The 124,196-nt window shown below is 49.2% G+C and overlaps 3 protein-coding genes across 3 annotated transcripts; all 3 read left to right on the forward strand.

The window, feature by feature from the left end:
- The first annotated feature begins 1,947 nt into the window (after positions 1 to 1,947).
- LOC119956142 (pyroglutamylated RF-amide peptide receptor-like) lies at positions 1,948 to 41,176 on the forward strand. The gene is made up of 6 exons (XM_038783050.1): positions 1,948 to 2,296; positions 31,145 to 31,297; positions 33,468 to 33,529; positions 34,442 to 34,677; positions 37,545 to 37,642; positions 40,425 to 41,176. The coding sequence occupies exons 1-6, from the start codon at positions 1,948 to 1,950 to the stop codon at positions 40,823 to 40,825; spliced, it is 1,299 nt and encodes a 432-aa protein (XP_038638978.1). The 3' UTR covers positions 40,826 to 41,176.
- A 10,196-nt stretch (positions 41,177 to 51,372) lies between these two features.
- Positions 51,373 to 68,566, forward strand: LOC119956165 (protransforming growth factor alpha-like). The gene is made up of 5 exons (XM_038783089.1): positions 51,373 to 51,796; positions 56,389 to 56,497; positions 58,979 to 59,128; positions 66,405 to 66,522; positions 67,867 to 68,566. Exons 1-4 carry the CDS (start codon positions 51,736 to 51,738, stop codon positions 66,466 to 66,468), a joined length of 384 nt encoding a protein of 127 aa, XP_038639017.1. The 5' UTR covers positions 51,373 to 51,735; the 3' UTR covers positions 66,469 to 66,522; positions 67,867 to 68,566.
- Positions 68,567 to 76,625: 8,059 nt separating this feature from the next.
- On the forward strand, positions 76,626 to 110,174 carry LOC119956213 (protein TBATA-like). Its single transcript, XM_038783220.1, has 11 exons — positions 76,626 to 76,745; positions 76,851 to 76,985; positions 83,681 to 83,737; positions 86,821 to 87,074; positions 92,331 to 92,510; positions 92,641 to 92,732; positions 98,112 to 98,270; positions 100,596 to 100,677; positions 103,101 to 103,260; positions 106,075 to 106,121; positions 109,085 to 110,174. Exons 3-11 carry the CDS (start codon positions 83,691 to 83,693, stop codon positions 109,195 to 109,197), a joined length of 1,134 nt encoding a protein of 377 aa, XP_038639148.1. The 5' UTR covers positions 76,626 to 76,745; positions 76,851 to 76,985; positions 83,681 to 83,690; the 3' UTR covers positions 109,198 to 110,174.
- Positions 110,175 to 124,196: the final 14,022 nt, after the last annotated feature.

Consider the following 124,196-nt stretch of genomic DNA (forward strand, 5'->3'; position numbering starts at 1 on the left):
CCCAGATGCTGGAGAAACTGTTCGAGGGGGAGAACCTCTCCAAACCCCGAGAGGTGGGCAGAGCACACAGGCCACTCCGGCTGAGGCCCAAAACGGGAGAGCCACAGGCCATCAACCGATAAAGTGGGGGAGGGCGGAACGCACAGAGCGAGTCACAGAACAGGAAAGAGAAAGAAAGTGGGGAGGGCATGGGGGGTGAGCAACAAATGCATCCAAGAGAAACACGGGATACAGGCAGAGGGAGGGGACAATAAGAGACCAGTTTGCTGGCAAATTAACGCCTGATCCATGATGTACATAAACCACTGTAAATACATGTTTTGGCGGAGTCTGAAATGTAAAATATGAAAGATGAATATTTTTGTTAAGGGGGGCTATTGTTATAGTTGCCTGTTGGAACCTCTTCTTTTGTTGATCTATGTGGGCCGGGATTCTGCGAGCCTCCACGTAGAAATCGTGCTCAGCGCGGGGACGGTGAATGGGGTCTCAGACCCGCTGCGCCAGGACGTGATTCTCTGTGGACCGGAGAATCGGCGCCAGCCGCTTGCGCGCGGTCGATGCGCCGCCGGTCGGGGCCGTCAAAAGAGGCCCCCGCGGTGATTCTCCGCGATCGACCGGCCGAGTTGCCGCCGAGCTCCGCCGGCGTGGTTCCAACCTGGTTCCACCCGGCGGGTGCTCGGACTTGCGGCCGCGCGGCTGCGCGATCGGGGGCTACCGATCTGCGGGCGTGCGCGATACGGGGGTCCTATCTTCTTCCGCGCAGGCCCGCTGTGCGGCTCTGCCATGATGCGCGGGGGCCGGCGCAAAAATGGCTGCCGCGCGCAATGAGCGGACACATGGCCAGCCAGTGCGTGTATACGCGGACCCTCGACCGGAAATGCAGGGCCTCGTAGCGGCAGGAGCTGCGTGCCGCACGCCAGGGCCCTGATATCCCTCTTAAAACCGAAAAATCACTCCGGACTTTTGAAAAACGTCTGGTGTGATTTGCGCCCGTTTTCTGGCGGGCGTGGGGCCATAATCCCATTTTGGGAGAATCCCGGCCGTGAATTTGTGATATGAAATGTTAAAAGCTCCATAAAAACATTTTTTAAAAAATGAACTCTCTCCACCAGCGATGCACAGCGGCATCTCTGTGATGCACGGCAGGAACTCACCAAGGCTCGTTTGACAACACCTTCCATACCTGCAACCACTTACCCCCGAGAACGACGAGGGAAGCACTTCGATGGGGAACGCCACCACCTGACGGTTGCCCTCCAAGCCGCCCTTGGAAAGTCCCCCATCCCGACTTGGAAATATATCCCCCACTGTCGCCGGGTCAAAAAACAGGAACCCTAACAGCACGGTAGGTGTACCTACAGCACAGGGGCGGGGTCAAGAGGGCGGCTCACCCACCACCTTCTCAAGGGGCAATGAGGGATGGGCTAAAGCCTCGCCAGTCATGGACGAACAGAAAACAAATTCAGAAGGGATGACTCAATGCTCATCCCAGTGGAAACCACCAGGATTAAAGTTGTGTTTTGCTGGTATTTTGGACTAAAGTTCTACTCCAGGCAACCTGTCCTCTCATCAATGTCTGTCTGACTCAGAACAGAATCACCTGGGATTACTGGAGCTAACTCTGCAGATCCTACTGCTCGTTGGAGGGCAATGTGTTAACCTCAAGCCAGTCACTCATTGTGCCTGAAATCTATCCTCCTCTCCTTAGGTTCCTGGACAGCCTTTTTGGGCTGTTCATACATTGTGTAGGTTTTATTATCAATAAGCCCCCCCCTTTTAATGAACATTCGTATTGAAGTCTACCTTTGAGAGTGGCTGAAATTGAAGAAGTGGTTGCAGGCGACTGCTGTGTTTCAGTTCTGAGATTAAAAGGAGTTTGCAAAATTGCACAGTTTTTCCCTCCCCTAAAACGGATTGCAAACCATCCGCTCGGAAATCGGCTGCAGGATGCAAGCCACGGATTCCTTTAACGTCACCCCCGAGATGCTGGACCAGTTGCTGGATTTCTATAACCTCTCCAGGCGGCAGTTCATCCAGATATACAAGCTGCAGCCCCTCGTCTACATCCCCGAGTTGCCCCTGGCGGCCAAGGCAACTTTCGCGGCGGTTTACTGTGCCATCTTCCTGCTCGCCTTCTTCGGCAACATGCTGGTGCTGTGTGTGCTCAGGCGGGGGAAGCGGTCTCGAACCGTCACCAGCGTCTTCGTCGGCTCGCTGGCGATCAGCGACCTCCTCATCACCTTCCTGTGCATCCCATTCACCCTGCTCCAGAACATCTCCTCGCAATGGATTGGGGGTGAGTCCAGCTCACAACACACACACACACACACGATTTGACTGCAGGTCATGTGCTGAAACTAACAAGGAAATCTGTTACACTCAAGGATCTGGATCCAGAACCATGGGTTTTTAATATTTATCTATTCAGAGATATTACATTCTTCCAATCACTCTTCAACATTTCCTGCAATGCACCTTAATTGCAAATTTCATTTATTGAGCTCCTTAATGTCCCAAGCATCCCCAAAGACTAAATTTACAAAGTTCCAGAATGGAATTTTATCCTGCTGGAGATCTGGAATGAAAAACATCTTTCCTTCATTCATTTACCAGATGTCGCCGGAGAGGCTGAGCCTTTATTGCCCCTCCCTAATTGTCCTTGAGAAGATGGCGCCCAGCCACCTCCTCGAACCGCTGCAGTCCCTGAGCCGTAGGTACACCCACCGTGCTCTTAGGGAGGGAGTTCCAGAATATTTCGACCCAGCGACAGCGAAGGAACGGCCGATATATTTCCAAGTCAGGGTGGTGGGGTTCCCAGGTATCTGCTACCACTGTCCTTACAGCTGGTAGATGTTGTGGGTTTGGAAGGTGCTGTCTTAAGGGGCCTTGGTGAGTTCCTGCTGTGCATCTTGTAGATGCACACGGCTGCCACTGTGCGTCAGTGGTGGAGGGTTTAAACGTTTGTGTATGGGGTACCAGTCAAGTTCTGCTTTGTTCTGGATGGCGCCGCTTTCATTAGTGTTGTTGGAGCTGCACTCGTCCAGGCAAGTGGAGAGAGAAACTGAGTTAACACTTCGAGTCCAATACAGACGCATAATCTGCATCTTGTTCTCATGTTTAGGGCGGCACGGTAGCACAGTGAGTAGCAGTGTTGCTTCACAGCACCAGGGTCTCGGGTACGATTCCCAACTTGGGTCACTGTCTGTGCGGAGTCTGCACGTTCTCCCCGTGTCTGCGTGGGTTTCCTCCGGGTGCTCCGGTTTCCTCCCACAAGTTCCGAAAGATGTGCTGTTAGGTGAATTGGACATTCTGAATTCTCCCTCTGTGTACCCAAACAGGCGCCGGAGTGTGGCAACTAGGGGATTAATTTTAAAAAAAATTAGAGTACCCAATTCATGTTTTCAAATTAAGGGGCAATTTAGCGTGGTCAATCCACCTACTCTGCACATTGGGTTGCGGGGGCGAAACCCACACAAACACAGGGAGAATGTGCAAACTCCACACGGACATTGACCCAGAGCCGGGATCGAATGCGGGACCTCTGCGCCGTGAGGCAGCAGTGCTAACCACTGCGCCACCGTGCCGCCCTGACGAGGGGATTTTAACAGCACCTTCATTGCAGTGTTAATGTAAGCATACTTGTGACAATACTACAGATTAAGCTCTGTACAACTAGAAACAGAATGGGTGGAAGTTTACGCCGGTTTGATGTTCCACTACCGCCGAAGCCAATGGACATTTGAACGGCTCACCGCATTTTCCAGCCCCGCCCCCTCCGTGACACGCCATAACATTCAGCCCAAAATGTTGGTTCACTTCAATTACTGTTTTTTTTTAAATAATTTTTATTGAAAGAATTTTTTACATGAAGATATTTACCCCAACTAACTATAAAATATTACAAAATATTCCCTCTTAACAAATATCCCCCCCCGCCCGAACTCGCGCGCGTTGTCCCTCCCCCCCTCCCCCCTCCCCCAAAAACAAACAAAGCAACAATCAACATCAAACATGAACTGCGAGCAAATTTGCCCGCATTTCAACCGTAAATAACCCACCACAACCGTTGTTGCCACCCCCCTCCCCCCCCCCCTCCCCTCCCCCCCGGGTTGCTGCTGCTGCGACCTCTGTACCCTATCTCTGAGCCAAAAAGTCGAGGAAAGGCTGCCACCGCCTGAAGAACCCTTGTACCGACCCTCTCAGGGCGAATTTGACCCTTTCCAACTGAATAAAGCTTGCCATGTCATTAATCCAAGTTTCCACGCTTGGAGGCCTCGCGTCCTTCCACTGTATTAGTATCCTTCTTCGAGCAACTAGGGACGCAAAGGCCAGTACTCCGGCCTCTCTCGCCTCCTGTACCCCCGGCTCCACCCCAACCCCAAAGATCGCAAGTCCCCATCCTGGTTTGACCCTGGATCCCACCACCCTCGACACCGTCCTTGCCACCCCCTTCCAGAACTCCTCCAGTGCCGGACATGCCCAAAACATATGGACATGGTTCGCTGGACTTCCCGAACACCTGACACATCTGTCCTCACCCCCAAAGAACCGACTCATCCTTGTCCCCGTCATATGGGCTCTATGTAGCACCTTAAATTGAATGAGGCTAAGCCTTGCACACGAGGAGGAAGAATTAACCCTCTCCAGGGCATCAGCCCATGTCCCATCCTCTATCTGTTCTCCCAGCTCCCCCTCCCACTTGGCTTTCAGCTCCTCTACTGATGCCTCCTCCGCCTCCTGCATTACTTTGTAGATGTCCGATATCCTCCCCCCTCCGACCCAGACCCCCGAGAGCACCCTATCACTCGCCCCCCTACTGGGGAGCAAGGGAAACCCTTCCACCTGGCGTCTAGCAAATGTCTTCACCTGCAAATGTCTTTGTTTCCCGGGGGGAGCCCGAATTTCTCCTCCAGCTCTCTCAGGCTCGCAAACCTCCCATCTACAAACAGATCCTTCAGCTGCCTGATGCCCACCCTGTGCCAGCTCTGAAATCCCCCGTCCATGTTCCCCGGGATGAATCTATGGTTCCCTCTTAACGGTGCCTCCATCAGACCTCCCACTTCCCCCCTGTATCGCCTCCACTGCCCCCAGATCTTGAGGGTGGCCGCCACCACCGGGCTCGTGGTGTACCTTGTGGGAGGGAGCGGCCATGGCGCCGTTACTAGGGCCCCCAGGCTTATGTTGCCACAGGACGCCCTCTCCATTCGTTTCCAAGCTGCCCCCTCCCCTTCCATCATCCACTTGCGCACCATCGATACATTTGCCGCCCAGTAATACCCCGAAAGATTGGGTAATGCCAGCCCTCCACTATCCCTACTCCGCTCCAAGAAGACCCTCCTCACCCTTGGGGTGCCGTGCGTCCACACGTAGCTCATGATGCTACTCGTCACCTTTTTGAAGAAGGCCCTAGGGAGGAAGATGGGCAAGCACTGAAATAAAAACAAAAACCTCGGGAGGACCGTCATTTTAACGGACTGCACTCTGCCCGCCAGCGACAGCGGCACCATGTCCCACCTTTTAAATTCCTCCTCCATCTGTTCCACCAGCCTGGAGAAGTTCAGCTTGTGGAGAGTCCCCCAGTTCCTTGCCACCTGCACCCCTAAATATCTAAAACTCTTTCCTGCTCTCTTAAACGGGAGTCTCCCGATTCCCTCTTCCTGGTCCCCTGGGTGTATCACAAATACCTCACTCTTGCCCAAGTTTAGCTTGTACCCCGAAAAGTCCCCAAATTCTGCTAGCAGTTCCATCACCTCCGGCATTCCCCCTTCTGGGTCTGCCACGTATAGCAGCAGGTCGTCCGCGTATAGCGATACCCGGTGCTCCTCCCCGCCCCTTGTCAGCCCTCTCCACCCCCCTGAGCCCCTCAGTGCCATCGCCAACGGTTCAATTGCCAGTGCGAAGAGCAGGGGGACTAGGGACAAGGCACCCCTGTCTGGTCCCCCGGTGGAGCCCAAAATACTCCGATCTCCTACCATTCGTCACTACACTTGCCGTCGGGGCCGAATAGAGCAGCTTCACCCATTTAATAAATCCCTCCCCAAATCCAAACCGTTCCAGCGTCTCCCACAGGTACTTCCACTCCACCCTATCAAATGCTTTCTCCGCGTCCAATGCCACCACTATCTCCGCCTCACCCTCCACTGCCGGCATCATGATGACGTTTAGCAGTCTCCGCACGTTCGTATTAAGCTGCCGCCCTTTCACAAAACCCGTCTGGTCCTCGTGTATCACCCCTGGCACACAATCCTCTATCCTGGTAGCCAGGATCTTTGCCAGCAACTTGGCGTCCACATTCAGGAGCGAGATAGGCCTATATGACCTACACTGCACGGGGTCCTTGTCCTGCTTCAAGATCAGAGAGATCAGTGCCTGCGACATTGTTGGGGGCAGAGCCCCCCCCTCCCATGCCTCGTTGAAGGCTCGTACCAGCACAGGGCCCACCAAATCCGCATATTTTTTGTAAAATTCCACCGGGAACCCATCTGGCCCCGGCGCCTTCTCCGTCTGCATATGCCCAATCCCCTTGACTAGCTCCTCTAACCCTATCGGCGCCCCCAGCCCCTCTACCAGCTCCTCTTGGGCCTTGGGGAACCTCAGTTTGTTCAAGAAGCCCTCCATCCCCCCTCCCCTCGTCGGCGGCTCTGACCGATACAACTCCTTATAGAAGTCCCTGAAGACCCCATTTACTTCTGGCCCCTTCTGCACTACGTTCCCACCCCTCTCCCTCACTCCCCCAATTTCTCTAGCCGCATCCCGCTTGCAGAGCTGATGCGCCAACATCCTACTCGCCTTCTCCCCATATTCATAAATCGCGCCCTGCGCCCTTCTCCACTGTGTCTCTGCCTTTCTGGTGGTCAACAGGTCGAACTTAGCCTGCAAACTGCGCCGTTCCCCCAACAGCCCCTCCTCTGGTGCCTCCGCATATCTCCTATCCATGTCCAAAAGCTCCCCCACCAGCCTCTCCCTCTCCTGTCTCTCCCTCCTTTCCCTATGTGCCCGTATGGAGATCAGCTCCCCCCGGATCACCGCCTTCAGGGCCTCCCAGACCATCCCCACCTGCACCTCCCCCGTGTCATTAGTGTCCAGATATCTTTCAATGCTCTTCCGGACCCTCTTACACACCTCCTCATCCGCCAGCAACCCCACATCCAGGCGCCACAGCGGACGCTGGTCTCGCGCCTCCCCCATTTCCAAATCTACCCAGTGTGGCGCATGGTCTGAGACCGCTATGGCCGAGTACTCCACTTCCCGTACTTTCGGGATCAGTCCCCTGCTCAATACAAAAAAGTCAATTCTAGAATAGACTCTGTGGACATGGGAGAAAAAGGAATACTCCCTCGCCCTCGGCCTCCCAAACCTCCAGGGATCTACCCCTCCCATCTGCTCCATAAACCCCTTTAACACTTCTGCCGCTGCCGGCCTCCTACTCGTCCTTGAACTCGATCTGTCCAGCACGGGGTCCAGCGCTGTGTTGAAGTCCCCCCCCATGATCAGGCCCCCTGCCTCCAGGTCCAGAATGAGGCCCAGTAGGCGCCTCATGAAGCCAGCGTCGTCCCAATTTGGGGCATACACATTAACCATCACCACTTTCTCCCCCTGTAGCCTACCCTTCACCATGACATATCTACCCTCTTTATCCGCCACCACCTCCGCCGCCACGAACGACACCCTCTTCCCTACCAGGATCGCCACCCCCCGGTTCTTTGCGTCCAGTCCTGAGTGGAACACCTGTCCCACCCACCCCCTTCTCAGGCGGACCTGGTCCGCCACCTTCAAATGGGTCTCTTGTAGCATTGCTACATCCGCCTTCAGTCCCTTCAAATGCGAGATTACTCTCGTTCTCTTGACCGGCCCATTCAGCCCCCTCACATTCCAAGTGATCAGCCGGGTCGAAGGGCAACCCGCCCCTCTCCCCTGCCAACTAGCCATATCCTGTCACCTGCTCGCCCCGAGTCAGCCCTCCCCTTCTGACCCGCTCCCCATGGCGATGGCGCCCTCCCCCCACCCCTCCGGTCCTCAACTTCTCCTCCCTGGCCTTTTCAGCAGCAACCCGGTAGCCCCCCTTCCCCCCTCCCCCTCCCCCCCCCCCCCCCCCCCCCCTCCCCCCCCAGGCTAGGACCCTTCCTAGCCGCGATGCACCCTCCATAGTACTTCCGTAAGTCAGCTGGTTTACGCTGACCCGGCTGCCCCTGCCACAATCCGACTCCTCCCGGCATGGGGGACATCCCGCCCCTTACCACCCCTCCTTGACCCCGCTCCAGCGCGGGAAAGGGAGCCATTGCTGACCACGCCCCTTACTCCCACCCCCCTCCCTCCTCTGCCCCGCGCGCGGGAAACCAGAGGAAAGCCCGCGCTTTCGCCCTGCCACTCCCCACCCCTCCATCTTCAGTTCCACCCCCGTCCCCGATCCCACACCGATAAAAAAAACCCCACAAGAAACACATACCCCCGGCACTCCCCCCCCCCCCCCCACCCCGCCCCCCCAACATAACATTATAAATAACAGAAAAAAGAAAAAAACTGGTAGAGAGAAAAAAAGGGTCCAAAAATACAGCCAAGTGAAAATCCAACCAAAAGAAAGCCACGTGTCCAGCTTAAAGTACCAGAGCGGCAACGACCGCCAAGTATCCCCTGGTTCTAGTTCGAGTCCAGCTTTTCTTCCTGGACAAAGGCCCACGCCTCCTCCGGGGACTCGAAATAGTGGTGCTGGTCCTTATAGGTCACCCACAAGCGCGCTGGCTGCAGCATCCCGAATCTGATTCTCTTGGCATGCAGCACCGCCTTCGTCCGGTTGAACCGGGCCCGCCGCTTTGCCACCTCCGCACTCCAGTCCTGGTAGATCCTCACCGTCGAGTTCTCCCATTTGCTGCTCCTCTCTCTCTTGGCCCACCTCAGCACCCTCTCCCGGTCACTGAGTCGCTGGAACCGAACCAGCACCGCCCTCGGGGGTTCGTTTGCTCTTGGCTTCCTGGCCATTACTCTGTAGGCCTCCTCCAGTTCCAGGGGCGAAGGGACGGCCCCTGCCCCCATCAGTGAGCCCAGCATTTCTGCCACATACCTCGGGAGGTCCGACCCCTCCAGCCCTTCTGCCAGGCCCAGGATCCTCAGGTTTTTCCGCCTCATGCGGGTATCCATCTCCTCCAGTCGGTTTTGCCATTTCAGGTGGAGTGCCTCGTGCACCTCCACCTTTCCCGTGGCCTCCTCCTCCCTCACAGCCATCTCCTGCTGCAGCTCCCGAATTGACGCCTCTTGGGTCGCCTGGGCTCCCATCAGCCTGGTGGTCGTCGCGTTCATCGACTCCAGCAGCTCCACTTTCAGCTCCGTGAAGAAGCGCAGGAGAACGGCCTGCTGCTCCTCCGCCCATTTCCTCCAGTCCTCGGGTGCGCCGCCGGCCGCCATTTTGGGTTTCTTCCCCCGCTTTTTTCGGGGAGCTGCTGCCGCTTTTTTTTCTGCCCCACTTCGGGTGACGACCATAAGTTTTGCAGGGTTCTCCTCTGGGAACCTTCCCCCACCGGGAATCGTCGTTCCAGCGCCGTTAGGGGCCCTCCAATCGGCCCGAAAACACCTTCCTCGCAGGAGCAGCCAAACGTGCGACTTAGCTGGTCATAGCCGCAACCGGAAGTCCACTTCAATTACTGTTGACAACATTTCAATGTAGAACAGTCGAAGCAAACCCCTCTGTTCGAGAGCTTACTGTGTGTGCATTTTAATAAGTAGTTACGAAGATCACTTCACCAAGCCAGTTCACAACCCAAAGACTTGAATCCAACTTTCTTCCCTTTTTTAAGTATGCACAGTGAAGTGGTTCAAGACGATACACTGGAGACTCCCATTAACAGCAAAAGGGCTTTATTAACTATAAGTAAAGGTAACTATGTGCAGGCAAAGAGCAACGATGACTGGGTCGTAACTCTCTGGCTCTGCATTCCACACTGCTCCCAGAGCCCTGCACTTTCTCGCCATTGGTCAGGGTTTGCGTGCTCCTCCGTGATTAGCGGGTCCGCAAGGGCTCACCCTTAAAGGGGCCACGCTACACATAAAGCACGGGTCCTCAGACCCTCTTCACTTGAATGCACCCCATCTCATGCTTCAAGTCCACCCATTGCGGCTGAACAGAGTAAAGACCTCACAGCCAGACCATGTCGAGCTGTTACTCTATTATTGCTCACCTAATCACTGTCTGATGTAAAGCATATTTTGATACGTGCGTTCCTGTTAACCTTCTGTTGTGAGAAAAGCCGATATTTCTAAAATGTTCATGACCAGCAGCATCTGATTGCCGCACAGGGAACAATTGCAACATTTGCAGACAGCACAACACTTGGAAGCATTGTAAACTGTGAAAAAGACAGTAGAGAACTCCGGAGGGATGTAGACGAGTTGATGAAATGCAGCAGACAAAGGCATCTTGACAAACATATAGATAGGATGAGTATAGAGGGATAGGGGACATGGAAGTGCTGAGGGTTTTGGCAAAGGTTAGTATCATGAGTGGTACAGGTTTGGAGGGCCGAAGGGCCTGTTCCTGTGCTGTATTGTTCTTTAGCAGATGCATTAACGGCATTCAAAGTTCAATGCAGAAAAATTAGGTGATTCATTTTGGTAAGAAGAAAAGAGAGAGTCACTATAAAACAAAGGGGGTACAGAATCAGTGGGATCTGGGTGTGTGGTGATGTGCATCACTGTAAATACACAAGGGGTTAATGTAAATACATGTAGACTAGCTAGACACTAGAGGGAGCACCAGAGACATGACACACAGACACTCATCCAATAGAACAGTTAGATAGGACACGACCAATGGGCGTTCACAATATACACAGAGGTGACACGACCACAGGAGGGCATTACACCAACCCATATATAAAGGACACAACACACATGATCTGCCTCTTTTAGAACAGTACAGCACAGAACAGGCCCTTCGGCCCTCGATGTTGTGCCGAGCAATGATCACCCCACTTAAACCCACATACCCGTAACCCAACAATCCCCCCATTAACCTTACACTACGGGCAATTTAGCATGGCCAATCCACCTAACCAGCACATCTTTGGACTGTGGGAGGAAACCAGAGCACCCGGAGGAAACCCACGCACACACGGGGAGGACGTGCAGACTCCACACAGACAGTGACCCAGCCGGGAATCGAACCTGGGACCCTGGAGCTGTGAAGCATTGATGCTAACCACCATGCTACCGTGAGGCCCCTTTCCAGTGGAGACACTCAGTGAGTACAGACACAGGGTTGATTCAATATCACTCCCACCACGTGGATTGTAGCAGGCTGGTTAGTCAGTCTGGGTAGCTATAGTAGGATTAGCAGTAGTATCGAAGCCAAGTAATAGAAGTGTATATAGTTTAATAAACGTGTTGAAGTTATCTCCATGTCTGAACCTTCCTTTGTCAAGTGCACCACAAAGAAGCCGCTTAAGCCACACTTAGAGCATACCAAGACAGGGTGTAGATGGGCAGAAGTCATTGAAAGTGGCAGGACAGATGGAGAGAGGGATTAATAAAGTATACGCTTTCCTAAGCTGTATTAGTAGAGGCAGAGACTGCAAGAGGAAGGAGGTAATATTGAATTTGTGTAAGAGACTAGTTCAGTCTCGGCTCCAGTCCTGTGTACAGTTTGGGTGGTGCATTTTAGGAAGGATGGGAACATATTAGAGAGAGCGCAGAAGAGATTTCTGAGAATGGTTGCAGGGATGAGAAACCTCAGTTCTGATTTAGTATTGGAGAAGTTGCGAATGGTATCTTTGCAGAAAAGAAGGCTGAGGTGGGATTTGATGGAAGTGTTTGAAATCATAAAGGGAAACATCCTCTCAGCATTTGCCCTGTCAAGCCCCTTAAGAATATGTTTCAAGAGGGCAGCACGGTGGCGTAGTGGTTAGCGCTCTGCCTCACGGCGCCGAGGTCCCAGGTTCGATCCCGGCTCTGGGTCACTGTCCGTGTGGAGTTTGCACATGAAATGAAAATGAAAATCGCTTATTGTCACGAGTGGGCTTCAATGAAGTTACTGTGAAAAGCCCCTAGTCGCCACATTCCAGCGCCTGTCCGGGGAGGCTGGTACGGGAAGGCGCCGGATTGTGGCGACTAGGGGCTTTTCACAGTAACTTCATTGAAGCCTACTCGTGACAATAAGCGATTTTCATTTTCCCCGTGTTTGCAAAAGTGCCAAATTCAAACTTCCAGGAGAGAAAGTGGGTACTCTAAAATTTATTTTAAAAAAAGAAAGAATCAAGAACTAGAGGAATAGATTTTTTTTTAAAATTTAGATTACCCAATTATTTTTTCCAATTAAGGGGCAATTTAGCATGGCCAATACACCGACTCTGCACATTTTTGGGTTGTGGGGGCGAAACCCACGCAGACACGGGGAGAATGTGCAAACTCCACACGGCCAGTGACCCAGGGCCGGGATTCGAACCTGGGACCTCAGCGCCATGAGGCAGCTGTGCTAACCACTAGGCCACCGTGCTGCCTTGAGGACACAGATTTAAAGTACTTTAGCAAAAGATACAAAATCAATGTGAGAAAAATCTTTTACATGCAGCGAGTGATTTGGGCATGAAGTGTACTGCCTGAGAGTGTGGTGGAGAGTGTGGTGGAGACAGATTCGTTTGAGGCATTCAAGGGGGAATGAAATGATTATTTGAAAAGATCAATCAGCGAGGTGACAGGGAGGAGGTGGGTGTGATGGCGCGAGGCGAATTGCTCCTTCAGAGATGCGGTGCCGACAGAATGGGCGAATGGCCTCCTTCTGTACTGTCACAATTCTGTGAAGAAGGGGTTTTAAGAATATCACAAGGAAAGGATAGGCTTGTTCAAGAACTTGGTGGATCAAATCCTTTACCTATTAGAGTTTTGCATTTTTGTTTAGAAATAAAACCAATGTTAAAACATCCCAATCGAAGCAGCATCAACTCATAAAACCCTGCACAGGATCAACGCCAAACAAGATTTGTCACAAAACGAGAGGTGGTCTGATCCATAGTGAAAGACCTTCTTTTTAATGAGGGTTTCAAAGTTGGACAGGCAGTGAGGTCTCGAGAAGGAACCCCAACATGGCTGAAGGTAAACCACAACACTATGAATTACAATTATGGTGAATTGGTCCTCCTGCTTCATTGCCTGGCGTCTATTTATTATCTGATGATGTCATTGTGCCGTGGACTCATGACTAAGTGCTCATGATTGCCTTTTGTGTTTGACTTGTCAAGGACAGAGTGGACAATCAGAGAGAGTCTTAGAGATTTACAGCACAGAAAACGGCCCTTCAGCCCATCGTGTCTGCGTCGGCCATCAAGCACCTATCCCATTCTAAACTCATTTTTCAGTCCTTGGTCCGTAGCCTGGTACGCCATGGTGTTTCAAATGTTCATATAAATGCTTCTTAAATGCTGTGAGGGTTCCCGCCTCCATCACCCTTTTAGGCAGTGAGTCCCAGATTCCCAGCACCTCTGGGTGAAAATGTGTTTCCTCAAATTCCCTCGAAGTCCGCTGCCTTAAAGCTACGTCACCTGGTTATTGACCCCTCCGCTAAAGGGAGCAATAAGCAGAATTGTAACATCACTCGACCTTCGTGTCGGTGGACAGCTGTTGCCCGGGAACAAACTGATTTAACGTGTGAAGTATCAACAGGCTTACATGAAAATGCCAATGTCTTATTTCACTTCAATGTCTTACTTCACTTCAATTTAATACTTTGACAACAAGGCAAAGTTCAGCCAGTCAATAGTGGTCTATCCCAGAGCGACCCTGTCAAATCTCCTTCTTGTCACCTGCCTCCATTCCTGATTTTGTTAACTGGGATTTGACATACAATAGCCCTTCTGGTGTTGAAAGACGATAAGATATCTCCTTGGAAATTGGGGTGAGAATTGGGGATTCACTTATTAGTGTTTCCTGATAGCTGGAGAGCCACATTGAATGAAACAATTCAACGGAACAGATGTAGTGGGAACTGAATGCCTTTCCTTCCTGTCGCTCTGGGGATTTGAGTGTCACTGGCCAGACCAGCATAATACATGAGCCCATCCCTAATGGTCCTTCAGAGGGTGGTGGTGAACTGCCTTCTCCAACAATGCACCCACCACCACCCTGCTTGGGGAGTTTGATACTACTGGGTGACTTGCTGGGGCCAATTCAGAGGGGTGGCTGAGAGTCAACGTCGTTGCTTGTTACACGTTAAGCTGCTATTGTATACAAAGTCAAAGGTTCTGCTCCTTTTCCACAAACACCTTTAATTTACTTCAACAGACTCTGCACAAACGTCTAACATCACATCACCTTGTCACAAAGGCCACCTGAAGCCCCTTTACATATCAGTGTCAATTATTGGATACTTAACATAAATGAGACAACTAATTGGAATGTCTCTTAACCCATTACTTAACAGTCTCCCCTTCCTTGGAGAAAAAAATAATTTGGTGAAAACAAAATGACAAGAAACTGAAGAACACACACGCAATTTGCCCCCTTCTTTTTTTTTCATTTTTTGAAGAAAAAGAAAGTCAGAGAAACATCATTAACATCATTAAACTTCATTAACAATATCCAAACGTTTCTGTGAGCTAACCCCTCTTTTTGTAAAACAGTCTGACAATTTTCTTTTTTTATTTTTTTTATTTTTTAAAAGTTTTTTATTTAACACAAATTTGTAACAGTTACAGCGAGAAACATGGCCCTGTGCAAAGAGCCTTAACATAGTGAAAACGAACATTGGGAAAGAATAAACATGTTAATAAGTGTTGAAGCCAAAGATCCTTCCATAAGGCACTTTCCCTGCCAGCTCTGTTTGCCCATGCCACCCGTATTCAACTAAACTAACTAACGTGGCCCTAACCCTCTTCCCCCTCCCCACCCCCCTCTGCCTGGTCTCCCCTACTCCCCAAAGCCTGACCTGCCAGGTCAGCCCTGCGCTTGGCCCTAGCCTGCCCCGCCCCCCCCCCTCCGATCTCCCTGGTGCCCCCTGACCTACGCTAGCCACACTGACCCCTGCCCTTGGCGCCTACCTGTCTCCCGTCCTAGCGCTCAGGCCCTCCCCCCACCCGCCAGGGAAAACAGTCTGACAATTGATAGCCACTGTCGACCCATTTAATTTTTGCTATCTCCCCTCTGTCCAACATCTGCTTCAAACTTGCGATGTCTATCTTTCACCTTCTTTCATTGACACTTTTTTGTAGAGTGCACATTTTCCCACAGGGATTTATTGTCAATGTGACATTCAATAGGTATATTACCCAAATCTCCTAATCCCAAAATTTCTGTCAATATCTGAGATATATAAAAGGCCATATCTACCGCCTCTACAAGGCGTAACATCTCAGCAGCCAAAGTGCTTTTGCCTACTCTCCTTATTTTCTTTGTTTCCCACATAAGAGGGCAACATTTACCTTTGTTCCCTAAAAGGAAAATTATAAAACCTCCTGCGCTTGAAACCGCATCACATAAATTTGCATAGAACGCATCACTATAAACTATGAGTTTCAAATGCCTCTGGTCACCTAAAACCGGGAACTTTAAAACACACTCCTGCATTTTTAGTTTGACCAATGCTTTATTTGCTTTTATTATGTCTTCCACTTTGGGATCATTCATTTTTGTACCCAACTCAAAGACATCAAAACTCACATCCGGTCTAGTCTGTCTACCCAACCAATTCAGTCGCCCAATTAAACTTCGCAGTTGCTCTTTTTCCATCTTTAAAACCATTGCCTCTTTTTGTGAAACCCAGCCACGGCTGATCGTTTTTGGGTTAATGCTTTCCAAATAAGATTGCTGACGTAAAGTTGCTCTTTCTGGGGAAGGTGGGACCTCTATAGACAGGATGGTCTACATCTGAACCTGAGGGGCACCAATATCCTGGGGGGGAGATTTGTTAGTGCTCTTTGGAGGGGGTTTAAACTAATTCAGCATGGGAACCTGGATTGTAGTTTTGGGGTACGGGAGATTGAGAGTATAGAGGTCAGGAGCACAGATTTGACTTCGCAGGAGGGTGCCAGTGTTCAGGTAGGTGGTTTGAAGTGTGTCTACTTCAATGCCAGGAGTATACGAAATAAGGTAGGGGAACTGGCAGCATGGGTTGGTACCTGGGATTTCGACGTTGTGGCCATTTCAGAGACATGGATAGAGCAGGGACAGGAATGGTTGTTGCAGGTTCCGGGGTTTAGGTGTTTTAGTAAGCTCAGAGAAGGGGGCAAAAGAGGGGGAGGTGTGGCGCTGCTAGTCAAGGACAGTATTACGGTGGCGGAAAGGATGCTAGATGGGGACTCTTCTTCTGAGGTAGTATGGGCTGAGGTTAGAAACAGGAAAGGAGAGGTCACCCTGTTGGGAGTTTTCTATAGGCCACCTAATAGTTCTAGGGATGTAGAGGAAAGGATGGCGAAAATGATTCTGGAAAAGAGCGAAAGTAACAGGGCAGTTGTTATGGGAGACTTTAACTTTCCAAATATTGACTGGAAAAGATATAGTTCGAGTACATTAGATGGGTCGTTCTTTGTACAATGTGTGCAGGAGGGTTTCCTGACACAATATGTTGACAGGCCAACAAGAGGCGAGGCCACATTGGATTTGGTTTTGGGTAATGAACCAGGCCAGGTGTTAGATCTGGAGGTAGGTGAGCACTTTGGAAACAGTGACCACAATTCGGTGACCTTTACGTTAGTGATGGAAAGGGATAAGTATACCCCGCAGGGCAAGAGTTATAGCTGGGGGAAGGGTAATTATGATGCCATTAGACATGACTTAGGATGTGTTGGTTGGAGAAGTAGGCTGCAAGAGTTGGGCACACTGGATATGTGGAGCTTGTCCAAGGAACAGCTATTGCATGTTCTTGATAAGTACGTACCAGTCAGGCAGGGAGGAAGGGGTCGAGCGAGGGAACCGTGGTTTACCAAAGAAGTGGAATCTCTTGTTAAGAGGAAAAAGGAGGCCTATGTGAAGATGAGGCATGAAGTTTCAGTTGGGGCGCTTGATAGTTACAAGGAAGCGAGGAAGGATCTAAAGAGAGAGCTGAGACGAGCAAGGAGGGGACATGAGAAGTCTTTGGCAGGTAGGATCAAGGAAAACCCAAAAGCTTTCTATAGGTATGTCAGGAATAAAAGAATGACTAGGGTAAGAGTAGGGCCAGTCAAGGACAGTGGTGGGAAGTTGTGTGTGGAGGCTGAGGAGATAAGCGAGATACTAAATGAATACTTTTCGTCAGTATTCACTCAAGAAAAAGATAATATTGTGGAGGAGAATGCTGAGACCCAGGCTATTAGAATAGATGGCATTGAGGTGCGTAGGGAAGAAGTGTTGGCAATTCTGGACAAGGTGAAAATAGATAAGTCCCCGGGGCCGGATGGGATTTATCCTAGGATTCTCTGGGAAGCCAGGGAAGAGATTGCTGAGCCTTTGGCTTTGATTTTTAGGTCATCATTGGCTACATGAATAGTGCCAGAGGACTGGAGGATAGCAAATGTGGTCCCTTTGTTCAAGAAGGGGAGTAGAGATAACCCCGGTAACTATAGGCCGGTGAGCCTAACGTCTGTGGTGGGTAAGGTCTTGGAGAGGATTATAAAAGATACGATTTATAATCATCTAGATAGGAATAATATGATTAGGGATAGTCAGCATGGTTTTGTGAAGGGTAGGTCATGCCTCACAAACCTTATCGAGTTCTTTGAGAAGGTGACTGAACAGGTAGACGAGGGTAGAGCAGTTGATGTGGTGTATATGGATTTCAGTAAAGTGTTTGATAAGGTTCCCCACAGTCGGCTATTGCAGAAAATACGGAGGCTGGGGATTGAGGGTGATTTAGAGATGTGGATCAGAAATTGGCTAGTTGAAAGAAGACAGAGAGTGGTAGTTGATGGCAAATGTTCAGAATGGAGTTCAGTTATGAGTGGCGTACCACAAGGATCTGTTCTGGGGCCGTTGCTGTTTGTCATTTTTATAAATGACCTAGAGGAGGGCGCAGAAGGATGGGTGCGTAAATTTGCAGACGACACTAAAGTCGGTGGAGTTGTAGACAGTGCGGAAGGATGTTGCAGGTTACAGAGGGACATAGATAAGCTGCAGAGCTGGGCTGAGAGGTGGCAAATGGAGTTTAATGTGGAGAAGTATGAGGTGATTCACTTTGGAAAGAATAACAGGAATGCGGAATATTTGGCTAATGGTAAAATTCTTGGTAGTGTGGATGAGCAGAGGGATCTCGGTGTCCATGTACATAGATCCCTGAAAGTTGCCACCCAGGTTGATAGGGTTGTGAAGAAGGCCTATGGTGTGTTGGCCTTTATTGGTAGAGGGATTGAGTTCCGGAGCCATGAGGTCATGTTGCAGTTGTACAAAACTCTAGTACGGCCGCATTTGGAGTATTGCGTACAGTTCTGGTCGCCTCATTATAGGAAGGACGTGGAAGCTTTGGAACGGGTGCAGAGGAGATTTACCAGGATGTTGCCTGGTATGGAGGGAAAATCTTATGAGGAAAGGCTGATGGACTTGAGGTTGTTTTGGTTAGAGAGATGAAGGTTAAGAGGTGACTTAATAGAGGCATACAAAATGATCAGAGGGTTAGATAGGGTGGACAGCGAGAGCCTTCTCCTGCGGATGGAGGTGGCTAGCACGAGGGGACATAGCCTTAAATTGAGGGGTAATAGATATAGGACAGAGGTCAGAGGTGGGTTTTTTACGCAAAGAGTGGTGAGGCCGTGGAATGCCCTACCTGCAACAGTAGTGAACTCGCCAACATTGAGGGCATTTAAAAATTTATTGGATAAGCATATGGATGATAAGGGCATAGTGTAGGTTAGATGGCCTTTAGTTTTTTTTCCATGTCGGTGCAACATCGAGGGCCGAAGGGCCTGTACTGCGCTGTATCGTTCTATGTTCTATGTAACTTAGTCTGTGCGATTTCCAGTCCAATATATTTAAATGCACTGGAAGCCTGACTTCCAACCCTGAATTCTTTCCTCAAAGCAGAGGTTACAATAGCTTCAAAATCACTAGTCCCACCCCACTAAAAATCATTGACATGCATCTTAAAGATGCCAGAAATATTTCCTTTATAGTGCCAGTTAAAACATTGCTGGATCTGCATTCAATTGGCAACAGCCTAACTTTAACAAAACCGACCTTACCGAAAAGTAGCAGACTCTAGACGCATCATTCAATCCATATACACATTTGTTCAAATTCCAGAGTAACCCTTCTGTGTTAGCTGTATCTCTGAAGCATTAGTCCGGGTCTTTGGAATACTAACACAGTGTCAATATCAGTTTCAACAAAGAGAAAAGAGCAATATAGCACAGGAACTGGCCCTTCAGCCCTCCAAGCCTGCACTGATCACGTGTCCTATCTAGACCAATCGATTGTATCCTTCTATATCCCATCTGTTCATGTGCCTATCCAGATAAGTCTTAAAGGTCGCTAACGTATCTGCCTCAACCACCTCACTTGGCAGTGCATTCCAGGCCACCACTACACTCTGTGTAAAAAAACTTCAACCGCACATCTCCACTGAACCTTCCCCCCCCCCTCACCCTGAACTTGTACCCCTTTGTAATTTTCAATTCCACCCTTGGGAAAAAGCCTCCAACTGTTCACCTTATCTATACCCCTAATGATTTTATAAACTTCGATCAGATTTGCTGACGTCCCTAATCATGCAGTGGGGCGAAATTGACAATGGTGCAACTAACTAAAGAAAACCTGGGAGTGGAATTTCCTATGGGGGCGTCAGTGCAAAAGTTGCATCTGAAATTATTTCCATTCATGCGCCAATTCTGCAAATATTTGCTCACTCCCAATTTTCCGGCTGAGCTCACTGGCGTACGTCGGGACGTTAACAATTCACATATGAAAGGGAAAGATTCAAAACCATCCAAGTCTTACTCATGCATTATTCCTGGGGAGGAGGGTGGACGCCCTTGCCTTTGCCTCCCTGATCGCCCGCCGTAGAATCCTGTTTGGCTGGCGGTCAGCAGCACCGCCCAGAGCTGCAGACTGGCTGTCCGACCTCTCGGAATCTCTCCAAATGGAGAAAATAAAATTCGCCATCCGAGGGTCGGACGACGGCTTCCACAGAACGTGGGAGCCATTCATGCAATTGTTCCGGGACCTGGGAAGGTAGCCGGCGGGGGGGGGGGGGGGGGGGGGGGGGGCTACGGGCTCGTTACGGGGGTTTGATGGCTAGCTAAGGCCCAAAACCAAACTAAATAAATGCCAATAAACATGTTGGGGAATGTAAAATATGTATGCCGGCAAAGAGGGGGAGGCCACAGTTATTACTACGAAGATGCTCACCTGTAAATATATATGTTAATTTTTGCGTGTTCTTTTTTTTTCTCTCTCTCTAACAATTTGTAATTTGTTCAATATAAAACATGAAAACTGAATAAAAAACATTTATAAAAAAAAGTCTTACTCATGCATATACGACTGCAGAGGCTGCAGGTGCGAGCACTATGGAACTCAGATATGTTTAGGTGGACTACTTCTGCCCAATTCTGTTACAGTCGTACGTCCAGGGGGCTCGTAGAGGCGTGCCATGAATTCCACAGATTCACTACCCTCCGGGAGAAGAAATTTCTCCTTGCTGAGAGGTTGAGGGGATTTTGAAGCCTTCTGCTTGTCGTGCTAGCCCCTTGTGGGCTGGGGTAGACCAGGGAGCTGGGGGCCGGCGGTAGAGAGACGGAAGCTGTCTGCAAAGTGAGGAGGAAGAAGAAGGAGATAAAGTGAAGGAGGAAGAGAGGAGGAGGAGGGTGGGCTGTTAGTGGCTAATCGGTCTCTGGTTCCCCCGAAAATATCCCACAAAACCGCTGCACCTTATTTCTCCACCTTCTACCCTTCCGGCCACTGACCGCCACAGCCGGAAAAGTGGAGTTGAGGATTATCACATCGGATCGGTCATGATCTCATCGAATGGTGGAGCAGACACAATGGGCCGAATGGCCTCCTTCTGCTCCTGCATCTCAGGGACTTATAACCTTAATGGCCAATAGCCTCACAGTTCCGGGCCTTGCGGGCCTGGCTTTAGACCCACCTCGCTTTGGGCAGCAACACTTTCAGGATCAGAGCAATCGAACTGTCACCGCTGCCAATCTGACGTGCCCTTGCAGAGGCAACGGCAAGGGCACCGTCAGATTGGCAGCGGTGACAGTTCGATTGCTCTGACCCTGAGAGTGGGCAGCTGGTTTGCATTCCACAGAGGCCGGGGGGGTGAGGGAAGAGGGGGAGGGTTGGGAAAGGAAGAGGCCATGTGGTCAAATCCAATCCAGAGCTGGTTATCTGTGCCGTTTGGCAGGACGAAGGGGATTTGGGATTTGAGAAGGTTCACGAAGCAAGAGCGTACCGTCACTTCGGGCATTCTGAATAGCCTCGAAAGGACTCAGGTGATTGTTCACTGCCAGCTGTCTGCCACTCCCTGAGGCTATGGCCAGCTTGACTTGCAAGAGGGTTGGGGCGAATGTCAGAGAGCGCTTTGCAAAGTGTTTGGATAATGTGTGTACTCCAACTGAATTGCTGGAGACATGGGGATGTTGCAAGATGTGAGCGTGAAGATGGTAAGTGAGGACGGCACGGTGGCGCAGTGGTTAGCGCTGCTGTCTCATGCCGTCAAGGACCCGGGTTCGATCCCGGGCCCTGGGTCACTGTCCATGTGGAGTTTACACATTCTCCCAGTGTCTGGGTGGGTCTCACCCCCACAACCCAAAAACATGCAGGTAGGTGGATTGGCCAACCTAGGTTGCCCCTGAATTGGAATTTCTTTCTTAAACAAAGTATTGGTAAGTGGATGTTAAGCATGTGCGGGGCAGCACGGTAGCATGGTGGTTAGCATAAATGCTTCACAGCTCCAGGGTCCCAGGTTCGATTCCCGGCTGGGTCACTGCCTGTGCGGAGTCTGCACGTCCTCCCCGTGTGTGCGTGGGTTTCTTCCGGGTGCTCCGGTTTCCTCCCACAGTCCAAAGATGTGCGGGTTAGGTGGATTGGCCGTGATAAATTGCCCGTAGTGTCCTAAAAAGTAAGGTTAAGGGGGGGGGTTACGGGTATAGGGTGGATACGTGGGTTTGAGTAGGGTGATCATTGCTCGGCACAACATTGAGGGCCGAAGGGCCTGTTCTGTGCTGTACTGTTCTATGTTCTATGTGTCCTGATTACTGGTGAGTGAGGAATGGGAATGGGAATGTGGTGCATTGAACAGCGTGAGAATTTGGTGCTGAAGTGGGCAGGAGATGTCACTTGAAGATGCCTTTGCTGAACTTGATCACTCATGTGAGATCATTGACCTTTTTCTGACACTGTGGCTCTGATGTCTGGGTGCTCCGGTTTCCTCCCACAGTCCAAAGATATGCAGGTGAGGTGGGGTTACCGGGATAGGGTGGGGGAGTGGGCCGAGGTAGGGAGCCTCTTTCGGAGGGTCGGTGACGACTCGATGGGTCGAATGGCCACCTTCCGCAAGCTAGGGTTTCTATTTTTCAGAAGCTGCTGCAGCATGAGTGTGCCTCCCTTTTAAGAGGAAGAGGCTGCCTTTAAGAAGTTAAGGCTCACTGTAGAACTTGAGAATCGGAGCTCGGGGACTCCTGCTGAACACACACCAGATTTAACCACAGGTAGCATACATCAATCATCTTGATGAGCAAGAAATAGGTCTCCTTAGCTTGAGCTAAACTAACTGTAATTATGGACATTTTTCAGCGATTAATGTTACATATACTGAAGCTTTTAAAATATACTCAAAGTAGGCCACACGTGAGGTTAAAGAAAGAAAATGGCTCAAACATTTCACAACAAAACACGAGAAGTGATTCTTTTTCCTACTGCTTCTAAAATTCTGGGCTTAATTACATCCAATTTGAGCCAGTTAATTAAAGGAATTTCATATATAAAGCCACAATTGTAAGTTTCTCTGAGGGTAAATGCGAAGGAAGTTGGAATGAAATGAAAAGTAAAGTCTGTGAGAGAACTCATTAGTTCTACCCTAAACTAAAAAAACAGGGGTGGGATTCTCTAGTGCCGTGATTCTCCGTTTCGCCGGTGTCCAGGGGTTTTCCGACGCCGTGGGGCTGCCCCACAATTGGAAACCCCATTGACCGGCCGGCGTAACAGAGATTCCCGCCGGCGGGTCGGGGCTGAAATGTGGCGTGGTGGGGCGGAGAATCCAACCCAGGTTTCCCCAAAATAGCAACATGTCCTGCATGGTAATTATTTGCTGGATTTGGCTCAAAATGTAAAAACCAATAGGGTGTTGTTTTGGGTAGGGTGTATTCTTGGAAGTTAGGAAAGTAAATAGATTTAGATTGGAAGGTATTTTAACTTTATCGTCTGGGTAGCCATTATTGTAGTGAATTGTGAATGGTGTTCTTTACTATTTATTTTCTTGTGCATTGTAAAGTTTAATAAACGCTTTGCTATTTGAATAATTTGCAACAAGACTCTCCCCTTTCCCCACCGGGTTTCATCTCTATTCTCATATTTTTCCCAAATTTCAAAAATAAATAGGCATTCCAAGTTTCCCTTCGGGGATTTGCGATGCCCTTGCACTGAACATCAGCGGGGGTTCACAAGAAAATGCCCAGGAATCTTTGAACGTGTTATATATTTCCGATGACGTGGACAATCAAATAGATTTTCCTGCAGCTTTTTTCACCTTTTGAGAAGAGGCCGCAGGTACAATGGTCTGCGTTAAGTAGAATGAATAAATGATTAAACATCGGAGGTTTAAAATTACTGCCTGGGGTTGCATTAATGCTCGTAACATTTGTGCGTTTGCGTTGAGTAAGGCCATGAGCATTTAAACAGTATGAATTAGGGCAGCACGGTGGCGCAGTGGTAGCACTGCAGTCTCACGGCGCCGAGGTCCCAGGTTCGATCCCGGCCTGGGACACTGTCCGTGTGGAGTTTGCACATTCTCCCCGGGTTTCCCCCCCACAACCCAAACGATGTGCAGGATAGGTGGATTGAACACGCTAAATTGCCCCTTAATTGGAACAAATGAATTGGGTACTCTAAATTTATGAAAGCAAAACAGTATGAAGTTTATTGATTTCTATCACACACTGCAATGTTATTTCTATCCAGTGGCTGGCTATCTTTGCTACATTCAATTGTTCTGCAGGAGCATAGTTGATCGATTAAGCCAATGTTTTTGTTTCCTATGCACAAAGCGACGACTGATTTCTTTTTGAAATAAATTTAGAGTACCCGATTCCTTTTTTCCAATTAAGGGGCAACTTAGCGTGGCCAATCCACCTACTCTGCACATCTTTGGGCTGTGGGGCGAGACCCACGCAAACACGGGGAGAATGTGCAAACTCCACACGGACAGTGACCCAGAGCCGGGATCGAACCTGGGATCTTCGGCGCCGCGAGGCAGCAGTGCTAACCACTGCGCCACCGTGCTGCCCTTCGACGACCGATTTCTAACTGAAGTTGCAGCAATGTGGCTCCGGTTGCTGGTTTATCGCTGATGCTATAAGGGAGGAATTGCACTGGCGCTGTTGAGGACTGTAGCAATTGGATATAATGTGCCATAAAGGGCAGCACGGTAGCATGGTGGTTAGCACAAATGCTTCACAGCTCCAGGGTCCCAGGTTCGATTCCGGCTTGGGTCACTGTCTGTGCGGAGTCTGCACATCCTCGCCGTGTGTGCGTGGGTTTCCTCCGGGTGCTCCGGTTTCCTCCCACAGTCCAAAGATGTGCAGGTTAGGTGGATTGGTCATGCTAAATTGCCCTTAGTGTCCAAAATTGCCCTTCGTGTTGGGTGGGGTTACTGGGTTGTGGGGATAGGGTGGAGGTGTTGACCTTGGGTAGGGCGCTCTTTCCAAGAGCCGGTGCAGACTCGATGGGCCGAATGGCCTCCTTCTGCACTGTAAATTCTATTCTATCTGCAGTGTGCTGGGAAGGATGGTGAAGGCGGGCAGAAGGCAACATATGAGAACCAGGTCATGGCTTCAGCACAGGAAGAAGGCCATTCAGCCCCATTGAGTCTTATCTGGCTCTGCAAGAGCAAATCATCGAGTACCGTTCCGCAACCATGTATCTCTGCACATTTCCTCGTCCCTTCAGACACCCTATCCAATTCCCTTTTGGAAGCCAAGTTCGCCTCCGTCACTCTCTCAAACATTCCAGATTGTGAAAACTCGATGCCTAAGCGGACTTCTCCCTCATGTTTTGTTTGGTTTCGTTCTTTAGCCAATCACTTAAAATTTGTGTCCTGCTGTTCTCAACCCTTCTGCCGAGGGGAACAAATTCTTTCCATCTCGTCCTCCTCTACCTCTAAATTGTCCGACTGTTTATCCCACAACCAGTACAGGATGAAGAGAAATATCCAGCATTCGGATATTAGAAACAAACGTAGAAATATAAGGGGAATAAAAGGACGAGGGGATCTGACCAAAATGATTTGCCTATCCGTACAACGCTATAGACTTGTGCATGTTCCCAAATACTGTTCATGCAAGCTGATCCAATGCACTGAGTTCCTTAAGGACACAGGAAGGAATTGCAGAGAGCCAACTGCATCGTTGTCCCAGTCTTGACGATCACAAACTTTGGGCGGGGTTCTCTGTTTCTGAGACTTGTTGACACTGGCGCAGAATTCGTGGACTTTTCACAACAGCAAGATTAGCCCCGAACCTGGATCGATTCAGCGACTGTGGAGGGGCTAGATCCGTTGCCACGTGGAACTCAATCGATTCTAATGAAAAACGGTGTCTGGTCCGTGATTGACACTTGGGAGGCTGACAGGCTGCAGCAGCACACTTCACTCCCCACACACACCATCCCAGCCAACAAAATGGCGCTGGTTGTGCTGGAGCGCGCGCCTATACATCTGATGGGTCGACTGGGGCCAGAGGGCACTGAGGGGGTGGCCAGGGCGGACGCCCACATGGCCCATGGCCCAAGGTTCACAGCGGGCTGTCAGTGGCGTGCACCGCTGCACGGCTGCCTTGCCGGCTGCAGCAATGGTGTTTCATTCCCGCCCACCCCCACCCCACAGCCCACCTCCTGGCCCCTCCCCGCCCCTCCGCCTGGCCCTGGCAGAAGCCCCCTGGCCAGCCGCACAACTGTCAACAAACTACGGCAATGTTGGACTCTTTCCGCACCCCTCTCTCTCCCTCAGCAGCCACGATGCCGGTTCACGAATTTTAGAAGCACAAGTGAACCTCACCGTCGGGAACCCGGCCCATGGGAGAATTGCGGAGACCCTGGAGAGAAAGTCAAGCCCACTAACGATATGCAAACGGTGTCTACTGTACGTGCGTTCCGGATCGCATTGATGCCGCTGTCGAGGTCACGGGGGATTGCGATTTGCCATCAAATCGCGCTCGCCGCAATTTTGGCATCGGAACCTATTCTCCGCCCAATCGCGTTTCGCGATTTCGGCATCAGCCAACAGAGATTCCCGCCTTTTAGACCATCGAGGATTCCCGGCGACCCCCATCTCGCCGACGGGTTCAGCTCCCCACTGCTGAAAACATTCCTAAATGTGGGGGAGAGAAGAGGGTAACTCCCCAAGGCCTCCAAAAAAAAGATGGCGCGATTGAACGGGCAAGCTGCACCCAAAAAGAAGCGTGCCGTGGTGCAGCCAATAGAAGCCGAAAGGACCCCGCTTCTGGGATCTAATCATCTCGCAATGCCTCGTACGATCTCGCGAGACGCCAGAACGTAAATCCCTATTTGGAAAATCTGCATATTATAGCGAGACAGTTAATATGCAGTTGCCCGAGGCGTTGAGATTTATCCCCTTCAACGCAGAGACCTCGGGTGAGTGCCATTCAGTGTTGGTCTACACAAACGGGGAGCAGACAGAACGGCACTTGTGGGGGGAGGGGGGGGGGTCTCCCAGGCGATCGGCAGCCACCAAGTGCATGCCGTTTGGTCAGGGTGGTACCCTGGCACTGCTGTTGGCATCCTGGCAGTGCCACCCTGGCACCCTGACAGCGCCACCTGGGTGTCAATCTGGCACGGCCAGCTGGCAGAGTCACTGCCCGGTTACCGGATTCGCACTGCCAAGGTGCCAAGCTAGCAATTTGCATGTGGCGTCGATCAGGCTGGGAGTACCCTACACGGTGTTTGGGTGGGGGTTGATTGTGTACGGGGACCCCAGACCCCGCATAGTGAGTTGGGGCTTGGGGGGGGGGGAGGGGGGTTGGGGGAACAGAGGTCTCAAAAGATCTCTCGCGGCAGTGAGTTCTGGCGAGACGAGCTCCTCAGTTCAGCAAACGGGGCTCTGTGCGGCCTTGGCCGTTGTTTCCCTACTGAGGACCCCTCTCTAACCCGGGTGACGTTTAATAGCGTTGTGTTTTTAGGTGCTACGAGCGCCGAGAAACACGCAACTAAACATGTTCGCTGTGGGTTTTGTTCCCATTCAGTTAAATCGCGCCCGAAGTGTGAGTGAATCCAGGTCTGGATCTCACCCAAAAGGCCAAACTTAGTTAAAAGGGTAAAGAAAGGTCACAGTCTAAATTTTGTGACAACAACTTTGAGTTCAACAACTTGAGACTGTGTTTAGACTTTCCCATCATTTCAATTGAGCAAAATTGCTCAATTCAAATAGCCTACCATGGTAGGCTACTGCAGAAAATACAGAGGCATGGGATTCAGGGTGATTTAGCAGTTCGGATCAGAAATTGGCTAGTTGATAGAGAGTGGTGGTTGATGGGAAATGTTCAGCCTGGAGTTCAGTTACTAGTGGTGTGCCACAAGGATCTGTTTTGGGGCCGTTGCTGTTTGTCATTTTTATAAATGACCTGGAGGAGGGCATAGAAGGATGGGTGAATAAATTTGCAGATGACACTAAATTCGGTGGAGTTGTGGACAGTGCAGAAGGATGTTACAAGTTACAGAGGGACATAGATAAGCTGCAGAGCTGGGCTGACAGGTGGCAAATGGAGTTTAATGCAGAAAAGTGTGAGGTGATTCATTTTGGAAGGAATAATAGAAAGGCAGAGTACTGGGCTAATGGTAAGATTATTGGTAGTGTGGACGAGCAGAGAGATCTCAGTGTCCATGTCCATAGATCCCTGAAAGTTGCCACCCAGGTTGAGAGGGTTGTTAAGAAGGCATACGGTGTGTTAGCTTTTATTGGTAGAGGAATTGAATTTCGGAGCCATGAGGTCATGTTGCAGTTGTACAAAACTCTGGTGCGGCCGCATTTGCAGTTCTGGTCGCCACATTATAGGAAGGATGTGGAACCATTGGAAAGGATACAGAGGAGATTTACCAGGATGTTGCCTGGTATGGAGGGAAGATCATATGAGGAAAGGCTGAAGGACTTGAGGCTGTTTTCGTTAGAGAGAAGAAGGGTAAGAGGTGACTTAATTGAGGCATACAAGATGATCAGAGGATTAGATAGGGTGGACAGTGAGAGCCTTTTTCCTCGGATGGTGATGTCCAGCACGAGGGGACATAGCTTTAAATTGAGGGGTGGTAGATATAGGACAGATGTCAGAGGTAGGTTCTTTACTCAGAGAGTAGTAAGGGCGTGGAATGCCCTGCCTGCAACAGTAGTGGACTCGCCAACACTAAACGCATTCAAATGGTCATTGGATAGGCATATGGACGATAAGGGAATAGTGTAGAGGGACTTTAGAGGGGTTTCACAGGACGGCGCAACATCGTGGGCCTGTACTGCGCTGTAATGTTCTATGTTCTATGTTCTAAATTTACATACAGGTCAAATGGTACTTATTAATAAAGTTAACACCAGCGGCTTACAGATTTATTCACAACAACCTTGAAGAGAAGCTTTCAGAAGTCAGTCTGAGAAACACAACTGCTTTTCTCAGATCAGGGGCGGGATTCTCCGCACCCCGACGCCGAAATCACGTTCGCCGAGGGGGCGGAGAATCCCGATTCACGCATTAAATCAGGACCGGCGCCAGTTCCGCGATTCTCCACCGCCTGAAAAGCGGCGCACTCGGGGAGTACTCCGCGCCGAGTATCCAGCACCTCAGGCCATTGCCTGAAGCCTGCCCCGCTATTCTCCACCCCGACCGGCCGAATAACCCAACGGCGTGGTTCTAATGTGGTCCTGCCATTCGGGAACGCCGCGTAGCGCCTGCCAACTCAGTCCGGGCCGCCACAGTCGGGGGAGTCCTGATGGGAGGGCGGTGGGGGAGGGAGGGGGGGGTCTCATTCAGGACCGGGGTTTTATTGTGCGGACGGTGCGGGTCGGACGAGCTACCGATTGGGGGCACTATTCCCGTGGTCCAGGTCCGCGGTCTCAGTCCGCCACGGAGCACGGCCTGGCCGCTGGAGGCTGCCGCCATGCGCATGCGTGGCCTCTGGCCCGGACGTGCGGGGGGGGGGGGGCGTATTGGCAGTTAGAGCTGCGAGCTTCACAATGGCTCCCTGCTCGCCCCCTGCAGGGCTGTGAATCTGTGGCCTCTTGACGCCAGTTTTTTGACGGCGTGGGAACATAGTCCCAAATACGGAGAATCCAGCCCCAGATCGCTAAAATTTAACTAAAAGCAGACGAAGAATAGAATAGAACAGTACAGCACAGAACAGGCCCTTCGGCCCTCGATGTTGTGCCGAGCAATGATCACCCCACTCAACCAACGTATCCACCCAATGCTAACCACCATGCTACCGTGCTGCCCACGAAGGGCAGGGCTGAAAACAAAACTAAAAATAGACCCAGCCCATCCCATGAGTGACATCACAGCGTACCTCGCTGTTAACCCCTTCATCGCAACTAGAGCAGACATATATTCTGGGTACCTTAACCTAAGTTATTCTAATAACATTACTGCAACAGACATGCAATACAATATATATAAAGAATTCTCATATTCCAATTAAATACACATCTTGTCATTGATTTGTAAAAGTTTCAGACATTTTTTATTGACATGGTATTTAAGACAATTATTTCCATGTAGTCAAAAGCCTGAACTATTTTGATCCCCGGAGTACGATCTTAGTGTGATGCGAAACACAGGAGCGGGAAATAGGAGCAGGAATAGGCCGTTATGGTGAAGGATCTCCATTGCATCAGCCAGTGTTGAAAATGTAAAAGCCAACAGGAACCTTAAACTATCAGGGGCAATTAAAAACCTTAAAAAGACTTTGACACGGCCGAATAACATAGAGCATAGAGAAATACAGCACAGAACAGGCCCTTCGGCCCACAATGTTGTGCCGAACGTTTGTCCTAGTTTAATCATAGTGTCCAAAATTCTATGATAATCTAAGAGCAATTTATTATGGCCAATCCACCCAACCTGCACATCTTTGGACTGTGGGAGGAAACCGGAGCACCCGGAGTTCCCACACAGACACGGGGAGGATGTGCAGACTTCGCACAGACAGTGACCCAAGCCGGAATCGAACCTGGGACCCTAGAGCTGTGAAGCAATTGTGCTATCCACAATGCTACCATGCTGCCCTTAAGAACAAATTAATCTACACTCCATTATTCTACCATAATCCATGTACCTATCCAATAGCCGCTTGAAGGTCCCTAACGTTTCCGACTCAACTACTTCCACAGGCGGTGCATTCCATGTCCCCACTACTCTCTGGGTAAAGAACCTACCTCTGACATCCCCCCTATATCTTCCACCATTTACCATAAATTTATGTCCCCTTGTAATGGTTTGTTCCACCCGGGGAAAAAGTCTCTGACTGTCTATCTATTCCCCTGATCATCTTATAAACCTTTATCAAGTCACCCCTCATCCTTCTCCGTTCTAATGAGAAATACTGCGGATATTGGAAATCTGAAATGAGGCCAGAAATTGGCACGTCCCACTGGGTCCTTTCCTGAGCTTTTCTGATTTAATTTCTGAGAGGCCTTTCCTTGTAAGAACATGGCCTATGTAATATAGACAGGAACTGTAGCGATTCAAGGATGCCGCTTACCATCATTTCTCAAAGGCATTTAGGGATGGACAATGAATGTTGGCATGGCCAGCAAAGAATGGATTAAAAAATAAATGTTCTGACCGCAGCCAGTTCTAAATTGGATTGCAAATCGCAAGGCCAGCAGCTATTTTACGGCACAATTCATTTTCCAATCACTTTTCAGAGTACCAGACAACAGAGCAGCCATTCAGTTGAATCTTATAGCGTTATATATAAGTCGCTTCACATTGTCAAAGAAACCTCCAGTAGATCATTTTCAACCTTCCATTTGATGTTTAATTTGCAGGGGCGTTTGTCTGCAAAATGATTCCGTTTGTTCAGACAATAGCGGTGGTAAGCGGTGTCCTAACAATGATGTGCATAGCTGTGGAGAGATATGAAGGGATCGTCCACCCACTCAAGATGCACCATCTGAATTCAAGAGCGTATACAATGCTTGGTAGGTTTTCTACAGACCAATTATTCCCTTATTGTAAAACACAGCTCCCTCTATACCTTCTCATAATTGGCCATGTGATGGATTACTGGTAAAGTAACTTTGTGGGACTTGTTGGTTTGCGGCATGAACGTTGATGAAGTGGATCTCGCTGAACAAAGAACAATTCAGCACAGGAACAGGCTCTTCGGCCCCCCAAGCCTGCGCTGACCATGGTACCTGCCTGAACTAAAACCGTCTGCACACACGGAGTCCGTATCCTTCCATTCCCACCCTATTCATATATTTGTCTAGCTGCCCCTTAAATGCCACTGTCGTACCTGCTCCCACCCCCTCCTCAGGCAGAGCGTTCCATATATTTACCAACCTCTGTGTAAAACACTTGCCTCGCACATCTGGTTTAAACAATTCCCCACGCACTTTAAACCTATGCCCCCAAGTACTTGACTCTCCTACCCTAGGAAAGAGCACCTGACTATCCACTCCAAATGAGGCCTAACCAAGGTCCTGTACAGCTGCAACATGACTTGCCAATTTTTATATTTAATGCCCCGACCGATGAAGGCCAGCATGCCGTATGCCTTCTTGACCACCTTATCCACATGCGTTGCCACTTTTAGCGATCGGTAGGCATGCACATCCAGATCTCTCTGCCCGTCAGTACCCGCAAGAGTTCTACCATGTAATTTACTGTGTAATTCCTGCATGCATTGAACCTTCCAAAGTGCATTGCCTCACACTTGTCCGGATTAAACTTCACCTGCCATTTCTCTGCCCAAGACTCCAACCAGTTTATATCCTGCTGTATCCTCTGACAATCCTCTTCACTACCCACAATTCCACCAATTTTTGTGTCATTTGCGAACTTATTAATCAAACCAGCTGTATTTTCTTCCAAATCATTTATACACACTATGAACAACAAAGGTCCCAGAACTGATCCCTGTGGAACGCCGCTAGTTACAGCCTTCCATTCGGAAAAGCATCCTTCTACTGCTACCCTCTGTCTTCTGTGCCCAAAGCCAGTTCTGTATCCAACTTGCCAGCTCTTCTCTGATCCCATGTGACTTCATCTTTTGTGCCAGTCTACCATGAGGTACCCTGTCAAAGGCTTTACTGAAGTCCATGTGCACAACATCTACTGCCTTTCCCTCATCTATCCATCTTTGTCACTTCCTCGAAAAATGCGATCAAATTAGTGAGGCACGACCTCCCCTTCAGAAAACCAAAAGTTGCCTTTCTTTCAGTGGTCTGTGAGATCTTGTGGTCTTGTTGCAGTTCAGGCCATCTATCTCCGCTTTGCTGGAAGAAAAGCCATACCATGGAGTAATAGTTAAAACAATTGCATAAATCTGAAGAGCAGCTAGTTAAGGAAACTAGAGAAATGAAGAGAAGTGCCCAAGAAATCTGGAGTTCAGTGAGCGGTGACCAGGGTATTTTTCAGAAGAATTCAAGGAAGAGTAAATAAAGTGTTCTGAGTTAAAGAGACAATTGTGGTACCAAGATTCAAAGTGAGACAATAACCTTCAAAGGTAAAATAAATGACTGATGCCATTTGATACTGTCTGAGAACGAAGAGTTAAAGCAATTGTGAGCAGAGAACAGATGGCCCAAGTGGGGTGGGGAGAGGGGAACAATGGAGAGGGGAAAAACAGATGGATGGAAGAAATGAAAAAAAATGGATGGAAATTAAAACGGGGTGAAGGTGGAGGAGAGAGCTCACAGACTGAAGTTGTTGAACTCAATGTTAAGTCTGGAAGGCTGTAATGTGCCTAATTGGCGGACAAAGTATAAATCTGACCCTTTTTCCAGGTCTCTCTAGATTTGACAAAGAGTTATCCAGACCCGAATGTTATCTCCCTTCTCTCTCCACAGATGCTGTCAGACATGCTGAGATTGTCCTGTATTTTCAGTTTTTGTTTCAGATTCCAGCATCCGCAGTAATTTGTTTTTACATTCTGCAAGTTCTAGTCCTGATTCTCAGACTGCTTCTGTCTATGGGCATGGTTCTGAGTTCGGACCTTCGAAGTTGCTTGAGGTATAGCTTGAATCCACGCACCACAGTAACAACAACACAGCCAATCTCTCCATCGGTAGCATCGTTCAGTCTGTTGTCCTCTAGTGTGAAACCTTTCTAGTATGAGCAATTCTAATATGTATTATTCATTGCCAGGATTCGTGTGGGCAGTGGCTATAATCGTGGGAGCTCCTATGTTATATGTCCAACAGCTTGAGGCAAGTTCTCCCATTTACTTTATATTAATACATTGCTCAAAATCCAAATGCTCTTGAGTCATTGATTCAATTTACTGTAAACTGTGCAATCCCCATAGAAAACAACAACTTGAAAAAATAATTTTCCAGTGGAAAAGCACTTTGTCCCTCAGCCCCTCCGAAATAAATTGCCCTTTTTCTTTGAGACACTGTCTCAAAGGGGTGAAGACTGTCACCTGATAATTCAGTAGGTTTCTGTTTGTGTTCCCCCCCATGGCAACCGGATCACATGGGCATTTTTTCGAGTTGACCATCTTTTCAGACTGCTCTGTCTCATCTTAAGTTAAAGGGAACATTTTAAAACATAACCATCGCAAACAGTCATTATCCAAAAATTTTCTGAGATAATGGCCCAGATTTTACATTTATATAGCGCCTTTAATCTAGTAAAAACATCCCTAGGTGTTTCAGAGGGGGAGTCAAATACAATCTAGCCACAGAGGCGCAGGAGAGATACCAGGACATGTGAGCAACAGCTTGGCCTAGGAGCTGGGTTTTAAAGAGTGGCTTAAAGGAGGAGAGAGAGGTATCGAGCAAAAGAGGTTTAGTGAGGGAATTCCAGAACTTAGGAAGCAGGCAGCTGAGGGCACGTCAATGGCGGAACAATTAAAACGGGAGATGCACAGGAGGACAGAATTGAGGAAGTGCAGATATTGCAGAGGATTTGAGGGCGAGAGGAGGTTCCCGAGATAGAGAGGGGAGAATTATCTAGAAATCTGAATACGAGGTGAAAAATTTCTTCACTCTTTTGCTCCTTGCCTTATCTGTAGGCACCCCTTCCGTGAATCATCGCGCAACACAACATGTTTGGTAAATCAAGCGGTGTAGTGGCGAAATCCAACACTAAACTTCAGATGGTATTTTCTCCTGCAGGTGAAGTACGATTTTCTCTATGACCGCCATTACGTCTCCTGCCTGGAACACTGGGACTCGCTATCGCTCCGTCAAGCCTACTCCACTTTCATCTTGGTGGCTCTCTTCCTGCTCCCCCTCACGGCAATGCTGCTGCTTTACGCCAGAATTGTTTTTGAACTCTGGGTCAAGAAACGTGTTGGGGATAACTCATTTTTAAATACCCTGAACCAAAGGGAGATGTCCAAGATCACAAGGTGAGCCGTTTCCCGCAAAGGTTACAGAGGGCGGAATTTTCCGCCCCCCCCCCCCCCCCCCCCCCCCCCCCCCCCATCGCAGAGGGGCCGGAAAACATGGCCAGCCGTTCAAAACTGGAAGTTGCTCCCGGGGAGGAGAAAGGCAATAAAACTTTCCCCATAGAACTACATCGCAGAAAGAGGTCCATGTGGGTGCACCACTTTGAAAAAATTATTTCATGGCATTGCCCATCCCTAATTGCCCTTGCACTGAACAGCTTGAGGGGGTATTATTGTGGATCTGGAGTCACAACCAGGTAATGATCCAGATGGGTTTTTAAGGATAATTGTCAATGTTCATTCATGGCCTTCATCAGGCTTTCAATTCCAGTTTTTAAAAGAATGTCGCCATTTGACGTGGTGGGATTTGAACCCAGGATTACTGGTTCTCTAGAACCTTATCTCATACTGTCAACATATCGGCACTGTTGCTTCACAGTGGCAGGGACCCGGGTTTGATTCCCGGCTTGGGTCACTGTCTGAGCGGAGTCTGCACGTTCTCCCAGTGTCTGCGTGGGTTTCCTCCGTGTGCGCCGGTTTCCTCCCACAAGTCCCGAAAGACGTGCTTGTTAGGTGAATTGGACATTCTGAATTCTCCCTCCGTGTACACGAACAGGCGCCGGAATGTGGTGACTAGGGGCTTTTCACAGTAACCTCATTGCAGTGGTAACGTAAGCCTACCTGTGACACTAATAAAGATTATTATTATGCTAGTCGATCAACTGGTCCATGTGGCTTTTCTTTTAACCTTTTCTTCTTCACATCTGCATTCCCAATCCAACTGCCCTACTGGAGCTATCGATTTCCCACTGGGATAGAGCTCCATAGGCACCAGGCGGGCACCAGTACGTCAACAAAATTAACTTCATGGGATATTTGCATTTTGCTTCCGTTTGTTGCCATCCTATCTGACTTTATGGACGATTGGAACATAATCCTGATAAAATTATAGCAATAACCATAAAACATGCTACTAGAAGCGTTTGAGTGAAATGTTTCCTGATGGTTTTTCATGCAAGATAAGACCAATTGAAGAATTCCCGGCCAAATAAAGCTACTTCACTATCTTGACTCCCCGAAAACCATGTTAATTAAACTTCGACCTAATTCACTATAAGTATGTAGAAGTAGAATGATATGAGATCCAGTGATAAGTACTTTTGAGAATCTGGGATTACACCAGGCTGATGGGATCAATCATTCTCTCACTCTAAATAAGTTCAGACAGCTCAATGCAATTGGTGATGGATGTTGCTCCACTCTGTAGCTATGCTGACATAGATTTGACAACAATTGACATTATGGCTTCAAGACATACAACGGTGGCTGCTGAAGAAGATTCACAGAGGAGACACTCTTTGGAGGATAAGGTTAAGCCCTTTAACAGCACAGTTTTAAAACTAGTTGTGGTAGTATGACTAGAGGTAGTACGGTACCTGGGATTGCTGAGCCACCATTGGTGGAGAAGGCTCGCTGCTCATTGGCCCAATGGTTTGTATTTCATTGGTCAGAGTGTAAGGTAGCTCCGCCCAGTGAGGCGGAGTATAAGAGCCCGTGTTTCCCAGCAGCCAGCCTTTTCTGTACTCGAGCTGCTGGGGAAACATCTTGTCGATTAAAGCCTTCAGGGGCTTTAAACAAACAGGGGATGGTTTAGCTCACTCAGCTAAATCGCTGGCTTTTAAAGCAGGCCAGCAGCACGGTTCGATTCCCGTACCAGCCTCCCCGGACAGGCGCCGGAATGTGGCGACTAGGGACTTTTCACAGTAACTTCATTGAAGCCTACTCGTGACAATAAGCGATTTTCATTTTCATTTCAATCCGGACTACATCCTCATTTCAGTAGTTATTGATTGCGCATCACCAGTTTCTTCCTGAATTTTGCTGCACCATGTCCCATGTTGAAATGCTTCCCGAGGTCCCAAATTGAATGGTGTTCTTGTGTTTAACATTAACCCGAACAAACGAATTAGGAGCATGAGTAGGCCACTCGGCCCCTCGAGCCTGCTCTGCCATTCAATAAGATCACGACTAATCTGGTTGTGACTTCAACCCCACATTCCTACTGCCCCCCCCCCCCTCCCCCCCCCCCCCCCCACCCCCCCTCCCCCCCGATAACTTTTCACCCCTTCCTGTTAATCAAGAATTTGGCTCTGCCTTAAAGATATTAAAAGACTTTAACTTCCACCGGCTTTTGAGGAACAAACTTCCGGAGACCCTCTGAGCGAAAAGGACTCTCCTCACCTTTGTCTTAGTCGAGTGACTCTTTATTTTAAAACAGTTGTTTGTTGAAGCTTCTCCAAGCATTAACTAGTCCATATCACAATCCATTTGCTTGTTGGCTACCTTTAATTATTTATCATTCCAGTGAAACATAGGGCGGAACTTTACAACGCCATCACCGCGGCGTCGAGACCGGAAAACGCGGCGAGCTGCTCAAAGGCCCAACCGGCTTCAGCGGGTCGGGAAAATCCCGTTGGCGGGAAGGGCTGGAAAATCCCACTTGGCAGCATGGACGCACAGTGGTTAGCACTGTTGTTCCACAGCGCCAGGGACCTGATTTGGTTCCCAGTTGGGTCACTGTCTGTGCAGAGTCTGTACGTTCCCGAACCAGCCTCTCCGAACAGGCGCCGGAATGTGGCAACTAGGGGCTTTTCACAGTAACTTCATTGCACTGTTAATGTAAACCTACTTGTGACAACAATAAGGATTATTGTAGTATATATAAAATACATAAGGCTAAAGATGTTAAACGATACGTGTACTGGTTTGAAAGGATATTTAATACACTATCTTATCGAGGACTGACACTGATTCACATCGTTTGGCAGGAAGAAGAAACGTGCTGTTGTTATAATGATAACTGTTGTGGTTCTCTTCACCATCTGTTGGGCCCCATTCCATGTGGTGCACATGCTGTTTGAATTCAGTAAGTAAATTCCTTCATCTTTCGTTTACCCGTTTCAATTAATGTGCTTTGCTAATCTCTCAACAACAGCAGCAGCAGCAACAACTGGCAATTAGGCAACCTTCAAATGTAGAGAACGGTCTCGGGGTCTTTTCGTCACGTATTATCGGATAAAATTTGACATTGAGCCATATAGGATGTTAGGGCAGGTGGTAGAAATCCTATTGAATACTTGGACTGGGAGTGGTGCAAGTTATTTGGGGTGGTGTTGGCAGCTAGAGACTGGGGTCTCCGCACTCCTGGATTACCAAAGTAAAAAGGTGTCCTGGGTTAGCAGATGTTGGTTTCCATTCAGTATCTGGTAGCTCAGCATGATGTAACCCGCCAACACAAGATGGCCGTGCAAGATGGCCGCCGATGCCCATCTGCACTTGCACAAATTTGAGAAATGTTTTTTTGTAAATTCAAAGAAATAATTTGTGATGGTTTTTAATGTGAGGTAAGATCAATTCAAAACATCTCAGCTCATAAAGGGTCTTCACTGTCTTGGCCAATTTAAGGCCACGTTAACTAAACTTTGACTTGATTCAATAGAAATAAGTAGAAGTATCCATAGAATCCCGATAACGCAGAAGGAGGCCATTCAGCCCATCGAGTCGGCATCCTCCGACCCTACCTAGGCCCACTCCCCATAACCCCATCTAACCTGCACATCTTTGGACATGAAGGGGGCAATTTAGCATGGTCAATCCACCTAACCTGCACATCTTCGGACTGTGGGAGGAAACCGGAGCACCCAGAGGAAACCTATGCAGAGACAGGGAGGACGTGCAAACACCACACAGTCACCCAAGCCCGGAATTGAACCCGGGTACCTGATGCTGTGAGGCGGTAGTGTTAACCATGCCACCCCTTACTTGTAGATTAAAGAAAATATATCTGTGGGCGTGCTGGCAGGGAAGGCATTTATTCTCCATCCCTAATTGCTCTTGAACTGAGTGGTTGCTAGGTGATTTCAGAGGGCATTTAAGAGTCAACTGCATTGTTGTGGGTTTGGTGTCACATGTAGGCCACACCAGGTAAAAACTGTACTGTATCCAACACCAGCATCCATCAGGCAGGTCCAGGGGTCTGGACCTTGAAGGAAGTTGGATAATGGAGTGGGGGAATTCTCGGGCCTACTCCATTTGGGAGACTGGGAGTAGGGCAGCCATTATAGGTCACTGTGGGGTAGAGAAGTAAAGTCTAGCTTGGCGAATGCACATCAGTTACTGGCCTGAGCCCCTCGCATTTACCCTTTTCCCATTGCAAAGTACTGGAGGAAGCCCCAGCCTCATTTTTCCCAATCCATTGGGTACTGCTATTTGCTTCCCCAGAAGAGAAAGTGGGCAACTGACCTGTGCATATTCTGCTACCTCAACACTGAACAGCACCTTAAACACCTCAAATAAAAATAAAGTGCAGGGAGGTACTTAGTTAACTGATTAATTATTTTCAGGTTGAGGGAGGGATTGGTAAATGTTGGTTAAATACATGATTTACGTATAAGAATTTTTTTAAAAAGCTAATGAAAATATTTATAAAAAAAGATAAAAATAAAGGCCGCGATTCTCCCAAAGGGAGACAAACAGCCGACGCCGGAGTGAAACCCGGAGTGTTTCACGCCGGCGTCGGAGGCCGCTCCTCGTCCCCTATTCTCCCCCCCCCCCGGGGGGGGATAGGAGCGGCAGCGCATGAATCTCGGACACCGGACCTGGTGCACTGGGAATGACGCAGCCAGCAGCGCCTAAGTGACGTCAGCCGCGCATGCGCAGTTTGGCCGGCGCCAACCCGCGCATGCGCGGTTGCCATCTTCCCCTCCGCTGCCCCGCAAGACATGGCAGGCTTGATCTTGCGGGGCGGCGGAGGGAAAAGAGTACGTCTTTTAGAGACGCCGGCCTGACGATCGATGGGCACCGATCGCGGGCCAGACATCTCATGAGCACGCCCGTGGTGCACGATCCTCCCTCCGCCCTCCACAGGCCCCAAACACAGAGGTCGCGCGATGTTCACGCCGGCAGCAACCAGGTGTGGTTGGGGCCGGTGTGAACCGGTCGGGTTTGGCAGGCCATCCGGGCCGGAGAATCGCCGGTTGCCGTGAGAAACGACGAGCGGCAATTCTCAGAGCGGCCTGTCGAAAAACGTGACATGCCATTTGGGGGGGGGGAATCGCGGGGGGTGCCAGGGCGGTGTGTCGTGATTCGCCCGGCCCACCCGCGATTCTCCCCCCCGGCATGGGGTGCGGCGAATCGTGCCCAAAGTATATTGAGGAAAAATTATCCGAGCTCAGATTGGAGACAAGTGAAGTCTGAGTGGATGGGGGGGGGGCGTAGAATGCAAACTCGATTGGAGGAAGCCAGGAGCAATAATGAGAAGCAAAACGTCTTTCGCACAATGGTTGATTAATTTATGGAAAGAAGATTAGGCAGGAGGGATATTGTTATGTGTCTAGAGTCCCATCGCAGGTTGTACATTCTAATTCATAAAATACAGCACACACTGGAAGGTCCATAGAATCGCAATTTCTTTCTTTCTTTCTTTCTTTCTTTTCTTCTTTTCATTCCCTCTTTCTTTTCTTCTTTCTTTCCTCTTTTCTTTTTTTCCTTCCTTCCGTTCCTTCCTTCCATCTTTCCCTCCTTCCATCCTTCTTTCTTTCCTTCCTTCCTTCCTTCCAGGGTATTTAAAAGCAAACCGCACAGGACTGGAGCACCTTCCGCCCGATTGCCTTAATCTCTTTCATGTTGACAGAGTTCTGTTTTCGCAGATGAACTGGAGGACGAATATGACGACGTCACCATCAATATGATCGTCGCCATTGTTCAAGCGGTAGGATTCTTCAACTCCTTCAACAATCCCGTTGTCTACACCTTCATGAATGAAGCCTTCAAGAGTGATTGCTTCTCCTTCCTGTTGTGCCGCGCTCATCGGCCATGTCAACGTGCTGCCGATCGTGCACCCAAGCCGAACATAGCCGCAAGGCAAGTTGCCTGGGCGGCAGACCCTCATCCTAAACAACGAGCAAAGTCCATGAAAAATGACCAGATTGAGCACGTTGAGCTGAACTTGTGTGCGCTTTATAAAAGGGCGACTAAGGAGCCAGAGCAGTTATCCTTCCTTCCATGTCATATGCAGAAGGAAGTACCATGTACTTCAGGTCATGGTTGAATGCTTTTCCATTCTGTTGTGCCTGGTATTGATTTACATGTACCCAGTGATGTTTGCATAGCTACTGTTGTCTGAAGTAATTTAGTTAAGTCCTACTGGGTGCCTGGACCGCATTTTAATCGGATTGTTTCCAAAATACAATAAGGTCCACTTCAGCCAAAAGAGGGGCTTACATTTGTATATTATATTTCATGGTCCAAAGCATTTCACAGCCAACTACAGCTGTGATGACTTTACAATGTCCATGTTATGAGGAACGGCCCTTGGGCCATGGGCAGCACGGTAGCATAGTGGTTAGCACAATTGTTTCACAGCTCCAGGGCCCCAGGTTCGATTCCGGCTTGGGTCACTGTCTGTGCGGAATCTGCACATCCTCCCCGTGTGTGCGTGGGTTTCCTCCAGGGGCTCCGGTTTCCTCCCACAGTCCAAAGATGTGCAGATTAGGTGGATTGGCCATGATAAATTTCCCTTAGTGTCCAAAATTGCCCTCAGTGTTGGGTGGGATTACTGGGTTATGGGGATAGGGTGGAGGTGTTGATCTTGGGTAGGGTGCTCTTTCCAAGAGCCGAGTGCACTGTAAATTCTATGATAAAACATTTGTAAATTGACACCACATTTCGACTTTACAATGGTGGTTTCAATTATACGTCCACATTGATGTCTTGCGTTGTCGACCTGTATCACGACTTTCCATTTTATTCGTTCATGGGAAGAGGGCATCGCTGGCCGGGCCAGCATTTATTGTCCATCCCTAATTGCCCCTCGAGAGGGCAGTTAAGAGTCAGCCGCATTGCTGTGCGTCTGGTAAGGACGGCAGATTTCCTTGACTAAAGGGCAAAGTGAACCAGATGAGTTTTTACGACGATCGCCAATGGCTCCATGGTCATCATTAGACTTTTCATTCCAGATTTGTATTGAATCCAAATTTCACCATCTGCAGTGGCGGGATTTGAACCCGGGTCCCCAGAGCATTACTCTGGGTCTCTGGTTTACCAGTCCAGTGACAATACCGCTATGCTACGCCTCCCCTGACTGAGCAGTTCAAATTACTTTTATTTGGTTGGATTCAGTTAAATCATTTTGCGGTTCAACCGTCGTGATTTTAATGCTTAATGCTGTATTTAATATGTGCTCAGACTCGCAGAGGTTCATGGTTTAGTGGGCAACTGACAATGATTGATGGTTCTTCACATCTTGGGCCTCACGGTAGCATGGTGGTTAGCATCAATGCTTCACAGCTCCAGGGTCCCAGGTTCGATTCCCGGCTGGGTCACTGTCTGTGCGGAGTCTGCACGTCCTCCCCGTGTGTGCGTGGGTTTCCTCCGGGTGCTCCGGTTTCCTCCCACAGTCCAAAGATGTGCGGGTTAGGTGGATTGGCCATGCTAAATTGCCCGTAGTGTAAGGTTAATGGGGGGATTGTTGGGTTACGGGTATACGGGTTACGTGGGTTTAAGTAGGGTGATCATTGCTCGGCACATCGAGGGCCGAAGGGCCTGTTCTGTTCTGTGCTGTACTGTTCTATGTTCTATCCCCCCCCCTGCACTAACCGAGGAACTTGTGCCCAGGCGTGCAGGCATCAACAGTCACCTCAGCGACTTGACAGGGCAAGAGTTGACAGCATATAACACCGCGGGGCACCCCCATGGATGACTCCCAGCCTTTGTTCAGAAACCAATTCTCCGTTTATACCATTGCTCCTGTGGGAATTCCGATTCCGACTTGCGACGTTGCAACTTACAATGCGGGAACCAATTGTGTCATAAGTCTGAGGACTGCCTGGGCACTTGGAAATGTTCTAATGTTCATTTAGCAGCAAGCATTTCCCAGGAGACCAAGGAGACTGCACCTCTTCACAATAGCATCATGGGGCCCTGTCGGTCCATTTGGGAGGCTGGATGGATTGTCCAAAAGATAACGGGTCCGGCAGTCCCGTTCTCCCTCTGGCGGTGCAGCTTTCCCTCAGTACCGCGTCAGGTTGCCAACCTGGATAATGAGTTCAGGCCTCGCGAGTGGCACTTGAATTCACAAACTTCTAACTCAGAAAAGAGAGGGTCACATGGCTGGTGCTGTTACCAATGAGGTTCAATTCGGGGAGACAAACTTTCGACAATCATCTGCAGGGTTCCAGAGTAGATCCGCATGAATAATTAGACCTGTGTAAAGTTGCTGGTTCTGCTTTATTTGTGTCAGGATTAATATACTTGTTCCTCAGTCCATTAAATCACCTCTCTCCCTTGACCTCTTACTGTGTCACAACAGTGTGCAGTTGACCCTTATTATGTTCCTTCCAACATGCTCAGTTTTAGAACATAGAACAGTACAGCACAGTACAGGCCCTTCAGCCCATGATGTTGTGCCGACCATTTATCCGAACCTAAGATCAACTTAACCGACACCCCTTCAATTTACTGTTGTCCATGTGACTGTTTAAGAGTCGCTTAAATGTCCCTATTGACTCTGACTCCACCTCTTCTGGCATTCCACACACCCACCACTCTCTGTGTAACAAATCTACCTCTGACATCTCCCCTATACCTTCCTCCAATCACCTTAGAATTATTTCCCCTCATGACAGCCATTTCCACCCTGGGGAAAAGTCTCTGGCGATCCACTCTATCCATGCCTCTCATCACCCTGTTGATCAATGGAGGGGGAGAATATTTAATCTGCGGGTATCGGTACTTCGTTTCTCAAAATGTCTGGAGGGACAAAACTGACAGCGAACCTCTTGTGTATTGAGCGTGGTTTATAAGCACTGTGGACACTAATAGCCTACCAGTACGTGTCATCAGCGGGGAACACATTACTGACAATGTTTATTTTTATTGCTGTGTTTGACCTTTGTGGACCAGTAGTGGAATCATGATTGTACGATCATTTGGAAACTGGCTTACCAATTCTCCTTCTTCTTAACCTTTTCACTCCTTGATGGAGCATTGGCCAGGGACAAATTCTCTCCATCTAAGGAATGACAGGATGCCACAGCGGTGAGCACTGTTGTTTCAGAGCACCAGGGTCCCGGGACCATGCAGTAAGGTTTTTAAAAATCCTGTTTTAAAAAACAGGCAGACACAATGGCTACAGAAGGGGTAATTAAGGCATCGTAAAAGTAAAAGCATTATTCATTCCAACCATGTACGGTGTTTACCTAAATGGGGCAAATGGAATTTTGTTTCTAGAAAGAACGTTCCCTGTGGTTTAGATAGTTGGGGGGGGGGGGGTGTTGTTAGCCTTAATAAGATGGTCATAACCCAGTTAGTGGGATAGAGACGATGTAATTAATGGGAGGAGCCATGAGCTGAAGCAGTCAGGTGCAGAGTTTCAGTTTAGATTTTGCTGTGCACAGAACAGGGGCTTTTTTGCCAAATGTTGGTAAGTTAAACAGTAGTTTGTCACAGGCAAGAATCTGCAGGTTATTTCCTTAAGGATCTCTCTCTCAAAGCAATTTCTCCAAAACATTTCTATAGAGCAAGTAAAAAGTAAAAGTAAAGTTGCCATAGTCCTCCATAACCTAGGCCACTTTCCCCTGTGAGGGAGATAGCTGACTGGTGGTGATTTACCCTGAGGATCACCGCACCTCAGGTGAGGGGGAAGGATGAGCAGGCAGAGTCTTCATGAATAACCTTGGCTGGTATGGGAATTGAACCTGTGCTGCATCACAAACCAGCCATCCACCCAGCTGAGCTAAACCGGCCCCCAATACAGTAAGCATTCCTGTGTTTGCTAACCGTATTTAAAGGTGGGCTTTGACCTGAGGTGGGTTTTGCTTGATTGGAGATAAAAAAGATAGCAGTTAGGAGATACAGTGTTTCATTTTATTGTTAAGCATTGTTTAACTGGTAATGTAATCTATTTCTTATATGATGTTACTTTAATACTTTATTAGTAATAAAGCTTGTTTTAATATATTAAAGCCGTATTTGTACGTGGAGTCACTCCTGGAGCGATGTAGCCTTTCCTCACAGTTGTACAAATTAAATAAATATTGAGGTTTCTGTCCAGTATCCCAGAAAATGTTGGGCTCTGGTCCGGGATCATGATATGCATCCTGTCTCCATATGTTTCTTGGTCTACCTTGCTTTCTCTTTCCTTACAGGTTCCATATGAGAGTTTGCCGTGCAATATTGCTCTGTGGCTTCCTCAAGTTGTGGCTAATCCAGCTCCACTTTCGCCTTTTGATTGGGAGGACCACTGGGTCTCCTCCTATAGCTTAATGTCATTGATGGTATCTGGTTAGTGTATCCTGAGGATCCTTCTGCGGCATCTGTTGATGAAGGATTGGATTGTCGTCAGCATTGTCTTGGGTGTCCTCAATGTTTCAGAGCCATAAGGGGGAACAGACATTACGTTGGATGTGAAGATCTTTAGCTTTGTGGCCTTGGTGATCTCTCTTGATTGCCAGGTTGAAGTGGGTGATGAATGCTGTTCCATCCTTTCCAATGTTGATCTTTACATCGTTGTCTGTTCTACCGGTAGCACTTACAACACTGCCCTGACGTGTGAGAGTACCCTTACGAAACGGATGATTATCAAATAGCTGTAGTGGATGAACCTTTAAGAAATGGATGTTTATCAAATAGCTGCGGCGATGTCAGTGTGTGGGTGGAGCTGAGCTGTGACTCTGCTTTTACTGTGGCTTTGAGCACAAAGCTGGTGAGTGCGTGTTTTAGTTTCGTTTTCAGAGTGGAGAGCTGCAGTGAAAGTGGGCAGATGCGTATGGATATCTCTACAAGCTAAAGAATGTTCATTTGGGTGATTTCAAAGTAATACCTGTTTCTGCAGAGAATTTAAACCTGCTGTCTTTCTGCAAAAAGGGTCTTTTCGACTTGTGGGTGTTGTTAGGAAAGTTATGAAGGGTTACTTATAGAATATTGTATCTGTGGGATTAATGGTGTTGATAGTTGTTAAGATGTTTACTGGGTGTTTATAAAGTCTGAACTGGATTCAGAAATAAACATGGTTTTGCTTTAAAAGTACTTTTGCATCACATCTGTAAAGTAGGCCCTTGTGCTCCCCATAACCACAATCTATTAAAGGTCGTGGGTCAGGTAAACTCCATGATGCACTTTGGAGTTTTCTAAACCTTGGCCCATAACAAATCGGATAGGTAAAAGACGTTACTTCATCGAACTCAGTATCCCTTATCTTAATGGAGTGTTATTCCTAGTGTTTATTCGCGTCATCTTTATCTTCCCTATGTTGATGCTGGGGGATTCAATCCCGCTCCATTTCCGGCCCTTAGCTTGGAGATTTCATAGAATTTTCATAGAATTTACAGTGCCGAAGGACGCCACTCGGCCCATCGAGTCTGCACCGGCTCTTGGAAAGAGCACCCTACCCAAGCCCACACCACCCTATCCCCCTAACCCAGTAACCCCACTCAACCAACACTAAGGGCAATTTATCATGGTCAATCCACCTAACCTGCACATCGTTGGACTGTGGGAGGGAATCGGAGCACCCGGAGGAAACCCACGCAGACACGGGGAGAACGTGCAGACTCCGCACAGACAGTGACCCAAGCCGGGAATCGAACCTGGGACCCTGGAGCTGTGAAGCAATTGTGCTAACCACCATGCTACCGTGCTGGTTGAAGGTTTTCTTTTGCATCTGGTAAGGTATCACCATCAGGAGGATAGGACAACACTTTCTCAGCATTTCCAGGAAGCTGAATGTGGGTTTCAGGATGACTGAACTGCAGGAACAATGAAGACTTTCCAACAAAAGGATAAACCAAGACTGAAGACTTAAGAGAATCACCTCTTAGACCCTCTGAGACTAGATGAGGAGAACGTGGGCAACAGTTTAATAATCTCTCTCCTAAATTGAAGATAAGGAGAAAGTTTTTACATAGAAAATAGAACATAGAACTGTGGTGGTATGATCTGCATAGCTGTCTGCCATTGGTGCAGAACACTGGCTTACCATTGGCCCTGGTCGGTCATGTGCCTCTCGACCGATTGGTTGAGACCAGTCATGTGACGACTCTCCGATTGGTCGAGAGGCTGAGTTAACCACGCCTCCAGAGCGAGCTATAAATACCCAGAATGCCCGGCGGTCGTCCATTTACTGTAGTCGACCGCAGGGCTAACGTCTAGCTTATTAAAGCCTAACTTTTGTACAGCAACTCGTCTCGCGTTCGATTGATGGTTCATCAAGAACATAGAACAGTACAGCACAGAACAGGCCCTTCGGCCCTCGATGTTGTGCCGAGCAGTGTCCGAAACCAAGATCAAGCTATCCCACTGCCTGTCATTCTGGTGTGCTCCCTGTGCCTATCCAATAACCGCTTGAAAGTTCCTAAAGTGTCCGACTCCACTATCACAGCAGGCAGTCCATTCCACACCCTAACCACTCTCTGAGTAAAGAACCTACCTCGGACATCCCTCCTATATCTCCCACCCTGAATCTTATAGTTATGCTCCCTTGTAACAGCTACATCCACCCGAGGAAATAGTCTCTGAACATCCACTCTATCTACCCCCTCATCATCTTATAGACCTCTATTAAGTCACCTCTCATCCTCCTCCGCTGTCCCAAAGAAATGTTGGTGTGTGGGATAGTGGAGGTTTTGTTCGGCAAGGGAGCCATGGGTTATGGGGGGAGGGAGGAGGGAGGGGGGGCTTTGGAGACCGGAATGTGGAGCTGTGACCACAACCAATCAGCCATAATCTTATTGAACGGCGGAGCAGGCTCGAAGGGCCAAATGGCCTACTCCTGCTCCGATGTTCCTGTGAAGATTCAGTAATGTCTACACACAACAATGTGATGATGTTTGTGGTGTTGGCTGAAATGCCACAGCTCTTCATTGAGTCGGTGTCTCGGGGTCTTGTACAACTACTGGGCTACTTTAATATCTCACATCCGGCAGCACAGCACTGCCTCAGTGCTGGAGTGTCAGCGTAAAGTGTTACGCTCAGGTCCTAGAGCGGGACTCAAACCTACGACCTTCGGACTCAGAGGGAAGAGAAATACCAAGTCAGCCACACCCGACAGGCCATTGAAGAAGGGCAGAATGGTCAGGAAGGGACAGGTCGGCTCAAAAAAGACAGTCCCCCCCACTCGATCCTGTATTACCAGCAGGGAGCAACCCTTAGTGGACTGTGGGATAAAAAGGCTGCAACATTACAATACCTTCTGGGTTAAAACTAATCGTACTTAAAAGGAATAAGCTGGTTTTCTGGGCCAGAGTCAATTTCAGTTCCCCCTGGTGGGAGCTCATCGTTGTCAAGATATAAATTAGATATTCCAGTGGGGTATTGAGGGAGTGCAAAACTGTCAGAAGAAATGTCTTTGTGGGTGAATGTAGGGGGGTGGAGGGGGGAAGGGGGGGGTGGAGGAGGTAAGGGGGGTGGAGGGGAGGGGGGAAGGGGGTGGAGGGGAGGGGGGAAGGGGGTGGAGGGGAGGGGGGAAGGGGGGTGGAGGGGAGGGGGGAAGGGGGGTGGAGGGGAGGGGGGGAAGGGGGGTGGAGGGGAGGGGGGGAAGGGGGGTGGAGGGGAGGGGGGAAGGGGGGGTGGAGGGGAGGGGGGAAGGGGGTGGAGGGGAGGGGGGGAAGGGGGGGGAAGGGGGGGTGGAGGGGGAAGGGGGGTGGAGGGGAGGGGGAAGGGGGTGGAGGGGAGGGGGGAAGGGGGGGTGGAGGGGAGGGGGGAGGGGGGTGGAGGGGAGGGGGGTGGAGGGGAGGGGGGAAGGGGGGTGGAGGGGAGGGGGGAAGGGGGGTGGAGGGGAAGAGGGGAAGGAGGGTGGAGGGGAGGGGAAGGAGGGTGGAGGGGAAGGGGGGAAGGGGGTGGAGGGGGGAAGGGGGGTGGATGGGGAGGGGGAAGGGGGGTGGGGAGGGGGGAAGGGGGGGGGGGGGGGGGGGTGTGGAGGGGAGGGGGGGGTAGTTAATTGTGATTCGGGGGCAGCAGGTGGGCAGAGAATTTTGAAAAAGGCTCAGTCTAGGAGGGAAGGTCTACCCCACTGTTTTTTCCCCCCCCACCATCTCCCTCAACCTTCCCCCCTCCTCCTCCACCCCCCTCCCTCCCCCCTCCACCCTCCACCCCCCTTTCTCCCCCCCCTTCCCCCTCCCACCCCCCTCTCCCCCTCCTCCCCCTCCACCCCCCCTTTTCTCCTCCCTCCCCTACACCCCCCTTCCCCCACCTCCCCCTTCCAACCCCCTCCCCCGCTTCATCCACCCCCCTTCCCCCCTCCCCTCCACCCCCCCTTCCCTCTGCCCCTCCACCCCCTTCCCCCCATCCCCCCTCACCCCACACCCCCCCTTCCACCTCCTACCCCCCCTTCCCCCCCTTCCCCCCCTCCCCCTCACCCCCCCTCCCCCCCCTTCCCCCTCCACCCCCCCTCCCCCCTCCCCCTCCACCCCCCTTCCCCCCTCCCCTCCACCCCCCTTCCCCCCTCCCCTCCACCCTCCTTCCCCTCTTCCCCTCCACCCTCCTTCCCCTCTTCCCCTCCACCCCCTTCCCCTCTTCCCCTCCACCCCCCTTACGCACTCCACCCCCCCCTTCCCCCCTCCACCCCCCTACATTCACCCACAAAGACATTTCTTCTGACAGTTTTGCACTCCCTCAATACCCCACTGGAATATCTAAGTACGATTTTAAGTACGATTAGCCAGTGCCGTTAGCTATGGAGCCGGCGGGCAGCACGGTGGCGCAGTGGGTTAGCACTCCTGCCCCACGGCACCGAGGTCCCAGGTTCTCTGGGTCACTGTCCGTGTGGAGTTTGCACATTTTCCCCTGTGTTTGCGTGGGTTTCGCCCCCACAACCCAAAGATGTGCCGGGTAGATGAATCGGCCACGCTAAATTGCCCCTTAATTGGAAAAAATTAATTGGGTATTCCAAATTTATAAAAAGAATATGGAGCCGGCTAAGGCACCCTCTCCTGTGGGCAACAGGAAATTTCTAGTTGGCACTCCTATAAGACGTAGGTGAGAAGTAGGCCATTCAGCCCATCCAGTCTGCTCAAGAAAATCGTGACTGATCTGATACAATCCCCTGCTCCACTTTCCCGCCTTATCCACATAACGATTTTAGTTTAGACGGGCAGCATGGAGGGCTGAAGGGCCTGTTCCCATGCTGTACTTTTCTTTGGTCTTTGTTCTTTAACCTCGATTCCCTCACTGATAAAAATCTATCTCACCCTCAAACATACTTGACGACCCAGCCTCTAAAGCTCTCTGCGGTAAAGAATTCCACAGATTCACTCCCCTCTGAGAGAAGAAATTCCTCCTCATCTCTGTCTGAAATGGGCGACTCCCTTACTCTGAGTTTTCATAGAATTTGCAGGGCAGAAGGAGGCCATTCGGCCCATCGAGTCTGTACTGGCTCTTGGAAAGAGCAGCCTACCCAAGCCCATACCTCCACCCTATCCCCATAACCCAGTAACCCCACCCAACACTAAGGGTCAATTTGGACCCTGAGGGCAATTTAGCCTGGCCAATTCACCTAACTTGCACATCTTTGGACTGTGGGAGGAAACCGGAGCACCCGGAGGAAACCCACGCACACACGGGGAGAACGTGCAGACTCCACACAGACAGTGACCCAAGCCGGGATTCGAACCTGGGACCCTGGATCTGTGAAGCATTTGTGCTAACCACCATGCTACCGTGCTGCTCTCCGGTCCTAGACTCTCCTACAAGGGGAAACAACCTCTCAGCATTGACCCTGTCAATCTTTATTTGCCTTCATTTTGAAATTTCCTCGGTATTACCATGAAGTTCCTCAGATAGCTCTTCACATTCCGCCTTGAGCACAGTTTAAAAATCAGTGGTCTCCCACTTAAGATGGAGATGTGGGTCAGTTTCTTCTTTGGAATTCTCTTCCTCTGAGAGTAGTGGAGGCTGGGTCGTCAAATATATTCAAGGACGGTTTAGACAGATTTTTGGCCAACTAGGGAATGAAGATGGCGACACAAAGGAAATCGGAGTTGAGTCCACCAGGTCAGCTTAGATCTTAGTGAATGGCAACACATGTTCAAGGGGCCAAATGGCCTTCTCGTTATGGCCTTATGATTATCTTGATCTTTCCTCCAATCTGCTGCCCCTGTCTTCTAAGTTCCAATCTTCTTCAGTTGTACTAACTTTGTGTTGGAATAATTTGAATCTGAATCTGGTGTTGAATTAACCAGCCTGTTACAAAGTATTATAGCCAGGATAATATAATCTTAACCAAACTTTGACTCATAGTTAAAATAAATAATGACAAGGACAACATATGGGGGGGGGGATATGGGGGGGGGGATATAGGGGGGGGTATATATATATGGGGGGGTATATATATATGGGGGGGTATATATATGGGGGGGTATATATGGGGGGGTATATATGGGGGGGTATATATGGGGGGGGTATATATGGGGGGGGGTATATATGGGGGGGGTATATATGGGGGGGGTTTGGGGGGGCACTAAACTCCAAATTATATATAGGAAAAATTATTAGTCACATGGAATAATTTCTCCAAGAATGTTGGATAAGAAACATGTGTCACCAATCAGAAATCCAGCAAACAAAATGGCCCCCTTGTTGAACACAACATTGGTTGCTATTATTTCCAATCTTCTCCCATGAACACCCTAAACGAGCTATAGGTGGGCACTAATGAACAATGTGAGGTCTGACAATCAGAGTGACATGTGCTTTCGAGTGGTGGGGAGTGGCAGTAGAGAAAGGAATTAATTAATTGACTGTGGAGAATTTTCAAGGCCTTCATTCTTTTCCACGTGTGGGGAGCTTCTGCTCTGTGGATGGTAATGTTTCCTCCTGTCATTTGCAGATCCTTTCCCTGCAAGAGATAGAAAGTTTTGAGGAAAATTAGCGTCCTCCAATATTTTGTCCTCCAGTCCTGCCTGCTGAGAAATTGCCCCCCCCCACTGGTTCAGGATTGGCCCTGTGTAGTTCCACTTCAAGCTAGAAATGACTCGTGATTCAACCTGTGGAGTAAACATCTTGTTTGGACTCTTACTGCTTTTGGCAGGTAAAGTGACCTTTTTTTTCCCCTTTCCTGTACCCTGTCAGAGCCCACTCTTTAAGCCAAACCAATTATGCATTCATAAAATCTTGCTGATACAAAACTATCCTCACTATTCTGCACAAATTAGAAGTGAAATGACTCCATGGTGTCTGACCTAATTGCACCTTTTTTTTTCTCTGAAGCCTGACTAAGGCTGGTTCTTGACTTCTATTCTGGGTGTCACCTTGTCATCCAGCTTTTAAAGGATTTTTTATTTCAAAATTGGGGAGTTATGGAGAGGTTCCTGATATTACTGAACCCGTCTGCTGGACCTGTTAATTCTCTTTTTTTTTTAAACTATTCTAAACAATTGACACTTGGTGCAATAGTTGCACATGGGGCCCCATCAGAAATTGAGGAAGTTGCTGTGTTAATACAATAGAATCCTGTTTAATTCCAGATCAGTGTTTGCATATTCCCCTATAATGCCACTACTTGACTGTGAATTGAAACATTCTTTGCCTGATGTCCGCTAAACACTTTAGTGCTTTGCCACACGCTGTTTATAATCCAAACCTGAATTCGTACAGGAGCTTGTTAATTACACAGCCCCTTTTCTGATTGAAGGAATCTTTGAAGGTCAGATTTTCAAAATCCAGCTGAGTTTTTCTGTATATTAATCTCGCTGTGCCTGACCAACAATCTTCTATGAATTTTAAAGAGGAGGTATCAGATTGGCACTTTTGAATCCACTTTTTCAAATGGATACCACCATCTGCTGCTTTTCCCTTTATTTGCCATGGTTGTAGACCATTGCACAGATCACGTGTGGAGTACGGTGTCCAGTTTTGCTGCTCTCCTTTACTTGAGGAAAGATGTGGTGGCATTGGAGGCAGTTCAGAGGAGGTTCACCAGATTGATTCTGGGGATGAAAGGATTGACATACGAGGAGAGGTTAAACAGTTTGGGTTTATACTTGCTGGAGTTCAGAAGGATGAGAGGGGACCTGATTGAGGTATAGAAAATACTAAGAGGGATTGATAAAGTAAACGTAGACCAAATGTTCCCCCTTGTAATGCAATCTAGTATGAGAGGTCACGGATATAGATTGAGATTTGGTAGATTTAGAACTGAGATGAGGAGGAAATACTTTATATAAAAAAAAAAATCTTTATTGTCACAAGTCGGCTTTCACTGCAATTAAGTTACTATGAAAAGCCCCTAGTCACCACATTCCGGCGCCTGTTTGGGTACACTGAGGGAGAATTCAGAATGTCCAAATTACTGAACAGCACATCTTTTGGAACTTGTGGGAGGAAACCTGTGCAGACTCCACACAGACAGTGATCCAAGCCGGGAATCGAACCTGGGACCCTGGAGCTGTGAAGCAACAGTGCTACCGTGCTGCCCTCACAGAAGGTGGTGAATTTGTGGAACTTGCTGCCCCATAGTGAGGTGGAATCAGAGTCATTAAATGGTTTCAAGAAGGAGATAGATATATTTCTGATTTATAAACAAAAATGGGATATAGTGATCGGGTAGGGAGGTGGATTTGAGACCAGGAAGAGATCAGCCATGATCTGATTGGATGGCAGAGCAGGCTCAAGGGGCTAAATTGCCGACCTCCTAATTCCTATGGTCCTGTATTGTCCTTCAGTGGTACTTGGCAAGAATGGAAGAGATTTTAATTGTAGTGGTGCTGCAGCGAATTCATTGATTTGTTCTCCGGAGGGTAAGAACAGTGTTCTGTTTGTTTTTTTCTGAATTTTTTGTCTTGGGTGATAAAACCAAATAATTTGCATCAATTAGAATTGCATCACAATGTTAATAGAAGTGGGATTAACTTGTTTAAAAAATATAAAAATAAAAAATTGAGCTTCCCTGCAAATTCCATGTTCACTCCCCCATCCACCCTGCCCTATCCCCGTAACCCCATTGTAATATGTATTGTAGGGAATACAAGGTAATAATACTTCTCACCACCAGGTGGAGATGAGGAGCAGTGATATAAATATCATGTGACTTCAGGGATTCTGGGAGAAGGTTGTAAGGCATCAGAGAGATCGGGGCTGGATTCTTCGGTCGGCGATACCGAAGTCGCGTTCGGCGACGGGTTGGAGAATCCAAATTCCCGACAGAATCGGGGCGGCCACCCTTCCGCGATGTTCCACCACCTCCAAAGCGGCGCACTCACCACGTACCCACGGCCTGAGACCCGTCCCCGATGCTCCGCCCCCGACCGGCCGCGTTCCCGACAGCATGGGACACGTGTGGTCTCATTCCTCAGGAACTCAGGCCGTATCCGCAAGTAGAACCGAGTGCTCTACGCTGCCTTCCTGCTAGCCCCCAGCAAAACGGGGAATCGGTGGCTGTTTTGCACCAGTTTTCCTGGCCGTTCCTATGCCGGTGTTGGGGCATATTCTCCAAATCGGAGAACCCAGCCCCTGGTGTATAACATAAAGAGTTGAGTTCTGTCGTAAGAAATATTGGATTGTTTTATTTATTAACTTATTCCTTGTTGACTGGTCAGCATCTTTAATTTAGTAGTGTAAAATAAATCCGCTGTGTTCAATAACTCAGCTTGATGTTCTTTGTTAATGCTACATTCTCTGAACATCCTGATAGACCCAACAGAGGACATGACAACTATAACCCAGCCTGTGAGTCTGCACTAACCCTTCAAATGAGCACTGTTCCCCTGTATACCCTGCCCTATTCCCCCATAGCTTAACGTTCACATCTTTGGACACTTGAGGGGCAAATTAGCGTGGCCAATCTGCCTAACCTGCACACCTTTGGACTGTGGGAGGAAACCCACGCAGACACGGGGAGGATGTGCAAACTCCACACAAGCAGTGACCCATAGGTGGCATTGAACCCGAGGCCCTGGTACAATGAGGCAATAGTGCTAACCACTGTGCCACCATGCCGCCTCTCTCTGCCATTGTAATGAACGTTTTATCATTCATGTTGTGATGTATCCATTAAAGCTATTAATTATGAATTGGTACCTCCGTGGGGGAGGGGTGGGTGTGACTATATCTCGCTGAAGCTCATTTGCGAGAACAAAAAGCAATCTATTTATTTTATTTAGCTCCGTATCCAGCTTCTACACGTCAATTTTAAAAGATTTGCGTCACATCCCGGTTTTGATACAGATGTTCCAGAGTGATGATGCTCACAATTGGACACCTTGCGGGAGCTTATTGGAGCTCTGAGCTGTTCGTTCTACCACTTTTTTGCAGTTGGGGTGACCCAGATCTAGTAATGCACATTGAGGGGCTGGTTTAGCTCAAGTGGGCTGGACAGCTGGTTTGTGCTGCAGAACAAGGCCAGCAGCGTGGGTTCAATTCCCGTACCAGCTGAGAATTCTGAATTCTCCCTCTGTGTACCCGAACAGGTGCCAGAATGTGGCGACTAGGGGATTTTCACAGTAACTTCATTACAGTAAGCCTACTTGTGACGAGGGTTATTTATTTACATTTAGCAATGTGTGTTTTGTCCCATGGTGACTAACTGCAAATCCAGATGAAGCACATTGATCAAAAAATCTATTCAGAATCACTGGTTACTTTAATACACTCGTGTAGGAGTCACAGCCTGATCTCCCTGACAGTTCAAACTTCAGTAGATTGCTTTCTTTTCAAGTTATAGAATCCCAATTGTCCTGATATGCAACCAATGAACACTCGGAATAGGACACAACCAATGGGCAGTCAGGACACTCCGAGGTGGCATCACCACAAGGGGGCATGACACGAACACTATAAAAGGGATGAGGCACTCACACCCTGCCTCTTTCCACAGACAGATATCTAGAGGGTTAGACAGGGTTGATCAGCAGCATCGCACCCCAGCACCTGGCTTAGAGCAAGCTGGTACAGTTGGACTGAGTTACTACAGTTAGATTAGCAGAGAGTCCAACTCATTTGAGAACTGTGTTCTCACGTTGAACTCCCTTCAGAGTCTGGAGCATCCTTTTAGTTAAGACTGCATCAAGTAGCAGCCCGTGTTATCTGAAGCAGCATAACACACCAATCACAAACGTTGGGCTGGAGAGATGAGCTCTCCCAAAAGTGTACTCACCAGGAAAATGAGTAACTTGCAAGACTCGCTGAGAGAGGACTTGAAAGTGAAATGAATCTTGAAATTGCACAGCGAACCATCCGAGTGACTGGGATTATATTGCAAACTGAAATATCTAAAATGTGTTTCAATTTCTCATGCCTCTTTTTACTAGTGTAGGTTGCCATTAGCTCAAAGCAGAAAGTAATTGCTTAAATGCATTTGGAATACAACCAGTCAAACTTATTGCGTTGTTTTGCAAAAAGGCTTGAAGACGGAGAGGCAATTACTTTTTACACGAGGAATCCATGCTGGTAGAATGTGACCCAAAATGCACCTAGCAGTCCTTGGCGACATTTACAGTAAAGTTGTTAACCTTGTTTTTCCTGTTTCCTCCAGCTTATACCACTTGTCAATTTTGTGGTCTTCCAAACTGTTTTATGCTGATCACTGTTTTGTGCTTATCAATGTGCTAAGCGATATTGATGACTTTCAAAGGCATTTCAGCATTGTCTCTTGCTATTGTCCAAACTATTGACATTTTTACCAAGATGAAACAGGTGCTGGGGAACCATTTGCAGACTGTTCCAGTTCTGAGACTGGTTTCTGCGTTCATGGAGTATGCAGGCGTCAAGTATCTACACGTATTATATTTTGCATGTAAGTAACTGTGAGATTGAATTTTGTTTCTACTAGAACCGAATACTTGATCAGAATGTGTTCAAAGCTAAATGATCTGGATAAAAATGCCGCATGTTTTTTTTATGTGTCTGTGCGTACATTAATTCTGGCTTCTGCAGCCCTTGAAACAGCATTTTGTGAATCTAGTTGCCTTCTAGATTTTTGTTTGTGAGATGTGAACATTGTTGCCAAGGCTTGCCTTTATCGCCCACCCCCTCGTTGTCCTTGAAGGTGCACCGCAGAGGTCATAGTTTTAGGCCAAGATTTAAAACCAAAATGAGCAGCATTACTTCGCTCAGAAGGGTTGGAGTGCAGTGGATGTCGGAACATGAAACTAATTTGAGGAGGAGGTAGGTTAGTGGGTTGAAGAGTTTTATGGGGAGCAGCGGGTAGAAGGTAGAGATGAGGCCGAGATGAGATAAGCCATAATCATGTTGAATGGCAGAGCAGGCTCGAGGGGCTGAATGGCCTATTCCTGCTCCTGATTGTGTTCTTCACTCCTTTTGCAACTGTAGTTTGGATGTGTCCCAAAGTGCTGTTGGGGAGGGTTTGACCGAGCAACAATGAGGGAATGGTTATAGTTACGATCCAAAGTGGCGATGGTGTGTGACTTGGATAGGAACTCATATGTTGCTATTTTCCCATGCATTTGCTGCCTAGATCATGGGATTAAAAGGTGCTGTTGGAGCCTTAGTGAGTTGCTACGTTGCATCTTGGTGGGGTGGCACAGTGGTTAATTCTGGCCTCGGGCGACTGTTTGTGTGGAGTCTGCACGTTCTCCCCGTGTCTGCATGGGTTTCCTCCGGATGCTCCGGTTTCCCCCCACAGTTCAAAGATGTGCAGGTTAGATGGATTGGCCATACTAAATTTCCCGTGTCCAAAAAGGTTAGGTTGGGTTATGGGGCAAGGTTGGAGATGTGGCCGTGAGTTGGGTGCTTTTTCCAAGGGCCGGTGCAGACTCAATGGGCTGAATGGCCGCCTTCTGCACAGTAAATTCTATGATCGCGCAGTTCTCAGTGCAGTCACTATGGACCAGTCTGGGTGAGCGTCTGATCAACTGGGCTGCTTTGTCCTGGATGGTGTTGAGCTTCACGTGTTATTGGAGCTACGCGGGTTAGGGAAGAGTATTCCATCACACTCCTGGCTTGTAAATGGTGGACAGGCTTTGGGGAAAGTCAGGCGATGAGTTACTCGCCTCTGATATGTGGACAGTGTTCGTATGGTTGGTCCAGTTACCTTTCTGGCGAAAGGCAACCCTTTTTTTGCCTCCCAAACTGCAGGAGGTTGATAGGAAGTTTGGCATGGGAATATTGTGAATATCAAGGAGTCAATGGATTGTCTTGTTGGAGATGGTCAAATGTTTGGCACTCATGCTGAGTAACATTCACAAACCTGAATCTTGCCCAGTTGGCATGGAATGTTTCAATATCTTAGAAGTTGTAAAAAAGCCATTGAACACTACAAACTTCTGACTTTATGTTGGGGGGGCAAAACGGTCCATTTGAAGCGACTGAAGATGGGTGGGCGGCATGGTGGTGCAGTGGTTAGCATTGCTGCCTCACTGCGCCGAGGTCCCAAATTCGATCCCGGCCCTGGGCCACTGTCCGTGTGGAGTTTGCACATTCTCCCCGTGTCTGCGTGGGTTTCACCCCCGCAAACCCAAAGATGTGCAGGTTCGGTGGATTGGCCATGCTAAATTGCCCCTTAATTTGGAAAAAGAAAATTGGAAACTCTAAATTTATAAAAAGGATGGTTGGACCGGGGTGACTGCCCTGAGGAACTCCTGTAATGATGTCCTGGGGTTGAGAAGATTGGGCACAACAACCCATTCTTCTTCCTTTATGCTAGGTGTGACTCCGACCAGTGGAGAGTTTTCCCCCCTGATTCCCATCGACTTCTTTACTAGGGTTCCCCTGAGGCCCTTGATATTAATGCAGCATTGGAGTCGCTCCCACTTTGCCTCCGGAGTTCCACCCTTTTTCTCCAGGGGTAGCACCCAAAAACTGACCAGGTTATTGCTGGGGAAGCGCCACTTGACCGCACTTTCGACAATACCTCTTGTTACTTTGCTAATGATTTAGATTAATGGGGTGAAAATCGGCCAGTTTGCTATTCGTCCTGCTTTTTTATAGACGTGACTCAGGCAAGTTTCCACATTGTCTGGTAATTGCTAATGTTGCAGCTGTAGTTTATCCAGGAGTGTGGCACAGTCTGGAGCACCAATCTCAGTACTATTGCCAGGAACCATGGCCTTAACTACTTCCTTCAGCAGTGCTTGGTAAGGTTATCTGCACAGTCGCATCTGTGCTGTCGACTCCTTGCACTTTTGAAAATAATTTTGTTTGGGGCGTTGAGCTCGAAACAGAATGGATACCGGTGAAATTGACTACCTCTAGGGAAACAAACCACAGTTACAACCAACACTGCCTTAACATTCCCCCCTCCCTTTCAATTTTCAAGGTGTTCCACAGGATACGTTGGAGCCAGATGTCAGCATTTTGACTTGCTAGTTGTATTTTCGGAGGATCCACAGACACGGAAAATTCTTCGGTTTATTATGGTTCCCGTTCTGGTTACAAGTATGGCCTCTACGTTCTGTCTTTGCATACGGTAAGTTATTGAATATAGCCTCTTCTGAAGATAGTCTTTTCTTAAGAGATGAACATAGAACATAGAAAATACAGCACAGAACAGGCCCTTCGGCCCACAAATCAATCTACATCCCAGCATTCTACCGTAATCCATGTACCTATCCAATAGCCGCTTGAAGGTCCCTAATGTTTCCGACTCGACTACTTCCACAGGCAGTGCATTCCATGCCCCCTGTGCTGTTTAGCACAGGGCTAAATCGCTGGCTTTGAAAGCAGACCAAGGCAGGCCAGCAGCACGGTTCAATTCCCGTACCAGCCTCCCCGAACAGGTGCCGGAACGTGGTGACTAGGGGCTTTTCACAGTAACTTCATTTGAAGCCTACTTGTGACAATAAGCGATTTTCACTACTCTCTGGGTAAAGAACCTACCTCAGATATCCCCCCCCCCTTTAAAGTAAATTTGATATCGCGTTACTTTTGCAAGTTTGAGGGAATATAACTATGTAGAATATTTTGTTTTTTAACTGCTTCCTTCTGAAGAATTTAATAAGTGAAGCCATCCAGTGGCTGACTAGCTGCCTCTGCTGCTCTAGTGCTGAACTCTTTCTCTCATTTATCTACCAAGTTCTCTCAAAAGCCCCCCTCGCCCGCGAGTCCCAACTCCAGATTTCTTCACCCTATTTCCATCAAGCTGCTAATCACCTGACCTCTTCCCTTCTGGGGCCCCTATGTTGGTTGATATTGTTATGGGCCACGGTTTAGAGAACCCCAAAGTGTATCATGGAGTTCACCTGACCCACAACTTTTAATAGATTGTGGTATGGGGAGCACACGGCCCACTCTACAGGTGTGGTACAGCAGAAATGGAAAAATATTTTTAAAAACAAAACAATGTTTATTCTATGAACTCGGGTTAACCTTTTTAAAACATAGTGAATATCTGAGCAACCATCAATTCAAATACAACCCCCAAAGAATACAACACTGAGTAATTCTTAAAGCTTTCCTTTTAACATCCATAAGACTTAAAACACCTTTTACCAGAAGCACATCAGGTTTACATTCACTACTGAAAACATTTATAATTCTGAATTCGCCAAATGATCAAGAGATAGTCTTTTCATGGCAGAGAGATCAACAGTGCACCTGCTCTGTCTGGCTTCAGCTCCAACACTGAAAACAAAACTAAAACAAACCCTGCAGCCTGCTCAAAAATGAAAGTAAAAAGCTGACAGACAGCCCAGCTCCACCCACTCTCTGACATCAGTGCAGTAATGAACACCCATTTCTTAAAGGTACTGTCACATGACAATATTAACAGAACTCTGCCCTTTGGTACCTTCTTTCCATGTTCAAATCTGCCCATCATCATGCCTCTCAAAAAAAAAGTCCTTTATTCTGTACCCAAACCACCCCAGCCCCATTAAAGTCACATCTGGCGTACGAATTAGGAGCAGGAGTAGGCCACTCGGCCCCTTTGAGTCTGCTCCGCCTCTCCACAAGATCATGGCTGATCTGATTGGAGTCCCAATTAACTTTGCATAATGTGGTTGCGTAGCGCCTTTTAAGGGGGTGGGTTCCACAGCCCACATGACCAGCTCGAGGCCAATTGCACAGGGGCATGCGCCCCTGGCTGCCAATGGAGATTTTCACAGGGCCCTGGGAACAGGACCCCAGGCAGTGTTGACCAGGGAGCTGAAGTGGAAAGACCTGTTATTTTGTGTCCTGGGCCTGCTATCTGCCTTTGTCTTTCATCAATAAATCCTTTTATTTACTACAAGTCTCGTTTGTGATTCACTCTTTGTTTAAAGCAGTTTCCCTTTAAGGGACTGTCCATTTAATTTATCCCTTCATTCAGTTTTATTTTGCTTCCTTCGTTATTTGTTAATCAAAATAGTTGAAAGCCTCCAGAAGATGCCTCGAGTCGCCACACCCCCCATCGAGTTCTGCTTTAAACATATTCAAAGACTCTCTGGAACTCTTCCTTCAAAGAGCAAGCACAGACTCTCAATCTTCAGAGGATTTCTTCTCCCTCCTTTTTAAAAGCCAGGTTGCCAATGGTGATTAAATGTAGTCCTGGAGGGTTCATCATGTGACTTCCCCCATGCTCCAGCCATTGATTGGCCAACATGTCCATCAAGTGACTGCGGCCTTCCTACTCCAACTAGAAAACAAAGAGACCGTCTACCTCATTAGTTGACACTTTTTCAAAAGCATTTAAAAAAAAAAAAATTTATAATGCCCAATTCTTTTTTTTTCCAATTAAGGGGCAATTTATTGTGGCCAATCCACCTACCCTGCACAACTTTGGGTTGTGGGGGCGAAACCCACGCAGACACGGGGAGAATGTGCAAACTCCACACGGACATTGTAGCGGGTGTTCGCGTTGGTCTGTGGCCTCCGTATAGGCGTCATCAGCCACGACCGCAACAGGTAACCCCTGTCACCCAGCAACCAGCCCCTCAGCCGTGGGGGGGGGGGATGGGGGGGGGGGGGGGGGGGATGGGGATGGGGGTCCTTCAAGCATGGTGGGGATGAAGGATGGGGGGGGTCCTTCAAGCATGGTGGGGAGGAAGGATGGGGGGGGGGGTCCTTCAAGCATGGTGGGGAAGGAGGATGGGGGGGGGTCCTTCAAGCATGGTGGGGATGAAGGATTGAGCCAGTATAAAGGCATCGTGCACGCTGCCGAGGTACTGGCCGCACACGTGCATGATCTTCATGCGGTGGTTGCAGACCACCTGAATGTTCAGGGAGTAGGTCCCCTTTCTGTTCATGAACATAGAACATAGAACATAGAACATAGAACAGTACAGCACAGAACAGGCCCTTCGGCCCTCAATGTTGTGCCGAGCCATGATCACCCTATGATCACCCTACTCAAACCTACGTATCCACCCTATACCCGTAACCCAACAACCCCCCCCTTAACCTTACTTTTATTAGGACACTACGGGCAATTTAGCATGGCCAATCCACCTAACCCGCACATCTTTGGACTGTGGGAGGAAACCGGAGCACCCGGAGGAAACCCACGCACACAGGGGGAGGACGTGCAGACTCCACACAGACAGTGACCCAGCCGGGAATCGAACCTGGGACCCTGGAGCTGTGAAGCATTTATGCTAACCACCATGCTACCCTGCTGCCCCTAACACGTCCCTGTTCTCTGGTGGTGGACGAGTGGTGACATGCACCCCATCAATCACCCCCTGGACCATCGGTATCCTGGCCATGAGGGCGAATCCCACTGCCCGGGCATCCTGGTGTGCGCGGTCCTCTGGAAACTGGATGTACCGGTCGGCGATGGCATCGGTGACTGCTCGGGTGCACCGATGCCTGTGAGATACCGGACAGATCCCTGCTCGGCACCTGGAACGACCCCGTCGCGTAGACATTGGTCACCGGGATAGCATGTCCTCCCTTTGTTCCAGGTGTGCCATGACGTGGCATATATGTACGACGGTCTCCCTACTCATCCGGAGTATCCTCCTGCATGGCAGGAGGTCCTCGAATGACATGCGGTGACGGTACACTCGAGGCCTCATGGGGTACCTCCGGCACCTTGGCACCACCACCTGCTCCTCCTACCCTGCGCCCCATCAACATCCTCATCCTCATCCTGTGCATCCCCAACGATGTGGTGGTCATCGCCCCCCTCCGTCTCCTCCTGCACCTGGTGGGCGGGTGGGCCTGCAGCCTGAGCGGGTGGCACGGGGCCCTCTGCAGCCAGTCCCTCTGCTGCAGCCGCCGCTGCTCTGAGCCGCCTGCGCCGACGCTGCCGAAGGGCCACCTGCAGGGCAGCAGCTCCCGCCACGGCAGCAAACATCGCTGGCTGGTTCACAAACATGACTATCTGCCCCGGTTGCCTGGTCTCGCTACAGACACGCAGGCACCCTGACCCCTGCCCTCAGTCTCCGTCCACCGCCCATGTTTGCCCGTCCCTCATTGCGTCACCGTGGGCTGGCCATGCTCTCACGGGGGCAGGCATGTGCGTCGCCTTGACCCTTCCCAGAGATGGTCTCCGTCGGCTGGGTGTTGTGGCACCTGGAAAGGGGGGGTGGGGGGCTGGGGGCATCCAAGGTCAAGGTGTGTGGCCGCGCGGGATTGCGGCGCCAGTGGCCTTTGTCCATCAGCATGACCTCACCTTGCAGGCGTAGCTTCACCACCGTCCCGCCATAGCAGGCCGCTGGCATGTCGCACCCGCGGAAAAGCCTTCCGCCCCCCCCCCCCACCTTCCCTCCCCAGAACATGGAGGCCCCCCGCCCCGAACCCCCCTTCCCCCGAACATGGTTGCATCCTTCTCCGCCCCTTCTTCTCTTCTCCCCCCCCCGAACATGGCTGCACCCTCCCTCCCCCCCCCCCCCCCCACCTCCTTTTCTGCCCCCTCCCCCCACCTCCTTTCCCCCCCCCCCCCCCCCCAAAGCATGGCGGCACCCCTCCCCCTCCCCCCGCCAGCACCGGCCATGGACACCACAACATGCTGCCTCCCAAAATGCCGTCCGCTCACCTCCTCGCTCCGAATCGTCAGCCAGCACGACTGGCTGATGAATTTATTTTTGCAGGGGTGAACGACCTGGGGTCACGCCGTTGGGTCTTCGGGCCGCTGAATAGCGGGGGAGGGGGCTGGAGAATCGCAAGACTTAGCACCTCGGGGGCGATTCTCCGGGAGACACGGTGCTGACCTCTGACACCATTCTCGCCGTTTGGGAGATGGCGCAACGGTGTCGGACCGGCGTCGCGTGAAAATCCAGCGCGATCGGCTATTCTCCCAAACGGCGTGGCACAATCCTACGTGACCAGTGACAAAGCTGAGCTATCGTTCTTGACCTACCTGCGGCTGGTTGACCCTGTAATCATCCAGTGCCCCTCTTGTCAGCTGGGCAACACTGCAATCCACAGTTGGATTGCTGTCAGTTAACCTGTTGCAAGAGCTTCTTGTCCCATTGCTGCAGCGCTGCCTCTGGCTCTCTCCCTATTTTACTCCCCAGCAACATTTTCCAAAACATAAATTTTCACATATACACGACACTACACCCATACCACCCCATCTCGGCCCATTCCGCTTTCATTCAAGTTGTCAGATACCTTCTCCAACAACTGATACAGGATGAGCAGAAATCTCCAACTAAATATCTGTTTTTTTATTTTTTTCACTTTATACAGGATGTGGGCTTCACTGCTAGGCCCAGCATTTTGTTGCCCATCCCTAATTGCCCTGGAAGGTGGTGGTGAGCTGCCACCTTGAACCTGCAATCCATGTGATGTCGGTACACCTATTGTGCTGTTAGGGAGGGAGTTCCAAGATTTTGACTCGGCGACAGTGAAGGGTGGGCCAACATATTTCCAAGTCCAGATGGAGGGGGACTTGCAGGTGGTGTTCCCATGTGTCTGCTGCCCTTGTCCTTCTAGATGGTAGTGGTCCTGAGTTTGGAAGGTGTCGTCTAACGAGCCTTGGTGAGTTGCTGCACTGCACCTTGTAGATGGCGCACACGGCTGCTACTGTGCATCAGTGGTGGAGGGAGTGAATGTTTGTGGAAGTAACAAAGCGGGCTGCTTTGTTCTGAATGGTGTTGAGCTTCTTGAGTGTTGTTGGTTCTGCATTCATCCAGGCAAGTGGAGAGTATTCCATCACACTCCTGACTTGTGCCTTGTAGATGGTGGACAGACTTTGGCCGAGTTACCCGTTGCAGGATTCCTAACCTCTGACCTGCTCTTGTGGCCACAATGGCGGGTCCAGTTCAGTTTCTGGTCAGTGGTAGCCCATTGTGAAGATCGACCAAAGCCAATGTTGCCAGTCTCCAACGCAAACTCTGTTCCCTAGCCACTGACTCAATCAATCCCCTGTAACCCTTTTTGACGTCGCGTTTGATTTTCCCCACTTATCAACAACCATGGTATCACTAAGACCATCTCCCTTCACCTGACTCCACCTTTGCTTCATTTACCTGCGGCTGACGCCCTCATCCATGTCTTTGGTACCTCTGGACTTGACCGTACAAACGTGACACATGGCCTAACAGACATGTGCCCTGCTGGCTTTTTCAAACATCCGTTCCTCCATACATTTAAGCTCATCCAAGAATAGTCCTAACCCGCAGCAACACCTGTTGTGCCAACTCTGTGCTTGCACACCTCCATTGCTCCCCAGTTAATTTTAAACTTAGCTCTTGCTCCCCCCACCCCCCCTTCTGCAAATCTCCAATTCTGGCCTTATTCACATCCTGATCAGTTAAGGGCACCATCAACAAAGGCTCAAATTCCAGAAATTCCTCCATAAACCTCGGTTCGTTTTAAGATTCTCTCTATCTCTTTGACCCAAGTGTTTAATCGTCCACTGAGCTAGAGCTATTTTGTTTGATAAAGCTCCTGTGATGCAATTTAAGATGCTTTACCATGTTTGTTGCTGAAGCAGTGAGAATCCTTGTCGATGAATGATTGATTCTTGGCCCACCACTTGGTATAGAGATTCAAGTAATCGCATTCGCTGTTCCCAAGATGTGGATTTTCTTGGTACACTTTGCCAAGATTGAACTCTACAAATTAATTGCTGGCTTTTGACTCTGGGCAGCACGGTAGCACAAGTGGATAGCACTGTGGCTTCACAGCGCCAGGGTCCCAGGTTCGATTCCCCGCTGGGTCACTGTCTGTGCGGAGTCTGCACGTTCTCCCCGTGTCTGCGTGGGTTTCTTCCGGGTGCTCCGGTTTCCTCCCAGTCCAAAGACGTGCAGGTTAGGTGGATTGGCCGTGATAAATTGCCCTTTAGTGTCCAAAAAAAAAAAGGTCATGAGGGGTTGTTGGGTTCTGGGGATAGGGTGGAAGTGAGGGCTTAAGTGGGTTGGTGCAGACTTGATGGGCCGAATAGCCTCCTTCTGCACTGTATGTTCTCTGTAAAGAACTGTAGTGGTTTGAGGAAAAATCTAGATAATATGAAATTGATCATTCTGCCATAACATTGATGGTTGCTATATACTGTAATTATTTTATATCTTCAAACACCCAAAATATTACATGTGATGGCCTTGAATCTTCGCTGTATCATTTTAATATTGATGGTTGCTCCGTGCTGTAATCATTTTATATCTTCAAACATTGTGATGGCCTTCAATCTTCACTGCCATTTTATGTTGATTACACAATCGTAAATCTATGCCCACAAAACTGTCAGCGAGTGGAAAATTGCACCCGTCCATTTTCAACAAGTGATAGCACCGGATTGAAAGACATGACTTTCAATCTTTGACCAGAAGAAAGTTTTTGAGTTGATTAACTTTTTTAAAAAATTTTTTATCCCCCAGTTTCTGTCGATGCTATATTTATAAAAGAGAAGATGGAGTTTGCACAGATGGGAACGTAGCGTAAGGTATTTTTATAAAAGAGAAGATGGAGTTTGCGCAGATGGGAACATGGTGTAAGGTATTGTATTCATTCACTATTTGGATTGGATTGGATTTGTTTATTGTCACGTGTACCGAGGTACAGTGAAAAATATTTTTCTGCAAGCAGCTCAACAGATCATTCAGTACATGGGAAGAAAAGGGAATTAAACAAAATTCAAGAAAATACATGAGAATACATAATAGGGCAACACAAGATATACAATGTAACTACATAAGCATTGGCATCGGTTGAAGCATACAGGGTATAGTGTTAATGAGGTCAGTCAATAAGAGGATCATTTAGGAGTCTGGTGACAGTGGGGAAGAAGCTGTTTTTGAGTCTGTTCGTGCGTGTTCTCAGACTTCTGTATCTCCTGCCCGATGGAAGAAGTTGGAAAAGTGAGTAAGCCGGGTGGGAGGGATCCTTGATTATGCTGCCCGCTTTCCCCCGGCAGCGGGAGGTGTAGATGGAATCAATGGATGGGAGGCAGGTTCGTGTGATGGACTGGGCGGTATTCACGACTCTCTGAAGTTCCTTGCGGTCCTGGGCCGAGCAGTTGCCATACCCAGGCTGTGATGCAGCCCGATAGGATGCTTTCTATGGTGCATCTGTAAAAGTTGGTAAGGGTTAATGTGGACATGCCGAATTTCCTTAGTTTCCTGAGGAAGTATAGGCGCTGTTGTGCTTTCTTGGTGATAGCGTCGACGTGAGTGGACCAGGATAGATTTTTGGTGATGTGCACCCCTAGGAATTTGAAACTGCTAACCATCTCCACCTCGGCTCAACTTGGCCTATTTCAAGGCCTGACATCTGCACTCAACATGGGAAGGAAAAATGCAGCATAATTCTTGCTCTGAACTTGCATCCATTTTGAGGGCTATTACTGCCAACTGTCTGATTTCTAACCAACATGATGTGCTATAGTTTTTGATGGTTTATATGTGAATATGGAATTTCTAGATGACCACTGTTGATTAAAGGGATTCTACACTGACTTCATTAGCGTACGGGTGGCATGGTAGTGTTAGCACTGTTGCTTCACAGCTCCGGGGTCCCAAGTTTGATTCCCGGCTCGGGTCTGTGCGCAGTCTGCGCGTTCTCCCCCGTTGCTGCGCGGGTTTCCTCTGGGTGCTCCAGTTTCCTCCCACAGTCCAAAGATATGCAGGTTAGGTGGATTGGCCATTATAAATTGCCCTCGGTGTCTAACCGAGATTAGGTGGGGTTACTGGGTTATGCGGATAGGGTGGAGGCTTAATTGGGGTGCTCTTTCCAAGGGCTGGTGCAGACTCAATGGGCTGAATGGCCTCCTTCTGCACTGTAAATTCTATGATTCTAAATGATTTCATAAACTTAAACCCTGTTTACATGGCTTGTTTACAGGTGATCGTAACACTGAGCTTGCAAAATGGAAATCTTGAAGACACCTGAAGACTTTTTTTTATCACCTTTTTAAACTTGTGGAAGATGAATGGTTTTTCAATTCAATCTATATTCGGTGTACAGATACCTCTGGTTGTAAGGACTAGTTGCCACCTCTTTGTGACTTAATCACCAAACGCAACCTGGCTGTACTTGGCCATCATGCGAACATGATTTATAGCATGGGTTACAAATACATATAGTACAACTTGGCCCTTGGAAAGCAAGGTTTTTATGTTCAGTCGATAACACGTTCACTTGTTGCTTAGCACTGGCTTTTTATTGTCACCAGTCCAGCTATCAATGAAATCTTAAGGCCAGATCTTTTAAAGAACAAGTTGATTTTGTTTGTTTTTAAAAAGTTGAACACTTGTTCACCATAGGGGGAAATCTAATGATGACAAATGGCACTTTAGCTTTTAGTATGGCGGCTGTGGTTTGCATTCACAAACACCTTATAACCTTTTAATTCAATCCTACTTTTCCTGAATTTTATCTGTATGCACACTCATTCAAATGAGTCACTTATTGTTGTGGTTTCTTTTGCCTTGCCGTCGTGTGTAAATTGATTGTTGTATCCATGTCATAAATATTCATTTGTGAACACTCTCTAAACCTCTCTCTTGTGGAAAATGTCCCCTTATTAAACTTTTAAGCCTTTGTCCTATTTGCATTTTATTTATTCAAGAGTCGGAAATGTTCTCAAAACCCAGGTTAAGGGCTTTTATTTGTGACGCTGTGAAAATGGATGCCAACAAATCTTCCCCTCCCCCCGGATGGAGCTATTGGTGTCAATACGGGTGCTATTTTAGGGGCTGGTTTAGCACAGTGGGCTAAATCGCTGGCTTGTAACGCAGAACACAGCCAGCAGCGTGCTTTCAATTCCAGTACCAGCCTCCCCGAACAGGCGCCGGAATGTGGCGACTAGGGACTTTTCACAGTAACTTCACTGAAGCCTACTCGTGACAATCAGCGATTATTATTATTATTTCCTTTTTTTTTGAGCGAATTCTGAAGCAGGGGACCCACATTAGGCCATTTGGGGATGAATTCCGACGTTCCAATATTTCTCGCTCCTTTAACATTTGCAGGGGCTGCTAGACCACACTATTTTATAGTCTGAAAGTGCTCCTCCTACAAAACATCAGTGGCTCAGCTGAAGTTAGCTGTGACTTTATGGAAATAGTGATCTTAACTATGATGTACAAAAGTGTGCAACTTTGCTGATTCTTTCTCTTGATATTAAAGTAACTGTCGTGCCTCCCTCCGGGTGCTCCGGTTTCCTCCCACAGTCCAAAGATGTGCGGGTTAGGTGGATTGGCCATGCTAAATTGCCCGTAGTGTCCTTAAAAAAAGTAAGGTTAATGGGGGGGGGGGGGTTGTTGGGTTACGGGTATAGGGTGGATACGTGGGTTTGAGTAGGGTGATCATTGCTCGGCACAACATTGAGGGCCGAAGGGACTGTTCTGTGCTGTACTGTTCTATGTTCTATGTTCTTTGTTTTTGATCAAAACCAACAAGCCTCACCATGGATCTAATATCTACTGCATGAGAAAGAAGCTTTGTCCTTAGTAAGGCAATTCCACTGCAATATCGGCTCTGGTAGACAGGCAGGAGCAGTATCTCTGGCAGCTTATCTTCTGGATGCTGGACTTCAGCAGTCCCAAACGTTTGCTCACCACCCAATTAGAAGCAGAAGGTTTTCGGTTGACTTTTCTGGCCTGCCAATGCAAGAGCAGTGTCAGTGAGGCTAGTCGCATGATGTGGAGATGCCGGCGTTTGACTGGGGTGGGCACAGTAAGATGTTTTGCATCACCAGGTTCAAGTCCAACAGGTTTGTTTCAAATCACTAGCTTTCGGAGCGTAGCTCCTTCCTGACCTGATGAAGGAGCTACGCTCTGAAAGCTAGTGACTTGAAACAAACCTGTTGGACTTGAACCTGATGTTGTAAGACTTCTTACCGTGTTAGTCCCGTGATCAAGGATCAAGTTCTTCCTTTTTTTTGTATCCACTTTTCCGAAAGGTTGGGGTTTTCAAACTGAGGCCTGTCCAGGGCTGGACGGGAGGTTTCTACTATCGGCCTCTGCATCTCAGGCAGACTAAACGGACAAGAGCACAAAAGGATGTGTGGAGATAGATAGAACAGTACAGCACAGAACAGGCCCTTCGGCCCTCAATGTTGCGCCGAGCCATGATCACCCCACTCAAACCCACGCATCCACCCTATACCCGTAACCCAACAACCCCCCCTTAACCTTACTTTTTGTAGGACACTACGGGCAATTTAGCATGGCCAATCCACCTATCCCGCACATCTTTGGACTGTGGGAGGAAACTGGAGCACCCAGAGGAAACCCACGCACACACGGGGAGGACGTGCAGACTCCACACAGCAAAGTGGACCTGGATGGTGGACCTGGAGGTGGGTGGTTGAGGCTGCAGTCCCGGAGTAGTGTGACAACCTTCCGAAATGGCGCTCCCTCCCAATGATCTTTGGATGAAATAGTGAATCCCGCAACATGTTGGGATAGCCAATTAAGGACTTGATTAAGGCCACTCGCTTGACCCCAGCAGAATCATCAATTTGCTACCCGTCGGACTGTAATTGCACGGTTTCACGTGTGTCTGGGCCACAAAGAGATTGAATGGTGTTGGAGGGACTTAAATCTCATCATTTAAAAAAAAAAAAAAAAAATTGTCCTTAAGCTGTTGGGTACCTGTCCTAACTTTTTGCACTGGGTTTGATGAGTATTTAACACTGCAAATGCAGTCATTTCTGGAAACTGGCAAGGAGGTTGCAGATGAGCTGCTATTTGCCAGCTGCAAGTTGTGGAGTGGCACACATCAGCTGACAATTTGTAACGATTCAAAACTTTGTGATTCATCTCGTCAGAGAGCCTTGAATAATTTAGGCTCTAATCTAATGGTGGCAGCTGTTATTTTGCCAGCGATTTCTAGCGCATCTCCTGGGTCACATTCGTGGGCAAGTTTAATATCTGAAACATGAGGGATGTGGGATTTGCTTATGCGAGAAGCGATAATCTTCTTCAAGTAACTATATACGACAGATCCCGATCCGGAGTGTGATCTTGGATGCCCTGCACGGGGCATTTCGCCCTATTGCGCTATTTCAAAATAACTAAATAGCAAAATCATTTCTGGGGAAATACACATTCAGAACGAGTCTAATCCAATGAGTTGGTTGAGAGAATTGGATTACTAAACTTGCATGGAGTTACGGTAGCACAGTGGTTAGCACGGTGGCTACACAGCGCCAGGGTCCCAGGTTTGATTCCCGGCTTGGGTGACTGTCTGTGCGGAGTCTGCACGTTCTCTCCGTGTCTGCGTGGGTTTCCTCCGGGTGCTCCGGTTTCCTCCCACAGTCCAAAGATGTGCCGGTTAGGTGGATTGGCCACGCTAAATTGCCCTTAGTGTCCAAAAGGTTAGGTGGGGTTATGGGTATAGGGTGGGGAGCGGGCCTAGGTAGAGTGCTCTTTCGGAGGGTCGGTGGGCCGAATAGCCTCCTGCACTGTCGGGATTCGAGAAATAATTTAAAGAGAGGTTAAGCGGAGCTTTCAACATTATAAACAATGAGAGTAACGTTTCAGTAACCGATTAGGAAAATCTGCAGCAACAATTTGCTTTTATATAGCTGCTACTTTGTAGTGAGTGATGTACCGTCAATGACCACGAGGCGAGAATGGTGAAACAATCGAGGCTTTATTGCACAAGATGTTGTGCCTCCTGCAGCTGGAAGCAGAATGGGAGCAGCGCAGGAGGGCACGCACTTTTATACTCCGCCTGCTGGGAGGAGCCAGCAGGCTGGGATTTACTGTGGTACCTGTAATACAGTGGCATTACCGTAATACATGTAATGTGTTACCAGTGGTGTTTACCAGAGTGAGACATCCCAAGGAGCGTAATCTGGTCCAGATTTACACTGGATAAGGCATTTGGTGAGGCGACTCAAAGCTTTGTAAGACATGCAGGAATTGGGAAAGCTTTTAAAGGGCCGAGCTGGCAAGGATTCAGGACAGAATTCCAGTGCTTTTCGTGGGGAGGGGAGGATCCACAAGAGGCCATGGTCAGAGGAACACCGTGTCCCCAGGGAGCCAAGCAGTGTTACAGAGCCAGGGGGGGACGAGGTCATGGAGGGATTCAAACATGATGAAGACTTGCATTTATATAGTGCCAGTCTCTAATCGCCTGAGCGCTATACAGCCAATGAGGTGGGTTTTGAAGTGTCAACACTCTGCAATGGAGGAAATGTGTGGGGGTGGCGTGGGGGATGTGTGTGGTGTTGTATGTGTGTGTATGTGTCCTGCTTTTCCTCAAAATAGCACCACATTATCTTTTCCATCCAAGCAGATGGAGCCTCAGTTTACCATTTCATCCAAAAGGCGGTATCTCCGACCCTGCAGCACTCCCTCAGTACTGACCTTCTGACAGTGCGACACTCCCTCTGTACTGATCCTCTGACAGTGCAGCACTCCCTCAGTACTGACCCTCTGACAGTGCGGCGCTCCCTCAGTACTGACCCTCGAACAGTGCAGCACTCCCACAGTACTGACCCTCTGACAGTGCAGCACTCCCTCAGTACTGACCCTCTGACAGTGCGGCGCTCCCTCTGTACTGACCCTCTGACAGTGCGGCGCTCCCTCTGTACTGACCCTCTGACAGTGCAGCACTCCCTCTGTACTGACCTTCTGACAGTGCAGCACTCCCTCTGTACTGACCTTCTGACAGTGCAGCACTCCCTCTGTACTGACCCTCTGACAGTGCGGCGCTCCCTCAGTACTGACCTTCTGACAGTGCAGCACTCCCTCTAAACTGCCCCTCTGACACTGCAGCACTCCCTCAGTACTGACCCTCTGACAGTGCAGCACTCCCTCAGTACTGACCTTCTGACAGTGCGGCACTCTCTCAATACTGCCCCTCTGACAGTGCAGCACTCCCTCAGTACTGACCCTCTGACAGTGCAGCACTCCCTCAGTACTGACCCTCTGACAGTGCGGCGCTCCCTCTGTACTGACCCTCTGACAGTGCAGCACTCCCTCTGTACTGACCTTCTGACAATGCAGCACTCCCTCTGTACTGACCCTCTGACAGTGCGGCGCTCCCTCTGTACTGACCCTCTGACAGTGCAGCACTCCCTCTGTACTTACCTTCTGACAGTGCAGCACTCCCTCTGTACTGACCCTCTGACAGTGCGGCGCTCCCTCAGTACTGACCTTCTGACAGTGCAGCACTCCCTCTAAACTGCCCCTCTGACACTGCAGCACTCCCTCAGTACTGACCCTCTGACAGTGCGGAGCTCCCTCAGTACTGACCCTCTGACAGTGCAGCACTCCCTCAGTACTGACCTTCTGACAGTGCGGCACTCTCTCAATACTGCCCCTCTGACACTGCAGCACTCCCTCAGTACTGACCCTCTGACAATGCGGAGCTCCTGACAGTGCGGAGCTCCCTCAGTACTGACCCTCTGACAGTGCAGCACTCCCTCTGTACTGACCCTCTGACAGTGCAGCACTCCCTCAGTACTGACCTTCTGACAGTGCAGCACTCCCTCAGTACTGACCCTCTGACAGTGCAGCACTCCCTCAGTACTGACCCTCTGACAGCGCAGCGCTCCCTCAGTACTGCCCATCTGACAGTGCAGCGCATCCTCTGTACTGACCCTGTGACAGTGCGGTGCTCCCTCAGTACTGGCCCTGTGACAGTGTGGCACTCCCTCAGTACTGACCCTCTGACAGTGCGGCATCCCTCAGTACTGACCCTCTGACAGTGCGGCATCCCTCAGTACTGACCCTCTGACAGTGCAGCACTCCCTCAGTACTGACCCTCTGACAGTGCGGCACTCCCTCAGTACTGACCCTCTGATAGTGCAGCACTCCCTCAGTACTGACTCTCTGACAGTGCAGCACTCCCTCAGTACTGACCCACTGACAGTGCGGCACTCCCTCAGTACTGACCCTCTGACAGTGCAGCACTCCCTCAGTACTGACCCTCTGACAGTGCAGCACTCCCTCAGTACTGACCCTCTGACAGCGCAGCACTCCCTCAGTACTGACCCTCTGACAGTGCGGCACTCCCTCAGTACTGACCCTCCCACAGTGCGGCGCTCCCTCAGTACTGACCCTCCCACAGTGCGGCACTCCCTCAGTACTGACCCTCTGACAGTGCGGCGCTCCCTCAGTACTGACCCTCTGACAGTGCAGCACTCCCTCAGTACTGACCCTCTGACAGTGCGGCACTCCCTCAGTACTGACCCTCTGACAGTGCAGCACTCCCTCAGTACTGACCCACTGACAGTGCGGCACTCCCTCAGTACTGACCCTCTGACACTGCAGCACTCCCTCAGTACTGACCCTCTGACACTGCAGCACTCCCTCAGTACTGCCTTGGGGCGTCAGCCTGGCTCTTTATACTCTGATCTCTGGAGTGGCACTTGTACGCAGAACCTGGTGATTCGGAGGTGAGAGTGCGACTGAGTTTTAAATTTAAGGCATTGGGGTGGACTGGGAAAGACGAGGTCAGCGTGCCTGAGAGTGAGGGGCAATTGGGACTTGATAGGGATTCGGATATAGGCAGTACCTTGTTGGAAGAGGGACTCCTGAAAATGCCCATAAAGTGCAGCTACAGTGCGCTGGTGCTTTAGGGACATAGAATTTACAGTGCCGAAGGAGGCCATTCGGCCTATCAAGTCTGCACCGGCCCTTGGAAAGAGCACCCCAATTAAGTCCACACTTCCACCCTATCCCCATAACCCAGTAATCCCACCTAATCTTCTTTTGGGACACTTGAGGGCAATTTAGCATAGCAAATCCACCTAACCTTCAAATCTTTGGAAGGAAACCCACGCAGACTCTTCACAGTGACCCAAGCCGGGAATCAAACCTGGGACCCTGGAGATGTGATGCAACTGTGCTAACCTCTGTGCTACCATGCTGCCCACGATATTGATTCATTTGCCAGAAGCCTCAATATATACTGAATGGTGTCGGCCTTAAAAGTGTTTAAGCTGCAGGGAACTATTCAAAGAAAGGCAGTGAATTTGTGCTAAATTTAGGCCAGTTCTCTCTCTCTCTCTCTCTCTTCCCCCCCCCCCCCTCCCCCTCCCCCTCCCCCCCCCCCAAATCAGCAAGAACAGATGAACCGGTTGCTGATGTTCCTTGAGGCTGGACGTTGGGAGGCCATCCCGGGGAGTGGTCTATTCGAGTCCACAGGTGACATCGGCGTGAGTGAGGGTGTTGCCATCAGGTGAGGTGAGGCAGGGTCAGAGAGGAGCTGTGCTTACAAAGCCAGAGGTACAAAGATCTAGAGGTTTCGGGAGGAATTTCCAGAAGGTAATTGAGGGAGCTTGGAAATCTCCAAAGAGTTAGGTTGGAGGAGGTTTCAGAGTATGCACGCCCGAAAGTGAGGTACACTTCTGCAAAGACTCATTAAGATGAGAACGGGAATGAAAAACCGAGGTTTATGGGAAGAGACTTGAGAGAGTTAAGTGGCACGCTAGCACAGTGGTTAGCACTGTGGTTTCACAGCACCAGTGTCACAGGTTCGATTCCCGGCTTGGGTCACTGTCTTGCGGAATCTGCACGCTCTCCCCGTGTCTGCGAGGGTTTCCTCCGGGTACTCCGCTTTCCTCCCACAAGTCCCGAAAGACGTGTTTGTTAGGTGCATTGGACATTCTGAATTCTACCACTGTGTACCCGAACAGGTGCTGGGGTGTGGCAACTAGGGGATTAATTTTTTTTTAATTTAGAGTACCCAATTCATTTTTTCCAATTAAGGGGCAATTTAGCGTGGCCAATCCACCTACCCTGCACATTGTTGGGTTGTGGGGCAAAATCCACACAAACACTGGGAGAATGTGCAAACTCCACACGGACAGTGACCCAGAGCCGGGATCGAACCTGGGAACTCGGTGCCGTGAGGCAGCAATGCTAACCACTGCGCCACCATGCTGCCCTGACGAGGGGATTGTCACAGTACCTTCATTGCAGTGTTAACGTAAGCCTACTCGTGACAATAAAGATTATTATTATTATGACACTGTGAACAGGAAAGGTTATTTTTCTCTGGTTGGACAAAGGAGGTCATTCATTTAGAATCACCTTTTAGTGAGTCAACGTGGAGCTGAGGAGGAAACTTGTCACTGAGAGAATGGGATTGCTTTGCCGTAGAACGTACTTGGGCCAGGAATGACTGTGAATTCTAAAGGAAAATTGAAGCAATTGACGATGAGAGCAGGAAAATGGGAAATGTTATAGAGAGCTGACACACAACTGCTGGGCTGGATGTCCACAATCTGATTTACAAACTTCTGCAATACTATCAAGGCTCAAAAGAATGAAACTGTTTCTCAGCTGATCTGTAAACAGGCGGGTTATCATGGGAGAAAACCTGTCATTTACATTCAGTAAGGGATTAAAATCAAATTACTGAACGCTATTTAAATTCCTGGTTTAATAAAACAAGACCAATTATGAGCTGGACGTGGCATGTAGAGATTGACACCATAATCCCTGATTAATTAATAAATTAATAAAAATTGCATGGTAATTTTACAAGGGTTCAAGGAGTGAAGTGATCGGATTCACATTTTGACACCCTGACTAGTTTTCAACATGTCTCCAGTTTAGTCTTTGTGCTGAATTTGACATTGAATTGCAAAATGTTTGCTGTTATGCATTCAAGAGTTTCGCCGGTATTGAATGACACGGAAGGACCCTCACCCGTTTTGTACGGGCGAATTTGGCCTGCTGTTCGCTCACTTGAGGACCCCCGCCTTGCTGCATACAACGAAACGATTCGGGAAATTTCAGCCCGATGCACCGCAGGTCCGTGTGTGAGGTTTGATTCCGAAACGGGGAGAAAATGACAATTGTATAAGCGGCGTCTCTAACTGTGCGTTTAATCTGTTGTGTCCCAAAACTTGATTGCAGATTAATGTATCCTAGCAACAACAGCAAGAATCAGTCACAAGACAAACAAACCGGCAAGCCAAAGTGCGGTAACACCAATGTGCTTGAAGTTGCCTAAAGTTGGGGGAATACAAGAGAATGCTGAAATTGTAATTGGTAAGTTATTTACATCTTGGCGATACTTAACGCACACTGCCCAGTTTTATTTACCTTGTTCACAATAGAACAGTATTCTTGGCTGACAGATCCGTCACACTGTGACCTAATAATACATTTTTAACATGTAGCAAAGGTTTTAGCAAATGTTGTTAATTAGTGCGAGTTGTTAAGTGGCATTTTTTTCTCTGTTTTGTTTAGTTAGAGTGCAGAGCACTCATTTATCTGAAAGTCTGGAGCTGAATGCAAAGTATTGCATATGAAGCAATTAACATTTCCCCAGTGTACAAGAAAGATGGTCATACTTTGTCGAGAAAGGTCTCTCTTTGTGAGCTCCCTTTCAAAACTACTGCCAGCACATTGAGGTTGAAGATGGGAGATCGGGGAGAGAAGCAAGATAGACCTGAAGCTATTTGGCCCAATCTCTTAAAAAGACAATGCAACATAATCTCAGGAAAACTGGTTCTTCATTTGCAGGGTGCATTTAAAAATAATTGCATTGTTTATGTGGAGGTTGATTGGCAATTGCTGTTTTAGTGAAGTGCTTCCAATAGTCACTGGTGTGACAAAAAAAACTGCAGCATTGTTCAGCCAAACTGGTCAAGGTAGCACAGTGGCTAGCACAGTTGCTTCACAGCTGCAGGGACCAGTGTTCGATTCCCGGCTTGGGTCACTGTCTGTGCAGAGTCTGCACGTTCTCCCCGTGTCTGCGTGGGTTTCTTCCGGGTGCTCCGGTTTCCTCCCACAAGTTCCGAAAGACGTGCTTGTTAGGTGAATTGGACATTCTGAATTCTCCCTCTGTGTACCCGAACAGGCGCCGTGGGGAGTGTAGGTTTCCCACCTCTCGCCCCACCCCTCTTGGAGGCGGTTCGCCAGTGGCCACCGATGGGATTTTGGAATCTTTCGGTCCCTTAGAAGTCTACGGCGGTTTGCGTGGCTCACATGTCCTGTCGTCGGTGGACCCACCACAGAGGATCGCCTTCAACTGGATGGTAGATCTCGCCAGTGGGAAGGACAATAAAATCCCACTCTGAGGCGAAATATCTATTCATTATCTCCGTCATTTTAGAATCATCACCGATCGCCTTTCTTATCTCTTTGTGGTCTTAGCTCGGTCCAATTCTCATTTTGATGTTTGTGAGCGTGCAGAATATTACATGATTTTTTTTTCTTTGTTGCTATTTTAAACTCTTACTTCCCCTGTGACGACTGCTTTACACTTTGTCAGTCATGGCTCAATTGGTGGCACTCTCAATTCTGAGTCAAAGGGTTGCAGGTTCAAGTCCCACTCCAGGCCTTGGATGTACAACTCTACGTTGACACTTCAATGCAGTACTGATGGAGTGCCCTACGGTCAGAGGTGCCTTCTTTCGGATGTGGTGTTAAACTGCCTGCTCAGGTGGGTACTGAGGATCCTGAATTCCTATTTACCCACCCCCAGGAATTACTATAACCCGTGACTTTTCCCCCGGGTGGAACAAACCATTACAAGGGGACATAAATTTAAGGTAAATGGTGGAGGATATAGGGGGGATGTCAGAGGTAGGTTCTTTACCCAAAGAGTAGTGGGGGTAGTAGAGAGTAGAGAGCACTGCCTGTGGAAGTAGTTGAGTCGGAAACGTTAGGGACCTTCAAGCGGCTATTGGATAGGTACATGGATTATGGTAGAATAATGGTGTAGATTAATTTGTTCTTAAGGGCAGCACGGTAGCATTGTGGATAGCACAATTGCTTCACAGCTCCAGGATCACAGGTTCGATTTCGGCTTGTCTGTCTGTGTGGAGTCTGCACGTCCTCCCCGTGTGTGCGTGGGTTTCCTCCGGGTGCTCCGGTTTCCTCCCACAGTCCAAAGATGTGCAGGTTGGGTGGATTGGCCGTGCTAAATTTCCCTTAGTGTCCAAAATTCTATGATTAACCTAGGACAAAAGTTCGGCACAACATCGTGGGCCGAAGGGCCTGTTCTGTGCTGTATTTCTCTATGTGACGGAAGGAGGCCATTTGGCCCAGCGTGTCTGCACCGACCCTTTGAATGAGCACTCCATCTAGGCCCACTCACCGCCGCTATTCCCGTAACCCCACGGATTGATCGTGGACAATCCACCAAAACTTCACATCTTTGGACCGTGACAGGAAACCAGAGAACCCGGGGGAAACCCACGCGGACACGGGAAGAACGTGCCAACTCCACGCACAGTCACCCAAGACCGGGATTGAACCCCGGCCCTTGGCGCTGTGAGGCAGCAGTGCTAACCACTGTGCCCCCAGTAAAGGTAAAGTACAAATGAAGTGTTTGTTTTGATTCTGCTCGACATCAAGCGTGGCTGACCAGGAATCTCTCCCACTCTTGCCACCAGCCATTGGCATGTTTGGAATGATCTTGAAGATTGACAGACTCGATCTGCTTGGCCGTATTATGAACGCAACCTATGAGGCTGAGGCAGGGATGCTAACTCACTAGGCCACAAGAAGGGAGGTCATGGTTCAGTTGTATAGGGCACTGGTGAGACCACATCTGGAGTACTGAGTCCAGTATTGGGCTCCTTGAGGAAGTGAGGCACTCTCAATTACGACATGAAAGTTAGGTCAGTAATCAAAGGCTTTAATAAGCAGTGAACAATGGCAGCCTCCATGAGAAGTGTGCTCGCAAAATGGAGTCTCATCTTAAGTACTGTTTCCCAGGGGGCGTAGCCAGAGGCGGAGTCCCCCAGGGTTCCAAGCCTCTTAAAGGGGCAATGTATTCCGATCATCACAAGCCTCTTAAAGGGGCAAGGTATTCCGATCATCACAGGAAGAATGTCAATGCATTGGAATCAGTTCAGAGAAGGTTGACCAGACTAATAAGCAGATTGTTTTATGAGGAACAGGTGGGTAAGTTAGGTCTGTGTCCGCTGGAGTTTAGGAAAGAGGTGACTTGATTGAAACCTTTTAGATCCTGAGAAGTGTTGACGGGGTGGGTGTGGAGAGGATATTTCCTCTTGTGGGAGAATCGAGAAAGAGGAGTTGCCCATTAAAAATGGAGATGGGGGTGAAAGGTTGTGAGTATTTGGAACTCTTTCTGGAGAGGTGAATTTTACAGCCCTTCCCACTGGTGGGATTATCCGTCTCTGCTGAAGTCAGTGGAGTTTTAAACGGCTCGCTGCATTTTACAGTCCCCCCCCTCCCCCTCACACCCCATCCCACCCGTGGAGGAACATCCATAGTTCGGTGTTAAGTATTGTTATGGTCATTACAGTAGCCCAGTGGTTAGCACTGTTGCTTCAAAGTGCGAGGGACCCGGGTTCAATTCCCAGCTTGGGTCACTGTCTGTGCAGAGTCTGCACGTTCTCCCCGTGCCTGCCTGGGTTTCCTCCGGGTGCTCCGGTTTCCTCCCACAAGTCCCGAAAGACGAGCTTGTTGGGTGAATTGGACATTCTGAATTCTCCCTCTGTGTACCCGAACAGGCGCCGGAGTGTGGCGACTAGGGGCTTGCCACAGGACTTCGTTGCAGTGTGAATGTAAGCCTACTTGTGACAATAAAGATGATTATTTATTTTTTTTTTATTTAGATTACCCCATTATTTTTTCCAATTAAGGGGCAATTTAGTGTGGCCAATCCACCTACTCTGCACATTTTTTGGGTTGTGGGGGCGAAACCCACGCAGACACTGGGAGAATGTGCAAACTCCACACGGACAGTGACCCAGAGCCGGGATTCGAACCTGGGACCTCAGCGCCGTGAGGCAGCAATGCTAACCACTAGGCCACCGTGCTGCCCTATAAAGATGATTATTAAACACCAGTGGAACGGCGCTGAAGTGAAATCTGGAATTCCTGCTCGAGCTTGTAGAAAACTCGCTTCCTGGAGCAGTTTGCGGATCAGGAAGCCACGGGGGCCGTGTCCCAGACTAATGATGTTTGTTTTCAGGCACAAAAACCCATTCTGATCAAAATCAAAACTAGTTAAAAGCTAAAAGCCACTATCTGATGGTCAGCTTATAATCAGAATAGATTGTCCAGTGCTCCCAAGGATTTAAGAGTGCGATGTTCTAATTTTCATGGCAAGGAGACATTAGTGAGAAAGTTCACTTCAGTCCCTCTATTCAGTCTCTTTGTCCTGTGCCTTTCAATTTCTTTCTAACACATTAGCAGGTTGCAGTTTAATGGATCTCTTCATCTGCTCAGACTCTTTCTATTGCACTTTGCCATTCCAGCCCAATTTGTCTTTTGATTTCTGCAGACAATGTCTGCAGGCAGTTGAAAAAAATGTTTTAAAAAAACCTTTTTGTTGAAATTTTATTTTTTATTCGTTCGTGGGATGTGGGCGTCGCTGGCTGTGTCAGCATTCATTGCCCATCCCTAATTGCCCTTCAGGGGGGGGGGGGGCGTCAAGAGTCAACCACATTGCTGTGGGTCTGGAGTCACATTCAGGCCAGACCGGGTAAGGACGGCAGATTTCCTATCGACTTGAATGTGAGCTGCTGCTTGTTCACCCTTTTTGCTATCACAGGGGATGTTATTCTTGAATGGGCACACTCGTGTTTCTGATCCAATTCTGGGTTGAAAGTAATGGTTATTACAAACCTGTTTGAGTCCTGATTCACTCCTACCTTGGCATTGTTCTGAGAACCTGTTCGTTGGGGGCCAGAGTCTGGGGCATCCGAGAGGTGTAATTTGCACTGTAGATTGCTGAAGACATGAAGCAGTGCGAGGGCAGTGAGGTATCTGGCACCTTAGTGAATGGTGGCACCTTAATCAGTGAGATTTTAAGTTAAAAAAAATTTATTCGAAAGAGCACTTGTGCTGTTAACTGTGAAGCTTAATGGGTAGTTACTGCAATGTGCAAATCTAGCAAGTTCGTAAGAAAAATAACAGGGAGGCTGAAGGCAAAATGTCAGTGGATGGCACTAAATATATTGCAGGCAATGCCTTGCACAGAAACGAAAAAGCAAATTGAGAAAGAAGCCAGGTGGAATGGTAAAGAGGTGAAGAATAAGTCAGAGGAGATGGGCCGTCCATTATACTGAAACACGTTGATGAGATAGGGTGAAAATTCAAAAGTCACGGGTCAAAGAGGCCGATTGAATAGAGAGACTGAAGTGGAGTTTCTAACTAATGGCAAATCCTTGCCATATAAATGATAAAAACATAACATTAAATTCTGCTTTTCTTCATTGATTATTGAGCACACAGGAAAGTGGATTCTAATTATAAGCTGATAAATAATTAAGATTTTAAAATTTGTTTCCAGGATGTGGCTGGCGAGGCCCAGCGTTTATTGCCCATCCCTAATTGCTCTTGAGAAGGTGGCGGCGAGCTGACTTCTTAAGCCACTGCAATCCCTGTGGTGTAGGTACACCCACAGTGCTGTTAGGGACGGTGTTCCAGGATTTTGATTCAGAGGCAGCGAAGGAATGGCCGATATATTTCCCAGTCAGGATGGTGTGTGGATTGGAGGGGAATACCCAGTTGGTTGTGTTCCCATACATCCTCTGCACTTATCCTTCTAATCACACCAACGGTGACCCCCCCCCTCCCCTATCACCCTCCCCCCATCCCCCTCCTCCCCCTCCCCCTCCCTCCCATCCCCCCCTCCCTCCCTCCCCCTCCCTCCTTCCCCCTCCCCTCCCTCCCCTCCCCTCCCTCCCCCTCCCCTCTCCTCCCCCTCTCCTCCCCTCCCCTCCCTCCCTCTCCCCCCTCTCCCCCTCTCCCCCTCTACCCCCCTCTCCTCCCCTCCCCCTCCCCCCCTACTCCCCCCTCCCCCCCTACTCCCCCCTCCCCCCTCCTACCCCCTCCCCCTCCCCTCCCCCCCTCCCCCTCCCCTCCCCCCTCCCCCTCCCCTCCCCCCTCTCCCCCCTCCTCTCCCCCCTCTCTCCCCATCCCCCCTCCCCCTCTCTCCCCATCCCTCCCCATCCCCCCTCCCCTCTCTTCCCCTCCCCCCTCCTCCCTCTCTCCCCCTCCCCCTCTCTCCCCCTCTCCCTCTCTCCCCCTCTCCCCCTCTCTCCCCCTCCCCCTCTCTCCCCCTCCCCCTCTCTCCCCCTCCCCCTCTCTCCCCCTCCCCCTCTTCCCCCTCCCCCCCCTCTCCCCCCCCATCCCCCCCTCTCCCCCCCCTTCCTCTCCCCCCCCTCCCCCCCTCTCCCCCCCCCATCCCCCCCCTCTCCACCCCCTTCCTCTCCCCCCCTCTCCCCCCCCTCTCCCCTGTCTCCCCCCCCTCTCCCCCCCTCCCCCCCAACGCTCCCCACCACAGGTTCTCTGGTGGCACGGTGGCACAGTAGTTAGCACAGCGTCAGAGACCCGGGTTCAATTCTGGCCTTGGGTGGCTGCCTGTGTGCAGTATGTACGTTCTCCCCGTCTCTGCGTGGGTTTCCTCCGGGTGCTCCGGTTTCCTGCCACCGTCCAAAGATGTGCAGGTTGGGAAGATTGGCCATGATAAATTACCCTTAGTGTCCAAAGATGTGTAGGTTAGGTTTAAGGGTTATTATATAGGGTGGGGGAGTGGGTGTGGATGGAGTACTCTTTCAAAGGCAATTGCACAGCCTACGCAGTTCCAGAGCGGGCCACAGAGCTGCAATAAAGCATATTGTTACACTGGAGATCAAGTACCTGTAAAATTAAGTGCTTAATCTCAATTTATTCCCTCGCCTTGAAAGTTGCTTTGCCTTATGAATGTATTCTGTTTTTACTATTGTCCTTTTTTGTGCATCTCTCCACCTGCGCAGAATTAACCGAATGACGGCCGCCATGAGTGAAGTTCCCGCGTTCAATTGCAATCTGGAGTAAGTGTTTTCTGATGTGATTGAACCGAGCACTGGGCTGTTATCTCAATGAATCCTGTTAGAGTAACGATTCAATGCAGCTCATTAGGTTCTGATAGATTTTAATAGACTAGATTGGTTGAAAGTCGAGCAAGTGGAATTCTCATTGTGAGACGGCCTAATGAAAGCTGGATAAAGTGAACCAGAGATTCTCATATCTCAGCCTCTTGTGCAATTCTTATCTCCTAAGTAGCGTATTTCATGCCTTTCAAGGTCCCATCACGATAAATCATTAGCTTCGCACAGATTGGTTTTAGTGTGACAGCTCTTCCTGGTGGTGAGGAATACAAACAATGGGAAAACCCATTGACAGCGGTGGGACATGGTCAGTCTTGCCGTCGGTCAATAGCAGGTCACCAAGGCAACACGCACCACTTGGGGTGGGGTGAAGGATCTCGCCCTTTCTTGCTGGTTGAGCTTCTAGAGATGGAATTGTGCTTCACAAAAGTGCCACGTTGCCACTGAGGCACCTGCAGATCCCCTACTTGAACCAAGACTACAGGCCCCTGTGGGTGGGGGGGAGGAGGGGGGGGGAGGGGCTGGGGGGGGAGGGGGGGGAGAGGGGTGGGGGGGAGAGTGGGGGGGAGGGGAGGGTGGGGGGAGGGGAGGGGGGGGGGGGAGGGGAGGGGGTGGAGGGGTGGGGGGGGAGGGGAGGGGGGGGAAGGGGTGGGGGGGGGAGGGGTGGGGGGAGGGAGGGGGGAGGGGTGGGGGGGGAGGGGTGAGGGGGGAGGGGTGAGGGGGGGAGGGGTGAGGGGGGGGTGGGGGGGGGGGGGGGGGAAATCCAGACCATTTGCACTCCAGAACTTATCGATTGGCCATAAAGAACTTTGGGACCACTTGTGAATAAGAGAAGGTGCTGTTTACACACAGGATCACGCAGGCTATTAATTATCAACAGGGGGAAGTCGGTCTCTCAACACTGGGGGTGAGGGGGCCCGCATGATAACTAAACAGCACCAACGAATACTCAATCAAGTGTGGGTGGGTTCAGTTAAACTAACCGTGGATTGAAGCAACTGCTATTCACAGACCATATAAGTCAGAATGCTTTTCTAAGATTTTAGATTTCCAACATTATCGGTGACACCATGGGCGGGGTTCTCCCCTACCCGGCGGGGCGGAGGGTGCCGGCGGGACGGAGTGGCGTGAACCACTCCGGTGTCGGCCCGCCCCAAAGGTGCGGAATCCTCCACGCCAGCTGGAGCCGAAGGGCTTCCGCCGGACGGCGCGAATCGGCGCATGCGCCAGATCGTGCCGGCATCATCCCCGCGCATGCGCAGAGGGATTCACTTCCGCACCGGGAACCGATTCTGGTCCCCGGTCGGGGCTAGCATCCCGCGGCCATGAACTCCGGCATCGCGGGCTTAACGAATTTTGTTGAGCCTGCTTGCCAGAGTTTGCGACGGCTGACGCGTCACATGACGTCAGCCGCGCATGTGCGGATTGCAAGACTCCAACCCGCGCATGCGCGGACGACGTCATCACGCATTCGCGTGAAACCCGCGTATGCGCGGGCCGGTATGCCCCTCAGCCGACCCGCGAATGGATACAGCGGGGCGGCGGAAGGATAAAGAGTGCGCGGGGTAAGTACCCGCTGCCCGCGATCAGTGCCCACCGATCGCGGGCCCATGGCACCCTTGGCACGGCCGTGGTATGGCCGTGCCAATCGGTGCCATGGTTCCCAAGATCGCAACTTTACAGCCGTTTTTACGAACGGTCAGACCAGGTGTGTTTGACGTTCCTAAAAACGGTTGTAAAGGGCTTGGACTTCGGCCCATCGGCCAGCTGAGAATCGCTGCTCGCCGTAAAAAACGGCGGGCAGCGATTCGTGTCGGGAGGCGGGCGTGGGGGGGAGAATAGCGGGAGGGCGTCAGACCAGTGTGGCCGTAAAAATTTACGACCCCCGCTATTGTACGCACCGTCGTGAGTGCGGAGAATCGCCCCCTGGGCTTCTTGAGGAGGCGAATCCGACTCATAGATTTGTAGAATGTAGATCCGGGCTGCGTGGTATTTCCCAGTTTCATTGAACGTGATGCTCCCAGATGCTCGGATTTGAGTTACTCAAATAGGTTCGAATTAATGATCCTCCGTAATAATGCATGTGGGGACAATAGAGAACAAAATATTAGCCGTTATAGAAGAAATATTAGCCGTTATAGAAGAAACGTTGGTGTAATTTAGAACTTAAGGAATAGTGACCAGAGCAACCATGAATGCACCTTTTGAAGTGGTAACTCATCCAAGGTTCGACACAGGAGCATTATCAAAACAATATTGACACCGGGTCACACAACAATGTTAGGACAGGTAACTAACAACCTGGTTAAGGAGGCACGCTTTCAAGAGCATCTTAAATTAAGAGATGCAGTGGAGATGCCGGCGTTGGACTGGGGTTGAGCACAGTAAGAAGTCTTACAACACCAGGTTAAAGTCCAACAGGTTTGTTTCAAACACGAGCTCTCGGAGCACTGCTCCTTCCTCACCTGATGAAAGAGCTCCGAGAGCTCGTACTTAAATTAAGAGAGGTAGAGGGGATCAGCGAGGAAGTTCCTAGGGCTGGGGCTCAGGCAGTTGAAGGCGTGACCACTAATGGTGAAGTGTTCAAAATTGGACACGTGCAAAGGGACAACATGGAGGGATCGCGAGGAGGGTTACAGGGATGGAGGAAAGTACAGGCCTAGATTTTCCGACAACCAACCCTCCCCCCACCAAATCACCACCCCGTCTTCCACCGGTGGCGCGCCATTGGCCGCCTGCGGGGTCATCCAGTCTCGCTGATGTCTATGGCGTTTTGTGTGCCGGGGAAACAGCCGCCGGGTGGCGCCTTTGGCAGACCGGAAGATCCCGCTGCCGGAAAGGGCTGGAAAATCCCGCCCACGGGTGAGGGAGGGGTGAAATCATCGGGCATGGATTTACAAAGGGGGACAGGATTATTCAAATCTGAGACGCCTTTGACCAAATAAAATTGAAATTTGTCAGTCGTCCTGTTTGGTTCTGGGACCGTTGCAGAGTTATTTGTCATTGACTGTGTTTCTCTCTGAAAGCGCCGAGAAGGCATCGGTCAAGGAAACCATGGAGAAGTTGGGGCAACCGGTACTTGATCCGTTCAAGAACAAACCAGTACAGAGGTGGATGGACAAGCAGGACACATCGCCGCTGAATTCCCTGCTCCGTTTCAGTGTTGACGCTGACAGATCACAGGCCAAACCCAAGAGCAGTTCTCGTTTTGGGAGGCTCAGTCACCACTCCTTTTTCTCCCGCCACAACCCCCATCCTCACCGAGTAAAACACATCAACGGTAAGGCTGCCATTGCTTTTCTTTGCAAATAACGTTGAAGACGTCCTTTCAGCCCATCCTAATGTATCTGTCCAGAAAGAAAGTGTCGTTGTTTTATCATAGGATTTACAGTGCAGAAGGAGGCCATTCGGCCCATCGAGTCTGCACCGGCTCTTGGAAAGAGCACCCTACCCAAGGTCAACACCTCCACCCTATCCCCATAACCCAGTAACCCCACCCAACACGAAGGGCAATTTTGGACACTAAGGGCAATTTATCATGGCCAATCCACCTAACCCGCACATCTTTGGACTGTGGAAGGAAACCGGAGCACCCGGAGGAAATCCACGCACACACAGGGAGGATGTGCAGGCTCCGCACAGACAGTGACCCAAGCCGGAATCGAACCTGGGACCCTGGAGCTGTGAAGCAATTGTGCTATCCACTTGTTTCTATTCACTCAGGAGGTGTGGGCATCGCCGATTGGGCCAACATTTATTGCCCATCCCTAATTGCCTTTGAACTGAGGGGCTTTCGAGGCCATTTCAGAGGGCATTTTAAGAGCCAATCACATTTCATAGAATCCCTACAGTGTAGATGTAGAAGGAGGACATTCAGCCCATCGGCCTTCCGAAAGAGCACCATGTGATTCTGGAGCCACATGTAGGCCAGGCCAGGTAAGGGCGGAGGATTTCCTTCCCTAAAGGACATTAATGAACCAGTTGTTGTTTTTTTACAACAATCGACAATGGTGTCGTGGTCACTTTTAGTTCCAGATTTTTACTGAGTTCATCCACTACACCCTTATATGCTCCTTTATACCTTCAATGTTTTTTTTTTCCTCTTCTATGATGACGAGAAGGCAGTTCACCACCACATTCTGAAGGGGGGTAAATGCTGGTTTAGTCAGCGATACCCACATTGCACCAACAGATATAAAATTAATTCCTTGTCGATCATGGCTTCCATGAAGAAAACTATTTGATTAGCCTAAATTTGCCTTTCAATGTGAATCTATGCCCCCTTGTCTTATTGTACATTCAATTCTGTATTAATATTCCAGACAATTCTATCGTATATTTCCCATATAATTTGACAGCGGTGCCTCAGAAATCTATGACACGTCAGACATTGCACACTGCCCAATGCCGATTTCTGTCACACTTTTGGGTCCGATACTGGATATTCTACTTTGATTCCGTGTCACTGCCCATTCCAACTTGTTTCCAGATTGGGGCTGGTTTAGCACAGTGGGCTAAATAGCTAGCTTGCAATGCAGAACAATGCCAGCAGCGCGGGTTCAATTCCCGTACCGTCCTCCCCGAACAGACGCCGCAATGTGGCGACTAGGGGCTTTTCACAGTAACTTAATTGAAGCCTACTCGTGACAATAAGCAATTATTCTTATTATTATAAATATGCTGCATCTTCCCAATATCTCGGTAGAGAAGCTTGAGACCCAGAGCTCAAACGAAGAACCTTTTATACTGTGCGACGGTAGCCCTGTGGTTAGCACTGTTGCTTCACAGCGCTAGGGTCCCGTGTTCGATTCCTGTTTGGGTCACTGTCTATGTGGAGTCTGCACGTTCTCCCCATGTCTGCGTGGCTTTCCTCCGGGTGCTCCGGTTTCCTCTCTCAAGTCCCGCACAACGTGCTTGTTAGGTGAATTGGACATTCTGAATTCTCCCTCTGTGTACTGGAACAGGCACCGGAGTGTGGCGACTAGGGGAATTTTCAGTCACTTCATTGCAGCGTTAATGAAAGCCTACTTGTGACACTAATAAAGATTATTATTATTATCATTGCTGGAATATATTGTGTTATTCCTTGACAATCTTTCTGGCCCTTTATTTGGTGCTAGCTCATAAAGGACAGGATATTTGGAGTTCAATTTGGCATGGTGCTACAAAGTGCAAAGACAAAGAAAAGTACAGCACAGGAACAGGCCCTTCGGCCCTCCAAGCCTGTGCCGACCATGCTGCCCGTCTAAACTAAAATCTTCTGCACTTGCAGTGTCCGTATCCCTCTATTCCCATCCTATTCATGTATTTGTCAAGATTCCCCTTAAACGTCACTATCGTCCCTGCTTCCACCACCTCCTCCGGCAGCGAGTTCCAGGCACCCACTACCGTATGTGTAAAAAATACTTGCCTCGTACATCTCCTCTAAACCTTGCCCCTCGCCCCCTCGCACCTTAAACCTATGCCCCCTAGTAATTGATCCCTCTACCCTGGGGAAAAGCCTCTGACTATCCACTCTGTCTATGCCGCTCATAATTTTGTAAACCTCTTTCAGGTCGCCCCTCAACCTCCGTCATTCCAGTGAGAACAAACCGAGTTGATTCAACTCGGGTATTTGACACATTTAGCAGTTCTTATAAAGAAGTGACCAATTCGATAGATAAAAGGAATGCAACAGATTCAATGTATATTGATTTTCAGAATTAGCTTAATAATGTGTCCCGTTTTAAAAAAAAAAAAATCATGGGATTGGCAAAAGATCGAACACCATTGACAACAAAATGATAGATGGGCAGAAAATTAAAATTGAGGATAAATCGATAATTGTTTAAACGGGAGTTGGAAGTAGAGCACCCACAACTAGATTCATTTTTAATCTTGGCGTACGGTGATGATCGGTACTTTGCATAGGCAATGTAGTCCTCAAAATGGTTAAGTGAATGTTGGTGTGCTACAAAGCGGTTGATTACATCAACGGATGTAATCTGTTGAATTACATCCACAGATGTATTTTGTCCTCCATTTATGTAACATGGAGTTTTATATTGTTATTTGACTGGAGTTGGTTAGAGCAAAGGGGTATAGCAGGTTGAGGAACTGGGAAACGCAAAACCGGGTTTCTATAGAGCCACTACTGGCAGAAGCATGTAATAACAGCGTGACCTGTTTACATAGGCAGTTCCTATTATAAATGTGGACATAGTATTTACAACGTAAAACTGTCAACTCTGGAATGATAGAAATTCAAGTTATTTGGACATGAACGTGTAAGATTTTTCACTATATTATGTAGATTGTAGGTGAGCTTGGCTCAGTGATAGTGTAACCTTTTGAGTCAGAAGCTATACTTGAACATTGTGGAGTACACAATCTGCGCTGAAACTCCGGTGCGGTAGTGAGGGAGGGCTGCATCGTTGGAGGAGCTGTCCTTTGCATGAGATATCAAGGCTGGTTTAGCTCGGTGGACTAGACAGCTGGTTTGAGATGCAGAACAAGGCCAGCAGCGCGGCATTCCCGTACCAGCTTACCCGAACAGGCGCTGGAATGTGGCGACTAGGAGCTTTTCACATTAACTTCATACTTGTGACAATAAAAGATTATTATTATTATTATTATACTGAACTGAGACCATTTGACGATCAACATATGAAAGAATCCACAGTTACAGAAGTGCTCTGAAACTTCTTGGGCCAAAACTTACCCTTGCTTTCATCGATAGATTGTGTGTTAGCTGGCCTTAATGGTAAAAGTTTCATCCCTGAATTGGACGTTTTTGGCTTCAATCCCTTTTGAAACACTGATGCACACAACTTGTGTACGTTTTCAGAGGATCCCAGAATGCAGAAGAAGGCCATTTAACCCATCATCTCTGCACCCAGCCCTCCAATTCAGACTTTCCCGGGGAACCATTATCCTGCCTTCTCCCCATTTTTCCTGTTCACTTAACAATCCCTTTTGGAATACTTCAATTTGTAAAAAAGCACTCTTGCTTTTACTATCTTCTTGTGGACATCAATGTGAATTTATTCGATCAGCGGTGCGTGATCATGCCTCTTAATGCCCTGCAGCTAGTTTATTTTCAGGATGTCTTTGTTGTGCTAATATCTCACTCAGTTGTTCCCAACCCTCTTCCCCAGAAGCCATTCCAAACTGGCCTAGACTTTCAGTTTTGCTGCTGCCTGCACCACAACCTGTACGGCTGAGAAACTAATGGTTTAACAGCTCCGTGATATGATCTGGACCTTGTTTATTGTCAAGTGTACCTAGGTACAGTGAAAAGTATTTTTCTGCGAGCGGCCCAACAGATCATTAAGTACATGAAAATAAAATAAAATACATAATAGGGCAACACAAGGTCAACAATCTAACTACATAGACACCGTAAGAAGTCTTACAACACCAGGTTAAAGTCCAACAGGTTTGTTTCAAACATGAGCTTTCGGAGCACTGCTCCTTCCTCCTCCTTCACCTGAGGATTCACCTGAGGAAGGAGCAGTGCTCCAAAAGCTCGTGTTTGAAACAAACCTGTTGGACTTTAACCTGGTGTTGTAAGACTTCTTACTGTGCTCACCCCAGTCCAACGCCGGCATCTCCACATCATACGTAGACACCGGCATCGGGTGAAGCGTACAGGGGTGTACTGTCAATGAGGCAGTCAATAACAGGGTCGTTCAGGAGGGAAGAAGCTATTTTTGAGTCTGCTTGTGCGTGTTCTCAGACTTTTGTATCTCCTGCCCGATGGAAGAAGTTGGAAGAGTGAGTAAGTTGGGTGGGAGGGGTCTTTGATTATGCTGCCCATTTTCCCCAGGCAGCGGGAGGTGTAGATGGAGTCCATGGATGGGAGGCAGTGTGATGGACTGGGCTGTGTTCACGACTTTCTGACGTTTCTTGCGGTCCTGGGCCGAGCAGTTGCCATACCAGGCTGTGATGCAGCCAGATAGGATGCCTTCTATGGTGCATCTGTAAAAGTTGGTAAGAGTCGGTGTGGACATGCCGAATTTCCTTAGTTTCCTGAGGAAGTAAGGGGACTTCCACATGCACAATAGTGGAATTGGAACACACCTTTCTGCCTGCCGGGCCGCACACTCGGTGAGCTCGGGAGTGGGCGCGCAATGTGCTTCAGGCCACAATCGTTCGGCCACAATTGTAAAAGTCGACGGGCTGTGTGAGATTCGGTTCAATTGGCCTCTCAATGGACTAAATTGCCTGCTTGATTGCTGGCTGGTGCCCTTCTGACTCCCATGCGCATCCGCTGACCGGAATACTGCGTGACGGTGGCAGGATGCACACCCGCCAATATCCAAGTCGGGCGCGCGCTGGCTCGAGCAACGTAAAATTCTGGCCCAGCCTTCATTTCCTGGTCAACTGTTCCTCCCCAATTTGGCTCAGTTGTTTGCCTTTTACAGTTAGATTTAAGAGTTGCAAATATTGATATCAGTGTACACACACCGAATGCTGTTGTCCAGGGAACATCATGCCGATCTCTAAACATAAGACAGAATTCTCTCCTTGCATCTTTTCTCTTTCTTTTCTGAAGGACTCAATGGAATACCTGTTTGCGCAGTAAATGATGATTGGTACATCAACAGCCCACTTTCTCCTCATCCAATGATAAAGAGCCAAGTTCCAACCACGCTCCTTGGGCGACTTGGACTGCCAATTAGTATTTTTCCGTGCAATACCTTTGATGACGGGAGCCTCCAAAAGTTCGCCATAGGTTTGTGTTCTCATTATTGTGTGGATGCGTGGTGGCATTTTCTTCCCGCTGGATGCAATGCCTATTGAATTGTCTCGCTTTTGTTATTGGCGCCATTTGTCAAGCTAAGAGGGGAGGCTTTTTATTTCAGAACCAGTATCTGAAGCATGGCGTGAGGAACTACGGGATTTCACCTCGAGGGCCTGCCTCCTTGCACCTGAACAGCCTGAAGAGAAGAAGGAGGTCGGTGTATCTTTAAGTCCTGGGATATTTTCACAACTGTTGCATTTCACGTTCCCGTATTCTCACGGGGTCATAGTCTAGGACAGGGGTGGGCAAACTTTTCCGTGCAAGGGTCACATTCAGAAATTCACAATTTTACAGGGCCGCATAGTATATTAAGTAAAATAATTAATATTTTAAATAGCCAAAATAAAAGGTCTTTAAAGAAAAAAAAGCACATTTATTTGAAAAACAAAGTAACTCAGTAAGTAACAGAACAATGTCAATGAGAATGATGCATATGACTGCAGTCATTTACCAGTTTGTTGAAATCAGGTGTCAAGTTGCTTGTGCTGATCCTTAACACTGACAGAAGCACAGCCCGGCCGAGTCAACGATAAAAACGCGCGTAGTGGGGTGGATGAGTGGGGCTGCCTTATTGGTCGGTTTAGGTGGGTGTGCGACCAATAGGAGTCCAGGTTACAAACAATAATAAGGCTTATAATAAGCGCATTTACTTCAGCGGCTTTTCCCCGGCGGCTTTTCAAAAATGCCGGTTATGATTCCGGGCACCTTTCTCCCCGTGTCTGCGTGGGTTTCGCCCCCACAACCCAAAAATGTGCAGAGTAGGTGGATTGGCCACGCTAAATTGCCCCTTAATAGAAAAAATAATTGGGTAATCTAAATTTATAAAAAAAAAAAAAAAAATGATTCCAGGCACCTCATTGGCGGGCCGCATAAAAACCTTTGTCGGGCCACATGCGGCCCACGGGCCATAGTTTGCCCACCCTTGGTCTAGGATGAGAGGTAGCAGATTGAAAACGGAGATGAGGAGAAATGGCTTCTCTCGAAGGGCCGAGAACCTGTGGGATTCACTATCCCAGAGTGCCAGGGAAGCCGGGACATTGAGTAAATTGAACGAGGGGACAGCCGGATTTATAATTAGTAATGGGTTGAAGGGGTTACGAGAATGAGCAGGAAAGTGGCATTGAGGCCAAGAGGAGATCAGCCATGATAGGCATTGAAGGGGCAGCACGGTGGCACAGTGGTTAGCATTGCTGCCTCACGGGGCGCTGAGGTCCCAGGTTCGAATCCCGGCTCTGGGTCACTGTCCGTGTGGAGTTTTCACATTCTCCCCGTGTCTGCGTGGGTCTCGCCCCCACAACCCAAAGATGTGCAGGCTAGGTGGATTGGCCAGGCTAAATTGCCCCTTAATTGGAAAAAATAATTGGGTGCTCTAAATTTATAAAAGAAAAATGATGGGTATTGAATGGCCTACTCCTGCTCCTAGTTCTTGCGTTCTTATCAATTTCACACACACACACACACTAGATACAGCTCATTGCCACTTTCATATTGAGTCATATAGTTTTACTGTACAAGAAGAGGCCATTCGGCCCATAGTGCCTGTACCGGCCATCAAGCACCTATCTATTCTAATCCCATTCTGCAATTATATGGCTAAGGTGTTTCAAATGCTCATCTAAATGCTTCTTAAATGTTGTGAGGGTTCCCGCCTCTATCACCCTTTCAGGCAGCGAGTTCCAGATTCCCAGCACCTCTGGGTGAAAAAGCTTTCCCTCAAATTCCCTCTAAATCTCCTGTCCCTTACCGTAAATCTATGTCCCTCTGGTTATTGCCCCCTTAATGCTCAGGGGAAAAGTTTCTTCCTATCTATGTCCTTCATAATTTTGTCCACCTTGATCAGGTTCCGCCCTCAGCCTTCTCCGCTCCAAGGAAAAGCAACCCCAGCCTAACCAGCCTCTCTTCACAGCTGAAACGCTCCAGCCCAGGACACATCCTGGTGAATCTCTTCTGCACCCTCTCACAATTAATTAGCAACTCACGTGGGTCATGCTAACTGCATCTCTTTATTCCCCCACTGACTACCTGCAAGAAGATACGGCCATTTGGCAAGAAAGTGAGGAGATAATTATTTGGGACTTCTAATCACACATTGGTCGCTTCTCCAACTTGGGGCCGGATGACGTAACCTTTGCCCATAGCAGATTGAGGGACAGGTGGTTTATTTTTGAAGTGTATCTTCACACCCGCACTTTTTATTGAACCCTTTTGGGAATAGTGGGGGACGTGGTGGAAGGATTCTCGATTTATCAGCCCATTGAACCATGTTACGACCACTCCTTCCGTGGTCAACAAGTCCCGGCGTTGGACTTGAACCTGGAGCTTCTGGTTCCGTGGTAGTGGCCCAACGCACGACCACTACTATCTTGAAGGACAAGCCATGATGGGGGGGGTGCCGGCGTTGGACTGGAGTGGGCACAGTAAGAGGTCTTACAACATGCGGTTAAAGTCCAACAGGTTTGTTTCGAATCACCAGCTTTCGGAGCGCAGATCCTTCCTCGGGTGAATTGAAGGACAAGGGCAGCAGAGACTCGGGGAACACCACCACCATTGGAAATTCCCTCCAAGCCACTCACCATCCTGACCTGGAAATATATCGGCCGTTCCTTCATTGCCACAGGGTCCAAATCCTGGAACTCCCTCCCTGTCTGCACTGTGGGTGCACCTACACCTTGGGGACTGCAGCGATTCAAGGGCAATTAGAGGTGGGCAATAAATGCTGTCCTAACAGCACGGTAGCATTGTGGATAGCACAATTGCTTCACAGCTCCAGGGTCCCAGGTTCGATTCCGGCTTGGGGCACTGTCTGTGCGGAGTCTGCGCTTCCTCCCCGTGTGTGCGTGGGTTTCCTTCTGGTGCTCCGGTTTCCTCCCACAGTCCAAAGATGTGCAGGTTAGGTGGATTGGCCATGATAAATTGCCCTTAGTGTCCAAAATTGCCCTAAGTGTTGGGTGGGGTTACTGGGTTATGGGGATAGGGTGGAGGTGTTGACCTTGGGTAGGGTGCTCTTTCCAAGAGCCGGTGCAGACTCGATGGGCCGAATGGCCTCCTTCTGCACTGTAAATTCTATGGTTTCTAAGGTAACCAGCGATGGTCACATCCCTTGAATAAATAAAAAGAACTATTGCTGACTAAATGGTTCTTTTTAGTCCCTGCAGTTCAGATCCCTCCATTGTTACCAACCACAGCCTGATTGTCAGGGTTATAACCCAGTGTTTGGATATCAAAGTGTAGGATTTCAGCAGTGAACTACAAAGTGGGAAAAGGTTAACATATCACCATAATAAATAATGAGAGGAATTGAAGCATGCTCAATTAACCCCTCAATTGGGCGCAAACAATGGCAGGCCATTAAAAGATGTTTAGAAGGTGAAAGTTTCTAGTTACAACTATAGAACTATAAGTAATTATTGGTTTCAGAAGCTAGCAATTCTGCGTGACGATATAATTAGATTATATTACAGGGTTCTTTTCAATCCGTGTAAATGGAAAAACGTAAGAGAACCATTTAAAGTAATTAATTGTGTTTATTTCATTTGAGGAAAGTTAGATGATACGGTGTAAGGATTGAGAGCTTAAGAGGGGTCCCCTGAACAACAAAAGGCAGCATTGTGGATAGCACAATTGCTTCACAGCTCCAGGGTCCCAGGTTCGATTCCGGCTTGGGTCTCTGTCTGTGCGGAGTCTGCACGTCCTCCCCGTGTGTGCGTTGGTTTCCTCCGGGTGCTCCGGTTTCTTCTCACAGTCCAAAGATGTGCAGGTTAGGTGGATTGGCCATGATAAATTGCCCTTAGTGTCCAAAATTGCCCTTAGTATTGGGTGGGGTTACTGGGTTATGGGGATAGGGTGGAGGTGTTGACCTCGGGTAGGGTGCTCTTTCCAAGAGCCGGTGCAGACTCGATGGGCCGAGTGGCCTCCTTCTGCACTGTAAATTCTATGATACATGGAACCTGAGCACTGTGAATAGTGCATTTTGGGTGAATGGCTATGGAGGGTGCATGTAGACATTGAGGAGGCATGGGATGAATGGGGGATCTGAGGTTTAGGTCAGTTGGTGATACAGAGCAAGGCTAGCAGTGAGGGTTCAATCCCCGTACCGGCTGAAAGGCCCCGCTTTCTCAACCTTGCCTCTTGCCTGAGGTGTGGTGATCCTTAGGCTAAATCACCACCAGTCAGCTCTCCCCCTCAAAGGGGAAAGCAGCCCATGGTCATCTGGGACTATGGCGACTTGTCTGGGACTATGGCGACTTGACCTTTTACCTACTGGGTATTTACTTTTCTCCAAGGCAGTCTTCAGGACGTGCGACAACGCAGAATCGGCGAGCAGAAACTTATAGCCAAGTTCCGTATACTTGAGTACGGCCTCAACCGGGACCTTGGATTCATGTCGCATTACATTCACCCCCCCCCCCCCCCCCCCCCCCCCCCGCACCATCTGGCCTGGGCTTGCAAAATCCTACCAACTGTCCTGGCTTGAGACAATTCACACCTCTTTAACCTGGGGTTACCCTTCTCTCTGGATCTGTAAAGACTTAATTACCTGCAAATGCTCGAATTCGAAGCATTGTCTTGCATCTTTGACTTTGTCTATATATATATGTTTCTGGAGCAAACCTCTCCATTCACCTGAGGAAGGAGCAGTGCTCCGAAAGCTAGTGATTTGAAACAAACCTGTTGGACTTTAACCTGGTGTTGTGAGACTTCTTACTGTGCTCACCCCAGTCCAACGCCGGCATCTCCACGTCATGGGTATTTACTGATTGATTACTGTAACTTAACATTCATGCGTTTTAACAGTGAGTCTCTTAACAAGGCACCAGTGTAGCACAGCACCCTCGAAGAGCAGGGCAAATCGAATGGCAACTTCCTAACTTCCATGTGCCTTTGTTCCGATATCAGGTGCTGCTGCCTGATTTACTGGGCAGCCGGAACTCTTGACACGGCCTCCCCCCCCCCCCCCCCCCCCCCCCCATCCCGGTGTGAGATAACCCAAACAGTGGCACAAGGAGGCCCTCAAAAGGCCATTAATTGGCTACTTAAGGGCCTCAATCAGCCCACAGGCAAGCAGGCCACCTGATGCCTCCCCTAAAGGGGCAAAATCAACACTGGAGTGGGGCGGGGGTTGCGGTGAGGTGTGCGCGCTCGATGGGCACGGTGACAATACCACGGGAACCAATTTTATGCCCCCCACACACCCGCCAGTCACCCCTGTCTCGATATACTGCAGAAAGACAGCCCCAAGTGCTTCCCCCGGTTTGAATCAGGATGGAGTTAAAGGCTAACAGGTTAATCCTGGATGATAACCTCCCCTGAAATCCAAGGATTGATGAATGGGCGTGCACACAACACAGGGTGAACAGTTAGTGGAGAGCCGGGGATGAAAAGGGAGCAATTTATTTTCTTCCCAACACAGCACTGGGAAAAGATAACATTACACTTCTCAGTCGTGCCATTGTGTCAGGTGCCTTTAAGCTTTGACGAGTACAGCTTTGTGAAAGAACCAACAGAGGACATTGTTCCGTTGTGTTTCGACAGACCGAGGTCAGGAGAACAACTCAGTATTCTGCGCAGACTGGCCGGATAATCCCAAACTCCACTCCGGCTGTGAGCCGTCAGATGTCTCGCCGTTCCTCCAGGAGTGATGCCCGGGAGAGAAGTAAACACAATGGACTCTCCCCGGACCACGAGTTACTGGTGAAGGACACATTTCTTTTTACAGAGAACAAGATCTAACCGTTTGCTTCGATTTGATTCGGCCAACAGAGCGTTGAAAAGAATAAATATCATGGGAAAAGCAAAATGCTGCAGCTGCAGCGCACCTGAAATTAATGCTGGAAATGACCGGCATGTCCTTAAGGTGTAAGAGCTGAAGGAGGCCATTTGGCCCATCGATCTGCTCCGCCGTTCAATGAGATCATGTCTAATCGGATGAAATGAAATGAAAATCGCCTATTGTCACAAATAGGCTTCAAATGAAGTTACTGTGAAAAGCCCCTAGTCGCCACATTCCAGCGACTGTTCGGGGAGGCTGGTACGGGAATTGAACCGTGCTGCTGGCCTGCCTTGGTCTGCTTTAAAAGCCAGCTCTTTAGCCCTGTGCTAAACCACCCTCGACTCCAGTTTCCCACCTTATCCCGACAACCCTCGATTCCTAGCTTCGGGTCACTGTCCGAGTTTGCACATTCTCCCCCTGTCTACGTGGGCCTCACCCCCACAACCCAAAGATCTGCAGGGTAGGTGGATTGGCCACGCTATATTGCCCATTTAATTGGAAAATTTAAACAAAAACCTCAATTCCCTTACAAATTAAAAATCTGTCCCTCTCAGCCTTGAACATACTTGACGACCCAACCTCTACAGCTCTCTGCGGTAAAGGATTCCACAGATTTGCTAAGCTCTGAGAGAAATCCTCCTCATCTCCAACTTAGTGCCCTCCTGCTTCACCCGCCCACCTCCCTGTGCTGCAATAAACCACTCCGCTGATCTTTAGAAACTTTTCCGGCCTCTAGGTCATGGTCTAAACCTGCCTTCAGGCACGTAACTCCAAAGGTTGACACCTCCAGAAGAATCCATAAACTCCGCAGAGATGGGCCTTTAACCAGCCCTCAGTGAGCTTAATTAGCCTATTTAGGATCATGGGGGAGTTCACAATCCCATGCTGCGCCCCCTCCACAGACCCTCCCCACCCCCACTTCTCTGATGTTGGCAACAGAGGCGGGATGTCCATCCAGAGGCACCAACCGAGCTGCCATTTTACCCAGCTCCCCACATGCTTCAACCTCAAAAATCTGGCCCCACATTTCAGATCTGTGATTGTTTAGAAAAGCTGATCATTTATTTTAAAGAATCTTCTATCTGCAGTAACTTATTGTCTGCAAAAGTTTATTTGCCAACTTTTGTGGTAACTTCTGTGCCGAAGTTTCCATGACAACGGTTATAATGGCAATTGCCTATGTAAACCTGCCACGCTGTAATTATAACCTGCTGCAAGTTGAGACGCTGTGGTACCTCGATATTGTGCGTTCGCCTCTTTAGTCTGTACTGTTGACAAATATTTCATTCAAAATCTGCAAGGTGACTACCGTGATTTTGTAATTTCCTCTCCCCGACCCCGCTTTACCTACAGGTCACAATTTTGTCTTCGCTCACTCTTTGCAGCGTCACAGGAGATAAGCTGTCATCTGTGTCCATGTGTGTGTGAGTATGCATCCCTGTGTGTGTGAGTATGCATCCCCGTGTGTGTGAGTATGCATCCCCGTGTGTGTGAGTATGCATCCCCGTGTGTGTGAGTATGCATCCCCATGTGTGTGTGTGAGTATGCATCCCCATGTGTGTGTGTGAGTATGCATCCCTGTGTGTGTGAGTATGCATCCCCGTGTGTGTGAGTATGCATCCCCGTGTGTGTGAGTATGCATCCCCGTGTGTGTGAGTATGCATCCCCATGTGTGTGAGTATGCATCCCCGTGTGTGTGAGTATGCATCCCCATGTGTGTGTGTGTGTATGTATGTGCGCATATCTTTCTGTGTGTGACTGTGTATCTATGTGTGCATGCATGTGCGTGTGCATGTATGTGTGCAAATGTTGGTATATGTGCCTGTGTACACGTGAGTGCATGCATCTGTGTGTATACATGTAAGTGCATGTATCTGTGCATACATGTATGTGCACATGTCTGTGTGTGTGTTCCTGTGTATCCTGTGTATCTGCGAGTGCACACACATTCCTATGTGCGTGTTAATATGTGTGTGCGTGAGAAAATGTCATACCAGCTGCTCTTTGGGCATCAAAGTGGCAACTAAGTTCTTTCAGCCCCATCAGTCCCCCCCCCCCCGTTAATTTTTAATCACTGACGACCTGTTTTTCAGCGACAACAGATGAAACAAGTGAGTTGACATTATCTCCCTGCTGCATGTACAAACACTGTGACAGGCAGGTCAAGGTTGATTCCCAATATCACCTTTGTCTAGCGCTGCAACATTAGGGTCGGTCTGACATACCCGATTTGTTTTCCTGCTCAGGTGCTGGAGCTGCTCTGCCAACTTCTACAGACTGACTCGTTCTCCGCTATTCAGCAGTGGCTCCTCTGTGCCGGTCAAAGAGGTGAGCAAAATCTGGTCTTTGTGGATGGTTGGTTGTGGCCTGACTTCACCCCTCACTGACCCCTTTGCTTCAATTAGCCCTGATAGGATTATATTCATTGTCAAACTCGTTCCCTTCAATCTTTCCACAATTTGCTGAGATGTGTGTAGCGATATTCAGACATCAATATACATGATCAATGTATGTAAATGTAGTACAGTCATTTCAACACTAGATGGCTCACAGTCAGATACTATAAGAACTGATTTCCCGCCTTTTCTAAGTTAGATCATCAGATGATGGAGAAGATGATGTGATTCAGAACAGTGAACAAGCAAGACATAGAATAGCTAGAGTGAGAGAAGTTAGAACTAGTTTGTTATAATAGTGTATAGTTATATAGTTATCTGTATTGTACTTAAATTCTTTACAGTTAGTTTAGTATTAAGTAAAAGGACTCACAGTTTATTATTTTATTACTCATTAAATGGTTCATCTTTCAACAAGAAGACTATTGGTCATTTTATCATCCTGGTGGATTCAAGAGTACATAGAACAGTGCAGAAGGAGGCCATTCGGCCCATCGAATCTGCACTGACCCACTTAAGCCCTCACTTCCATCCTATCCCCATAGCCCAATAACACCTCCTAACCTTTTTTCGTCACTAAGGGCAATTTATCATGGCCAATCTACCTAACTTGCACGTCTTTGGACTGTGGGAGGAAACCGGTGCACCCGGAGGAAACCCACGCACACACGGGGAGGATGTGCAGACTCCGCACAGACAGTGATCCAAGCCGGAATCGAACCTGGGACCCTGGAGCTGTGAAGCCACGCCACTTGTGCTACCGTGCCATCAAATATATATATATAAAGTAATATATATACTTTAGATAAGTCATTATTTAAAATATAACAATATGTACATTAAAGAAATGCATACAAATGGGGCATCACGGTACCAGGGGCAGCACGGTAGCATGGTGGTTAGCATCAATGCTTCATAGCTCCAGGGTCCCAGGTTCGATTCCCGGCTGGGTCACTGTCTGTGTGGAGTCTGCACGTCCTCCCCGTGTGTGCGTGGGTTTCCTCCGGGTGCTCCGGTTTCCTCCCACAGTCCAAAGATGTGCGGGTTAGGTGGATTGGCCATGATAAATTGCCCGTAGTGTCCGAATATGAAGGTTAAGGGGGGGAGTTGTTGGTTTACGGGTATAGGGTGGATACGTGGGTTTGAGTAGGGTGATCATTGCTCGGCACAACATCGAGGGCCGAAGGGCCTGTTCTGTGCTGTACTGTTCTATGTTCTAAATATATTGTGGCATGGTGGTTTGTTTATTGACAGTTTGGGACACCGTTTCTATAAAGCTTGTTCTTGGGGGTCCCTAGTTGCCGTTGGACACTGAGAGTCAATGATACATTCTGCCAATGTCAATGGCACATTAATTATATGGAGCTGATGGGCATCGATTGGATTTTTACTTCAGCACTTACTGACACTTTGGTGTCGTTGGAGGTGCATGATTAAAACTGTGAAGATATTGAAGACTGAACAAAGATTCATTTCAATATCATCCCTTCACCAATTACTTTTTGCAATATAACACTTCCGAGGCACATATAGGCCAGAATTCACAGGGATTGATTACAATTGATCAATTGTAGTGTTGAGGTGGTGGCAGTGGGTTGATTTAGCTCAGTTGGCTGGACATGTGAAAATGAAATGAAAATCGCTTATTGTCACGAGTAGGCTTCAATGAAGTTACTGTGAAAAGCCCCTAGTCGCCACATTCCGGCGCCTGTCCGGGGAGGCTGGTACGGGAATCGAACCGTGCTGCTGGCCTCCATGGTCTGCTTTAAAAGCCAGCGATTTAGCCCAGTGAGCTAAACCAGCAGCATGGGTTCAATTCCTGTACCGGCTGAGGCTATTCATGAAGGCCCCGCCTTCTCAACCTTGCCCCTCGCCTGAGGTGTGGTGACCCTCAGGTTAAATCACCACCAGTCAGCTCTGGCCCCTCAAAGCCTGGAGTCCTCTGGGACTATGACGACTGTAAAGGGGGCCGGTTTAGCTCAGCTGGCTGGACTGCTGGCTCGTGATGCAGAGCGAGGCCACTGCGCAGGTTCAATCCCCCCACTGGCTGAGGTGAGGTGGCGGCCTAGAGCAAGATAGATTCTTGATAAGCAAGAGGGTGAAAGGTTACCGGGAGTAGGCTGGAATGCGGGGTCGAAATTACAATCGGCCATGATCTTATTGGATGGGGAACAGGTTCGAGGGGCCGAGTGGCCTACTTCTGCTCCTAATTTGTATGTTCGGGTCAGTATTTGCGCCTTTCCAGCCCGTGGGTTTTCTGACTTCTTTTGGTGCATTTTAAGAGAATATTTATTTTTTGCTAATATGAGCACTTTCGTCTAACCAGAGAGTTTTATGAACCCCATTTATTCGCAGAGAAAGACTTTGTACTGGGAATGGTTCAGTCAGCTCTGGCAAGCTACCCTGGCTATCAGCAAACTGCTGATTACAAAGAGGAACAACTAAAACAGCAAACTGCTGATAGTCCTGCCCCGCACCCAAAAAGATCCACTTTCAATGCGAGGAAACGTAACAGGTAAATGACGTTGACACTGTCTTTAATCTTCAAAAAATACAATTTTTTCACTCTGAACGAGTTGGGACATATGCTGCAGACGTTCACTTACTTCACACTGCTTGTAGTTTGTTTTAGCTCCCCACTAGGTTTGCACTTTCTCCCCGTGTCTGCGTGGGTTTCCTCCGGGTGCTCCGGTTTCCTCCCACAGTCCAAAGATGTGCAGGTTAGGTGGATTGGCCATGCTAAATTGCCCTTGGTGACCAAAAAGGTTGGGAGGCGTCATTGGGTTACGGGGATAGGGTGGAAGTGAGGGCTTACGTGGGTCGATGGGCCGAATAGCCTCCTTCTGCACTGTATGTTCTATGTTCTATTGCACACAGGATGTGGATAGGTTAGGAATTGATCTAACCAGATCATCTTGACATTTCACGGCCTTTGGAGCCCTGTGACAAAGTATTGATGGGATGTGGGCATTGCTGGCGAGGCCAGTGTTTATCGCCCAGTGTTAATTGCCAGTGAGAAAGTAACTCTGCCTTCTAGAACCGCTGCCTCTCCTGTGGTGCAGATCTAGATACACTGACGGTGTTGGTAAGGAAGGGAGTTCCACCATTTTGACCCAGTAATAGTGAATACACAACAATGTAGCTCCAAGTCAGGGTGGTGTGTGATTGGAGGAGGATTTGCAGGTGGTGGTGTTCCCCTCACCCACTCCCCTTGCTCTTCTAGGTGGGAGAAGACCGTGGGCTTGGAAGGTGTGGCGAAAATCAACCCTGAGCAAATCCCGCCACCGGGAAAAATCTGGCCAATGCACCTTGCATGCATTCATTTTCTTTGACCCTGTTCTTTCACACTTGAGGTTTATGTCATAATATACACCAATATATCATGGTGCAGACACACATTGATGGACACACACAGGGACCAATCAACATGTACAAACACCGCAGCCAATCACCAGTTAGAATACACACACTATAAAGGCAGAGGGCAGCACGGTTCCTGCTCATTCTGGGTGCTGCCTCTGAGTGTAACAAGAACTCATCCAGCCCAGCACAGACTCACACCACGTGCTGAGAGAATCAACTGGTTTGGACAAGGCTTAGGTCTCTAGTTTAAGTTAGCATCATTTAGACCCACAGTCATCGTGTGTTAGTTAGTTAGAAGTAGTTAATAAAATTGAGTTGAACCTTCATCAGTGTTGGAAGTGTCTGTTCATCTCTCAAGTCTACACTAGCCAACACCTCAGTTTACAGCCTGCTGACTTGTGGATTCGGGATTTAGCTGGGTCACATTAAGAATGAAGCACTAAATGCATATCCTTGTCTTTGAGCGGATTTCATTACCCGGGGAGTGGTGAGAATGGGGCGCGTGTTACCCTGCAGTTGATGCGACGATTAGCAGAGATGGGCCTGGGTTAGGTGCGCACATTCGGCTGGTATGGGAGCAAACGTGAAACACGCTTCTGGCCACGGTCGGCCCCGGAGGGCGATCTCACGTTGACTGGCCAATTAATGGCTATCCAATGCGAAACGAATTCTGTGAAAGGCCGAACACTGCCGGGGCGGAAGTGGGGGGGGGGGGGGGGGGGGGGGGGGGGGGGAGAAGGGGGGGGGCAGCAGCGGGGGAGAGGGAGGATGTGGGCTGACATTTCTCATGTGCTCTCTCAAAGGGTCAGCTGCTGTGAGGCTGTCTCAGTGAGCTATCGACCAGTGAAAAACAAATATCAATGTTAAAGCTAGGCCATGGGTGTTTCGGCAGCACAGTCATACCCAGACCTCAGTCCCCGGACACATTTGTCCGTTTGATTTCAGCCCTGACCTTCAGTGACCTGGATCCAGGTTGGCGCTAGAAGAAGGGTCACCTGGCCAATCCTAAAGCCAGACCGTCCACCTCAATGGCCGTTTAATCCCAGTCAATTGCTGTCTAATTCATTTCAATTGGCTTCTTGAATGTGGGCAGGTGCACCTCCGCCTCTCGCACGTGCCCACTGCCCGAAATATCGCGCGATGACTTTGGTGCATAGGCCCAAGGCTTCACGTGCTTCCAAATCGGACACACACCTGAACGTTGGACGTAAAATACTGGCCATGGATTCAAGGGGAATGGGCCGATAGGGTAAGATGAAGTAAGATGGGCGGAGGCTCTTGTGTGGAATAAAGGACTTGACGGGCTAAATGGTTTGCTTTTGTGCTGTAAAATGTTGTGTCATTCCTTTTATCGTGACATTGCAAGTCCTTTTGCCTTGAAGTCTCAGGGCAGTGTTGCATTGCATTTAAATAACATTTTACATTTGCACCTCCAAGCCCCCCCACCCCGTGGATTTGCTGCCTGACCTTTGTCCACCCATTCAATCATCACAAACCTTTCACCTGTGCCCTCTGAACCCCAAAGCACATGGCTGCATGACTCCGCTGCTTCCATCAAGCATGCCTCCTTGGGTATCCTCCTCCAAAATCTGGTTGCCTCCTTTTGGCGCCCCCCCTCCCCACTTTGCAAAATCCCGAGACTCCTTGCCTCACGTGGTGTGCCCTGAAATTCCGGTTGTGAAATTCCGGTTGTGAAATTCCTTCTTGCTCATGGGAGGTAGGAATGTGCAGGCTATCGAATTGGGAAGTGAGTTTGGGATGTGTCTGCCGGGAACGCCACCAAGTCGCCCACTCAACCTCCCCTTCCCCCGCCCCAGATCGACAGCAAACCTGACCGTGTAGATTTGTAATAAAGCTTTGTCAGTATCACTTAGCTTTGTCCACGACGAACGCTGTAGCATCATATTGCCAAAATCTACTCTTTGCTGTTGTTTCTAACACCATCTTCAATGTTATGTTTATTCAGATATTATCTCAAAAAGAAACCTGAAATAATTGAAGAGGAGCAACCAGGTGAGAGTTTTGCTCATTTTAACTTGGCAACACGGTGACTCACGGCTCCAGGGACCCAGGTTCGATTCCGGCTTCGGGTCTGTACGCAGTTTGCACGTTCTCCCCTGTGCCTGCGTGGGTTTCCTCCGGGAGCTCCGGTTTCCTCCCACAGTCCAAAGATGTGCAGGTTAGGGGAATTGGCCCTTAGTGTCCAAAGACTTGGTGGGGTTACGGGGATAGGGCGGGGGAGTGGGCTAGGTGAGGTGCTCTTATGGAGGGTCGGTACAGACTCGATGGATCGAATGGCCGCCTCCTGCACTGTAGGGATTCTGTGAAATCAAGTGTTTGGGCAGTACGGTGGCACAGTGGTTAGCACAGTTGCTTCACAGATCCAGGGTCCCAGGTTCGATTTGCGGCTTGGGTCACTGGCTGTGCGGAGTCTGCACGTTCTCCCCGTGTCTGCGTGGGTTTCCTCCGGGTGCTCCGGTTTCCTCCCACAGTCCAAAGATGATGTGGAGATGCCGGCGTTGGACTGGGGTGAGCACAGTAAGAAGTCTTACAACACCAGGTTAAAGTCCAAAGATGTGCAGGTTAGGTGGATTGGCCATGATAAATTGCCCTTTGTGTCCAAAAAGATTGGGTGGGGTTACTGGGTAATGAGGATAGGGTGGAGGTGTGTGTGTGTGGGCTGGGTAGGGTGCTCTTTCCAAGGGCCAGTGCAGACTCGATGGGCTGAATGGCCTCCTTCTGCACTGCAAATTCTATGATCTATGATAAGTGCTTGTGATAAAACACTGTGATTGAAATGGAATCCGGGGGCACAGGCAGGGAGGTGTATCGAGAAAACAGTGACTTTATTTAGCGGCAAGCGAATGAAGTACCATTTGCCAGGAATCTGCCCAAAAGGAAAAGATATGAGGACCACGTTGGTATGTTCCGACAAGCTAGTCATTAACGATGGTGATATCAGCATTGAAATAATTAATGAACGGGGTCTTATACCTTTCCTCCATCTGTTACTGTAGCAGAGGCTTTGCCACACTTGGAATGAATTAACATTGAGCAGAGGGTTGTTATAAAGGTGTTTCGCGCCCTTCTATTAATAGTGCCAAAGGAGATGGCAATGGTTTATTTTAAGTGGTTATCTAACGTGGCCTCCGAATGACAATGTCCTGCGCCCGCTCCTTGTTAGTACGATCCTGACATGTGACGGACAGGGTGTCACCATGTTGGCACACATGTTGGCACACATGAGCGCACACACTGTGCCAATGAAAAGAATGGACTGAGGTTGTGGGAGTGGGGGGAGAGAAGTCATGTTAAGGGCAAGGTTACACACGTAGGGCGGACTTTTCAGTTACACCCATCCCCAAAATGGAAATTCCTACCTGAGCTCAACACGGACCTCTAAATGGTCCCTCAAATTTTCCATCTCGCCGGCCATGATTCCCGTGGCGGGTAGGCGGGCACGTTTAACCCGGAAGAATTGGCAGACCACTGATTGACGTTAATTGAAAGATTTGCACTTAAAAAGGGACGACAACTTGTCGATTATTTTTTAGTAAGAAGTCTTACAACACCAGGTTAAAGTCCAACAGGTTTGTTTCAAACACGAGCTTTCGGAGCACGGCTCCTTCTTCAGGCCGTGCTCCGAAAGCTCGTGTTTGAAACAAACCTGTTGGACTTTAACCTGGTGTTGTAAGACTTCTTACTGTGCTCACCCCAGTCCAACGCCGGCATCTCCACATCATGATTATTTTTTTAAAAGTGCTTCTCGTAAGGAAACTCCCTCTGGAGCTTCCCAGCAGAGAAAGGAATTGGAGGCCGAGCGGATAAAGGGGGTTTCCCCCCCCCCACCAATCTCCCAATGAGGTCTCGTGGGTTGGGGGGGATGATGGATGTTACAAAGCCTAAAATCCAAAAGCCAAACAGACGCTAACACATCAACTTCTGATGTTTTCAGAAGTAAATCCGGAACCTCGTGAATTACCTGCTCTCCAGAGGCTGGTCAGCCATTCAGAATCTTCCAGGGAAATTTCGTACCTGTGTTTTAACTCAGTTTGTTAAATTTTTTAACCCATTTTAGGTTAGATTTACCATTTACCCCTAATTATTAATCAGACTGGTAGTATTAGTAATAGGGGAGCTGGTGACATAATCACTGGACTAGTAATCCAAGAGACCCAGGGTATTATCCTGGGGGCTGTGGTTCCAATCCCACCCTGGCAGCTGGTGAAAAATCTGGAATTAAAGTTTGAGGATGTGCATAAATCGATTGTCGTAAAAACCCATCTGGTTCGAGAACCTTCGGGTTCTGACAGTGCAGAAATAGGCCATTCAGCCCACTGTAAGAGCAACCTACGTCGGCCCACTCCTCCAGCTCTATTCCCGTGACCCCCATCTAACCTGTGCGTTCCTGGACACTTGTTGGCAACTTAGCGCGGCCAATCCACCTAACCTGCACATCTTTGGACTGTGGGAGGAAACCGGAGCACCCGGAGGAAATCCACGCACACAGGGGGGGGACGTGCAGACTCCACACAAGCAGTCACCCGAGGTCGGAATTGAACCCTGGCCCCGTGAGGCAGCAGTGCTCATTATGGTGCCACCGTGCCGCTGAAGGGAATTTGCCATCCTGGCCTGCTGTGGCCGACACGTGACTCCACAGCAATGTGGTTGGCTCTTTAAAAATGCCCCCTGAAATGGTCTAACGAGCCAGGGCAATTAGGGATGGGCAAACAATCCTGGCCCCAGCCAGCGAGACCAACGTCCATGAATAAAAATGAACGAGTCGAAAAAATATCAGAATAGAGGGCCGAAAATGGTGTTAAACATGGGAGGTAAGTTGGCTAAGATTTTACAAACACTGACGACGTCTGCCGTGTTAGAATTCAAGGTGTGTCTGGTTGTGCGTGTTCCTCTTGACTAAATTTCATCAGCTGTCTCTTTATTTCTGAATCCCGTCTGTCTCCCCTTGGATTTAGATCACATAGGAAGTGCTGAGGTTCTTCAAATCCGTCAAAATAAATCTCCGGAACCACAAAGAAATGGAAAAGAGGAAGTTACTGAGCCGAACAGGGACACCGAATGTAAATAAAACAGCCCCAGGATGGGTAAAACTGATCAGTTTGCCTTTAGTGATTGTAGTCTGGAGCAGCAATGTGTTTTTTTTAATTAAATGGAATAGGGTGAGATAGCATTTGATTATACTATTAACATTTCTCAAATGATAGGTTCACGGCATCAGGTTAAGTTTAGCAGTTGCCCCATTTTTTTGTGAAAGACTCTCAGTTTATCGACTTTAAATAAACGGCTAATTATCATCATTCCAGTTTTTGATTAAATATATCAAAGCACATTTAAGCAGAGGGTATTTTTAGTTAACCGGCTTGTTCCATCTCAGAGTACACGGGTCTTTTAAATCTTGCGGTTGATCCGAGTGCCCAGGAAACCCTTTTCCAACAGTTCCCGAAGGTTTAATAATAATCTCCAAATAATGGTCCTTCCAAATGCAAGATGGTGGCCCCGTGGTAACGTCACTGGGCTGGCGATCCAGAGGCCACTGGGCTGGCGATCCAGAGGCCACTGGGCTGGCGATCCAGAGGCCACTGGGCTGGCGATCCAGAGGCCACTGGGCTGGCGATCCAGAGGCCACTGGGCTGGCGATCCAGAGGCCACTGGGCTGGCGATCCAGAGGCCACTGGGCTGGCGATCCAGAGGCCACTGGGCTGGCGATCCAGAGGCCACTGGGCTGGCGATCCAGAGGCCACTGGACTGGCGATCCAGAGGCCCGGACTGGCGATCCAGAGGCCCGGACTGGTGATCCAGAGGCCACTGGACTGGTGAACCAGAGGCCCTGACTGGTGATCCAGAGGCCACTGGACTGGTGAGCCAGAGGCCACTGGACTGGTGAGCCAGAGGCCACTGGACTGGTGATCCAGAGGCCACTGGACTGGCGATCCAGAGGCCACTGGGATGGCGATCCAGAGGCCACTGGGCTGGCGATCCAGAGGCCACTGGCTGGCGATCCAGAGGCCACTGGGCTGGCGATCCAGAGGCCACTGGGCTGGCGATCCAGAGGCCACTGGGCTGTCGATCCAGAGGCCACTGGGCTGACGATCCAGAGGCCACTGGGCTGTCGATCCAGAGGCCACTGGGCTGTCGATCCAGAGGCCACTGGGCTGGCGATCCAGAGGCCACTGGGCTGGCGATCCAGAGGCCACTGGGCTGGCGATCCAGAGGCCACTGGGCTGGCGATCCAGAGGCCACTGGGCTGGCGATCCAGAGGCCACTGGGCTGGCGATCCAGAGGCCACTGGACTGGTGATCCAGAGGCCCTGACTGGTGATCCAGAGGCCACTGGACTGGTGACCCAGAGGCCCCGACTGGTGATCCAGAGGCCACTGGACTGGTGATCCAGAGGCCACTGGACTGGTGACCCAGAGGCCACTGGACTGGTGACCCAGAGGCCACTGGACTGGTGACCCAGAGGCCACTGGACTGGTGACCCAGAGGCCACTGGACTGGTGACCCAGAGGCCACTGGACTGGTGACCCAGAGGCCACTGGACTGGTGACCCAGAGGCCACTGGACTGGTGACCCAGAGGCCACTGGACTGGTGACCCAGAGGCCACTGGACTGGTGACCCAGAGGCCACTGGACTGGTGACCCAGAGGCCACTGGACTGGTGACCCAGAGGCCACTGGACTGGTGACCCAGAGGCCACTGGACTGGTGACCCAGAGGCCACTGGACTGGTGACCCAGAGGCCACTGGACTGGTGACCCAGAGGCCACTGGACTGGTGACCCAGAGGCCACTGGACTGGTGACCCAGAGGCCACTGGACTGGTGACCCAGAGGCCACTGGACTGGTGACCCAGAGGCCACTGGACTGGTGACCCAGAGGCCACTGGACTGGTGACCCAGAGGCCACTGGACTGGTGACCCAGAGGCCACTGGACTGGTGACCCAGAGGCCACTGGACTGGTGACCCAGAGGCCACTGGACTGGTGATCCAGAGGCCCTGACTGGTGATCCAGAGGCCCTGACTGGTGATCCAGAGGCCACTGGACTGGTGACCCAGAAGCCACTGGACTGGTGATCCAGAGGCCCTGACTGGTGATCCAGAGGCCCTGACTGGTGATCCAGAGGCCACTGGACTGGTGATCCAGAGGCCACTGGACTGGTCATTCAGAGGGCAGAAATTCTCAGAGAATATGGGCTCGAATACAACATTTAAATTCAGTGATTAAAATCAAGAATCAAAACCTGGTCTCCGCATTGGCGCCCTATCCGGGAGTGCATAAAAACCACGCAAGGTGACGTTGGGCGCTCGTCCCAAAGTCATCATGCCCTCTCTCTGACACCATCACGCACTTTCGCGATATTTCAGTCAGTAAGTGCACTTCCGACTCGCGCATCTCCCCCCCCCCCCCCCCCCCCCCCCCCCCCCCGACGATCAAGAAGCCAATTTAAATGAATTAAGCCTCAGCTGGCTGGGATTTGGCATGGCCCAACCGACCTTACGGTTGGCGGACAGGCTGTTGGTCGGGTGGCCTTTACGTTTTAGCTCCAACCTCGATCCAGGTCCTAGACTCTCCCACAAGGGGAAACAACCTCTCAGCAACGACCCTGTCAACCCCCCTGAGAATCCGATATGTCTCAATAAGGCCGCCTCTCATTCTTGGAAACTCCAATGAGCACAGGCCCAACCTACTCAACCTCTCCTCATAAGAAAATCCATCCACACCCGGGATCGACCTAGTGAACCTTCTCTGAACTGCGTCCAATGCCAGTATGTCTATCCTTAGATAAGGGGACTAACACTGCTCACAGTATTCCAGATGTGAGTTTAACCAGGTTCATTCTATGCAGAATGTACTTCCATGCACAATATAACGAACTCATAAAACATTGGCGACATAAATTGCAATTTCCTTTGCATTGTTGATCCGCCACACACACATGCGCAATTGTTTTTTACATTTTCATTTCCATGATTTACTTTGCTAAATGAAATTATGATTATTGCACATTTGAAATGTATGGGAAATATGGAAATATGGGGCGGAGAGGAGGGTGCAGATTTTAACCCATCTCGCCTCTTGGGAAACCGACTGTGAACTAGAGTTTCAGACCTGGTTTGATTCAATTCTTCCTTGAAGTAATATCAGGCTGGGTCCTGCCCAGTGATTTTGTTTAAAGTTAACCTTCATTGCTTTATCTTTGACTGTTGTGTACTTGTAGTCGGCAATGGTTTGTTGCAAATTGGCATCTTGAACTTGTTGTAATGTGTGACTTGACCTGTAGGATTCTTACTTTTGTAAACAAGAATACTTCAGAAGAATTAAATTATCAAAAGCTCTCTCGTGTCTAAGAATTGATTTTTAAAAACTTGATGAGTATTTTTTGCTAATAAAGTAATAACTTCATACAGCCCATCATGTCTGTATTGGCTACTTGGAAGAACTATCTAATTCATCTTAGACCCCTGATTTTTCCTCCAGCACCCTGCAAATCTTTCCTTTTAAAACATTTAGCGAATTTCCCTTTTGAAAGACACCATTGTGTTTGCTTCCATCAATTTTTCAGGCAGTGCATTCCAGATCGTAACGTGCACTGCATAGAAAAACAAATCTCTCATTTACTCCCTCCTCCACTGACTCACTCCCTGCACCACTGGTGCACAGTGGCAGCCGTCTGCAGCACCTACAAGATGCACTGCAGCAACTCAACAAGTTTCCTTCGATAGCACCTCCTAACCCATGACCTCCGCCACCCAGAAGAACAAGGGCAGCAGACACATGGGGAACACCACCACCTGCAAGGTTCCCCTCCAAGTCACTCGCCACCCTAACTTGGAAATATATCGCCGTTCCTTCACTGTCGCTGGGTCACAATCCTGGAACTCGCTCCCTAACAGCAATGTGGGTGTACCTACATTGCAAGGACAGCGGTGCAAGATGGGCGGCTCACCAATACCTTCTCAAGGGCATTTAAGGGGCATCTTGACAAATACATGAATAGGATGGGAATAGAGGGATACGGACCCAGGAAGTGCAGAAGATTGTAGTTTAGTCGGGCAGCATGGTCGGCACAGGATTGAAGGGCCGAAGGGCCTGTTCCTATGCTGTACTTTTCTTTGTTTTGTTGTTAAAGATGGGCACGTACTCCTGGCCTAGCCTGCAATGCTCACACACCTTGAAAGAATAAACACCAAAGTTTTTACTAATGATTGTAAACCTGCATTCTCTGGTTACCAACCCGACTACCATTGGTAAAACAGTTTCTCCCAATAGAGTCTAACCAAGCCCCCCATAATTTTGAACACCTTTGTTGAATCTCCCTTAACCTCCCTTTGCTCGAAGGAGAACAATCCTGAATTCTCTTTACCCTCAAAGTAACTGAAGATGTAGATCCCTGGTACCATTCTAGTTAAAGGGCCATTTCGCGTGGCCAATCCTCCTACCCCGCATATCTTTGGGTTGTGAGGGCGAAACCCACACAAACATGGGGAGAACGGTTTAGGGTAGCACGGTAGCACAAGTGGATAGCACTGTGGCTTCACAGCGCCAGGGTCCCAGGTTCGATTCCCCGCTGGTCACCTGTGTACCATCAATTGTACGTGAGGCGAGTGATTTACCAAAGTCCGGCTTTAATAGACTAGAACACAGCTCTGCGATCGTCTACAATGGAAAGGACGATTGTCAGGCGTCTGACCATTTATACCTCGTTAATAGAGGTGTGGTTAACTCAGCCTCTCGGGCAATCGGTCGAGAGGCACATGACCGACCAGGGCCAATGGTAAGCCGACGTTCTGGCCCAATGGCAGACAGGTATGCAGATCATATCACCACAGTCACTGCCTGTGCGGAGTCTGCACGTTCTCCCCGTGTCTGCGTGGGATTCCTCCGGGTGCTCCGGTTTCCTCGCACAGTCCATTGATGTGCAGGTTAGGTGGATTGGCCATGATAAATTGTCCCTTAGTGTCCAAAAGGTCAGGAGGGGTCATTGGGTTACGGGGATAGGGTGGAAGTGAGGGCTTAAGTGGGTCGGTGCAGACTCGATGGGCCGAATGGCCTCCTTCTGCACTGTATGCTCTATGACTAATGTGCAAACTCCACCCGGACAGTGACCCAGAGACGGGATCGAACCTGGGACCTCAGCGCCGTGAGGTTGCAGTGCTAACCACTGCGCCGCCATGACGCCCTTGGAATACCAAATATGCAGGTTTGACAAAGGGTCACCCAGACTCGAAACGTTAGCTCCCTTCTCTCTCGCCAGATACCGCCAGACCTGCTGCGATTGTCCAATATTTCCTGTTTCCGTTTCAGATTCCAGCACCCGCAGTAATTTGCTTTGATGTTTCTGCAGGGTATTCTGATTAACGTGGGAAAAGCTGGGGATGTCTCCTCACTCACCACGGAAGGGCAGTTGACTTTCAGTGAAGTCGGAGTGATTGGTAGGAACTGCAACATTGCTGCCAGTAATAAATTCACCCCGTTATTGTTCCGTAGGCCGAGCAACTGAAATCGAAACAATATCCAGATAGGTTAGTTGAGTGGATTTACGGGTGCCTTGGGTAGAAATAATAAGTAAATTACCAAACACTGACATGTAGCAGAGCGTCCATCATTTCAACCAAATGGAACGACAAGGTGCATTGTGTGGCTTGCTGAAAGCACATTCTTAAAGTAGCTTGAATTCTCACATTATATGTAATTTTTGACAATCTCACCCTCGGAAGCCAACTTAGCTTACTGCCAACATCATGCAGTGATTAACAACCGTAGCACACCTCGCCAAATGATCTGTGACCACGGAATACAATACCTGGATTAATGTACTTGCATTACATTTGATCATAATTGGTTTCAGTAGTCATGGTTCATTGAGTGAAGATATACTACACAGGTAAGTTATTTATCTAAATGAAAGGACACAGGGAGGCACAGTCCATTAAAGCTCCTTAATGCACAACCATGATTATATTTCACAATAGAACATTGCCAACTCCTTGCGGCTTTCAGAGTCATTCTGATAAAGTCAATAAAAGAAAACCTTGAAGAGGGAATAAAATAAGAATTTGAGCATTGGAACAGTTACCTTCAGGGGCTGGTTTAGCACACTGGGCTAAATCACTGGCTTTGAAAGCAGACCAAGGCAGGCCAGCAACACGGTTCAATTCCCGTCTCAGCCTCCCCGAACAGGCGCCGGAATGTGGTGGCTTTTCACAGTAACTTCATTTGAAGCCTACTTGTGACAGTAAGCGATTTTCATTTCATTTCATGTCAGCACTGGGCAAAACTACTTATTTCCTTTCAGATTAAGATAAGGGACCTTTTAGAAATGTCCAGATAAATCATAGAATTTACAGCGCACAAGGAGGCCATTCAGCCCATTGTGTCTGCACCGGCTCTTGGAAAGAGCACCCTACCCCAAGCCCACACCTCCACCCTATCCCTGTAACCCAGTAACCCTACCCAACTTTTTGGACACTAAGGGGCAATTTAACACGGCCAATCCACCTAGCCTGCACATCTTTGGACTTGTGGGAGGAAACCGGAGCACCCGGAGGAAACCCACGCAGACCCGGGGAGAACGTGCAGACTCTGCAGAGATAGTCACCCAAGCCGGGAATCGAACCTGGGACCCTGTGAAGCAACAGTGCTAACCACTGTGCTAACGTCCCCCCCCCCCCCCCCCCCGAAATCACAAACATTCAGCATGAACATATTTGACCTGTTTTTTTTTTGGATGGGGTTGACATGGTTGGATAAATGAAGGAGGTTCAGGCGCGTTAGCTTGTCTGTGTTTTCAGAATATGTTTGATAAGGCATCTCATCAGAACCTGCTTCGAATAAATGCAGGCATATATTTAGTGTTAGCAAGGAGCCAAACGCCACCCGAGCCATGTTAATCTCCCTCAACAACTGCCGATTGGTGTTCCTCCCGTACTCCTTCTCCACCAGCCAATCAGGCTCCCAATCGCCGCTGACTTCCCAACATTCTACGCCTTTTGTTGGATGTCATGTAAATAACCGACCCCCCCGAGCCTAAACCTCGCGAGTCCTCCACGCAATGGAGGGGGTCGCATCGGAAAGGAAGCGGACTGAGTAAAAAAGCTCAAACTCCTTCTTAAAATACGTAGCTAAGGATTTATCCCAAAGCAAGGGCGGGTCGAAACGCCACTGAGTAAAATCTCCAGGAAGACAGGAGCATGGCCAAAGATTACAATGCTACCCATAGAGCAGGAGGATACCAATTTGGATGGCTCTAGAAATAATGATTCTTGCATAACGTTGATGAGGGGCGAAAAAAACGTGAAATCTTTATCCCTCGGATATGGTGTCCCCCACCTCCTCACAAACTCACAGCAACACCCTTGCCAGAAGGGTAGGGGGATTCCTGGTGACTGGGAGATTATCCACCGAGGGGTTTGAGCGATAATTAAAGTTCCGCCCCCCCACCAGAGAATTAGCTGAGGACAACTTGGCAAATACTTCAGTAATGAACTCCAGGGAGTGATTTGGAGGACCGGACTCATTCATTATCAAAGCAGCTTTGCCATATGCAAGACCCTGAACAATCGCATATCGGGCAGCAGGGTGGTTAGCACTGCTGCCTCACGGCACCGAGGTCCCAGGTTCGATCCCGGCTCTGGGTCACGGTCCATTGGGAGTTTGCATATTCTCCTCGTGCCTGTGTGGGTTTTGCGCCCACAAGCCAAAGATGTGCAGGGTAGGTGGATTGGCCACGCTAAATTGCCCCTTTAGATTTCGAATTTAGATTTAGAACAGTACAGCACAGAACAGGCCCTTCGGCCCTCGATGTTGTGCCGAGCAATGATCACCCTACTCAAACCCACGTATCCACCCTATACCCGTAACCCAACAACTCCCCCTTAACCTTACTTTTTAGGACACTACGGGCAATTTAGCATGGCCAATCCACCTAACCTGCACATCTTTGGACTGTGGGAGGAAACCGGAGCACCCGGAGGAAACCCACGCACACACGGGGAGGACGTGCAGACTCCGCACAGACAGTGACCCAGCCGGGAACCGAACCTGGGACCCTGGAGCTGTGAAGCATTGATGCTAACCACTATGCTACCGTGCTGCCGCTTAATTGGAAAAAATTTCAAATAGAAGCAACAATAACATACCTATCCTCCTTGTCCCTCACATAATTCTCCACCTTGAAGGGAACAATTTTATGAACAAAAGTTGTGCTACTCCCCTGCTGCTGGTCGAGAAAGAGGCGAAGAAAACCTGCCCCACCCAGTCCTGCTTAATCTATAAGTGCTTCCTTGTCATTCATATGAGTCTCCTGAAGGCAGCACTATGGCGCAGTGAGTTAGCCCTGCTGCCTCACGGCGCCGAGGTCCCAGGTTCGATCCCGGCTCTGGGTCACTGTCCGTGTGGAGTTTGCACATTCTCCCCGTGTTTGCCTGAGTTTCGCCCCCACAACCCAAAGATGTGCAAGGCAGGTGGATTGGCCACACTAAATTACCCCTTGGTTGGAAAAAATGAATTGGGTACTCTAAATTTATAAAAAAGAAAAAAAAAATGAGTCTCCTGTAACAAGGCGTTGTCCAAGTTTTCCTTTTTAAGGAGAACTTTTTCCTTTTGATAGGATGAGGAATTTCCTGCACATTCCAGGAGTTTAGTTTTAAACTAGCGACTGCGATTGTACAATCCACGAGAAAAAATATAGGATTCTCACGCCACATTTGTGGGTGCACCAAAACACACCTCCCCCCCCCCCCATCTCAAACCACACCAGAGCCAACATGAAGTACGTATGGCATTCTTTTCCTGAAGACGCGATCTGCCTTGTACCACTGCAGAATCCAGCCAACATCTTAAAAACCCCAGCACAACTAAAATACAAAAAAAAATCCAGGGGAATGTTCCTCAACACACGTGAGGACCCTACGGCCAGACCATCATTCCAGTCAGGAAACTTCAAATCTTTCTGTAACTTTAAGTTTTTAAATGCGTACGTTAGGATTTCAAATCTGACAAAGGCCCTCGCTCAGAAAGTACTGACCAACCTTGGCAGGAACAAATTGATGATCAGACCGCACTCCTCTATTCGCACATCGAAGGTGTTATTTAAAAAAAAAAAAATTTAGAGTACCCAATTATTTTTTCCAATTAAGGGGCAATTTAGAGTGGCCAATCTACCGATCCTGCACATCTTTGGGTTGTGGGGGTGAAACCCACGCAGACACGGGGAGAACGTGCAAACTCCACACGGACAGTGACCCAGGGCCGGGATTCGAACCCGGGTCCTCAACGCCGTAGGCTGCAATGCTAACCACTGTGCCACCGTGCTGCCCATCGAAGGTGTTATAAAATCCATACATAGAATTCCTGCAGTGCAGAAAGAGCCCGTCGGCCCATTGAGTCTGCACCGACGCTCTGAAAGATAGCCGGGGTGGCGGGGCGGCATGGCGCGATTGGCACGGCCCCCTGGCGATTCTCCGACCCGGCGAGGGGGGGGGGGGTCGGAGAATCCCGCCCCCTGGCTTGTAGACATGGCAATGATTTGTGATGGATCTGCACCTTCTTTTCGGTCACTGTGACCCTGGCGTTAGGCCACCCAAAAAAACAGATCTTCAACTGATCCGAAAAGCAAGTATTTCCATGATTCACGAGTGCAGGCAGAGGTTGTAAACCTCCAGCTAACCATTGCGGTTGGCTGTTGGCTGCCGTAGAGTTTGTTGTGAAATTTGAAATCGATGCAGGGCAAACATTCTCTGTGAGCCTACAACAGTGACGATGCTTTGGGAACACGCGTCCTTGGCGAGTTGAACGCACTGTAAGAGGCTCAAGTGCTTTATTTGGATTTGCGGAACTGGGTCAGAACACTCTTGGCAGGTGCTAGTAAATGGCATGTCATTGTTTTATACAATTCAACCACGTTATCACCACACTAAGTGCATGCTAAGCAGGAAAAAAATTGCTTTCAATGTGTGGCTTGGAAACCATCAATGTTGTTCTTAATTAATCTGCGATAAGAAATGAGACTGAAATTTGAGTCTTCAAACTCCAGGCAATAAAGAAATGCCTCCAACAATGCAGCATGCGCAATGGTTAACCGACTGGAGTTCATTTTTGTCTAGTTATCAATCTGCAATTAAGGGGGTGGCACGGTGGCGCAGTGGTTAGCACTGCAGCCTCACGGCGCCGAGGACCCGGGTTCGATCCCGGCCCTGGGTCACTCTCCGTGTGGAGTTTGCACACACGCCCCGTGTCTGTGTGGGTCTCACCCCCCACAACCAGCGCCGGCCCTAGGGTTGCTGGCGCCCCGGGCAAGCTGAACTTCGGCGCCCTTGGGGGGGCGGGGCCTAGGGGGAGGCGGGGGGGCGGGGCCGAGGGGGAGGCGGGGGAGGCGGGGGGGCGGACCCGCGGGGGAGGCGGACCCGAGGGGGGCGGGGGAGGCGGACCCGAGGGGGGGGCGGGGGGGGCGGACCCGAGAGGGGGCGGGGGGGCGGACCCGAGGGGGGGCGGACCCGAGGGGGGGCGGGGGGGCGGACCCGAGGGGGGGCGGGGGGGGGCGGACCCGTGGGGGGGGGCGGGGGGGCGGACACGAGGGGGGGGCGGGGGGGCGGACCCGAAGGGGGGGCGGACCCGAGGGGGGGGCGGACCCGAGGGCGGAGCGGGGGAGGCGGACCCGAGGGGGGGAGCGGACTGAGCGGGGGGAGCGGACCGAGCCGGGGGGGCGGACCGAGCCGGGGGGGGCGGACCGAGCCGGGGAGGGCGGCCACCGCGCATGCGCTGGTTGGCACCGGCCCAACTGCGCATGCGCGGGACCCGAGTCTGGCGCCCCCTAGCACATGGCGCCCCGGGCGACTGCCCGAGTTGCCGGTGCCTTGAGCCGGCCCTGCCCACAACCCAAAGATGTGCAGGGTAGGTGAATTAGCCATGCTAATGTTTTTAAAATAAATTTAGAGTACCCAATTCATTTTTTTTTCCAATTAAGGGGCAATTTAGCGTGGCCAATCCATCCACCCTGCACATCTTTGTGCTATGGGGGTGAAACCCACGCAGACCCGGGGAGAATGTGCAAACTCCACATGGACACTGACCCAGGGCCGGGATTCGAACCGGGGTCCTCAGCGTCGCAGTCCCAGTGCTAACCACTGTGCCACATGCTGCCTTTCAGCCACGCTAAATTGCCCCTTAATTGGAAAGAAAGAAGTGGGGACTCTAAAAAATTTTTAAAAAATCATTCTGCAATAAAGCACGTATTTGAATCTCTTCCTCCCGGATTAGTTGTGATAGTTGATGAGGTTTGTTGGCCTTTAACACAGAGGGAATTGGAAATTCTCACCAGCTGAAACCCCCAGGGAAATCCAGCTCACCAGAATGCAGTTCTCAAATCCCAAACCCCTATGGAGGCTGCAATGATGATTGACGGACGGTTAAAGATTTCCCCCGCACTGATCCTATGGCCTGTGCACCAACTATTAACACCATGATAGAATCTAATTTAATTCATATAATTTATAGAATTTTCAGTGCAGAAGGTGGCCACTTGGCCCATCGAGTCTGCACCAGCCCCTGGGAAGAGCACGCCTCCGCCCCCCCCCCCATTCCCGTAACCCAGTAACCCCACCTAACCTTTTTGACACTAAGAGGCAATTTATCACGGCCAATCCACCTAACCTGCACATCTTCAGACTGTGGGAGGAAACCGGAGCACCCGGAGGAAACCCACGCAGACACGGGGAGAAAGTGCAAACTCCACACAGACAGTTACCCGAGGCTGGAATCGAACCCGGGTTCCTGGATCAGTGAGGCAGCAGTGCCAACCACTGTGCCTCATATAATCATATAAACTCATATAATCGATTAAGCCTTTGTATGTTCACTCCTAATTTCTTACAAGTTTGACGTATATTAATCAAGGCAGGATTCAGGCTCAACACTGATATCGTACAGCAGCAATTACGATCCAATGGATGTTCACGAACTTATCATCTAGGTGACAGACATTCAGTTGAACAAACTGAAGGGTTACTGCTTATGGTGAGGAGCCAATCTGACACAAAAAAAGGGTTAAACCAAAGACAATGGCCTTCAAAAAAGAGTGCCTCATGCTGCAAGTCTTTATTCTAAACCAGCTTTCTGTGCCTCATGCTGCAAGTCTTTATTCTAAACCAGCTTTCTTTTGTGCATATCCAGCCCTATGTGTGTGCTTATACTGTGCAGTGTACTTCCATGTCGTCTATGTATTTTTTGATATTTATTTTCCAAAGTTTTATTCTTTTGTCATCGCCAAGTGGCTAGTGTCGTACTCAAGTACATTCACTAAATGGCCAGTTTTTAACTTCATTTTGTCAACGCCAAAAGGCCTTTTCGTATACGAGTGTGTACCAGCCAAGTGCCTGACAATAAAGTCATATTTTTGAACCTCACCAACCTACCCATTCTTATTAGAAGAGGAAAATAGGAGTCCCATCACACGGGTATGCCACGTTTCAAAGGTTCTCAAAGCCTGATCAAGGGACCCAGCATATCGAACAGGGAGGCTGTTGAGAGTCGTCCACCTTTCTTTCCTCTGACACCTCCTCCCCCACCAGCAACGTCCCCCTCCCCCACCAGCAACGCCCCAACCCCGTCCTCACTCACTTGCGACCTGGGTCCCTTGTCGATCCTCGGCCTCTGGTGGGCGCATTACCAGCGGCGGCCATTGCTCCTGGTGGCGCTGACGGGCAATGGAAACCTGCGGGCCTCTGATTGGATCTTGGGCGATGGGACCTCCACTCCTGGGGACCTAAATCCCAGGAAAGGTGCAAAGTTGGCCAGTTAACTGCCTGATGGGCACTTAATTCCGGGGGCCTTCCTCAACGGAGGTGACACAGGGCTCTATAATAGCACCTTGCTATTCTTCCTATGAGAGATGATAGGGTGGGAAAAGATTCAGGTGGGACATATGCACCAGCATAGACCTGTTGGGCCGAATGGACCTTTGCTGTGCGGTAAAATTGTATGTAAACTTACAGATAAATTAAAAATTTTGTTTTGCAAACCTAAATATTCATGTGTAAAAACGCAAAACAAAACAGGTTCACATTTGTTTTGTGGCGGGGTGTATTGAATACTAAATAAAAGCATACAGAAAGAAATCATTTTTACAGGACAATACTGTGCAATGTTTTTTAACTATATTTGCCTACAGGTTTGGGAGTAGGAGGGGCATCCTTCTAATTGTAACGTGAAATTTCGAGAAGAGATTGAGTTTAGCTTTCTAATCTAGTGTGTAGTAAGTAATGCAGTTAAATGACTATTTGTGCACATCCTAGACTTCTAGCCACTTAACCTTGGAAGATATATCAATCAACTGAGATCCAGCCCATCCCTCAATGAACTTCCCCATTTTTGATATTTGTAATGACGGAGGGCAATCCATCATACAAGATTCCCCCAGAGATGATAGAGATGGGGCCGTACTGGTAAATTGTCCTGTTATTGTACGATACAAGGAAGGCCGATTGTCAGCCAGAATCTCACCAAGGTGCCCAAACACAACTCTCCAGGGCATCCAACAATTAAGAGCTGGAGTGTTGGATCCAGGCTAACGCTTCGCTGCTATACTGAGGGAATCCTGCATTGTCTGTCACGCTGTCTTTCTGAAAAATCATTCAGTGGCCGTCACTTCTTCATAAGGTCAGAAGTGGAGATGTTCACTGATGATTGCACAGTGTTCAATACCATTTATACCTCCACAGAAAATGAACCATCAGCAAGACCTGGACAACATTCAGGCTTGGGCTGATAAGTAGGAAATAACATTCACACTACACAGGCAATGAGCATCTCCAACAAGGCGTACAGGTGAGGTGGATTGGCCATGCTAAATTGCCCTTGTGTCCAAAGGAGGAGGGGTTACTTGTTTACAGGGATAGGGTGGGCTTAGGTAGGGTGCTCTTTCCAAGGGCCATTGCAGGCTCGATGGGCCAAATTGCCTCCTTCTGCACAGTAATTTCTATTCTATGCATTCTAAGATAGAATCTAACAACCTTCCTTTAACATTCAATGGCGTCACCATCACTGAACCCCCACTGTCATCATCCTGGAGGTTACTGTTGACTAGAAACTGAACTGGACCAGCTATATAAATAGTGTGGCTACAGGAGCAGGTCAGAGGCTGGGAATCCTACAGGAACTCACCTCTTGACTCCCCAAAACCTGTCCACCATCTACAAGGCACAAGTCAAGGGTGTGATGGAATACTCTCCACTTGGTTAGATGAGTGAAGCTCCAACAACACTCAATAAGTTCGACATTATCCAGGACAAAGCAGCTGAATGGATTGTCATCCCATCCACCACCTTCAACATTTGCCCCCTCCACCACCGACACACAGTGGCAGCCGTGTGTACCATCTGCAAGATGCACTGCAGAAACTCACCTAGGCTCCTTCGACACCACCTTCCAAACCCACAACCTCTACTATCTAGAAGGACAAGAGCAGCAGATACCTGGGAACCCCACCACCGGGAGGTTCCCCTCCAAGTCACTCACCATCCTGACTTGGAAACATATCGGACGTTCCTTCACTGTCGCTGGGTCAAAATCCTGGAACTACCTGCCTAACAGCACTGTGGGTGTACCTACACCACATGGACTCCAGCGGTTCAAGAAGGCAGCCAACCATATCTTTTCAAGGGTAATTCGGAATGCGCAGAGTCACCCACATCACATGAAAGAATGAAAGTTCCAACATGTCTCCACCATTGCCATTAGCAGCTGCTACAGACCATTCTCCACCCCCAACAACCAGTCGGATTGGCCTACTGGCTACGTCCATGGCCGTCTCCTCCACATTCCTCATGGCCTCAGTCCAGCCAATGTCAAGGACCAGGAAGGGAAGAGAGATTGTGACAATTGTGGTGTGTGTCTGTCATCCCCTGAGGCAGAGTGCATCAACACAGAATACCGTAAGCAGCTGATGGTGCCACGACGCTAACATCTCCATGGCAATGTCTTTTGAGGCTTTTCAAGCCTTGACTTGGTTGAATGTGCTCCTTTGCCCCAATGTAAATAGGCGGGAATGACGATTGTTTTGCTGTGGAAAGCCC

The sequence above is a fragment of the Scyliorhinus canicula genome, chromosome 22, assembly GCF_902713615.1.
Source record: "Scyliorhinus canicula chromosome 22, sScyCan1.1, whole genome shotgun sequence".
NCBI classification, from domain to species: domain Eukaryota; kingdom Metazoa; phylum Chordata; class Chondrichthyes; order Carcharhiniformes; family Scyliorhinidae; genus Scyliorhinus; species Scyliorhinus canicula.

Coding starts and splice junctions, on each gene's coding strand:
- LOC119956142 (XM_038783050.1), top strand. CDS start 1,948: ATGCAAGCCACGGATTCCTTTAACGTCACCCCCGAGATGCTGGACCAG. Junction 2,297..31,144: donor CTCCTCGCAATGGATTGGGG/GTGAGTCCAGCT, acceptor TTTAATTTGCAG/GGGCGTTTGTCTGCAAAATG. Junction 33,530..34,441: donor TATATGTCCAACAGCTTGAG/GCAAGTTCTCCC, acceptor TTTCTCCTGCAG/GTGAAGTACGATTTTCTCTA.
- LOC119956165 (XM_038783089.1), top strand. CDS start 51,736: ATGACTCGTGATTCAACCTGTGGAGTAAACATCTTGTTTGGACTCTTA. Junction 51,797..56,388: donor ACTCTTACTGCTTTTGGCAG/GTAAAGTGACCT, acceptor ATTTTTACCAAG/ATGAAACAGGTGCTGGGGAA. Junction 56,498..58,978: donor ACACGTATTATATTTTGCAT/GTAAGTAACTGT, acceptor TCAATTTTCAAG/GTGTTCCACAGGATACGTTG.
- LOC119956213 (XM_038783220.1), top strand. CDS start 83,691: ATGACGGCCGCCATGAGTGAAGTTCCCGCGTTCAATTGCAATCTGGA. Junction 100,678..103,100: donor CCTCTGTGCCGGTCAAAGAG/GTGAGCAAAATC, acceptor ATTTATTCGCAG/AGAAAGACTTTGTACTGGGA. Junction 103,261..106,074: donor AATGCGAGGAAACGTAACAG/GTAAATGACGTT, acceptor ATGTTTATTCAG/ATATTATCTCAAAAAGAAAC.